Genomic DNA, 122,782 nt, shown 5'->3' with positions numbered 1-122,782 from the left:
CAGGTTTGAGCCACCAGGGCCTGGCAAGTATTTTGATTTTTTAAATATATTCTAGGAATTACGTCTTGATTTCATCCAAAATGTGCCATCTGATTAATTTAACCTGATTAATTTATTTAGTCTTCCAAAATGTGTTTGCCTGTAATGAGCACCTGTTGCCCCGAGGGGGTGCATGTGCTCTTCCTTGTGAAATTATATGTAAAAATATGTCACTGGTGAAATAGGTATAAGCGGTGCACTTCCTGTTGATTATTAAATATGGTTCTGAATTTTGTTTTTCCAGTTCAGTTTATCCAGTGGGTACCTAGTTTACATCACTGTTCCTTTCTTTCTTTCTTTCTTTCTTTCTTTTTGGCATGTAAAAAATGGGAAACTTTTCTTTATTGTCAAAGTATAGTACAGAGGGGTTACAGATTCATATGTAAGGCAGTGAGTACATTTCTTGCTCAACTTGTTACCTCCTACCTCATTCCCCCTCCCCCCCCTTTCCCCTCCAAGAGTTGTGCAGTTGGTTTACACTAAATCTTTTTTTTTTTTTTTTTTTTTTGGCCAGTCCTGGGCCTTGGACTCAGGGCCTAAGCACTGTCCCTGGCTTCTTCCCGCTCAAGGCTAGCACTCTGCCACTTGAGCCACAGTGCCGCTTCTGGCCGTTTTCTGTATATGTGGTGCTGGGGAATCGAGCCTAGGGCCTCGGGTATACCGAGGCAGGCACTCTTGCCACTAGGCTATATCCCCAGCCCTAAATCTTTTGTTTTGTTTGTTTTTGTTTTTGACCAGTCCTGGGCCTTGGACTCAGGGCCTGAGCACTGTTCCTGGCTTCTTTTTGCTCAAGGCTAACACTCTGCCACTTGAGCCACAGTGCCCCCTTCTGGCCATTTTCTATATATGTGGTGCTGGGGAATCGAACCCAGGGCTTCATGTATATGAGGCAAGCACTCTTGCCACTAGGCCATATCCCCAGCCCACACCAAATGGTTTTGTAAGTATTGCTTTTGGAATGGTTTGTCTTTTTGTCCTTTTTGATATTTTGTCCTATTTTGATATTCCCTTTCCCTTCCCTAGATCTAATACCCATATAAACAGTATCCAGGGTACTCAGATGAGATACAGTGGTAGTGGGGGTACAACCACAGGAAGGGAATACAAGAGAAACTAAACAGAACAAACAGACAAGAAAAAAAAAAAAACAAAAAGTATCGTTTCACATGGCATGTTGAAAATAATTACAACAGTGGTGTAACTCTTGTTTTCGTAACCTGAAGTTCATTTCACTTGGCATCATCTTATGTGATCATATGGGTGTAGCTATTGGGGTATTTTTTTTTTTTGCCAGTCCTGGGGCTTGGACTCAGGGCCTGAGTACTGTCTCTGGATTCTTTTTGCTGAAGGCTAGCACTCTGCCACTTGAGCCACAGCGCCACTTCCGGCTTTTTCTGTTTATGTGGTGCTGAGGAATCGTACATCACTGTTTCTTAAAGGAAATCTTTGTAGTGCACCAGTTCCCTACACAATGGTTTACAGTCCCACATAAGAAATTACCATAATCTTATTAGCTTAAAACAGCAAACTTTTAGATTTTCCACTTCCTGGATGATGGCATGAGTCTCCGGAAAAGCAAACCTAATGGTAAATCGATGGAAATTGTCCTAAGGGTCTACAGCAAATGAAAGAACATTGCTTCAAGAACTGTAGTGAGACTTGGTAAGGACATAATGAGTCCAGTGGCATCTGAACCAACACTCCCTCCTTCCCTGCTCACAGTTAGGTGGAATGGACACCCCACTCCTGGTAGATGAAGCCAAGGGCTTCCATTGGAGGATCACAGTACCTTCCTGGGAGGGACAGTCTGTGGAAGTTCTCCACCCTTCCCCACAGACTTCCAATTGGTAGGGTCCAAATTCCAGGTCAGTACAGTCTTCCTTCACCCAGTCCTCACTCATCCTGTGGGGCTTCTTCACCAAGCAAATCACAAAGAATCCTGGACTCTCCTCCTCCTTGGGTGTTCCCCAAACCCACACTCCCTACCCGTTTCTACAATGGATGCTCCTGGATGGAGAGAGCAGCCAAGAAGGCCAGAGGCAAATGCTTACCCATTTCCTTGCCCCAGGCCAGGTTGTCACTACTCTTAGAGAAGAAGACTGATTTTCCGTGGGGATTTTTGTTAAAGGGAAGGCAAGGCCTGAAGGACAGACATCTCTAAACCTCTTCCCCAAAGAAATGACTTCATTCAAATAAGGTATGAAGAGCTCACAGCCCCCCCCCCCCGCCAACAGTGCAGGTATGGTGGTAAGCAGTTAAAGGGGAGTCTCGTGGTCTGTGGGAGCAACAAGCTAAGCCATAGGCTATCTTGTCTAGCAGAGAAGAAATGGGACAACTAAGGAGAGCACTTCTCTTGTCAGAACAAACCACTGTCATCAAAAATTACCTCCAGTCTGAGTGATAGTGGCTCATGCCTACTTGAGAGGGAAGACTGAGGTTTGAAGCCAGCCGGGGCAGAAAAACCCGTGAGATTTCGATTAACCAGCAAAAAGCTGAACTGGAGGCATGGCTCCAGGGCCTTTCCAGAGAACATTAAATACAAGGGGAAGAACCACAGGGGACTCAGAGTGGGTGACAGAATTCTACATGCTGAGGGTCCAAATGGAATAAAAGGAGACGGAAGGAAGCCCACTAGTGCAAGCATTCTCTTGCTCATAGGTAGCAGGTTTAAATCTAGTTCTTATGGTAGTTCATTACCATAGAAATGGGGCATTCAGTTGGCCTTTGACTAGGATAGGGTTGTCAAATCTAGAGAGTTAGGCGGATTCAGACATTGAGACCCCTCCCTGGAGTGTCTGATCCAAAAAGCCTGGGTGGCGATCAGAAGGTGTGCACTTGTGACAAGATCCCAGGCAAGTGCTGATCTTGTTCACATGGAGACCACAATGTGAAACTTTCTTTCTTTCTTTGTTTTGATACGCCTTGGCCTTGCACTCAGGGTCTGGGTGCTGTCTCTGAGCTTTTTGGCTCAAGGTTAACACTCTACAGCTTCTAGCCACAGCACTACTTATGGTTTTCTCTGTGTGTGTGTGTGTGTGTGTGTGTGTGTGTGTGTGTGTGTGTGTGTAGGGGGCTAGTTGGAAATTAGAGTCTCGTGGATTTTCCTGCTCAGGCTTGCTTTGAACCATGATCCTCAGATCTGCTCTTCATGAGTAGCTAGGATTACAGGCCTGAGCCACTGGCAGTGCAACTTTCATTCTTATTGTAATCGAGGTCCATTCAAAAACGGTTCCTTGCTTCCTCTCCCGAACCCTTTTTGCTGATGAAAGTCCCTTCTGCAGGTTGATTACCTGAAGGAGAAAAATCCAGAGAAGAGGAAAGTAGACCCACTCGTAGATGGTGTAAACTTCACCACTGCCGCAGGAATCCCCTGCCTCTTGTCTCCCATGGCTTTGTGTCTGGCCAAAGTTTTCCCAGCTCTGATGAGATCCCACCTCACCCCCTGGGAGGGCTGGAGTAGCAGCAGCGTGGCTCTCTGTAGTAGCTGCATGAGTGGTCATCTAAAGTTCATGGAGGCATATCTTGCCCCGAGTGAAAGTTTCTACTGCACTGGCTGGGACTGGAACAAAGCCTCTTGAAGCCGGAAGTCGTGTCATCCACAGCCATGATTCCAACGTCGCTTGCAGCTGGAGTGCAATTCCCTCTGAACACTTCTCTGCTCAAGAAGGCCAGGGATGGGAAGGGCCTCATTCATTCACAGAAGAATATCAAAGAGAGCTTTCTCCAGGAGACGGAAAGCAAGCACCATTCTAAACTGTCATTCTCAATAGCAATCAACAGTGTTTAACCCTACCCAGTGCCCGAGGGAAAGTTCTATTATCTGTCCCTGAGAGATCAGACACAATAGACTTCAAAAGCCTGGATCATTGACCCAGGCCAAAGTCATTGGCAAGCCTTGGACTATTTCTGTGGCCCATTTCAGTGGCCCTGAACAAGCAGAAGGGTGGAAACAGGCTGAGTGGGGAAATGAAAATGAGGAAATGGAATCAGCACATCATTTTATTTTAGATTTGGCTTCACAAAACAGAATTATAACTGAAAGTACAACCAAGGAAATTGGGTTCTTAAGTCTTGCCAAAACTTTAAGATTTCCTAATTGGCTTGATTTCCTTCGCTCACTTGGTCACATTTAACCTTATTTATGAGGGTTCTATGGTGAGTCAAAGTCTGTGCTGCTCACTGAGGAAATAGAGCTGAATGTGGTTGAGAGACAAAGCATTTCTGCAGCTACCCCCATGTACCACCTAAGCAAGACCGATGGCCCTGTACCACTCTCGGGCAGAAGAGAGATCTAGCCAGTGCTCAAATTGGGTTTTTATATCCCAGGCCCAAATCTAAGTTTGGTCCAATCACTCACCGCGCCCCCCCCCAACCCTGCCCCATACACCAAATCAAGAGACCTGGTGAAGAGTATGGCAGAATGTCAGTACTCTTCTGCCATTTTCAAAGGTACGGACACTGGCTTCAGGTTTACAGGGAGAATTCGGGGCAGGCGGTGAGAAGGGTATGCCTGTTACAACTGTTCCAAGTGGCAGGTATGGCCTGGTGGACCATTAGCTGAGTCTTTGTCCTTGGAGGAAGTCTAGAGAAAAAGTATTACCACTTTATTCCTGGAACAGAACAAGAGCAAGGTGATCTGAGTTTGGGGCTGTTTGCTTTCAGTAAGAAGGGACAATGCCCATTTGAGGGCCAGGGTGCCTTCCACACGAGATGGTCATCTTGCATCTTTGCTTTCCTTCTGGAAACAAGACGATGGCTGAGGGAGTGCAGCAGAGAATCGCTCAAAGCAAAGGGCACAGATGGAAAGCTGCGGGACTTTGAGTTCATCCGCAGGACCCGACAAAAGCATTTTTCAGTTGTCTCTCATAGTCCATTGGTCCTTCTGCAGTAGTTACACATCTCCTTTTAGGCTTTATAGGTTTTGAGGCAAGGAAGTACTTACTGGAGCTGGGAGGAAACCAAGCCAGCCTCTGAAATTCCTCCGTCTGACAGATGTAGGAATTGGAGTCCGCCATAGGCTGACTAGCTTGCCCAAGGACTCAGATTCTGTACCAGGGCAGATGCCAGAATAAAGTTCTTATCTTCTGCTTCCGAGTTTGGGGAATTTTCCACGACCCCATGCCAGATTATGCACACAAGGGTCATTTTCTGCATTTCTAAGTTCATATACCTTAAGCATTTCTTTAAAAGGTAATGTTAATAAATTCCATGAGTCAGTGCTCATTTCCCATATTTTGCCAATTAATTGTGGTTTGAGGATAATCCATTCCAAGTCCCTGGATTATAAAGTATGGTGTCAGCTATGTTTTGTTTTGGTGTTGTTTTTTTTAAGGTAATTCATTCCAAAGCTTGGGCCAATTACATCTAATGCTGTTGAGAGTTCACTGAATCTACCTCTAAATGTCCTTGGATGAAAAAAATCAATAGTTCCATTTGTTTTCCCTATGGCTCAGTTACTAGGAGCAATGCAGACACTGGGGAGAGACATGGGGAAGTCTGAGAGGGGGTAAGGGTCAAATTCAATGCAATCCCAGGTCATCTGAGTGGGTGACAGGTTAGAGCAGTCCATTTTGGGATTTGATGTTTTTTGTTTTGTTCTGCTGTTGTTTGCAGCCAGAGGCACTAGCAAGGAGGACTTATTGTTATTTCTAACCTTGATACCCTTCTTTTCTCTCCACCAAGAACTCTAGATGGGGCCTCTTCCTCTCTGGAAAATAACAGTTTTGTTTGGAAACCAGAAGCATTTTCTATTGCACCTCAAACTGGTTACTTCCCTAGCCAGCAGCACTTCAAAGACAGGGAAAAAATATTGTTCATTGTGCAAACAATCATTTTCCTGTCCAAGGCTTTTGGCTGCCGAATTAATTTTAATGGCCTTTGTCATCCAAAGGAGGAGGCAAAGACAAGGTATCAACAGCTCTTGTAGAGCAGTATGACTCTGGGCAAAGGAATAACAGCCATTCAATAGGAGAGCTGGCAAATCCAGGTGAGGAAAACCATACCTTTCCTTCCACCTGTAAGGTCCACCCCGGAAGGCTCCATGCAGATGCCCCCACCTGTTTAAGTCTGCACCCAGTACCTACATTACCTAGGTAACTGGCACACCTGGAGGCAGTTACCTCTTCTCTGAGCTCACATCCAATCCACCTGGCCATACCTCCCGCCTTTCCCTATATAATCTGGCTCAACCGCCTCTCTTTCCTCTCTTCTTCCTTCCCCTCTGTCTCCCCACACTTCCATCTTGTGTGGACTGGCAGTTTGCTTTCCCCCCAATAAACTCCTTGCTGCCTGAACCATGGGGTGGGTTTCCTTTCCTACAAACCTTACACTACCCTTCTCTCTTCTCATTGGGAATACCTTTAACCAAAGTCACATCAGCAAACAGAAAAGCAACTAGAAGTCTCCACATAAACGTCTCCCACACACGATAGAAAACACAGGAGAGGAGTAACTTTGAAAGAAGTGGCTTTCCAGCTCTTCAGGAAGCTGAGATCTGAAGATTGTGGTTTGAAGCCAGCTCAGTCTGGAAAAGTCTGCAAGAGTTATGCCTAATTAGCCAGCAAAAAGCTAGACGTGAAGGTGTGGTTTAAGTGGTGGGGCATCAGCCTTGAGAGAAAAAGCCAAGCAAGAGTGCAAGGCCTTGAGTTCAAGCACCCCCCTCCGTGTGTGCACACCCATGAATGCATGTGCATACACACGCACACATGGAACAAAATGCAACCCCCCAAATATGCTCCTTTGGCACAACTGGAGGCAGTTACCTCGGTAATGTGGGTACTGGGGGTGCAGTGTTAAACAGGTGGGAGGCATCTGCATGGAGCCCTCCTGGGGGTGGACCTTAGAGCCCTCCCACTTAAACCTCCAGTTTCTTTGCACATCTCACTACCCATGAAGGGTTTCCTGGTACACATAAGTGGATATTATAGTCAAGAAAATGGGGCTTAGGAAGTGGAACATTTTACATTTTCCCCGTAGTTGGGGTGCCTGCCTGCTCTGTGTCCACGGGTTCCTGTCGTAAGACAAGGAGGTGGATCACGACGGTGTCTCAAATCCTTTCCACCCGTGGCAGTCCAGATGTTGGGAAAACGGAGGAGAACAGAAAAGGAATAGGAATAGGCGGGACTCGGTCATCAGCAGGAGAGGACTGTTCATTGAGGAACAGCGAGCGGCACAGACCACCCCACGGGATCGGAGGTTGTGCTGCTAGCTGGATTTGGGGTGGGCTAATATCAGGCTTAACAAGGAAGTAGAAAGCTGAAAATGGGTGATGGTCCCAGGGTGAAATCCTCGGCCAGCCCCACAGTGGCGTGTGCCACCTGGGGTGAGGGGCTATTGTCCCCCTGGGGACCAAGAGTGGTGTCCTTGCCTGGCCCAGATTGGAACTGCCCTGGACACGGGCGTGTGATCAAGCCTGTGGTTTTGCTCGACCTTGGAGTTCTGTTACTCCACCAGTGTTGGGGGACAAGCAGCCTTACAGCTCCACCTGGGAGCGTCTGAGGAATGCATAATCCCAGGCTCCATCCAGATGTACTGAGTGTAAATCTGGGTCTGAACCAAGTCCGCAGGGTCCTGATTCTCATGCCCATTACACTTGGCTTTTCCCCCAAATGAGGGCGGGCCTAGCCATGTCCTCTGGTTTTCCTGGAGCTTTGGTCCTTTCTCCCATCAGCCTGAAGGGGGCACCAGAGAGCTGGCTGAGGAGGAGGAAGCTTGCTGTCCAGTCCGGTTGACTTTACCTCTGCCTGTCAAACTTCCCTCCTTTGGCCAGAAGCCTAGTTAAAAAGCCAGAGAAAGCGGCTCCAAGAGCATTGTGAAGCTATCTACACAACAGATACCCAACTGCCTGCCATTCTATATGGGGGGGGGGGGGAGGGGAACCAACATGATCCCCAGCCCCCATGAGATGATTTTTTTTTTGTTTTTTTTTTTTTTTTGGCCAGTCCTGGGCCTTGGACTCAGGGCCTGAGCACTGTCCCTGGCTTCTTCCCGCTCAAGGCTAGCACTCTGCCCCTTGAGCCACAGCGCCGCTTCTGGCCGTTTTCTGTATATGTGGTGCTGGGGAATCGAACCTAGGGCCTCGTGTATCCGAGGCAGGCACTCTCGCCACTAGGCCATATCCCCAGCCCCATGAGATGATTTTTTAAGAGCCCAGAAAACCCTGCTTTTCTTTTGCAAATTTAGGTAAATATATATTCACTTCTACCACTCTACAGTGGAGTCTAATGAGTATCTACTTATTAAGGAATTTCTAGGACTGGGAATGTAGCCTAGTGTTAAGAGTGCTTGCCTAGCATGTATGAAGCCCTGGGTTTGATTCCTCAGCACCACATATACAGAAAAAGCCAGAAGCGGCGCTGTGGCTCAAGTGGCAGAGTGCTAGCCTTGAGCAAAAAGAAGCCAGGGACAATGCTCAGGCCCTGAGTTCAAGCCCCAGGACTGGCAAAAATAAATAAACAAATAAATAAATAAAAATGCTGTTATTACTGAAAAAAATTTCTATTCTGTTTTACTATCAGTCATGTAAGACTGTAAGTTATAACATCTTCTTTGTCCGCATCTTCTACTTTACGGTATAGAGTCACATTATTTATACAATGCTTTAGGTTTTGTAAAATATTTTCAATTTCACTTTTGAAAAAAAAAATCTTTGTTTTTGACTGGAAAGACTCTGCGTGGATCCTATAACTGTCATTAAAGAAATGAAAATTTGGAGTGCTCCACTACATATACCAAAGGGCTGGGAAAATAGAGACGATCTGTTTCCATTCCAGACCTTTCACTGAGCTGAGTGATGCTGTTTTCTAGTATGTTCTCACAAGCAAACTGCAGCATACAGTAAGAAGTCATGTGCCATTTAACATGCTAAGTATTTAATAAATAATTTAATTTGCTTCTCACAAAAAGACAAAAGAAAAATCTGTGTAATAAAGACGTATAGAATACCCTCATTTGTGGTTTTGGCAGTACTAGAGTTGGAACTCAGGGCTTTGAACTTGCTAGACAAGCACGCAACTGCTGAGCCCTATCTCCAGCTAAGATATACTTATTTATTTGTTTATTTACTTACTTACTTTGGGGGAGGGCAGTAATGGAGCTTCAACACAAGCTCTTGCCTTTTTCATTCAATGCTGGTGCTCAAAGCTAGAGCCACAGCTCTACTTCTGGCTCTCTGGCGATTAGTTGGAGATATAAATCACATTGCCTGGACTGGCTACAATTCCGTGATTCTCAGATCTCAGCCTCCTGAGTAGCTAGGAATTACAGACGTGAACCACCAGCATTGAGCTACATGCCGTTCATTTATAATGGAGATCTCAAAGCCAGAGGCTCATCCAAAAAGTCATGGACCAGACTTGAATCTAGGTCTTCTAAATCTCATAGATCTGTCAAACGAAAATTTGTAGCTAGGAGCCATTGACTTGGCCTGGGCCCTGCAAACCAAACCAATATGGAACTTAATCCTAGTAGCTGAGCTTTAGTTAATTGCCGGACACTCCATAACCAATTGAACAATTAAGCTGTAACCAACTAAGTTGTCTCTCTCCCTCACTTCTGTTTTCTGTGAATGTCAGATCTCATTGGGATTGGAGTTTTAGAACCTGCTCAGGTCCTGGTTGCTGCTTGCTTTGCTTTCTTTCTTTTTGTTCCATGGCACCAATGCTGTCTACTACATTTAATTGGTCAAAGGAATTTTCCCTTTAACATTCCATAATCGTTTTAGTTTCCCAATTGGCCTGCACTAATTATAATAAAATTTCTGCTGGATGAATGAAGCCAAGATATGGTCAACCATCATTAAGAAATTTATCTGGGGATTTGGCTTTAAAAAAAAAAATCTAGTACTTTTTTCCTAGCACTCGAGTGCAATCACTGATGAGAATTTTTTTTTTTTTTCCCTGAAGAGGGATTGGTGGTTTACAAACTTTTAGTTTTGCACATTCAATTAAGAAAGATAAATTTTACAGCTTCTTTGGTGCCTGGGTCCAGCATATAAAAATGTAAAAGACTATTCGCAACTAGAACAGACTGTCTCAGACTAAAAAAAAAAAAAAAAACCAGAACAAAGACAACAATAAAACAATTTAAGATAGTGCACATTGTGACGTCTTTGCTTGTGAGGACAGGAGAATTACCGCAAAAATAAGCTGAATGCTTTTGTAAAAGCACCAATGTCATGTCATGTCAACCTTTTCTTTTTCTTTCTTTCTTTTTTTTTTTTTGTATATTACTGGAGATTAAACTCAGGGCCTTAGCATGGTGAGAGGCAAGCACCGTACCACTTGAACCCGGCCCCCAGTTGTTGTTTTTTTTCTTGGCCAGTCCTGGGGCTTGGACTCAGGGCCTGAGCACTGTCCCTGGCTTCTTTTTGCTCAAGGCTAGCACTCTACCACTTGAGCCACAGCGCCACTTCTGGCCATTTTCTGTATATGTGGTGCTGGGGAATCGAACCCAGGGCCTCATGTATATGAGGCAGGCACTCTTGCCACTAGGCCATATCCCCAGCCCCCAGCCCCCCCCAGTTGTTTTTGTTTCTCTTAGTGTATTTTTCAGAAAGAGAGTCTTGCACTTTCTGCCATGGTAACCTCAACCTGTGAGTCTCCTACTTCTCTTTAAAAATTAACTGGTTTATGGTATTTGTTTTCATTTCATTTTTCCTTCTTGTTTGAGACAAGGTCTTGTAGTTCAAGCTGGCTTCAAGCTCATATCCTCCTGCCCGACCTTCTGTGTGTAGCCACCCCAGACTTCCTTTTTCTTTCCTTATTGTGCATTTCAAGATCTCGGACACATTGCTGAAAAGTCACAGAGGTAGCTGGCATTTAATCTGGCTTATTTGTAATACTTGCATTTGCAATATTTATACTTAAGTCTGTTTGTCCCAGGTTACTGACATAGATTTTTTGTGAAAAGTCCCCACCTATCCTTAATACACAAAGGTGTTTTTAAAACTAATATTGGCTTTATCTATTGAGCTGTTAACCTTTTCTCCATTCATCTGCTGATGTAATAAATTGTATGAACAGATTCGAACAGATGCAAAACCAAGTTTGTTTACATTTTCTAAGAGAAATACAACTTGGCACAATAATGTCCAATGCTTTTTCTGCTTTTACTGGATTCAATGTGCCAATATGTTGTTGATGGTTTTTGCATTGGTTTGTGGGTGAGATTGCCTATAAAGTTTCTGTTTTCATGTTTGTCTCATTTTGTTATGGAAGCAATTCAAGCTTCACACAGGAAATTGGTGGCATGTATTTCCTTCTTCATACTCTGGAACAATCTAGCTATAAGGTTCAGATGCTCTGTTTTTTGAATGTTTGTCTTGAAGATTTACTTTTTGAATCATTCAGCACAATTTTTTCTTTGTGAGAAGACTGTCAGCTATGCATTTGATTTCCTTAAGGGGTACAGTACGATTCCAGCTTTTTGTTTGTTGTTTGTCTGTTTTGTTTTTTGGTGATGGTACTAGGGTTTGAACTCGAGGCCTTGGCATTAACCTTGAGCTTTTTTTTTCTCAAAGCTAACACTTGACCACTTGATTCACAGCTCCAAAAGAGCCTCCTGGACATTCCTGCCTGGGCTGGCTTCAAGGACAATCCTCAGATCTCAGCCTCTGGAGTAGCTAGGATTACAGGCATGAGCCACCTGGCCGGGCCCTCTTATTTTTCTTTCTTTTCAATTTTTTAAATTCTCTTATTGTTATAACAGTCATGTACAGAGGGGTTCCAGTTTCATAAGTCAAGATAATGAGTAATTCGTTTTTGGACAATGTCACCCCTTTCCCCGCTCTCTCCCAGTTTTTTCCTCCCGGTTCCCCCTCCCTACCCCCAGATATTTTTCTTGATTCTATTCTGCTCGTCTTCTGTTTTCAGAGAACACAGGGCTGGACAGTAAGAGCACCCCTCTGGTGGGAACAAGGCACCCACCGAGAGGCAGGGGACAGGAAAGCGTTAACAGAGTAGCTACTGAACAGCCTTTCGCGTCTATTTTGGACCCTTGTCTATTTTAGGCCTGTTTGTGTTGCGCTGAAATCATTTCCATATTTTAACTCCACTAGGGCGACCCTGGGTGGGGGGGGGGATGCTGGGGAGGATCCCCCGGGGGGTAGAGAGACTCTGCCAAAGCCCGTGCTGAGTTTGAACGACCCAAAGGAAAGACCTGCACATCCCACCGTGGGATAGAACTTACCAGAATCGCCCTTCCTCTAACGGAGCTGGAAAATTGCAAAATATACACCGGATTCAGACCTATGCTTTCCAACACTGTGGACAAGGCACACGACGAAGACTGTGATCCCTAGGAAGAGGGGGCCTGGGAAAGTGCCAGAGTCCAGCACTCACTTAATTTTCTCTCCCAGGCAAGAACAGTGGAGGCACAGAAAGCCCCGAGGAGGTTGGGAGTGTGGACGAGGGAGAAAAGCTCAGAGGGGCGGGGGCATGGCTCGGTGGTAGAGCACTTGCCTAGAAAGCATAAGGCTTTGAGTTCAAAACCCAGTGCTGTCCCGGCTCCCGCCCCCCAGAAAAAACCACCACCCACAGACAATTCCTCCCTCTGTGGATGGAGGAATCAGGCAGGTCTTCCGGTCTTTGTTAATTCAAGCACAGTTCTCCCACGGATGTGGCCTCGAGCGCAGTTACCAGAGGAGGCTTGGGACGCCATGTTGTATGTAGTACGATGTGTCCGAACCTTAGCCCCCTTGACGCAGCAGTTAGGTCTTTGGGGAGCGTTCTCACCACTGGATTAATGCCTGCCTGCCCGTGGTTCTTCTTGGTTTAGTGACTCCTTGTCCTGTGTCGCCTTGCCACCTGGTGTTAGAAAGCCACGTCTGCCCCTCCCGTCTTGACCCCTTTTTGTGCACCCGCTTACCCTTTGGCTTCCAGTCATGACTTGTTAAGCAGCATGACTCCCTCAGCAGATAAGGGGGTGGAAGGGTTTCCCCAACCTGGAACTTCCCAGCTTCCAGAATGAAGAGCCGAGGCAGCCTCTTTACGTAGACAGTTGTCTCGTTGGAGGTAACTGTGCTACAGAAACAGCCAGCCGTCTGCGGCACCCTTCACCATGCCCTCGGTCTGGGTGACCGCCCTCGGTCTGGGTGACCGCCCTCGGTCTGGGTGACCGTCCTCTGGGAGCACTAAGATGGCTTCCCAAGCAGCCCGTGCTAGCAGCCTTCACTGGACACGCTCAGCCCTGCCACGCGCCCTTGTCGTCGTGAGAAAAAAACACGGCAGGGCACTTTGTCGTGACGTGTGTTTTGCTTTATTGAAATTCGTTCTTATAAAAGGTCTAATGCTTTATAGGCCAGGCCTCGTTGCCTTTAGTCCCTGAAATACAGGCCCATGGTCGTTTCCATGTCCTCTTAGGTAGATATGTAAACGCGTCGACTTTTACTTCTTTAAGGGTCAAACACTTTTCAGCACTGTTTGGATGTGACATGAAACAGGGTGGGTGGTGCCAAAAGAACACACGGCCACCTAAGAAGGCCGCGTGGGGCTTCGTGTGTGGGGTAACTGCGTTGTGTGCCCGGATCGGGGGCTGTGCTCAGTGACGCCTTTGCACCTTTAGTGGCTTTGGTGTGTGGAAGCGCAGACCTGCAGTGTGCCGAGCTATGATTTCCAGAGGGCTCTGCGGATAAATGCATACGTATGGGGGCTGTGAGGACGGCCACGCGCAAGTGGGCAGTGGAGACATAGCGGTCGGCCGGAAGCAAAGTCTCTGATCGTGACGACAGCGGTGAGGGAAAAGCGTATTAGCAACAAAGGATGACCAAGCGCTCACCTTGGCTTCGTGGGGAGCCACGGCCTTTGCTGGACATTCGCTTGGAGGGCCCTGGTCTCTCTTTCCCCGGGCAAGGAAGAGTGCTCCCCTGACTGGACAGGTGATCACGTGCTATGGTCTGACCATGTTTCGTGATCCCTCTAAACCATTCCCCTCAGAGGGTCCGAGGACTCCTCGCTGGCTTCCACCCCCTTAGAATCCATCAGGACGTGGGTTCCCGGGCATCATCCCAGGGGTGCACCTCGGGGGCCTGGGAGGTGCCTAGGCCACTTGCCCTTACCCTGAGGGACAAGCACTGAACTCAGCGGACGTGGGCCACCTTCCACGGAGCCCTCCCGCTCAGCCCTCCTCCTCCCTGGTGGACACATGATCCGGAAGCCCTGTGTCTGACCTGGAACTCGCACACTGTAGGGTTTGGAGAATACACGGTTCTCGCTGCCCATGTCTCTTGCCCCAGCGCCTTGCTCAGGCCTGGGAAGGACAAACCAGGGCTCAGGTAGGAATCGAGTCTCAGTCACTCTCAGTCTTCTGACTTAGAGGCCAGGCAAACCAGCCAGGCGAGTGCTAGGTGAAGGCAGAGCCGTTCCCTGCCTGACATGACTTGTAGCAACACAGCCAAGTGGGTAAATGACTGTAGCACCCAGGATACTATTTAGCACAACAGGGTAGTGATTCAATAAATGCTGCCTTCGCTCCCTTTCTCCAGCTCCGGCGGGGTTTCCGCAAGCGACAAGCTCTCCCCTCTGGCTCCTAGGACTGCTTCCTCCTCTCTGTCACCTCCCCAGACTAACCAACAGCCTGAAGAGGCAGAGTTACAGAGGAGAAACTGAGTTACTCAGAACTGCCACTTCTCGAGGAGGCACGCATGGAAACTTTTGGCCTAACTGAGGCTTGGGAATCATCTGGAGTAAACGACCCGCCATACGCCCCATGCTCCATCTCTGCCTGCTATCTTCTCGGCATCCATCTGTAACCAGAAGATCAAAGGTCACACGGACACCGAGACGCTCTGAATGGCCGTTCAGACGGTGAAGCACACGGGTGTCCCAACTGCCCAGGGCTCCCCAGGCGGGGGCCCTGGTGGCAGCGACGGGCAGGCAGTGGACCCCACAGGGCACCGGGGACCCAGGGCTGGGAAGAGAGTGAGAGAGGCCACCACGGTCCCAGGAGAGGGCTATGGGGCAGGGGGTGCTGCACTGGGCAGAGCGGAGGCGCGGCCAGGGTACGCCCCAAGCCATGCCCGGGACCGAGACACGTCGGAGGGGAGCCTGCGGCAGGACCCCGGCCTCGGGCTGAGCCCCCCCCTCAGTGTCTGTTGCACGTCACTCCGGCGTCCTCCGCATGTCCACAGTTGGTCACCCCCCACTTGGAGAAGCTGCAGCGGAAGATGGTGTCCTCGGTGCCTTTGCAGGCCACGTCGTCCATCCAGATCCTCCCGGTGCCTGTGGAGACAGTCGACATGGCCCCTCAGCACGGAAGAGAGAACCCGCCCGTGACTCGCAGCCTGGCCTGTCACTGCTCACGTGTCTCGTGGGGGCTTCCGTCCGCCCTTCCCACCCCCCCCCCCACCAAGAGCTCATCTTGAGAGCTAGGCTCCATTTCTTGTGGGCAGAAGAAGAAGAATTGTTGTGATGGCATTCGGGAGCACTGTGTGTTGGGCAGCTTACACAGTTCCCACCATGGTGCTTTGCAGTGGGCACTGATGAATCCACTGAATAGGTGGCAAATCGGAGGCTGAGAGAGCCATGGGTGCACGGTCGCTCAGCGTGTCACCGGCAGAATCAGACCTCAAACTTGCTGCCTCCCAGGCTTCCATTGTGTAGGGGATCCTGCTTAGCTTTGGAGATACGGTATTCTTGCTTTTTAAATTAAAGTTATTTTTAAGTAGCTGTACAAAGAGGTTTCAATTCAACATATCGGTTTACGAGTTCAATACATTTTGACCAATGTCACCCCTTTGTGATATGGTGTCTTGAAGCCTTTGCTGATAAAGACTGAATCAAGGCCTGACCAGACACGTCCTGGATTTCCCAGAGCTCCTGGGCCCAGCTGGTTAGTGCAAGTTTCCCTCCATGCCTTGCGGGTTTTATTTTATTTTTTATTTTGCCAGTCCTGGGCCTTGGACTCAGGGCCTGAGCACTGTCCCTGGCTTCTTCCCGCTCAAGGCTAGCACTCTGCCACTTGAGTCACAGCGCCCCTTCTGGCCGTTTTCTGTATATGTGGTGCTAAGGAATCGAACCCAGGGCTTCATGTATACGAGGCGAGCACTCTACCACTAGGCCATATTCCCAGCCCCCGCCTTGAAGGTTTTAAAAATAGGTGGTCCCATTCTATGAGCCCAAAACGGGGTTCTAAAGGGAGAGGGCACCCCATACTTTAACATCAGAACATGATAGACATTCCAAGTTAGGCAAGAACATCCCTAAGTCACAACGAATTAGCTTAGTCTCTCAGATACAATGCTCCTAAGACAATCTAATCAGTGGCTTTACCTGCAGCCGGCTTTGCTCACCCAGCTCTGAAGGAGACTGACCCATGGTCTGGGGGTCCCATACTTGGAGGGCCTGGTGCTGGAATTGGCCTCCCAGGATTGCAGCTGAGCCCTGAATGGCATAAACTCAGCACTGAGGGCCCCTGAGGAACACCAGAGTATACACACAGCTGGCTGAGGCCCCCACAAGCCAATGGGGAGGCCTTCGGGGAGTAGAGGAGGGAGCGGATTGTGTAGGAACTAGAAACTGATGGGCACTGGTGGGCTCTCTGGTTCTGCTTCGCCCCAGATGGTAGGAGCCTGTTCAGGAGCCCTCAGGAAGAACAACTGATCTCCAAGACTCCCATGGACATGGTAGCCTCGCTAATGGTGATGGTGTTGCCACAGCTTGTTAGCAATGCAGAGGTAGAGGCCCTGGCTAAGCCCCACGGAGCCAGAATCTACAGGAGGCTGGGCCCTGCAGCTGGGCCCTTCAGCAAGACAGAGATAGAGGTAGGTGGCGCTCTGCCTTGAGGCCCACCAAGTGGCCCTCCCAAGTCTCAGCGCCCCCTGGGGGCGAGTGGGACCATTTCAGTTTTCAATCTGAGCGGACCGAGGGCTGCTAGTACTAAAACCTGGTCAATTCTGGGCAAATTGGAGCAGCAAGGTACTCCAGCACCTCCGTTGGTTAGGTTTACGACCTGGGACCACAATGCATCGGAAGGTCATCCGCGGAGTTCCAGCTTCATGGAGGGTACGGGCCTTGGCAAGTCAACAGAAAGACGCTTCCTGTGTGGGAATGCTTTCGAGTCCACCAATGGTTCCCTGCCTGACTCAAGCTCTGGCTCTCCAGTTTTGCTTCCCAGTGGCTGAACACCCTGTTTTTTGGTGGGATAGTTGGGACGATGAAAACCTTAAATGCTGTCACTCCCTTGACCTAGGCTTGGTAGGGGAAAGCCCTTTTCAAAGAACGTCAGGAAAACATCTAGCCCCAGTGCCATAGGCCTCGTCTATGGCACCAACTAGGTGGCTCGGATGTGTTTGTGGAGATGCTCAACTTCCGTTGTGTTGGGGAACCTGGGTCAGAGCAGGGAGAAGAGCCCCCCCCATTCTCCTGGACCCTGTTCTTCCCTCCAGTCTCTTCCTGGCTCCTACACAATACGCCCTTTGAAGCACTGTAATAACTCCCAGATTAAGCATCTCCTGGAAAACACATCAATTCACAAATTACCCAGGAAAAGGCCTGGGGCTCAGGAGCTCTGTGGGATTAGTCACACCCAATGCAAATAAAGAGGCGAGTAAAAGAGACTAACAAATAAGGAACAGGCCCCAGGTTACAAGGCCCAAAGGCTCCCATATAGAATCTGGAAACTCCAAGCTCTGGCTGGTGTGTAGCCAGGAAGTTCTGGCTAATGTCCAGCCGTGAAAAGGCCAATAAACGGGGAAGAGTCATTCAACGAGCAGCCTGGACTATCTAGTTCCAAGAGCCAACTAGGGCATCCCCAAAGGGCCGAGGAGTCCGCGCGCACCCCCGCCCGGCGTCCCTTGGCTCTGAAAGCTCCTAAATGCTCTGGAGACTCAGATGCCAATCATCACCTCGGCTTTTCAATTGACACGACGGTGAACAGAGCCCTGGGTAGCACTCATCTCCCCTCCCTCCCCCCCCCCCCCCCCGCCCAGGACTTGATCACCAGCTTGAAAGAAGCGACCAGGGCAGAAGGGTGGAGCCTCTCATCCTTGAATGCTCGGCTGCATGGCAGGGTCCATTCCCATGGGTCAGCAGGGTGGACACAAGCCTGCGCACCTGAGCTGCTTGGTTCTCGGCCTCGCCATTTGCTGAGAAACCCTGGGCAAGTTCACCCGTCTGCTCTACACCGGCTCCCCAGCCCCGCCCGGCCTCCTCCTCCTCCGCCGCGGGCCTTACCTTGCCCGAAGCGCGCCGTGCGGTACACCTCCTCGGCGTTGCGGAAGCCCAGCATGCGGCACACCACGTCCCCGTCCTTCTTGTCCCAGCCGTCGTCACACACGGTGCCCCAGCGCCGCTCGTGGTACACCTCCACGCGGCCCTCGTGCGGGCCCGAGCCGTTCACCAGGCGGATGGTCAGGGCGTCCACGCCGCCTGCGGGGAGCGCTGTCACTGTGGGGCTGACACCCCCGGCATCAGCCGGGAGCCCGCAGCCCTGGAGGAGGCCGGGCCCTGCTGGGGGGTGGGGGGTGCAGGTGGAGGTGTCCGTCCCGGTTTCTCTCCCGTCATTGCTAAGTCACGTGGGAGGCTGCCACTCGACCCCCGGAGGCTGCCAAGAGCGGGGTGTGTCGTGGAAGGAAGACGCTGATGACACGCAGGACGGCAGGAACGGAAAAGGCTGAGTGTGACCCGGCCTGACACTCAAAGAGCCCTTGACTTAGCCTTGCTGCCTAAGTCTCTCCACCCCTCAACTCCCCCAGATAACCAAGACGGACAGCACCTCACAGCCAGGGATGTAACCATGCCACAAAGCTCCACCGAGCTGACACTCTAGTGGGGGGAACTAACAAAAAAAGCCAGTGAACAAATAGTGACAGGTGCACAGATGGAAACTGAGTAAGGGAAGAGAGAGAGAGAGAGAGAGGGAGAGAGGATGCCATCTTGGAAGCTGGAGACTGAAGGAAGGGAAGGAAGATCATGGATTCTTTCACCTCTGAAAACCTCCTCTCTGTACATGGGCCCCAACTCTTCTTCTCCTATTACACTCAAGTTAGAAAGCTTTCCCTGGTCCACACACCCAGCCAGGATCCCTCTGCGAGACATCATTATTCCTTTGCTTCATAGTTGCCTCTGACTCTTGGCGGATACCAGGACCATCCAAGGACCTCGTGGGTTGATCCCGTGTCCCAGACGCGGAGATGCCCGGTCGGTGCAAATGAAGGCACGCAGGCGTGGATGGACTCCCTGGTCCATACGGATCCCAGTGAGATCCTGTCTAGTGGACACAACTCCAAGTCTAGACTCGGGGCGGGGGGACCAAGTGAAGAGCCCACTCTCAGGGTGTCTCCGCCCCCCCCCCCCAGCTCTCTTGATGACATCACAGCCCATTTCCACCCCACACTGGCTTCTTCCACGTGGGGAACTCGGGGCTGGGCGTGGCACCTCGCGATTGCAGGCGGTGCTGAAGGAAGCCCGGATGATGTCATTTTGGATGTGGACATTCCGAAATCCCCAGGAGGTTTCAATGTACATGGAAGTAACAAAAGAATATTTGGAAACATGACAATTTCCAAAAAAAAAACTTGGACACTTGTGGTAACCACAAGCATGGGACTCAACACCACTTGCAAGGACGTCTCTGGCCTGTGGCCCAGGCTTCTCCTGCACCAGACAAAGTCCTAGCAAAGACATAGCCGTGTCTCCCTCCCAGCTGGCACGCTGACCTCGGGGGCTAATGGAGAAGGAGGAGTGGGGGGGGGAGGCACGAGAGATGGGGTTTGGCAGGGCTGGATGAGGTGTGCCACCACCCAGACCCCAGTGCCGGCTCACCAAATAGTGGAGCTTGTCCCATGCTTGCCAGCAGGGCCCCAAGGGGTCAAGATGACTCTGGATACCATATCACCTTCCCTTGAGCCAATGCGAACCAGAGGGCACATTTCATCGTTACAGGATCTTCTAGAAGATCATGGCCATCCCTGTGTGCATTCCATTTATTCCCCTCCCTGCTTTTTTTTTTTTTTTGGCCAGTCCTGGGCCTTGGACTCAGGGCCTGAGCACTGTCCCTGGCTTCTTCCCGCTCAAGGCTAGCACTCTGCCACTTGAGCCACAGCGCCGCTTCTGGCCGTTTTCTGTATATGTGGTGCTGGGGAATCGAACCTAGGGCCTCGTGTATCCGAGGCAGGCACTCTTGCCACTAGGCTATATCCCCAGCCCCCCCTCCCTGCTTTTAATGAAATCCATGTCAACAAAATCACGACCTGTTTGGGAACCCATAGGCTAAGGTTTAACCCATCTGTGATACAGCCCGTCCCAATTCAGGGACTCCAGTGGCCCAAAGAGCTGTTCCTCGAACACTGTCCCCAACCTCCTTCCCCCCATGCCGAACTGGCATGCAGGTGGTCTCTTTCCTAGGCCTGAGGGTTTGAGACCACCCTCAGCAGCATACCTGGAGGCTTGGGGAAAATCCCCAAACACACGCCACCAGCTATTCATGCTCTCTAGGCTGAGAAGTATGCCACGAATTGCTAAGAGGTTTGGGTTTCTGTGGGTAGAGGGTTTCAGCTCAGCTTTTCCCCAGGAATTCCTGCCCTCCTGGGGGGAAATTTCTCCACTCAGCAACCAACCACCATCGGGGAATGTCTTCACCCTATACGTAATCTGCCAGACATACTCCACGGTGTCTGGGATGAGGCCTGGGCCTGACTGGAGACCCTCCCATGACACTTCCTCATAGTCCAAGGACCTTCTTTTTCCTCAGCTGCCCAACTGCAGGGGTCTCTGAAGGCCATGTGGGGAACCTGGAATTAGGGGGGGCGGTTACAGGAAAAGGGAAAGCAGGGACTCTGGATTACATGAAGTGCAGGCACTCCTAAGCCCATAGCAAGGAGAGACGGTCCAGTCAGAGGGCGAAGGGCACAGGTGTACCATGAGCAATGTGACCAAGCTTGGGAGACTGCAGCCTCTGCCCTTAATAATTGCTCTCCGTCGACCGGAGACCTTTTGCATCCCATTTCACTGAGCCCTGGAAAGCCCAGAATAGTCCTAAGGCTGGCCATGTCCCCACTGTCCCACGTGGACTCAGGGGGTCACCCTGAGTGACGAGGATGTTACCCTCTTCCTCCTGCTCTGCTCCCCTAGCCTGGACTGGAGCCCACCTGTCCACGTGACCACGGACGGCTGGCATGTGGAGAGGACAGTACCGACCACAGGGCTGGTTGCACCCAGCTCCATGCAGGAATGGCCACCTGTAGTCTTCCAACTCTTGGCTGAAAGCCTGAGGCTGATGGAAAGGCCAGTTGGGGGCGAGTGACCAGATTTCAGGAGGCTGATACTTGAGGACTGAGATTTGAAGCCAGCCCAGGAAGGAAAGTCTGTGAGACTCTTATTTCCAAGAAGCCAGCAAAAAGCTAGATGTGGAGATGTGGCTCAAGTGGTAGAGTACCAGACTAGAGCAGAAAAGCTAAGGGCTTGGAGAACAACTGGCAGCTCATCCCAATCTCCAGCCCATCCCTAGTAGAGACATGGAAGGATCTAGAGAGCCAGTTCTTGGGTCCTCTTTTCCCTGCTGCCCCAGAGTTGAAGTTCCATGGACCCCCTTCAGTTGAGAGGGAAAAGATACCTTTTATACAGAGAAACAGAGATCATTCTCAAGTCAAAGATGGGCACAGAAACATCAGTGCTTGGCTTTGCTGTGAGCCTTAAGAAGGAAATGGCCTGGGCACCGGTGGCTCACACTTGCAATCCTGGCTGCGAAGGAAACTGAGATCTGAGGATCAAGGTTCACAGCAAGCCCGGGTGGGAACGTCCATGAGATTCTTATCTCCAATTAGCCATCTGCAAACCAGAAATAGTACTGTGGCTCAAAGTGGTAGAGTGCTATGGTAGCCTTGTGCAAAAAAGCTCAGGGACAGTGCCCAGGCCCTGAGTTCAAACCTCACAACTGACAAAAGAGGGAGGAAGGGGAGGGGGAGGAGGAGAAGGAGGAGGAGGAGGAGGAGGAGGAGGAGGAGGAGGAGGAGGAGGAGGAGGAGGAGGAGGAAACAGATGGGTGGAACCTAGCTCTTACAGACCAAAGAGCCAATCATTTCATGCCACAAGTTTTCTGGGGCATCAGTGGTTCTAATCTCTGCTCAGGGCTTTCTGTCTGGCTTTCTGACCTACTGAACTGACCTTGCCCCTTACCCACGGTGCGGCTGGGATAGATGTCGTGGCCCTTGTCCTCACCCCTGCAGCTGGCCCAGGTTTTCCACAGCCTGACCTAGTTCCCCAGGAAAGAGGATGTGAATGAGACATTTGGGGTCAGGTCACGGACTGGAGTAGGAAGCCTTGTATTTTCTGAGAACATTGTTGGGAATGACTTGCCTTCACTTAGTGTGGGCTACTGATGTCCCGTCATTTGTGCGTGGAGCTATTTCAGTTAACAGTGACACAACTCTAGGCTTGTCCAATCATTACAGATGAGGGAGAAGCACAGAATTGGCCAGCCCAGCTGGCAGAGACTTGGCGATGACGTAGTCCAAAGTCTTCGTGTGACCCACGAGGGAGCAGAGGCCCAGAGCGGTGATGAGGCGCTTTACCCCGGGATATCCCAGAGTGAGGAACCTGAACTTGACCTTCACCCCTTGGAATACCTCTCGCTGTCTTCTTTCCCCTCCTGAGCGCTGAGCAGAGTCCACGAGTTTGCTTCACAACTTTGGTGACGAAGCCTTTCGTGGGAGCAAGGTACAGGAAAAGCAAGTATGGTAACTTTGAAACTGGAACAGTTCGAATTCATGGAAACAGATGGACTTCTCCGGAGTCTTTCGGAAGGCCCATCATGGCAGCAGTGCCCCACGAACCTGGACCGGAGGAGGAGCGTGGCCAGGACTCCAGCAGGAGCGTAAACTAGCCTCAGCTTCCGAGGAAATCCGGTGACAATGCCTTCGGTGCACAGACCTGGGGCGCTAAGGACCTGTATTACTTCTTTACACTCTCTACTGGTGCGTGCGCATTTGTTTTTCAATTACTCAGTTATCCACCCGGGTGTATGTACGCCGCCCCTGACGCCTTCCAGGATTGTTCCCAGATCCAAGGACGTATGGACAAGTCACTAACGTCTTGGTCCTTGGGGCTCACTCCTAAAATGGAGAATGCCCTTTAAAGAACATCACAGCTGACAGACGACTTGGGACTCCCAGAGAAAGCCCTCGGGCCGAGACAAGGAGACTGAGGTTAAGAGAGAGGAAGATACTGGGCACTAGAAGCTGAAATCTGAGGATGGTGGTGCAAAGCCAGCCAGGGCAGAACTTTCCCATAAGACTTATCCCCAATTAACCACTCAATAACCAGGAATGGCGCTGTGGCTCAAGGCCCTTGAGCACAAAGAGGCTGAGGGACAACTCCTATGCTCTGAGTTCAAGGCCCACAGTGATGAGAGAGAGAGGGAGGGAGGGAGGGAGGAAGAGAGAGAGAGAGAGAGAGAGAGAGAGAGAGAGAGAGAGAGAAAGAACCAGCTGTTCTGGGAGGCCACATTGTTCCTTTCCTTCCCACGATGGCCACTCTCTGCACTAAGCCACCATACCAGGGGAAGCTGATGTGAACCCAAGAGGCCACGGTAGGGCTTAAGAGAGAAGCGCTCAGCCTGCACAGGTGACATGTATATCCCCTACTTTCCTTGGGAAGAGAGTCCTGTCTCCTTGGCCCATAGACCTCAAGGCTTAGCATTCCACCCAGCTGGTCAGGAACGTGGAACATACAGTCGACACCTAGGGGCTGGAAGGCAGCTGAGTGGAAGGACATGGGCCTTGGGGAGTGGGAACAAGTAGAGAGCCTTTCTGCTCCAGGACTCCTGTACTTCCCTCTGAATCTTCGGGGCCTGGTGAACTAGCTATGCAGATAGAGAGCTATAGGGTCCTGTCTCTTTTTTTAGACACAAAATTCTATGAGGAAACTCGAGGCCCCGCCCCTGAGCACGGCAGGGTGGTGGGGAGAGCCCCAAGCCAGCAGAGGGCTGGGCATGATCAGGGTACATGGTCAGTGTTCTTTAGGTCTCAGAGATACAAGACACTCGCTTCCTTACCCCTTCCCTGTCTTGCTCTCTGCGTGGTTGAGATGATGGTAAGTCACACAGTTTCCCCTTGGCTAGCTCCAGCCGGGCTTCCCTACGTCCTTCAGTCAACGAGGCCTCCACCCTGGCCGATAAAGACTGGAACACTGACAGTGGTAAGAAACATCCCTAGGCCCGAAGATCCCCTCCGAGCCATTAGAAAGCGCCTGCGTGGAAAAACCCAAGGCTTCCCCAGAAATGGACAGTTGGTTCCAGCCAGCACCTGAAGACAGGATCCCTATTTCCCAGCCTCGGTGGCGTGGCAGGAGCCAGTTACCAAATCCAGAGATAGGTTTCCCACAGAGCCTCATTGCTGCCTTGTGCGCCTTCCACTTCCCTGCCTCTACTGAGCCGGCTCACAGCCCCTCATGGGCCCCTCCTTCTCTCTGTGAAACACCTGTCTTGGCCATCAGGCGGGGTCAGGCTGTGGCATTGGATAAGCCCGTCCAGAAGTGCCCGGTGCCCACAGCCTGGTATTCTTTCTTACTATGGGGAAAGACCCCGAAGGATTGCTTGGGCTTAGGTATTCTGTCCAAGTCTATGTAACGGGAATTCTGGTGACCACCCAGACTCAATCAAGAACGTGGGCTGGGGAATGTGGAAGGCACCGAGTGGAATGGGAGCAAGATAGCTGCAGGCAGGGACCGTGGGGCCGGCAGAGCATGTTGGAGAAGAGCCGCTAGGACGCCGAGCTGGCCTTTTAGGATGGTTCCCAGAGTGGCTTTGGGTTTCAACGACCTTCTCATTCCAAGCTCTGCAAGGCCCAGTTGCATAATGGGTCCTGGGCTCCCGAAGTCTTCCCAGAACCCATTATTTGAAGTTACCCAGGTGAGTCACTTGTCCTCGCTACCAAGAAAGCCTGCAGAGAGCACCTCTGAGTGCCACACACCCATCTAAGGGCAGGTGGGTGACTTGTGTCTGCCAGCCCTGGGAGTTTAGATGGAGGCTCAAAGAACCAAGGACGTTCCTACAGGGAAGAGACAGGTGAGCGGAAGGAGGCTGCCTGTGGACTCAGGCGCAGGGCTGGCATCTGGCTCCACGCTGGCCAGTGCCGTCTCTGGACACGTGGATGGAATGTTGCTGGCAGGAGCAACAGCACGTGTCAAGGACTTGCCCACCGTGGGCTGCCATCCCCGTGAGCTCCCACTCCGGCTGGCAGGCAGTCTGCCCTCGGCACGTGGGTCAACTTGGAGGATGCCCCTGCGGCTGAGGACAGCTGGCGCGCCAACAGCCCTGGCAGAGTTCGGTGCCTTGAGAGCCTGTGCTTCGGAAGGGCCACGTGACAGGGGCGCATCCCTGCAATTGGACTAGCCTCTGCTTCACTTCCTCTCTTGCTCCTTGGCACACGAGGGGAAGCATCCGCCAGAAGCCTGGCTCCTGCTGTCAGCAGCTTTCTGCACAGTAATGCAAGCTGGATGCGATGTGTGAAGCAAAGCGGCTGTGGAGGGATCCAGAAATTCTATGCTGGGGCCGAGGCCACTCCTGGGCTCCCAGGGCAGACCTTTATAAATCTCGTAACCTGTATGGATTCTCCTCTGCAAACAAACATTGCTTTGCTCTCTCTGGCTCATGTCTGTGTAGGAAAAGCAGGCCCCAGACAAAGCGGGCTCTGACCCCAGACTCCTTTGCTTTGAATCCCTGAGCACCAGAGTAGGAAGCAGGCTTGGATTTGACCCTGACCTTGAGTCTTCCAACTGAGATCTCTGATCACGCAGGACCCCAGAGGACAGCTGCTCCTCCAGCCTCTGGGGATGGGAGAGATTTCACAGCTTCTCCCGGGAATCTAGCCCACGAGGGGAGGACAGACATCTGGCTTCATTTCCTGGCCCCTGGCATCGCTGGATGGCTCCTGTGTTTCTTTGTGCAGTGGTTGCTCACCTTACGTACACTCCCTGCTTTGGGTTTTGTGGCTACTATGGTGTGCTGGGAGAAATGTGGTGTCGTTCTCTTCCTCCCAGCACACCACCACCAGTGGCTTCACGACCCGACTGCTCAGTGGACCTAGAAGGACCACACAGTGGCTGATAGCCACTGTCTCTCACCATCTCTCTCTGGGGTAGCCTTGGAACTACCTGCTACCAGCAGGCCTTGTACATGCCTGGCTCGGAGCTGTCCTTGTACCGAACCTGAGAACTTCCAGGCGAACTCTGAACAGTGAGGAAACAGAGACGTCACGGCTCCAGAAGAGCCGAGTGATTCGCTTGGGTCGCGCGGCACTGCAAGGTCATCAGAGAAGCCGAGAAGCCTCTGGTTTCCTAACTGCAGGGCTGGCTGTCAGGCTGAAAACTTCCAACACATGCCTAATAAGCATGCTCACCAGGCGTAAGTTGCCCTTCATCTGCTTCCAACAGCCCCACGGGGGTCACAGTGCTTCCTGACCTGAATGTACTTCCCAAAAGGAAACGAGTCTTAGACTTTAAGGCCTTACTCAGGCATTACCCAGTCAGGGCTGAGGACCAGGAGGTAGGAAAATCAGCAGCACCAGGGTAGATATGGACATCGGAGCGTGGTTTTGAACCATTCACAAGGAGTCTTCATGCACAGCCAGGGCACTATCTGAGAGGCCGGATCTGGGCTCAAGCCGGAGCTCCCGGACTCTCCATTGACAAGCCTTGCAAGGCTCATAGAGCCACCTTGTCTGGAATGGCTTTCCCGATTGGTGCTCCCTGTCTCTGAGGAATACTCCGCTGCTTTTCCTCTCTGTGCCTCAACCACCCCCACTCGCGTGCTGTGTGAAGGCCATAGCCACGCCGTGCCCAGCTATCTTGCACAAGTGCACTGGTGAATGACTGGCTGAATGGGACTCATGACGCTTTGGAGGGCCCTAGGCATGGAGCAGATTCCTAAATAACCAGGACCTCCTCCGCTGTGCCTCAGAAGGGCCCCAGAGCCCAGGGAACACGGCTTCTAGAGAGGAGGACAACCCGAGCGATGCCTGGGATAGCGCCGCCCTTGATGTTTGTTTTTCCTGCCTTCCAGCGCCACTTGCCAGAGCACAACAAGAAGGAAGAAAGGAGGTTGTGGAGAATAGAAATAAACACACAGGGCTGGGGAAACCGGCTGTGCATTTCTGCAGCTGCAGAGCCGGGCCCGGGGGATAATTCGGAACATCTGCCCATTAAGGAAGTTGAACTTTCATTCTCTTGTAAAGAAAAACTCCCCACGCCCCCAGCCTGCCTGTGTCCCCAGGGCCTGCACCCCGCCCCCAGAAGCCTGGGTGACACTGCACAACAGGAAATGTGTCCCGTATGGGATGACAGGAGCCATCCCCAAAGCAAAAGACAGCCTTTCTGGGCACTATCCCAGAGGGCACCTTCAGGATGTGGCCTGCCCAGCCCTGCCCGTGGGCTGTGGGCATTCCCCGGGGGGGGGGGTCCACTCGGAATGTCCTGTGGGACTTGGTATCCCTTCAAAGTATCGTCATGGGACAGTTCCAAGCAGGCCCCACAGCCCCCCTCCAAGGTGGATGCTACCGTCCCATTTTACAGGTGTGGAAGTTGAGGCTCCAGGTCGCACGACAAAATGCCCACAGCTGTGTCTCTTCTGCATGTGCCTCTCATTGTGGTCACACGTGGTTGTTTGAGGAGCAGCAGGCATGCCTGCTGGTGTCAACGCTCACCTCCATCTCCTCAGCTCTACTGCGCCTTCTTTGGGAACTGGGTTTCTGTCCTTTTGATGTTGTGATTCCTGTCTGCCTGGTTCCTAGTAGGTGCTCACTAAAGATGGGTCTGATCACAGAATACATGAAGAGCTTTCCAGCCCAGCCCAGAGTGGAAAGTTCATTCCAGTGAGGGAAAGAAAGGGAACTGTTAGGTAAATAACGACAGAAAATGGCGGGCATAACACATGGCAGACAGCCTGTGGCCCATGAATTCGTTTCTTGTTCCTATAATGCCCTGGTTCTCTCTCAAAACCCTAGGTCAGTAATGAAGTAGTGCTTTGTGTACAATCGGGTGTGGCCAATCAAGCCCACTTCTATACTGGTGCATGATGGGACATGACCAACTGGACTTTTGTGCACATGTCCAGTGGTAGAGACCAATGAAGGAGTTACGTCACCACCTGGGCCCTCACTGACCAGTGGTGTCCCAGGGTGGGAGGGGAATTAATAAAGCATAAACGCCACTTCCCCTGGGGTCTTTACTGGGTTCCCAACTCAAGGTCCCCTCTCAATGGAAAGTCTACTTTTGCCTCCAATAAACTCAGTGTGCTACTAAACTTCGCTCCTCCTTTGCTTGTCAGTTCTTTACCGAATGGAGGAATGGATCCTGACCCCCAGACCTCATTACCACGGCATTGGGTGGGTGTCATTAAAAGCTGGAAGCTGCGGTCACAGGCACTGTGGTTGCGCAGACGAGCCCTTCTCCTTTCTTTTGCTCTGTGCTTCTCTAAAGGCAGAGAGGGGCTGGCGAGTCGACGGGCATTGAGGACCAGAAAGATGGGGACCAGGAGGCTGTGGTGCTGGCTGCTTCACTGCGCAGGCCCGCAGCCTTGAGGCCGCAGAGGGGGTATTGACACGTATAAGGCCTCCCTGGCAGATGCTTTAGGGACCCATTGCTACACTTGCGGGCCCCATGTCCAGGCTCAGTGGCCTCTCCTGAAGGGGCCTCCCCCCCAATTCTGTCTTGGATTCCCCCCTTCCCCATATTGTAAATCCTCAGAGGCAGGAACATCCCAGGTCCAGCTTGAGTGCTTTCGACCTCTGGGAAATGAACAAGCTCTCGGGAGTTTCTGCCCCGGTCAGAGAGAAAGATGCCCCCACCCCCTCGCCCTGCCCCCCCCCCCCCCGTCATTCCAAAACGCGCAGGAGCTCAGTGACTGGGGTGACCGCTCCCGGTGGGATGGGATTCAACCTCACCCTGAGGGAGGACGGGGGTGGGATGGCAGCTTTGCGGCAAACGGCCCAACCCTGAGTCAGCGAGGAAGCCAGCGCGCAGCCTGCCCACCGCAACACCCACAAGACCCCCCGGAAGCCCACGGTTCTGCCCGCCTCCCATTCCTTCCTTCCATCGGAATCCTGCGAGCAGCTCCCTGGTGTCCAGCCCCGGGGCTCTAAGTCCACCTGACGCCGGTCCCCAGGCCCCCGCTAGGCGTTTTCCAAGCACAGCTGTGAAGTTAAACGCCAGTCCACCTCTGAGCTCCCACGGGGACAGAGCGGGGACAGGGCGCAGGGGCAGCCAGGCCCCGGCTTCCTTGAAAGGCTTTCTAAACCAACAGCTCCGTCATCCCTAGCCTGAAAGCACAGTTCGGCCTCATCGCAACTGGGAACTTGCTCCGTTGGAAAGCCACATCGAAGGCTCACACGTCAGTTCTTTGGTGCTTTCAAGGCATTGTTTGTGCAGGAAATACCACCCTCCCCTCAGTTTCCTTGCAGGGAAAATCCTTAGAAAGAGTCGCCGAAGTGCCCGGGAAGTGGGCACGCCGGCCCTGAGGACGGCAGGGACCCTGGGGATTGCAGGACACTGCTCAGCTCCCCCAGCGAGATGACTGGCTCCAAGCCACAGACCCTTCCACGTCCTCCGCACACACCTGGCTGCTCACCCCGCACGCCAGTTCCAAATAGCACCTCCTTTATTCTGCTCCCCGACTTGCCAGTCTTCCCACGCTTTGCTCCTTGGTTCCTGTTCTTACTTAGCGAGTATTGAGAGCACGACTATCATCAGCACTGCTGATGACAGAGAGGCTGAGGAAGAGAGGCTTTACTTCTGGCCGGGGTCCAGACTCATGTCTTTCTTTGTCTTGCCTGTGAGGCTGAAACATCCTTCCTAAGAGAGGAATCGAATATAACTAACTGGGATACCCCTCAAGCAGCCCTACCTTCAGTTCTCTATGTGTCTATGTATGTATGTATGTATGTATGTATGTATGTATGGTACTAGGGGATGAACTTGGGCCTTAAACTTTTTTTTTTCTTTTGCCAGTCCTGGGCCTTGGACTCAGGGCCTGAGCACTGTCCCTGGCTTCTTTTTGCTCAAGGCTAGCACTCTGCCACTTGAGCCACAGCGCCACTTCTGGCAGTTTTCCATACATGTGGTGCTGAGGAATCGAACCCAGGGCTTTGTGTACACGAGGCGAGCACTCTACCACTAGGCCATATTCCCAGCCATCAGGGCCTTGCACTTTGTAGACAAGCTCTCCACGGCTTGAGTCATCACCCCAATCCCTACTCAACCTTTTAAAGGGATCAGGCCTTCAATGCTTCAGGCCCTGTCCAATCCGCATGAAGTCACCAAGTCAAGCACGACACAGATGACTCAGAATCGAACTTCTGTCTGCCTGCACACAGCGTTCTGCAAGCTCCCCTGGAAGGGGCCACTAGGTGCTTTCAGAAAAAAAAGAATCGCTGGTCTTGAACTTGGAAGGTTTCAGACTGAGTTTTGGCAAGCTGGAATGCCTGCAAGGACAGCAGCACACAACAAGAGAGGAAGAAGAAATTGTCACCAGGGAGACGAAGGCGCTGGCCTCAGGGCCACACAGCCAGTGAGTCAGGATGGGACCTGGAACTTAGGTTTGTCACTGTCCCATTGTGATAGGACAAGGAATCTGTATTTAGTCCGCGTGTCTGGCTCATGGCCAGAGCCCCTCAAACTTGCAGGACAATCAACAGGAGATCAGGGCCCCTTCTCTTACAATACGTGGTTTTCGTCCTTGACTCCTGAAACAGTGCTCAGTATCTTTGTTATCTATGCATAAGCCCCTTTCAGCCACCGCTGAATGAGTGCATGGTAATGAATGACTTTAGGAAAACTCCTACCTATAAGAGAGGGCACTGCTGGCCCCTGGCAGCAAACACGGAGGCTGGAGGCTGAGTTCAATCACTGCTGCTTATGTAGGGAAGGGGATTCTGGGTTGCCAGGTGGGAAGGTTCTGGCTTGGTGGGGAGAAGGAGCGTGGAAGCGGGGTGCCCTCATTCCACACCTCAGCCTGGGCTTCACTTCCCCCTCGTTGTTCCTGGGGTGGATCATCTATAAGACACTTATCTATCCCAGGGAAGGCTGGCTGGCCAGCCGTCCTGAAGGGACAGACTGGTGCTGTATCTGACGTGGGGACAGCCAGTCAACCTGTGGGACTGAACCCTCCATCTGTGTGTGTGCGTGGGCGTGCGTGCGTGTGCGTGTGTGTGTGTGAACAATCTCCAGGTAGATAAAGCTGGTAATGAATGAATCTTGGGACACGAAGCAATGCTACTGGAGAATTGGTGGTGGGAGAAAGTGCACTTCCCATCCCATGAGTGGTACCTGGGATTCCTTACCCCCACCCCACCCCCTTGTGCCCACTGGACTCCAACTTTCCCTTCAGGTCTTCATTGCCAGCTGCTGGTGGCTCACGCCTGTAATCCTAGCCACTCAGGAGGCTGAGGTCTGAGGAGCAGGGTTCAAAGCCAGGACCATCAAAAACAAAATACTTCATAGACTTTGTTCCCAATGCCACCTCAGCCCTTTCTATAGTCCTTTGTAATCCTGACCATCTTCCTCCTCGGGCTAGACTTGAGTTCTTGGTGTTTTAGCAAACAGCCAACCAATGGTTGCTTTCTTCTCATCCACGCATCTCTTTGCTTTTGAGAGAAGTAAAGGAATGAGTTTCCCACCTCCTCCATGTCTCCTCCCCCCCCCTTCTGATGCTTGCTTCTCCTAGACAAGAAATCTGTATTTGGTCCTCATGTCTGGCTCATGGCCAGAGCTCCTCAAACTTGCAGGACAATCATTGCCTTGTTTACTGTCAGCTTGCACTCCGTGTTTCCTCGCTGTTCTTTCTGGTGTCTCCAGTTCTGATTCCATTCTTGCCTCCGAACAATTTTCCCAAGTGAGGTTCGTATCCTTGTACATGTTCAGTTAGTAGATATAAACTTCGCAAAGGAAATAGTTGAGACACATTTTCCCTGTAATCCTAGCTACTCAGGAGGCTGAGATCCGAGGATCAAGGTTTGAAGCCAGCATAGGTATACAAAACAGTCTCTTACCTCAAATTTCAGCAAAAAAAAAAAAATATGCGGCTCAAGTGGTAGAGCACCATCCTAATTTCACCCTAGTGAAATTAAGCCAAGTGAGAGTTTGAAGCCCTGAGCTCAAGTCCCAGTGTTGGCACTAGGGAAAAAAATAACTTCTATTCCCATATATGCTTTTACGTTTGGCTCTTCTAGGGGAGTACTAAGTCGTCTAAACACATGGAGAATGAGTGAATAAATGAATGTAAGAACCGAACAAATGCATGGGAGGAAAAAACACTGCAGATACGCAGTTCCTCGGCAACCCAGTATTGCCAGGAACTTGTACAACTAGGATCCAGTCATAAGATCATGAGATCCAGTCTCCAAACTTCCCTAAATATCAAACACACGCATAAAGTGTTAAAAAAAATTTAAGTTTCTCAGCTTCCAGTGCTATCCACAAACACTTAGCTTAGAATTTATCCTTCTGTCAGACTGCAGGTTTTTTTTTTCATGTGAAACAAAATTGAGAAAAGTTTTTGTTTTTGTTTTTGTTTTTTTAAACAATCTGAACTTTTACACCCTGTCTTAAATTCAAGCTCTGGGACTTAAAACAGATTCCTTTTCCTACCCCCTTCCCTACAAAAATGTTATTTATTTTTCTTGTAAGTGAATTATATACTAGGGTAAAACAAATGTCCTTCTCTCTCGAGATGTGTTCTATACAGTTTTTTCCTCCCCTGGGCAAATGCCCCAAAGCCAAGCATCTTACAGCACAATGGCAATCACACTGGCTTGTCCCGGGCTGGGGACGCCACAATTTTCAGTGTTCACCAAGCAGACATCATGAGATCTGGATTCTAGATTCCGTCTGGCCACCCTCTAAGTGGGGGTGATCTTTGGACCTCTATGTTCCCTGGACTGGTGAGGCGGGGGCTGGGAGAGGGGTGGACCCCAAATCCATCAGACCCTAAAGTCGTATAACGCCAGGTCAAAACACGAGTCAACACTGATAAGAGTTTTTTGGTTCTGAAACAAAAAAAAATAATATTGACTTAAAACAGTCGGGAGAGGATTTTCCTCTGTATTACTGAGCTCAAAGGAAAGTCACCCCAGGGTGGCACAGTTAGCTGTTTTTGTTTGTCACCAATACCTTTAATGTCTAAACATCCCCATCTGCTGGGACTTCAGAGGGGGCTGCTCTACAGGTAGACCCTAGAGGTGTTTGGGGAAAGTCAAAGCCCCAGGCAAAGGTGATGACCAGACAGCAAGCAGCCAGGTGATCAGAGAGCGAGCGGCCAGGGGACCGTCCGTCCTGCAGTGAATGACACAGAAGGCCCCAGCAGTGGGTGCTGTGCGGGTCAGAATGTCCACAGTTCTCTGAAGGATGGTCCCCTCCTGGCTGGCTTCTCAAGGGGACAGTTGACACCTCTGGGACTAGGAGGAGGGTCCTGGAAACACAGCGGGAAGTCTGCAGGCAGCTTGGCTTTGGGACGAGGCCATGGGAAGGAAGGCAACAGACCTTGGGCCCTAAGCCCTGGCTTTCCATCCATAGATAGAGCTAGCTGTGAAGGGGGGGACTTACTTGGGACTTTAAAGAACCCAGCCCCACTGTGGAAGGCCAGGCCTGTGTCCTCAGCCCAGCCCCAGCCTGGGGAAGCCGGTCCTCTCTGAGCCTCTGATGGAGGAAAGCGCCGATGGGTTCGTGTTTCTACAGTTCCCTGTGTGCCTCTGCGGCTCTGCTCTCACTATGGAGAACCTCCGGACCGCTAGCAGCCTCTGCTGAGCCCTTGCCCTCCAAGCCCACCGTCCAGGGAGGCTTGGGGAGGAGAAGCGCCGGGCTTCCGCTCCGTGCCCACCCAGCCTCTGGCCTCCGGTCAAGGTGTCTCCTCAGGCAGGGAAGAAACCTCCGTTCCCAGGGACGGACGTCCAGGGCTGATGTCAGCTCCTGGTGGGGCAGTTGGCAGTGGATGGGGCGTCCTTCCCCAGGCTCCCACCCTTCCCCAGGGGAGCCTCACACCGTGGGGCTCAGCCCCGGCCTCCCAGGCTGTGCTCCCGGGTCACGCAGTGGCCAGAGCATCCTTCTCCGTGCCACGGCCATGCTGCTGGCGCTGCCCCGGCTTCCACTCTAAGTCAGGGAGCTCCCGACAAGACCCCTCTGGTATGTGGGCGGCGATTCTGAGCTCTCTCTCTCTCTCTCTCTCTCTCAAAGGTCATCTTTCCACACACGTTGCTCCCTTCCTGCCCAAATCACCACTTGTTTATTTCTCCAAGCTAAATGCCACGATCCTCCCCAGCCACTCCGGTGAGATTGCGTCAGAAACAGTCAACACACCAGCACGAGACGGCAGTGAGCGCCCCAAAGCCTGCGTCCAGCACCCCGCCCTTGGGGTCAGCGGCCGTCGGGCCCCAGCCCACGCCTCCACACTGGCTTCCGTCCCTGAGTGTCCACCAGAGAGCCCGGCGGCAGCAGGTGGGCCTCCCCAGGCTGCGGAGAGCCAAAGCCGGGGCTCAGAGGCCAAACTTCAGAGCCAACAGCACACGGGGCGGGTGACTGTGTTCTGTTTGAAATCTGGCCAGGTGGCTCTGTTCCTCCCCCACCATCTCTCAATGTCAGGATCAATCCTTTGGGGGAAAGCACACCTTAGAAATGCACAGCGAGGGGAGCAGGATTCCCCGGCCACCCGTACCGGAAGGATCTCTAAAGAAAGACGATCCTTTCCCACACTGATGGGGCCTTGTGGGAGCCAAAAGAGGAAAAGGGACAAGATCAGCTCAGCCTCTGCCCCTTCCTTCCCCTCACAACAGCTGGGGGAAAAGAGGTCTTGGGGTCAGTGACTTTTCACAAGCACGTTGGAAGTTGGTCTGAGTAGACACATGACATGGCATAAGAGCCAACCTCCCCTGTGTCCTAACAGGACCCAGGTACTGTAATAAGCATTTTATACTGAAGAACACGTTCACATCTCACCCCCGCCCTGTTTCTCCCCGATTTTCTAGGGAATTATACAGAGGCCTAGAGATTCCACGTAGCCCACTGACAGGGAGCTTCCAGACCCTTCCACAGGACCACATGGAGGTACCATCTCTAGAAGCGCAGCCTGTGCCCCTGAAGGGGGTCTGTCAGTATCTCTTGCTGGGCCAGTGAGCCCCAAAATGGGAAGGAGGCTCTTTGACACCTGAGCCCCACACATAGCCCCAACTCCCACGTCCCAACCTCATAGGGTTGGGTGGGTACAAGTTCCCCCTGTAACCACACAGTAGCCAGTAACCCCAGTAGAACTTCCTTACCAGCATCTCTTGCTCTGTCTCCTCGCTCTCCTTTCTCTCCCTTTGGGCCCCGGTCACCTGAATCAGCGGAGGAAAATTGGGATTAGAAACACAGACAAGGGGGCTGGGAATATGGCCTAGTGGCAAGAGTGCTTCTTGCCTTGTGTACATGAAGCCCTGGGTTCAGTTCCCCAGCACCACATATATAGAAAAACGCCCAGAAGTGGTGCTGTGGCTCAAGTGGCAGAGTGCTAGCCTTGAGCAAAAAGAAGCCCGGGACAGGGCTCAGGTCCCTGAGTTCAAGCCCCAGGACTGGCAAAAAAAGAAAAAGAAAAAGATAAAGATAAAAGCTCAGGGATAATGTCTAGGCCCTGAGTTCAAGCCCACAACTGACAAAAATAGATAAATAAATAATAGAAACACAGACAAATCTCAATCAGGAAATATGACATTGGAACCCAAGACTGGGAAACTCTTAGGCAGAAGTTAGCAGTAGTCAGCTCTGGTCCCCTGAAGAAAGAGACAGGCTCAAGAGAGACAGTCTCATTCCATCCGAGTTAAAGCATAGAAGAATGGCATTTATCACGTAGCCTCAAAAGAGTGAAAGGTATTTAGCAGAAGATGATAAAGCAAAGGAGTTTCCATCGTGCACACAGGCCTTTAGAACTTGGCATTGAGGTTTATTCCAATGGGCATAGGGGAAGGAGAGGGCGGGGCTTTCGTTGTGGAGGGAGGGAGATGGGTTATATGTCAGGGAGATTTTCTGGTAGGGGAAACCATAAAACACGAGAATGAATTTCCAGGGAATTGTGGAATTTTCACAGGATTTTAACCAGGGTATGGTTAATAGAAGCAGAGCTGTTTTCCCAGCTGGTATCTCACCCTGCAAAAAGCAGCCTAAGGTCTTGGCATCATTCAATGGGCATTAAAATGGCCAGGGAATTCTATGCCAAGGGTTTCTAGAAAAGTATCTGGGAATGAAAGGCCCATGGCCTGCTATGGGTGAAAGTAGTAAGTCAAAAAGTCTTGGAGAATGCCTGGTGAGATCCAAGGTTTTTAAAATAAACTAAAGCACGCACGCGCGCACACACACGTGTGTGTGTGTGTGTGTGTGTGTGTGTGTGTGTGTGTGTATGTATATGAGTAAGCTTAGAGAAATATCTGGCAGGATAGACTCCAAAGAGCCCACAGTGGCTATTCTAAGGAGTGAAATTAAAGAGCTGAAAGAGGAAAAGACTTCCTCTTTACATGTCTGTATCATCTAGTCTTTTTTTTTATTAATAAGCATGTCCTATTTTTATAATGTTTAAAAATAAAAATTTTAAAATGATAACTACAAAGGAAAAGGAAAACCTCAGCCTGTTTCATCACCAGCCAGGAAGTAGGGTAAGATTTCCCAGTGGTCCCAGGTGGGAGTGGACTAGCAGTAGATCCCTGATTGCCATGGTAACCAGGAACCAGTAGGAGCACTGGGAAAGAGCGTCAGGCATGCCTTGTCTTCTGCAGCGATGATGGGGTGTCTGACAATCTTGAAAGGCAATGAAAAGGCAGGGGCTGACTACTCTGAAGTAAACTTCCCTAAAAGTGGAGCCGGGACTGTCCATAGGAAGACAAACGTGTAGACGGGGGACAGGAACTCAAGCTGTAAACGCAGGGGGAAGGCAGAGAGCTTTGCAGAAGGAGAGGAAGCGGGCGGTCATGGCCTTGGGAGCCATTGTGGGCGTCTGGCCTGTGTGCTTCATCCTGCTACATCTTACAGTCACTGCGACCTACAGCCACACCGGCCTTCACCTCATGCGGGTCCTAGAGCTGCGGGGCCCTTCTCTCGTGCACACAGTCATCACTCCCGAAGGCCCTGGGGCCTAGGAAAGCATGGAGACGCCGAGACTCCGCAGATGGGAAACCAAGGCATGCGTCCGTGGCTGCCCTGCGGCTCAGTGGCCAGCATCCCCCGACAGACAGTTGCTATTACCTTTGAACCCGCGCATGCCCATTGGGCCTGTGGCCCCCAGCTTCCCGTCATCGCCCTTGGGACCAGGCAGTCCCGGGGTGCCCTTGTCCCCTGGCAGACCTGTCGAGAGACAAAAGACACAATGCTGACGGGGCAGACTCAGAACTGGAAGGTCCCTTATAGGTCACTGTCGTCTGCTTCATTGTGGGATCAAGAGGGTGCATTCACCGTGGCTGCAGCTTCTGGAATCTTCTCCGGTAAGTTAAAGACGTAGCAAAAGCAGCATCAAGTAGATGGCTACTTGTTACCACTCAGAGCCGTCCCTGCGGATAGGCCCAGTTCTGTGGTGAGAGTCAGAAGTGGCACGGAACCCATTCAGGTGTCTCCTTGCCTGGGGCATGCTGGAGATTTGAAAGCTTTTCCAGTGCTTTCTATGTGTTAGGCATGAAGAATCTCATTCCTCCCTTACCACACACCTAGAGGTATGACTTCACCTGTGCTAACCACAAGGTAATTAAACCCAGAGAGGTTAAATAACTTGTCCAAGAGTACACAGCCAACAGCGTGAAAGGCGGGGTCTCTTCCTGAATGGAAATCTCATGGCTGGACCCAAGGGTTTTCGTGATGCTTGGGCGGGGCAGAGAATAGCAGTGGAGACTTAGGAGGAGGATGAAATACTGCCTGGTTCTATTTAAAGAAAGAACAGAAAGATCCCTTCCTTTCCAGAAACACAGGAGGCATAGCAAAGGGCACTGGAGGCTGAGAGGGATGAGGAAATCGGCAAGGCCCTGCCCCGGCCCCGGGCTCCTGGCCACCTGGTCCCAGGGACACAGCCTGCTTTGATTGCACCACGGAAAGCCAGAATCAACACACACTTTCACCAAGTCAGAGCCCAGGGCCCCCAGAGGCCTGACCTAAGCCCACAGCCGTTGCTGCAAAGCAGAGCTGTCTTCATCAACTGACTAATTGTTCCGTCTTGCTTGGAGAGCTCGTTGGCTTTCTTGAGGCTTTTATTTTCCAGGACACTAGAAACCTGTTTCTCAATAATTACTCCTCCAAGGCTAATGTCAAAACTTGGGAGAGGATGGTGGCCTCATATTAGGCATCTGTTCCCAGGATCCAACGGCCCTGTGGCCGCAGAACCTAACGCAGGACACGCCCGAAGCACTCATTCATTGTGCAGAGAGGAGCCCCGGACCACCCTGGGACTCGGAGCTCTTGGGCGGGGTGGGGTGGGGTGGGGGGCTGAGTGGAGGGTGGACTGGGACTCTCCAACTCCAGTGCCTGCCTCTTCTCCTCTGTTGGCAAGCTCCTCGGAGATTTCAGCAGGTAAACAGCCACCTTTCTCCCCTATCTTCCCGTGGGAGAATATGGGGTGCCGGGCAGGCCGGAGAACGGACAGACACAGATGAAGGCTTTGGTAACAACGGCACTGCATGGGGGCCTTCTGAGACACTGAGTCAAGAAAGAAGACAGTGTGTTCCCCCCCCAGCCCCCCCCCCCCCCCAGCCGCTAGGCTGTAGGGCTGTCACGGGTCCAGCAGCGGAGGGTGAGGGGCGCGCACAGCTCCAGGACCAGGACAGGTGCAACCAGAAGACGGATGGGGCAGGGGGCCTAAGGAGCCTGGCGGCTGTCGGGAAGCACTGAACTCTGGGAAGCAGCTTCTTCCCATAGTGGCCCGGATTGGAAAGCCTGGCCAAGTGGACCTTCGCTCCTGGATGGGGAAATCTCTTCAGGTTCTGGCACTTTCTAAGAAAAGGTATCTTTGTCCTATTGCCAACCCAGGCTTTGGGCAGAAGGGAGCACTGAAAGCTATGGGGGGGCACCCCACCAGGGAGCTGATCAGCCACACCATCGAGGAAGGAAAACCAGGGGGAGACAAGCAGGTGTCCCCCAGATCCCAACCAGGACCCCCCTCCCCATTACCTCGAAGTCCAGGGAGTCCAGGAATGCCAGGCCTGCCTTCCTTCCCTTCACTGCCCTGGTCGCCTTTGGGTCCCGGTGGCCCTGGAATGGGAACATGGCAGCAGGGTTATGGGGCTGCTTCCAGCACGGGCCCAGGACATCTGCAGAGGAGGCAGAGGCCGCCTCTCCTCCCACAGGGGCAGCACCGTGCCTGGGAAGGACAACAACGCCGCCCAGGCTCAGCCTCTGGGCCACCGAGGGAGGCTTCCTGGAAGAAGTGGCACTAAGGTGAGAGCTTCCGGAGCAGCAGGAGCTAGCCTAGTGAGAGGAGGAGGAGGCATTCTAGGGATGGGCTGTGTGTGTCCCGCTCTCATGTCTGTGTTGAGGTTCTGGCTCCCAGGGTCCTAGGGGGAGGTGGCGCTTTTGGAAAGGGATGAGGTTTGGATGAGGTCAGAAGGGTGGGTGCTGCCGATGGGATTAGTGGCTTTATAGAGATTTTATAAGAAGGGAGCTGGGCTGACACTGGTGCATGCTTTCCCTCTCATCTCCCACCTCTCCTATCTCCTTCTCCTTTTCCTCTCTCTCTCTCTTCGGCCTGTGGCCCCGGGCCTGGCTAGGACAGAATGCACGGACAGGATGTGCAGCCGGAGGCCCAGCAGGTTAGGGAGTGGAGGTCTTGGAGGCCTGGCTTAAATGCTGGACTTGACCTTGACCGAGTGCACGGGAAGTCGCGGGAGTGGCACCGGAAGAGCCCGGTCAGATCTGCACAGCAGGTCCCTCTTCTGCGGTGCGAGGCATGGATGGGAGGAGACTGGTCAGAGGCGGGGAGGTGTGAGTCCATCCCGGTGGGAGCCAGGGAGGCCCAGGCTGGAAGGTGACCCTCAGAAGGGTGGTAGGTAACGGGCAGACACTGCTGGAGAGCGCAAGGACCTTGTTCCAGGCCCAGGCCGGGAGGAAGGGTTGGTTTCTAAGAGCTGCTGGGTGGGGGCTGCCTTCCAGGGCGAGGCTGCAGCGTGTCAGGGACTCCGGTGTATGTGACCGGGTTGAGTACCCACCACCACCCCTGTTAAAGGTACTTGTCTGAGGCCACACAGCCAGTCAGTGCCTGGAAGAGCTGGGCGTTCAATCCAGGTGTGCTCGGCACCCACTCTCTCTTTCCGCCATCCCTACAGGGCCCTCCTAGGGCTGTTCCTAGGCTTGGAGCCCAGGGCGTCGTCCTGTCCACCTCTGTGGCTACCTGCCTAGGAAGGCTTATTGTTGCCACCTGGAAAACCTTCTTTGCCCCATTGTTCCTGCTGGTGTGGGAAGGAGCCCTGTGGACACGCAGGCCCAGCGTTATCTGATGCTTTGTAATCACCACGAACATGCCTCCTCTTACCTGACCAAGCACCCACCTGAATCTTCTACCCCCTTGAACCTCCTGTGGACACTCAGAATGCAAGCACTCGCCTCCTACTGCTTAGGGCAAGAAACAGGGGAGCAAGAAAAACACCCAAACCCTGTAGCCTTAGCTTGAATAACGCCCTTCAATCCACGTTGCTCCCCCACCCCTCCTCAGAGGGTCTTTACGGTTGTAATGAGTGACATTGAGGTCATACTGTAGTGTGGTGATCCCTAATCCAATGACTGGCATCCTCAAAAGAAAAGTAAACAGAACCGGAGCTGCACGGACACCAGGTGACACGCCGGGTGACGACACAGGCAGAGACGGGAGGGATGTGTCCAGGAGCCAAGGAAGGCCCGGGATTGCCAGCGCCATCAGAAGTGAGAAAGAGACAAGAAAGGACCCAGCCTCCCAGCTCTCAGAGGGACCAGGCCTTGTGGACTCCTTGGTTTGGGGCTGGAAGACTTCAGAACTGTGGAGAATAAACGTCTGGGAGTTTTGGCCACCCACCCACTCGGTGGTGCTCTGGGAAACCCAAGTAGCGCCATGACAGTGTCTTGCACAATACATACTTGATGAATGAATGAGTCTCTGCGATCACACCAAACAAGCAGGCGGCCAAGATCAAGATGTACCGACACATTCCAAAAGTTGGCACCGCCCTCAGTCCCTAACCAAAGTTGACAGGTCTCTACTAATTCAATGGCACAGGCACAAGGGGAAAAAAGTGCTCAACATGTTAAAAAAAAAAAAACAAAAAAACAACTCACAAGTTACACAAAGTGTTGGAGGAGAGCTGAGATTTGAGAAGTAAAGCAAAGAAAAGCTTGACCTTTTTGATTCCAGTGTTTAGACCCCAGGAGGTGGCAGAGGCCGGATAGAGGGAGTTAGAGCTCCGGAGGGCGAGGATTGAAAGAGATATTGCAACTCGGACACACATTTCTCTCTGTCTCTGTCTCTCTGTCTGTCTGTCTGTCTCTCTCCTTCTTGGATACAGCTTCTGCTAGTGAATTAATTGGGCCAACAGATTGCAGACCCAAACTTCCAAAACTCAGACAAAAATAAACCCTTTCTTTTTAGAAGCTGATCATGTCCAGTGTTTTCTCCCAGAGACAGAAAGCGGGTTCAGACAGACCCAGAGCGCGGCTCCTCCGAAGAGAACTCTGAGCAAGGCGGGAATGCGGTCCAGGGCACGGCACAGCCTCCCACAGAGGCCGGAGAGGCCCTGGGACGGGAATACGGACGGGAGTACGGAGCATCTTGAGCTCCTGGTCTACGAGAAGGAGGGAGAGATTTCTTTTTCCCTCATGCCTTGGAGCGAGAAGGAAGGGGACTCACAGGGCCCTGGTAACCTTCAGAGGCGAGGTCGTGCGGGCCATCTTCAGCCTGCTTTTCCAGAAGCTTCATCAGAACGGTTAAGAGATGGACACGTAGCATTATGCTAAGGTACAGCCGGAGTTATTCTGCCTTCCTTGGATGGCTGATCCAGTTAGGAGATGGTCTAAAATCATCTTACATTGGTATATACATACACACACACATATGTGTATACACACACAAACATATACACATATACACACATATGTATAGACACACACAAACATATACACGTCTATATGTACATCAATTTCAATACAGGCAAGAGGTTAGTGGGGGCCTTAGTCGAGGTTGGCAGGAAGAAGCGGGGGCACACCGCGAAGGCGGGCACTCATTCCCGGGCCTCAGTCACATCTCAGCCGAGATGGGCCTGGCTGATTCCTCACGGGCCTGGCTGCCTGGCCTGGCGCCCCAGGACCCGGCGCTTCTGAAACCACTGCGGCTGCCTCTGGGGTGCTGCAAGGCTGGCCTTGCTATGCATATGGGGCCGAGCTGTTACTTTCCCAGGAATCCTGAGCCTGATTTCCCCTCCCTTCCTTCCCCGCCCGCCCTCTCTCCCTCCCCCCCCCCCCCCCGCAGGCCCGTCCGCTTTCCCACCATGCACACCTGTCACAGAAGGCTCTGGTGGAGGGTCCGTTTCATGTCTCCGCCTCCTTCCTCTGCCCACCACCCTCATCGGGTCCTTTCAGCCTCACCCCTGCCTTCTAAAGACCCCCTTGTGTCCAGCCCCTCTCTCCAACCCACCGTGTGCACTGCCGTCTAATAATACCTCCGAAATACGGAAAGCAGCCCTGGGCGGCCCTCATCCCAGGCCCCGCAGATGGTTCCCGGCCTGACCAGCGTCTGCGCACGCCCCAGGCCTGCGTGTACCCTGGAGCCGCCTCGCCGGCCCTGCATCCCACACAGGCCTGGCACACGATCAGGATCAGGTGGACAGCACCGTGAAGCTGGATGGAGCCCAGTACTGTCCGGGCATCTGGGAGCCAGCCCCAGGGTCATCCTGGGGACCGGACAATGAAAGGAGAGGCAACCTTGTCTCCCTTCCCAAACCCCGGAGCAAGGGTGGGGAGGGGGACCCCACCCAGAACAAATGACCAGGACAGCGGATGAGCCAGCCAAAGCCTGCAGTACAGTGACCCAAATAAACACAAACACCACCCCCGAAAACACGCCAACCCCAGGGCAGCTGACCAAGGGTGGAGGCCCGGAGCTGACTGCTGTACTTCCAGTTCCTGGGGCCCAGACACCGATTCCCTTGGAAGCAGACAGCTCTCTCCCTTTCCTTATCCGAGGCACTGCTCTACCCTCAAGCAAGCCACAGGCCCAGAACCGCCAGAAACATCGCATAGCCAGGGAGACCGCCGTCCCAGAAGATACAGGGACCGCTCTGGCCGAGGGCAAAGGTGGCAGGGGCAGCTCATTTTCGTTCTGCACCCTCCACCATTTCAGGGTGGAGTCAGATGCAGAAGGGGAGAAGGCAGATCCCCGCCCCGCCCCCTGCCGGGGCCTCTATTCCAATCCTCTGGAGAGCAAGTAGAAATAAAAGTGCCTGATGGGGCTGGGAATGTGGCTTAGTGGTAGAGTGCTCGCCTCGTATACATGAAGCCCTGGGTTCGATTCCTCAGCACCACATATATAGAAAAGGCCAGAAGTGGCGCTGTGGCTCAAGTGGTAGAGTGCTAGCCTTGCACAAAAAGAAGCCAGGGACAGTGCTCAGGCCCTGAGTTCGAGTCCCAGGACTGGCAAAACAAAACAAAACAGAAGTGCCTGAGTGGAGGCCTGATCTAATACCCCATCCCAGGACGCCATCCTCCGCGTTCATGTTGAATGGAACACCCTGCTCCACTACACCGTGGCATTTTTCTCTTGGGGGAAAAAAAAAATCAGCTTCCAGATACATCTATTTGGAAAGTTTGTTGAGTTAATCAAGAGGTGCATGTCCTCCCAGCCAGCCCCCTGTCTCTGCCTTACAACCTGAGCAAGTCATCCTCCAGAGTTCCAGCAAGCTCTTCCCACTCTAGAGTCCCGCGATTCTAGGAAGCTTATGTTCTGGCTCGCACAGCCGTGTTTTATAGGGTGGGGAGGCCTGCCTCCAGCCTTCGGGGGACCTTCCTCCCTGCGTGGGGGGGGGGCTCCTCTCTCTGATAATCTGAGTTCTGCAACTTAGAAACCACCGAGATTTCACCAGACCTGATGGAGGGAGGATGGAAATCCAAAGAAGGAACCAGAAAACCTTGCTGTGAATCTACATGAAAAACAAACTGGAGATACAACTCACAGTAAACTGCATAACTAAGAGACAATGGAAACCATTTGGGCTGAGCTGGGGGATAACGTAAATATACTCATGGTTGAAAAAGACACACAGTTGAGTATTTGTGGATTCCATGCCAGAAAAAAGAAAAGTTGGAGAGAGAGAGAGAGAGAGAGAGAGAGAGAGAAAGAGAGAGACTGAGCCCAAGGACTTAGAATCATTTGAGCCAACAGCCCTTTTACTTTTAGATATAGCCCTTTTGAGATAGGGGCTGACCAACTTTGCCCTGCCTGACTTTAAACTTTCAAACCTCATGCCTCTACTTCCCATCTCTCTCTCTCTCTCTCTCTCTCTCTCTCTCTCTCTCTCTCTCTCTCTCTCTCTCTCTCTGCCTATTATGCACAGGAGCTGCTCACTATGTAGCCCAAGTCGGCCTCAAACGTGGGCTCATCCCAAGGACAGGGACTATAGGTAAGCACTACCACACCCGGCTGTTTATGCACACAGGAATCACTCATTAGACAGGCATACCTCTGCCTCGATGATGAATACGTCTTCCTCACAGCCTAGATGGCCTGCTTTGACTTAGGACTTCTCCGCTCCCGGGTGTCCCCCCGGAACGCATTAAACAGAAGGAGCCCCTCTCCTCCTGCCTCTTTCCCCAGCGCTCCACGGCCTTGGAGACTACAGCGGGGTCTGGCCAAGCTCTGACTATTCGTGTCCTACCTTGCCACTCCGAGCCAAGCGTGGCGTGCATTCTAGGACTTGGAAACTCTGCCCCAGGCGTCTAGAAGTGGCCAGAGCATCCCAGAGTGCTGGAGGGGCCAGACTCGGTGGAGGGATGTGCTGTCCCTGGGAGCTGGGGGCCCCCCGGGGCCTTGGGAGGACCTGAGTGGGAGCACGTTGGCCGGCGGCCTCACCTTTGGCCAGGGAGATGTTCCTGAGGGCGATGGAGTGCTCCCAGTCCTTGAGGCGCAGGTCCTCGGTCACCACGTTGAGCACGGCCAGCTCCTGCTTGAGCTGCAGCTCCAGGTCCAGGTGCGCCCTGCGCATGCGGCGCGCGTCCTCGCTGGCGTTGCCCAGCAGCCCCTGCAGGTCGCGCAGCCGCGTGCCGTGCAGGGCCACGTCGTAGGACAGGCTGTGGTTGAGGCCGTGCAGCGCGCCCCCCACGTCGGCCAGCTCCTCGCCCAGGACGCCCACCCGGTGCGCCAGCCCATCCAGCAGGCCCGCGTGGCGCCGCAGCAGCAGCTGGCTGCGGTTGCTGTCCACCTGCAGCTGGTAGAGCTCCAGCTGCGCCCAGTCGCCCTGCTGGCCCACGCGGTCCCGCAGCAGCGCCACCGCCTGCTCCGCCTGCGCGGCTCGGGCGCGCAGGGCCCACAGCGCCCCCTCCAGCCGCTGCACCGCGCCCGCCAGCAGCTGCACCGCGTCCGACTGGTTCTGCAGCGCCTCCTGCGCGCTCCACACGTGCTCCGCCAGGTCGGCCTGCAGCGGGGCCTGCAGCAGCCGCAGCTGCAAGTCCCGGAAGCTCTCGTTGAGCCGGTTCACGTGGCGGGTCAGGGCCTTCAGGTCCTCGGGGTGGCTGCGGGGCCTGGACACTGCAGAGGGGGAGGGGGAGGGCAGGAGGAGGAGGAGGACGAAGAGGGGGAGGAGGAGGAGGAGAGAGAGAGAATGAGTGCCAGGCATACAGCAGGTGCTCAATCAATGCCACATCACGGAAGAAAAGAGGTGGCCAGCTTGGCTTTAGTGGATCCCAGACTGTGCTGACTGAAGCCCACCGGGCCCCAAAGCTGTGCACACCGGAAGATCACCCGGGCAGGTGTCTCTCAGCCAGCAGGTGCTCTACCGCCCGAGCCACACCTCCAGACTGCCTGTGGACATTGTAATTGAGTCGGTCGGGAATGCGACCTAGGGGATTTGCAACAATGAGAAGACCCCACGACCGTGGCAAGGCATAGACCCGTCGATCTGTCCAGTGGTCCAAATGAAGCTGCCATTTTTATACATTGGAAGCGGTCGGGCACGAGCACTTTGGGGTTGTTCAACTTAAGATCCCGGATGCTTAGCTTGGACTTCTACGGCTCACACTTGTAACCCTCGCTACTCAGTGGGCTGAGATCTGAGGGTCTCTGTTCAAAACCAGCCCAGGCAGGAACGCCTATGAGCCTCTTACCTCCAATGATCTCACCAAAGAGCTGGAAGTGGAGCTGAGTCTCAAGGGGTAAAGCAACAGCTTGGAGTGGGAAAAGCTAAAGGACAGTGCCCAGGCCCTGAGCCCAAGCCCCAGTACTAGCGTGCACACACACACACACACACACACACACACACACGCAGATACACAGAAGATATTGAATGCAATGGACTCTCAGCTTTAGGAAGTAGGTACCTGCCACGGTCTGGAAGGGCGTCTAAAAGCATTCTGTCCCTGCAATCACCATAACCAGAGTCAACACCGCAAGTGCATACTGGATCCATGGCCTCTGGAGTTCAATGGCCGCCCATCCTGCCACAGCCTGGCCCCTCCCTGCCGATGGAAACTTGGTCCTTCCACCCTTCTCCTGTGCCCCCTGGTTTCCGTAGCGATCAAGCCATCCAGCAACTCCCCACCCGTGCGCCTCTTGGAGCTGCTTCGTCACACTAAGGGGGCAGCTGTGAATCCCTAGACTCGAGAATCCCTGTGTTGCCCGGGAGATGGGGCCGGCCCGCACAGCCCACCCAGGAGCCGGCGTGGCCAGGGTGGCCCACTTCTCCGCCTGGCTCTGCACACTAGGAAAGGCCGGCCAGGATGGGGCTGAGTCGCGTGGGAGGCAGGAAAAGACGAGACCCGGAGAATTCCGTCTCTTGATACCGGAGAACCTGGAACTTAGTACGAAGCTTGTTGAGACAACGAGGAAAGGCGGACAGGACACGTTCCGTGGCAGAACTTCACGGTGGGAAGGAGAGAATAAGGTTGTGAGGGGCCTTGTGAAGCTCTAGGCTGTCGTCCTACGGCGAGGCCTCTGGACACGCGCAGCCCGGGCGGCCGCCTCCCTGGGGGACATCAGTTACTCCAGACGAGGTTCAGAAACACGGAGACCTGGAGGGGCCTCAGAGCCGCCATTCATTCCCACCTGGAGTTCTAGCCCCAGAAGGACAATGCTACCTCGTGGCCACCCACGTGCTGCCTCTATCCGTCTCTCCACAACCACCTGGTTCTCACCTCTGGAATGTTCTGCAGCCGGTTCCGACTTGAAATTGGGCTCTAGTAGTTTCCGTCCAAGGATCCTACCTTTGGTAGGACAGCGAGCTAGCAATTTGTTATTTTTCTCTACGAGGGCCTTTCAGGATTTCCTAGACACGTCTCCTATCCATCATCTACGATAGCTTTTTCTGGTTTACAAGCGCAGTTCCCTCATTCACTTGTTTTTCAAGACCTGTATACATTCCAGCCGGCCATTTTCCGCACGTAGTCTAGTTTGCCAACCTCTCCTTAAGGCTGCTCCTCTCCCTGGCTGTCCTTTTCTCAGTTCCTCTTGCTCCCTTCATTCCTCATCAGCGGGTCCCTGAGCCACCTGGTCCTCTGGAGTTCAACGCAGCCCTGGGCACTGGCCAGCTCCTTCTCTCTGTCCAGGAAACGAGGCTGAAACTGTCCAGCTAACAGTCCTCCTTCCCACACAGCCTCTGTGGCTCCTGAACTGTAGTTCATTGCTCGATGGCTCTTCGTGCAAGTTCACACAAGAGAACAGAAAATTCCTCACACCTCCATAGCCTCCAAACATAGAGTTTGTGTTCCGTTCGCTTTCTTTCGCTCCATTCAGTCTTTACACTTTGATTTCTGGGTTTTTCTTTCTCCACCTAATGTTATAATTATTTCACAAGTGGTTTTTTTCCCCCCATCCTTCTCCCTGTCTCCTATAATTTTGATGACTGTCTAAGTGACTCTCAAGGGAACTTACTGTACTCTACCCATTCTTGGAACTGTGGAATCTTGTTTTCGAGCACAGTAAATACGTACTGAAATAGTTCCTTCTTTTTTTTATTTTTTTTAAAAAAGAAGTTCTTCCTAGCAATAAATTCCAAGAAGTTGGGTTAGTAGGTCAAAGGTGTCAACATTTTTACAACTCAAAATTCCCAGCCAAATTACATCTTCCAAATTATGCTAATTGTTTATAGTGCAGATTTTTAAGAGTGCCAATTTCAATCCGTCCTCATTTCATCGACTGTTACAATTTTCCTAGTGTGAATATCTAGTTGGGTGTGTGTGTGCCAGTACCGGGGCTTGAACCAAGCCTCTTACCCTTGCTTACACTTTTTTTTTTCCCACTCAAGGCCGGTGCTCTACCATTTGAGCCAGAGCTCCACTTCTGGTATTTTGTTGGCTAATGGAAGATAAAGGTTTCACGGACTTTTCTGCCTGGGCTGGCTTCAAACCACGATCCCCAGATCTCAGCCTCCTGAGTAGCGAGGATTGCAGGCATAAACGGTGCATTTCATAGATATAAAATTGTACCCGGATTTTAGTGTCATTCTATTCGAGGACAGACAGTCCATCAGCTCACTGTCACGGGACGGACAGGTTAGGGCTCTGGGCTGGTCAGATCCCTGTGGGGAGGTAACCATCCTCAGGGCCTCCTCTGGTGCTCCCTGAGCCCAGAGCGGCCTCTGTCCTTCGGGATCATTTACGCACTGCAGAATGAATTATCTTCCGCCAACAGCCACCCAGCGTTCCGCGCGCACCCCCGCCCCTCCCCTGTAACTCCTTCCAGATGCTAGCTGTCCGCGGCACACAACAGCCCTTGACTGTGAGCCCCTTAATTTGTGTTTATGCTCACAGCTCATTTATCTCTTTGCCTGGCGTATCTGCTTTTAATGCGTTTTAATTGTTCTTTGACTTTTATACTTTTCACAAAGGGGAAAACAAATGATAGCGTCAGAATAACAGCCGGCATTTCCTCTGTGGCTCAGGGCGTGCCAAGCACTGTCCTCAGAGCTTTCTACAAGTCTCCAGACGCGCCTAGGAGGCAAGAAGGAGCCCTTCAAGGAGCACTAGGGTCCTCGTGTGCAAACGGGGAAACCGAGGCACACAGAGGGTCAGTAACTCACGGGGTCTGGTTTCGGAGCCCCCGGCCTGAAGCTGCGGCTCAAGCGGTAGAGGATCAGCCTGAGTGAAAAACCAAGGGAGAGTGGGAGGGTCTGAGTTCGAGCCTCAGCCCAGGCACGCGCACAAATCCAAAAACAAAACCAGAGTCCCCAGCCTCAGTAACTTGGTCATCCGCTAAAAGGGTAGAAGGTGGAGAACAAACTTTGTACCAGTCAGGGACATGTGTAGAAGGTAGTGCTCCTGGGCATACCCTCACAACATCGGGGTCAGGTGCCTGGTAGGAATCCTATAGAAATTCAATTTCAGATTCTAACTTAGTATGGACTGCGGGAGCTGACTTAGTGTATTAATGTATATTTTGTGATAATATAAGATTACTGTATGAGCATTTGCCTCAGGCCGAGGTGGGGAGGGGCGATTGCTCACACAGGTTTCACAAAAACTTTGAACCCTGTCCATATCCTCACCTGCGAGCGAAGTTGGGGTGCTCCAGACGTGATCTGAGCAGCCAGTCGTTCCCCTGGAACGATGGAGCCTGGCCTGCCCCCCACCTCGCCCCTGCCCGCCCCTGCCCGCCCCCTGCCCCCTGCTTCCACCCATCTACCCCCTGTGCCTGGCCTGTGGTTGCGGGGGGGCGGGGTTCAGAGCGTGTGTATGAGTGAGCTTACAGGAGCCACCCAGAGGACTAGGAGGGTCTGTACAGCCCCCTCCTGACCCCCCATTGTCCCCGTGCCAGAGGAAGAACCGTAAACAGCAAATGAAACCCGCCGTCACAGTGCAGGGAGACCGCAGAAGCCAGGAGCCTGTTTTTATGGACAACGCACATTGCATTGTGGCTGTGTACCGGGCCCTGCCAATTACGAAGCTGGGCCTGAAGAAATCTAACCATTGTTGTCCTGCCTGGCTGTGGGCTCTGGATTTCTGTGCTCTCTTGGGGTTCGGGAAATGATCTTTCAGGCCAGAAGACAGAATGTATTCTTCCAAGACAGTGAGGGGCGGGGAGAACGCTTTTAAATCTATAATGTAAATATAAGTTTGGGTAACTTTTGGGAAGTTATCTGGCTGGGATTTTTGAGAGTCATAAAAGTGTCTACACCTTGTGACCTGCTAATCCAACTTCTGGGAAATTGCTGTAAGGAAAAAGACGTCAAAAGATGGAGAAATCTTTCAGTATTTATTCTCTATGGCCGCAGAAGAGTTCACCCTAAAGGAATGGGCAAATTACAATGTGCCCCTGTGCTGTGTGAAATGGGCCTTCAGGATTCATTCCCTCCACAAGCACAATTGCCAAAGGTGGGTTTGACCAATGCTCGATGAGTCATCGAATCAGGCTATGCAACGGAGCCACCATAAACCCCCAAAAGGCTGGATGTGGGGTACTCGGATAGCTGGAGGGTGGTATACCAAAAGGCAACAGAGCTTCTAGCCCGTTTCTTACCGCTTTGTGCCATGAAGCTCTTCAACTCTACTAGCAATGTCCTTTTGAATACACAGTCATCATGTTTCCCCAAGTTCCGTGAGTGGCTCTAGTTAATCAAACCAAAGGAGGGGTTCTTTGGAACCCTAATTTGGAACCAGTAAGTCAGACATATAGGTAAAACAAACCAGGGCTGGCGATTGGCACTAGAGATAAGGCGATAGTCCTGGCCGATGTTATTCTGAGTTCTGGTGGTTACCTGTATGTGACCACCAGGATTCATTTTCCCTGGAGACTGTCCTGATACTGACAACACTTTAGCTTTCGCTCCAGAAGGGGCAGGGCATGGGCCCCTGCAGCAAGCGTTGAGAGGCAGGTCTCTAGCCAGGTCACCTCTTTCTTCTGGCCTCAGTCTCTTCATCTGTACAATAGGAAATTGCCAGTTCCCCCTAGACTACAGAGACCCAAATGAGCGACGGAGCTGGGCAAAGTCTTGACGTAGCTAAACAGGGCCCATTCAGACCTTTCCCGAGCCGTGTCCTAACCAGAGTGAAGGAGCTGGTCCTTCCACCAGACCCAGGCCACACCTTGGAGGCCACTTTTTGACCAAGCAGCACCTTTTGTGGATGTTGCCAAACCAGAACAGGTCCAGATGGATTGCTGGCAGCATCGAGGATGCTAAGACAGGAATCCAAGACTCGGAGGCTTCCGTGGGTATCAGGAGCAGGCCCGGGCAGGGCACAGGTCTCACGAAAGTAGAGGGAGGAACGGCACCTCCAAACCAGCGGATCAGTGGTGAAGTTGAAAGGGAAAATGAGGAGTTTACAAAGAAGAGAGGATGGGGTGCTTGGTGGGATACCTGAGCATAATGGGGGGGGGGTCCACTGACAATGGAAGACGACAGGTGATAGGGAAATATTTAGCCAAACTATGTCTTGCTCTCCTCTTCCTCCTCTTCCTCCTCCTCCTTATTCATATTATTTTAAGAAACACATGTCTTTCCAGCTCAGCAGGATACACACTGCTGGGTTGGGATTTGCCTCCAAACCTGTGACCCCCACCAGCCCCCACGCAGAAGTAGAAGGAGACCAGAACTGAAGCCCAGGGCAACAACAGGGCCCATCAACAAAGAGGTTGGACCGACGCTGCCTCTGCACACGTGCCCTGCACTGCTGAATGCCGTTCAATCCGGACACCCACCCGCGGATGCTCCAGAGGCCACAAGCTTCCCGGGTCAATACGGTACCCTGCCTGCCTACCGGAGCTGACCTTCGTCAACTCAGAGACTCGTGCGACTCTCTCAGCAAGCAACAAAGATGGCCGCTTCTAGGCCCAACACATGAGCATAGGATGAGGCCATCTTCCCCACTGGTGGGCGGTGGTTTGGCCATGTCCCAGGTACCCATCGTCTCCAAATAGATCCCGTCCCTGGCACACTGGTGAGCAGAGGTTGTGAGCTGGAGGACACCCTGCACGCGCACTGAGTAGCTGCCAGCTGGCCGTCACAGACACCCGTGGACAGACAGCCACTCAGGACTTCAAAGGGAGGCAACCATACCAATGTGTTTATCATTCTCCCCAGACACAGGGCTGGGTACTCTGTGTCCTGGGAAGACAGTTGCCTCTCAGTGGTCCAAGCACGCCAACCTTCTGATCACTTACTGCTGATAACTGTGAAAATGGGATCCAAGATGAATTACGAATCCAAAGCCTCCTCTCACGCGGACCCCTGAATTCCTATCTTCGTTTCTGTTCCAGTTTTTTTTTTTGAGGGAGCATGTGTGTCAGATAGGAGAGTGGCCGTTTCTTCCTAAGTTCACAAGTGCATTGCAAAGCTTCCTATTTAGACCAACAGCGTGTCTGACACAGATCCTTGGACCTCACAGGCCGTCAGTGAGTGGGATATCAAATGTGTAAGTGAGTGATTGAAAATGGAGTGTCATGAGACAGAACACACTCATCTCTTCCTGGGGGAAAAAACAAACAGACTTGGACAACAGGAGTTGCTTTGACAGGTCTTGGACTGCGCCTAGCATGTTCTCAGATCGTCTTTTATTCTAGCCAGGGCTGCTGCTATGGTATAGAGTACTGGTAGGTGCTGCCTAGGAGCGGTGCACCCGATCTCTTGCTTCGGTACCTACCCGATAATCCACCCACCACAACTAACCCGTTGGAGAACCCTGAGCAATGGAGGCAGGGTCGGAGTCACCCTCCCAGGACGGACGGCGGAGCTTACAATTGGCTTCATTGCTGAGGGGAGGGAGGCACCGGTGGAGATCAACGAAAGGCCACATCCCTGCCTTGCTTTACCTCCTTCCCGACTTCACTCTCCACGTGCCCGCTCCTGCTCCCTGAGCTCTCCTCCCGCGCTCAGCCACTCAGCCATGGTGCAGGCGCTGAGCCCGCAGACATCCCAGGTAGAGACGCTCATTGGCCGGCTCCGGTGCCGTCCATCCTCCTTTTGGCTCTTGGTCTTTTCACATCCTGGCTCCCCGCCGTCCCGGAAGACCACAAGTAGGTTTCACGTGAGGCTATTCGTGTGCGCATGCATTCGTTACTTCGTCCATGTACCTCAGGTACTCACACACTATGTGGCTCTGGCTGGTGTTGAACACGGAAAAGTTTAACACGCAAGTGCTCTGGGCGGGGGCGGGGCTCGGATAGTGGGGCGTCTGCCTCTCTAGTTCAAGGCCCTGAATTAAGACTCCTGTGTCACTGGGGGCTGTAAGAAACAGGGGAACAGGTTCTTCATCATACGGTTTGCAAAGGGGGAGAGAAACAATGTCAAAAGAAGGAAGTTAGCTGGGGGCAGGTGGCTCACACCTGTAATCCTAGCTACTCAGGAGACTGGATCTCAGGGTCTTAGTTCGAAACCAGCCCAGGCACAAAATTCCATGAGACTCTTATCTCCAAATAGCCAGTGGAGCTGTGGCTCAAAGTGGCAGAGTGCTAGCCTCCCAGAGGCCAGTGTTAAAGTCATGGTTCCCTAGCCCCTGGTACTATTGGGAGATGGTGGGATAGTCAGGAGTTGGGCCCTAGAGGAAAGAAGTTAAGTCACTGGGGGGGGGGTCCTTGAAAGGGACACTGGGACCCTAATCCCTTCCTTTCCCCTTTTGCTTTTGGCTGCCATGAGGTGAGCAGCTTGCCTCTTGGTAGAGCTTCTACTATGTTCTGCCTCACCCAAGGCCCAAAGTGATGGAACCAAATAGCCAGCCATGAAAAGCTCTGAACCATGAGCCCAAATTCTTTCTTCCCTGTCAGTTATCTCAGATATTTTCTTACCATTGTGGAAAGCTGACTAACACACACCACCACCACCATCACCACCACCACCACCACCACCACCACCACCACACTGGCCCTCGGTGTCTGTCGGTGTGTCTAAGCTCCTTCTTCTGAGAAGGACTCCAGTCACATTAACAGCCTCATTCCAGCCTAATTCTTTAAAGACCCTGCCACCAATTTATCACATTCTGACGCCAACAGAAGCTAAGACTTCAATATACAACTAGAAGGTAAACAAAATGCAGCCCCAGAGAAGCGGTCGATGACTATTCCTATTAGAGACTATAGCTGGAGAGGAGTTGCGGCTCAAAGCAAAAGTGGTGTTCATCTTCCAGTCACAGTCAGACCATGAGGCAGAGGGGCCCATCCGACTCGGGAAAGGCTACAGGGCAGCCACCCTGAGCTCCACTGGGCCAGGTTCGCCTTCAAATCACTGCTGCTGGCCGTGAACACACACCACCTTGTGCAGCCTGTTTCAGTTTAGAAACGTAAACCTCCTAGTGGCCACAACAGTACAAATGTAGTTAACACTACTGGCCTGTACACATATAAAAGTTGAAGAGGGTAAAGTCAATGAAATGTGATAAGAGCACATTAAAAAAAAAAACAACTGCTTGCAAGGAATCTTCTGCATACATCTTCTCCACGCATGGGGGTTGTGGATATTTTCTTCTAGTTAGTTCTACAACTATGAAGAAATTAAAACCTTCCCATACAAATTCAGGGCCTATTCTCAAGCCTGCAAGGAAAAAAGAGACCCCTTTAGAGAAAAAGGGTCGGTCTGGTGATAGTTGCTCACCAACGTTTTTTCTTTCTTTTTTTTTTTTTTTCAAAAGTTGCCATTAGCATAGTACAAAATCGAGCCCCGACCTGTGTTGAAGTAATATATCAAGTCTGAGTGTTTTTCTTGAGCCCAAAGTTGGAGTTTATGTCCAGAAGTTTACATTCCATTTCAAAAGTAAAGGGAGAAATAAAATCCTAACTTGCTGGAATTCACTTAATATATAGCCTTTTAAAACATAAATGGAGCGTCCACCCATCATAAAACAGCTCCTCCCTTCTGGAATTCCATTTCATCACTGAGCTAGCAAATTGACTGAGCATATTTTAAAAACACAAATTAGTGGTTGGCACTTTATTAAGCCACAACATGGTGCCATTTCCACAGTCGGTGCATGCAGTGTTTAAGTTAATAATTAGGCCCTGAATAATTAATCCAAGGAGGACATTTTCATGTATTCAGCTTTTAAACAGATTGCCAGGCTTAGACTAAGCTGGGCCCTTGAACATATATATAGCAGTGGATACCAGCTCCGATCTCTTCATTTTTATAGCAATCTTCACGGATAAATGTTGTGGGAAAATGAGGATTTGGGATCTGCTGGCCAGACTCGAATCCACTTGTTGTAAAAGTGGAATTAAATGTGGTAAAACAGGGACTTTCTTTGCTCTTCTGCCTCAATCACCATATTTCCTCTCCATTCCTCTCAAGAAAGGCCGAGTCTCCCCCATGCCAGCCAGGGGACGGGCCTGCTTGTCTTTTATCTCATGTGATTCGCTGAGGTCATTGGACATTTTTGCAGAGTGACAGATGAGGCTTAGGGAGATGGGTAATGTGTTCGGAATGACGTGGCTTGTGGATGGCAAATGCAGAACTGAAGCCCGGATTCTAGGTCTTGTTTTCTTCCCTCTCCCCATCCCCGCGTGCGGTCCATCTCTTGCTCTCTCGGGAACCCACTGAGGCTGGGTAAAGGTCCTCCTTCGTCTCGAGGCTGGCTCCTGGCCCCTGTCTCACGAAGGCTAGAATACTGAAACCAGCAAGGGCAGCCAGCATGTTTCTCTGTCTCTATCTCTCTGGACAAGTTGTTCCATGAGTGCTTGTTTTCAAACATCTCAACATCTCTCCTCCCGAGGTCGGGGTGATGTTGGCAGGTTTTCTCAGATCCATCTTTCTTCACTTGTCGAGTCTGTCATAAAGTATTTTAAGGAGGTTGAACATTCTTCTCACTAACAAGCATGTGAGGAATCCGGGCCAGATTTGCCAGGAATCCAGACATTTATTAAGTTTCTTCTCAAAACATGAGGTTTGGGAATCACATTTCTCCAAAAGTAGACTCACAAGACAGTAAGATCATACTCTGCTCTAAAACATGAGAGTAATACTTATCTACTTCTTACTTCCAGATGAGGAAACTGACTGGGAAAGGAGACATAAAATGTCCAGCCCATCTAGATTCTTGGTGGCTGAATCAGGTCTAGAACTCATAGTTCCTGAACCCTAGTTTATATCACTTTCTAGTATATCACACTGTTGTCAAGGAAACCACAATAAGGTTCCATCTCTTACCTATCTTCCCATTCATCCCCTACTCATCCATCCACCCATGAATCTACCCACTCACCAATCCACCCATCTATCCATCTACCCATCCATCTGTGCTCCTATCCATCTGTACACCCATCCAGCCATCTACCTATCCATCCATTATCCCCTACCTACTCACCCATCCATCCAGGAACCCACCCACTTATCTACCCATCCACCCATCTACCTGTCCATCCATCCATCCACCCACCCATCCATCTACCTATCCATCCTCTCACCTCTACACTTATACCTCCATGTGAGTCATCATTGACAATAATACAAAAAGCAACTCTACCCAAATAGGCAGTTTTCCAATTAAAAACATTAAGATTGAAAGAGTTGCTTGGGAGGATTGATTGGTCCCCAGAGTGTTTTGCATTATTAGGTTGGTTGGATAATTCCAGTGTTATAAAAAAAAACACAACTATTTAGTATTGAGAAAGAGTAACATAAAATTGTGCCAAGGGCAATCATTAATCACAATATGATATTTAGATGGATTCAGAGACTTTCTAAAAAGAGAAAAGCTTTGATGACAATGTGTAACATCTCATAATAAAAAAAAATCACAGCATGCAGCTCATGTTAACAATTTTTCAAAAGCTGGCAGCTTTGTATAAAGTTCAAGGAGTTGTGTGAAGTGAGGAAGTGGATTTTAGAATTTCATAGACACAATTAGAAAACCATTAAACTAGGAAGGAAGAAATTTCTAGCTTAGACTCTAAAAGCCTTGGTTCAAGTTCTAGCCACCATCAACCCATTACGTACTCTCCAACAAGGGGACTTTGTCTTTCTGAGTCTCTCCCTTTCCATCTAAAAATGGAATTAATAATGTCTTCCTTGGAAAGAAGTATACCAGAACTCAAGCTCAAGTTCATTCTTATGAACTCGGAGCACTTATTTTTGTTTAGGCACTGTGGTCTGAGTTTTATGCAGATTTTATTCCACTTAAGAAGTCAATTATGTGAGAGGAAGGCTTTGCCCTCTTCAAATCCAAGATATTGGTATTATTTGATTATTATCAACACCCTTCTTATACACATGCTCGTTTGATACCTCTCCACTGATTATTAGCTTTGTTGACATTATTATTTATAATGGAATGTTGAATGAGGGCCCAGAGCCTTAGGTTTTGCAAAGCACTGTCACGAACTTCATCTCATTTTATACTCTTGACCAGCACTTAATCCTCATCATTTATCAGATGCATGCAGAACTGACTGTGAGAAGAAATGGCTTTCCCACCACCAGCCCATGCCAGAGGCCTGAGTCTGAATGCGCCCCCCCACCCCCCACCTGAAGCCCACCTCCTGCCCAGATCTATGACTTTGTTTAACCGGAACACACAGCCGCTCACCCTTTTCAACCTAGTGACCACCAGGGCTGCTCGTCCTGAGACCTGGTCCTCCCCTGGTACTACCCAATGCGGTCTAGAACACGCTCTCCTCGTTCCAATCGCTTCCACTGAGCCTAGGGGTTCTCTCACCAGGAAGGAGGTGGCGCCCCGTCCTCGCCGTGCGGACGGATCCTGGGACCTCGGCCTTCCGCAGTGGCTGTGCTCAGGCTACACCTGAGCCGCTGTCGCCCCTGGATTCAGATGGGTGCGCAGAGGCCTGAGGCCTCCGGGCGAGCTCATCAGTGAGGATCCCTGGGTACTGCTTCCCTGTTCTCCCGCCTGGGCCACATGGTAAGGAAGAAACGTGTTCACAGGGTCCTTCCTCATGCTGGGGGCTGGCGCCTGGGGCTGGCCCGCCTTGAATGGGTGAGTGGGAGAATCCCCGTAGCTGCTATCCCCAACTTGCTTTATGTTTTCTATCATCCAAGCCTGCTTTGTCCTCTTACTCCTACAAATGACTCACTCAGTATCTGCTATCTGCTGTACCAAGAATATCCATTTAGTGTGGACTCCATCTAGACCGGCACCAGGAAAATTGGGGGGGAAAAAAAGGTAAATACTGAGGAATTGTTTAGCCTTCAATCCCTTGCGGAGCCCCGTAGGACGGTCATCGCCCTTACTCTATCTATCTCTGTTAATGTGACTGTAAGCACAACAGCTGTAGGTGGGCAGCTGGACTGCATACTTACTCATACTGAGAATACTGCCAAGGCCAAACCCAAAACCTCACGATAAAAAAATTATTGTTGAACATGAATTGCAATTTCACACTGAGTCCCTTAAATAGGTACAAATATCATGTGTCTCTTTAAAACGCTGAAAAATACCGGATCACGTCTTTCCCATTTCTGCAGAGAGCAATTTTGTGTCTGTTGATATTGAATGATCAGTCTGCGTTCTCTCTCTGGGGTTTCAGAATCATACTGGATTCTAGGTCTACGTTCCTTGGAATGCAATGCGGGTCTCTGAGAACCACAGAGAAGATAAACATGTCATCTGGGATTGAGCTACATGTAATACAAATTTATTGAGATGTTCAGTGTGCAAAACAGTGGTTTGGGCACACACACAAAAATGACCAAGGCAATGCAAATGTGGAGATCCGTAGGGAAGATAAGAACCGGGCCTTACTCCATTACCTCTGGGCATCCACGCGGCGAGCGAATGGCGGATTATAAATAGATGACCTAGCCAGACACTGGTGGTGCACACCTGTAACCTTAGCTACTTAAGGAGGCTGGGGTCTGAGATGGCAGTTCAAAGACAGCCCGGCAGAAAACTTCATGAGACTCTTATCTCCAGCGAAAGGCTGGGAGTGGAGGTATGGTTCAAGTGGTAGAATGCTAAGTGAGAACATGAGGCCAAGTTCAAGCCTCAGTACAGGTAAGCACAGGCGTGCGCACGCGCACACACACACACACACGCACACACGCGCACATCTGACTTGACTTTCCTCAGCAAAAAAGTTCAAGTGACCAGTTCCCTTAAGAGATGTCATAATTAATAATCAAATTAAAAACTTGAGCTCATTAGCAAGCAAACACTGCAGTACAAAAGGAAGCTGTCTTTTAAAGTAATGAACCAATGCTACATCATGCTGGCTAGACTCCAGAAAAGATCAGTGTGTTTGTGCATGGCTGATGACTGTGCAAAATTCTTCTGGAAAGCAATCTTGGCACAATGTGTGAAGAGCCGTAAAAATGTTTGCATCCTTTGTGAAAGAATCTTACTCATGGGGATTCACCCCAAGGAAGAATCCAAAAAAAAAAAAGGAAATTCTATAGTGCAAACAAACTCATTGTACTGTTTATTTGTAGCACTTGAAATCTGGCACGTCTTTGCTGGAGTCCTCACAGTGATAACTGAAGGCTTTTATGTAACAACGTGGAAAATGTATAAGAGTAAGCAAATGCATTCCCACGTGCACACAAGAGCATTAAACAGCAACAACCGCCAGGGACTGGTGGTTCACATCTGTAATCCTAGCTACTCAGGAGGCTGAGACTTGGGGGTCAAAGTTCAAAGCCAGCCCAGGCTGGAAACTCCATGAGACTATCTCCAATTAACCACAAAACTCTGGGAGTGGAGCTGTAGCTCAAGTGATAGAATGCAAGCCTTGAGCAAAAGATGCTCAGGGACAGTGCCCAGGCCCCGAGTTCAAGCCCAAGTACACACACACACACACACACACACACACACACACACACACACACTCACACCCCTAGCATTATTGGGTTTAACTGACTTTAGAGCTGTGGAATCGTGCCTCATTCTTTTTAATGCACTCTGATCGTCTTGTTATGTTTAAGCAATAGAAAACCTGAAATAACTACTGACGGAGGAAACGAACATAGGCTGAATTGTGTCTCTCCAAAATTCCTATGTCAAAGTCCGAAACCCAGACGCTTCAAAAGGTAAGCTGTGTTGTTTTTTTTGTTTGTTTTGTTTTTTTCCAGTCCTGGGCCTTGGACTCAGGGCCTGAGCACTGTCCCTGGCTTCTTTTTTGCTCAAGGCTAACACTCTGCCACTTGAGCCACAGTGCCACTTCTGGCCATTTTCTGTATATGTGGTGCTGGGGAATCGAACCCAGGGCCTCATGTATATGAGGAAGGCGCTCTTGCCACTAGGCCATATCCCCAGCCCTAAGCTGTGTTTTGATTTGAAGGTAAAACAAGGCCGCGAGGCAGGGCCCTCATAGAACCCGAGCAGTGTCCTTATAAGGAACAGAGACACCAGGCGCCTGGGAGGGCCAACCGCGTGGAGACGCAGGAAGAAGACGGCCATGCACCAGCCAAGGAGAGAGAGCCCGCACGGAAGCCAGCCCTGCGGACACCGTAGCTCGGGACTCCCGCTCTCCAGAACCTGAGATCACCGTGCATATTGTTTAAGCCACCAAGCTGACACAGACCCTAGCAGGCCACCCAGACAGACACAGCACAACTAGGTCTACTTGCAGGTCCCATCTGAAGCCCGGGCAGGGCTGGTCACTGCTTGGCACCTTTGTGTGCCCAGGCCAGAGAGAACCTGAGGAGACCCCTTTGTCCACCTTCAGCTTAGTGAGTGGATGCCCACCTTTCTGGTGCAGAGTTTCTAACAATAGTCCCTTCCTGTCACATTGCAGTTTTAATGACTCTTGAGATCCTGTAGTAGAATTAAAATCGATTATCCCTATGGCTTTGGGTTTTTTCCTCCGTCCTCCTTCGACCTCCTCTGTCTGAGCACAGAGGGCTCAGCAGCCATAAGGTCATCTTGAACTTGGGCATATCACCTGGCTGCAAGATGCCCAAGATAAATGATTCCCCTCCTGGGCGATCACTGCAAAGAGCGTGGATGGTGGAGACACACGCAGATGACTGTGCACCCAAGTTCACGGCAGCCTTAAGCATTCGCAGTAGCCAGAAGACGCGAGCCACCCGGGGTCCCGAGACAGAGGAAGGGAGGAGCAGCATGTGGCCTGCAAAAGGACGGAAATTCTGACCCGGGCTAAGCACAGATGAGCCTTGAAGACATTAGTCTAAGTGAACTCTACAGCCACCAGAGCACAGCCGCTGTAGGATTCCGCGTCTAGGAGGTACCTAGAATAGTCAACGTTCTCCGAGACACAGGAAGTTCCGTGGGGGCTTTCAGGGGGGCCCTGAAGACTTGGGGGAGATGCAAGTTTTAGAGGTGGGGGACCGCGATGGCTGCACAACCATGTGAATGTACTTAACCCCGCTGAACCCTACCCTTTAAAATGGCTAAGATGGTAAATGTTATATTGTGCATTTTCCCACAATAAAACAATCCCACAGGGTAATTTAAGAGGGGTACTCTGTGGGGTAGGGGTGGAAAGACAGATGAAGTGTCTGGCTGCGTCTCAGGATCCCCCACCCCCAAGGGTGAGGGTGGCAACTCAGGGGAGGGTCCGGTTGGATCCAAACAAACACTCCAGGCAGGAGATTACTCAGCCTGGGCCCGTCCCACCCAAGCCCACAGGACGGATGGGCTGCCTGGGAGGGACGCAGCGAAGCCTCGGCTCGGCTTTCACAACCGAAGCTGCAGAACCTGGCCCGGAGCCTGGGGGTCAGCGTCTCCTTTCTCCTCCCCCCCATCTTCTCCTCCACCAAGGAGAAAGCAGACGGCGCCTGTTCGGGTCTGCTCTATAGGTAGGTCCAGAATGCCAGGCTGGCTTCTGCCCAGCGCAGGGAAAGGTACAGTCGGGGCCCATGAGCCAAGGACATGTGTGACACAGGGCTCCTCATGGCTGTACCCACAGGGTTTGCTGGGTACCATTCCCAAGATTCTCTCCTAGGAAGAAAAACAAACAGCTGAGAGCAGGCAGCTCCAGCTACGGGACCCGTTCCAAGAGCGAGAAGCAGAAGAAAATGATTCCAGCCCCTCATGCCTAAGCAATGGAAAGCAACGCATCGGCTACAGGGGGAAATGGGAACCGTTCCATCGATCTGTTTTATCAGGAAATTTAAAAATCCATCGCTGAGAGTTCATATGTTTTATGTCATAACTTGTAGCGGGATACCACAGCCCCGTTCGTATATCCTATATGCGTGTGCCATAAAACAGGCCTCGTAAAACTCCCACAGTGCCCAGCTGGATGAGCTGAGTCCAAACGAGTGGAACAGACGATTGGCATGGGACTCGACTTCTTATGGGAAAATTCTCCCTGTGTTCCTCCATTCCAGGTGCCTCAGTTTCCCCGTCTACCCTTTATTGAGAAGCCAAGGAGGTGGTGATGAGGCACAGCCCCAGAGTGCCATCTAAACTGAACAGCACCTTCATAGTTTCTCCTACGAGAACGATGGCCCTCCCTGAACCTGGGTCTCGTCACCGGTACACGGGAATGATGGCATCGGCTCACAGTTTTTGGAAGCTCAGATGACACACTGGATGTGAGATAGCACAATGACTGTAACCCAGCACTGGCAGTGAGATTCGCAGCCGTCACAGACAGGAAGGCCGAGTGTCAAGAGCCACTGTCCTAGCCACAGGAAGACCACACGACTGGAAGACTAACGGTGGCTACAGGATGTAGAAGGAGGTCGCCGAAGGGCCAGGTGGCGAGCAGCCGGAGGCTCGGTGGGGCTCGGGGAAGAGCTGCCTCGCATGGGGTCCCAGAGCTGAGAGGCTCAGGTCACCACCCACCTGCGTGTGACTCGGCTCTGGGCCTCCTCCTCCCCGGAAAGCCCTGAATGGAGCAGCTGCCCAGCAAAGGCCTTCCTGCCCGGCTGGGACCCTTGTTCCCCGGCAAAGCCAGGACTTCGCTAGGCATCATGTTCTCAGGGCGAGAGAAGGATTCCTGTGGCTTTTTAAAAGGGCAACTTTATTAACAGCTCCAACAGCATTAGAGGAAATTGAAAGAGGAAAAATGTGTCCCAGCCAGCACCACGCCCACGTCCACGCTGCGGTGTTCACTTCTCCCAGCTCCCGGCCACCCTTTATCATTTGTATACATGCGGGCATAGCGTATACACATGGTTCGCTTTTCCCCTTAACCTAAGTTGTAAACACTATCCCATGTTGCCTCATGCGTATTTAAAGTGGCTATGTAGAAACAGAACAAAAAATATGTAAAACCCCTATGGATACATCAAAGAAACCCCCATCTGATTAAAAAACAACAAACATTATAGGCACCCCAATACCCGATGTCAAATTATACTACAGAGCCATAGTAACCAAACCAGCATGGTACTGGCACCAAAGCAGACACACAGACCAATGGACTAAAACAGTAGATCCGGAGATAAGCCTGCACCTCATAATTATAGTCACTCAGTTCTCCAAAAAGGTGCCTAAATCACATTAGAGAAAAAGACAAGTTCTTCAAACGGTGTTGGGAAAACTGGATATCCATAGCTACAATAATGAAACTTAATCCCTAATCTCCCAAACTGGGCAAAAAAAAAAATAAAGTCAAAATAGATTGAAGACTGCAATGCACAATCTTGAAACTGGGAGAGAGGAGGAAAAAGACCCTTGAGGATATTGGCACCGTGGAACAACTTTCTGAAGAGAACGCCAAGAGCTCAGGACATCGCAGTGAGAATCGGTGAATGAGCCGGACACTGGTGGACCAAGCCTGTGAGCTCACTCGCTGTTCAGGAGGCTGAGATCCAGAAGAGTCCACAGGACTCCATCTCCAATCAACAGCAAAAACCCAGGCTGGACTGGGAGAGCACTAGCACCAAGACAGCCGAGCAAGTATAAGCCCTCCCTGGTACCTCCCTCTGGTACCAGCAAAAATGAGTAAGTAAATAGGTTAACTAAGTAGGTAATAAGCAGAACTGCATCAAATCGAAACAACTTCTCCAGAGCAGCCGGAAGACACGGCCTACAGAATCAGAGGAAATCTTTGCCAGCTATTCATCTGATGGGGATTCTTATCTAGACTCCATAAAGAAAACTAAAACAAAAATTAAACACCGGGCCTAGTGGTAAAGTGCTCGTCTCATATACATGAAGCCCTGGGTTCGATTCCTCAGCACCACATATATAGAAAAAGCCAGAAGTGGCGCAGTGGCTCAAGTGGCAGAGTGCTAGCCTTGAGCAAAAGGAAGCCAGGGACAGTGCTCAGGCCCTGAGTTCAATTCCCAGGACTGGCAAAATACAAAACAAAAAAATTAAACATTCCCCCCCCCCCAAATAATCCAACCAATAAATGGAGACATGAACTGAGGAGATAATCCTCAAAGAAAGATGTACAAAGAGCCAATAAATACATAAGGAAATATTTAACAGTCTTAGCCATGAAAGAAATGCAAATCAAACTACTGAGTTTTCATCTCAGCCCAGGCAACACGGAAAAACAAGGAATGGGAATGAAGAAGAGGGAAAGGAACCTTCACATGCCGTTGGGGGGCTCTCCCTCCTAGGTGATGGCTGAGAGCAGAGTGCTCTCTGAGTGCAGAGAAACATGGCTTGCACCACTGGGAGTCCTTCCGACGTCCCCCGAGGGGAGCCAGTCCTGGGCCTGCCTCTCTTCTGAGATTTCCCAAAGAGAGGCCCACGGCTTGGGCAGAGTCTGCCCAAGCATGCTTCTCAGGGTCCTCACAGAAACCCCATGCGTTTATTATGTCTTCTCGCCAGCAGGATGGAAAGAAGAGCTTGTGAGGCGCTCAGCTCTAATCCCAGAGTCACCCACGAGTGGTACAGTCTAACGGACCAGCAGAAGATGAGAGCAGAGAGCAGGACAGCGGGCTTCAAAGGTGCCATGGCTAAGTCGGGAAGAAAGAGGCCACGCTGCCCAAGGGAGGCAGTGAGGAGCCAAGGCGAGCCCTGCCCGTGGTTCATTAGCGGCACGGGCCCCTCTCCCTGGCGCTCCCACGCTAGGCTCCAGGGTCAGGCCTGAGCTCTGGGACTCATCCCACCGTCGACACAGGCTGTGGTCCAGGCCTGATTCCTGGCTGACAACCACAGGTCACAGACACAGCAACTCTGAGACTCAGTTTCCTCAGCCAGGAGGCGGACTTTTCTCTAGATTCCTTAGACGCGACGGGGATCAGATGCCAAACGGATACGTGAAAATCTTTGAAAAGGTTGCAGCCCGATCCAGTGGCGATGAGTTAGATGCAGTGGCGATGAGTTAGATCCAGTGGCGATGAGTTAGATCCAGTGGCGATTAGTTACCCGGTGAGCAGAGAAGCCTAGAGCAGGAGGTCCGACAGTTTCCCGGGGAGCGCGGGGTGTCGGCGTCCTCTGGGTTCCTCCCCCCCGCCCCCGCCCCACGCTCCTTCGACCTAAACTAAGAGAGGAGCCGCCTGCTGGAGGCGTTCTGGAGATGGGAGCCTGGCAGAGCCAAGGGGGGATGCACAGAGGACCCTACACCTCACACGTGAGCGTGACCCGTGCTGAAGGAAAAGTCTATGGAGGTCCTAGAGATAGCCACACACACACACACACACACACACACACACACACACACACACACACACGTGTGCACGGGCTGGAGCGTCCCCCTGGGAATTGCACACATGGCAGCAGGCCATGGATGGGGACTGGACTGGGAGAACCGGCGCAAAGGCTGACAGGGAAAAAGCTAAGTGACAGCTGTCTACATCCACAGCCCGGTTGACGCAACGGGCTGCAATACTTGGCAGGAGCCGGGGGGATGACATTGCCCTGGGCTTCCTGACAACATCTGCACTTCAAGCAACAAGACTGACAATGCCAGTTGTACTGGGCATTGGGGAGCCCTCTCCAGCCAACGTGGTGTCCCTTGAAAGGGCACTGAGGCTGAGGTGGGGAACGGACAGGGCGGTTAAGGGCTGTATAGTATTCCACCACTGGAAGTACCGTGTGCATGACTGGGCGTCCTCACTAAGAAAGCCCGTGCGCTTTGCCTGGCCAGGCAGTACCAGGAGGGGTCTTGTGCTGCTCACTGGGAGGAGGCCGCGGGCACAAGAACCTCCACACACAGAGGGCTCCGTGCCAGGCCCGATGGGTGTCTGCTGATGGAGGAAACGGGCTCGCTCCGTCTGGGTTTCTCCAGTGACCTGGGGCTTTCACAGAGGCCTTGTGGGGTTGTTCTCGAAAGAGGAGCTAGACACAGCACGAGGGAGAGCAAGGGGGAAGAGGACGGCACACAGCTTTCTTGAGGAGGAGCTAGCCTTGGCGGGGAGCCTGCACAAGATGTCCTGGGGTCCCTCCCGGGGCTGAGCGCCATGGGTGGGGCTGGCATCATCGTGGAGCCAGCTCCAGTGCTCTCGCCACGAAAGAGCCACAGAGCTAGAAGCACCGCCCCGCCTCCAGGCTTCCCTTGGTTACTGGGACCCGGTTGGAGCTCAGCTCTCGTGACTGACAGGTCCACAGCTTCACAGGCGAGAGGAGCACAAGTCTGATTCGCTCTTCTCCCTGCACCCTCCCCTCCCCACGTCGATAGTAACATCGAGTACTTGGTTAGTTCCCTTTCTGTTCCAAGCCCTAACAGCTTTCCTGTAGTAACTACTTTAGTCTTCACAACAATCTCATGGTGGGCACCTCATTTTATAGTTGAGGAAACCGAGAATTTAGGATTACCACAAGAGAGTCATTCAGGAGAGAGGAAGGGTGGGCAAGTGAAGTCATTATATTCAATGTACATAGTGAAAATGAAATTACAGAACTGGAGGTTTTGGGTGGGGTTGGGAAAGATGGGAGAGAACGATGAAAGGATAGCACTGACGCAGATGCATGGTACGTATAAGATTATTCATTGAATCGAAACTTCCTTTGTACACTAGTTAAAGATAATAATTTTTCAAAACTGACACACACACACTCACACTCACTCATTCACAAACAACAACAGACCCATTCAACAATGCAGTCTGGATTTGAACCCATAGGTGTGGCCCCAATAGCCTATTCAGAATATAACTCTTCTCTTAGAGGGCTCAAAAAGCACACAGGAAAATAGAACTACCATTTAGCTCAACGTTTTGCAGACCATGGCTTATGTCCCATTCATGGGTTATAAAACAAAATGGATGGGCTGTGACCATTTTAAAAATCCACAGTGATGGGGCTGGGGATATAGCCTAGTGGCATGAGTGCCTGCCTCGTATACACGAGGCCCTAGGTTCGATTCCCCAGCACCACATATACGGAAAACGGCCAGAAGCGGCACTGTGGCTCAAGTGGCGGAGTGCTAGCCTTGAGCGGGAAGAAGCCAGGGACAGTGCTCAGGCCCTGAGTCCAAGGCCCACGACTGGCCAAAAAAAAAAAAAAAAAAAAAAATCCACAGTGATAGGGTCATAGAGAACACCATCAGCTCACAGGAGGAATGATACTCTGGGGTGTGGTCACAAGACTACCCTGCTTGTGATGTAAAAAGTGTCTGCATCCTTGGCATCAAAGACAGAAACACAGATTTGGTCCAACCTTCCATTTTACAACTGAGTGTTCTAATATCCTCTAACATCCAGGGGGCAAAGTAATGCTCCCAAGACTACTGAGTACTCTCAGAGGAGCCGAGATGAAATCTCTGTTTACATGATCAAGCTTAAGGGGCTACAAGGAAAACCAAAGAAGGGGAAGACTAATGACACTAATAAAAGTAAGAGTACAACCACCAGCAGCCACACTTCTTGTGTGCCAGCCTAAGTGTTTTAGATAGGTCAGCTGACTGAACCCTAAGAACTCCTCAGTGACCCAGGCAAGGACGCCGCCATTTCTTCCATTTTCAACTAGAGGAACGCTGGTACAGAAAGGACATATCACTCAGCTAATGCCACACAGCTGGTACTAGAGGAGCCGGCTGGCTGGCCTCAGAGGCCAGGGCGGGATGTGGTACAAAGAGCTACACAGCCCTCTCCATCTCAGTATTCTCTCTGAACACTGTCAAGCCAGTACACATATACTCTGAAGAACATGTAGTGTTATAATTGCTTATGTATCCAAAAGGGGCTGGGGCCATTGGCAAGGATGCACAAGCTACACTAAGAAGTAGCGGCAAATGAAGTAGGGGAAGAGCAAGCGGCGGGGCACTAAGTGGAACCAGAGTGAAGCTCCCACAAAAATACCTCCCATGCCAGCTATGCACTTGCTACAGTTACACTACAGATGGACCACACATCAGTCCTCTGCTTTGTGTTTCCACTGTTGGTGAGTTCACACACAGAGCAACGGGGGGAACCCTCTGTCTGTGTTCATTGCCTCCTTGAAAGTGATGGTAATGGCTTTTCAGATTCACAGCCTCCTCAAGGTGAAATCAAACTCATTCCTCAAGGAATGCACACACCTCTTTGGGCACCTGGGACAGGCAGAAAATGATTTCCCATTGTCCTCTGGAGTTAGTGTTTTATAGTGAACGAGCAATGCCCCTCAACTGGTACCTACATGTTTACTGCAAGCACAAGGGTGACATGGATGTGTTCCCAAGGAGAGTCTGCCCACTGTCACAGGAAAGGGGAAAAAGAATGATTCCTGATGCCTATCCTTGGTTACCATGGGGATGGCCCAGCACCAGCCCTGGGTAAGAGGGAATCCGCTCTAACCCTTTAGCTCCAACACTGAGATTATCCTGCCAAAAGCGTTAATTAAGGACCTTCTGATCACATGCCTGCGCAACATCAAGTCTCTGGTTCATGAACGTAGACCTACATTCCGTGTTTGCTGCAATAATCTGGAACACACCACAAAACATAGGCGAGTACCATCTCATGGAATCAATAAAATGTGTTGAAGACAGAAGAAAATGAGAACATTGGAGGTGGGAGGAAATCACCATGGCAGCTTCCTTGGAGATAAGAGAAGGGTGTGGGCTGACAGAATGGATCCTAGTAATGGTGTGGGAATACCAGAGAACAGTTCTGGGAAGGATGCTGGTCGGGAATGAATGGTCAGGGGGTGGGCAGAAAGTCTAATTGAGAGACTAATTTGGGCAATGGCTAGACTAATCTGATTGGGTAAGCCAGGAAAACCAAAGATATGGTATTTGCCTGTTATTTTGAATATTTGTGCAGGATGATAATTTGTGAGAATTCCCATGAGTGAGAAGTAGTGGTATTTTGAAATAATGAGATTATAATTTTGTAATACTGGAAACAGTAAGAATACGTTTATACTCCAATAAGATGTTCAGTCCCAGATATAACACTGTTTGCTATAAATCATACGGTCATCTAGTTATAGGATGTTTGAGATCTGGGCTCCCAGAGACGTTCTGAAGTCTGTGGTTCAAACGGATGTCCTATGCGAGGTGACTTCTCCAGGGCACAGGCAGCAAGTGCTACCCAAGAAGTGCAAACAGCGATGGCAAGACTCCAACAGAAGTCCAGGCAAGGAACGGCTCATCCTGAACCATCGCCCCCATCTCCTATGGTCTCGGCATTTGCTGGGAAGGGAGCATCGCGAGAAGCCTTTAGTCAGCTCATCTGAAGAAACCTCTCTAAGGTCAGGCAGAGCCACTTGAAGGAACCGTGGACCCCTCCACCACGTTCCCCCTCATCCGGGAAGGCGGATGCTGACCGCATTCTTCCATGGGCCTCCCTCTCCACGTAACCGTGCCCGAGGCCAACGCGACTTTCCACACAAGAACCTGGGAGGTGGCAGTGGCCACCCCCACACTTCAAGAGCCAGGAGACAAGGTTTCCTCGGATTAGTTCTAAGGCACCCCAAATGTTCATTCCGTACAAGCCATGTGGTCCCCCCAAACTTCTAGGGTCAAAAACGATTGGAAAAAAAAAAGAAGAAAAGGGAGGAGGAAGGAAAGGAAAAGAGAAGAAAAGAAACCCCACAACAACACTGCCCAGGTTTCCACATGGAACAACTAAGAAACGTGGCAACATTTTCACGAGATTGGGAAATCATGTTTCACCCTCCTTCCTGAAGCTTCCAAAATGTCATCATAAATCACATGCAAACACCAAGCCAGGGGAAAGCCTTTCTGTGTCATGCTGGATAGTAGCGAGCGTTAGAGAGCTCTCCAGTGTTGTGAATGGAAATCTGTCATTAACAATATCTACCCTTTGGTCCACACTCCTTGGCCCTCCTTGTCCACATGGCAGCCCTTCAGCTACCACAAGAGAACCTTCCCTCCCCAGTACATCTTCTGTGACCCAGGGAAAATGCCTTCCAGGCCTTGCAGGCCTCTGGCGTCCTGGCCCGGGTTCTCTACCAGCCTGGTCACTCTCCTCTAGATGCTCCTTCCATCCCCTCTACGTTCTACTCTGCAGAGCGGTTGTAATACCATAGCCTGGCATTCCGGCTGGGATGGAACACTTTCCAAGCATTCCAGAAATCTGTTATGGTCCTGGCAGCCAAACCCACAAACCCCAGATCCCAACCTCACACCAAGCAGCCCAAGAACACGTTCACATCATGCCCTGGCTTCCCTGGCTGCCCTGGCCCGTGCTAGGTCTCGCTGGACACCATCCTTTGGCCTCTGAGATCAATCATGACTCTCTTGTTGTTGCTGTTGTTGGCTGTCCCTCAGGTCATTTGATTGATGGGACAGACACCGCCCGGAGGCCTTGCATGTGGAAACCTGAGAACCCTATGCAATGTAGAGTGACTGGTCCCGCCTGATGGGGAGTGCGGCCAGACCTGGGAGGTCCTGGGTGTGGCCTCAGGATTCCAGGAAAGGGTCATCTATAAGGGCTGAGCCTCCAGATTCGGAGCCCTAGAGTTCACCCAAGCACCCCACCCTCAGCACTCACTTCCATCAACCTCGCCCTTCTCCACGCAACAGCCACGCTTCCGGACCGCACGTCTCCTCTGTACACACCACCTACCACCATCGCCAAATCACCACCACCACCGCTATCAGAGTGTCATAGCATTTCCCCTCGAGGCAGGACCCTGCCTCAGCCTCTAGACTCCAGGCCCCTTGAGAAAAGCCCGTGGGTCTGACTCAGCTGTACCCCAATTCCAGTGTGGAGCTGGCATGAGGTGAGTCCTCACGGGAGGACTCCAGTGAGAAAGATGGGCGAGGAGCAACCCTCCCTTTGTTTGTGGAGCCAGGGAGACAAGCCCACAGCCACAGCTTTGCCATCCCCACGATGGTAGGACTGCCGATGGGTGTACGCTGGACTAGTCAAAGCACAAGGCCAACAGACCCAGCCATCCCTTCCTTGTGCCCGTGGGCCCTGTTTTTCTCTGACTCGAGCATGTGCTCCAAACCCCAGCCCAGCCCTGGCCAGCCCACCAGCAGAAATAATGGAGGACAGCCTAGCCGAACTGGGACAAACCCATCCCACCCTACCCCGGCGGTCCAAGGAGATCCAGTGTCATGCCCTGTGCAAAATACCAGCCGACGTCTTCCACTGCGTTTCCATGGTGACGAAGGCAGTGTTGGGGCCCATGACCGTAGAAATGAAGGACAGAGGTCTCAGGTCTCCCTTCTGTCTCCAAAGAGGCCAGGACAGAAAAGAGCATCACTTACCTGCTAAGATGAAGATGCCCACGAGGATGAGGAAGACGAGCAGGTACAGTCCCCGCACGGCGTGCTTCAGGGCCGACAAGGAGCCCAGCTGGGTACAGCAGCCGCCCACCCGCCGCTTGTGGCGTGGGCCTGGGTAGTAAGGGCGACAGGAAAAGGAAAGAAGACAATGGAAAAAAATGTCTTTGAAGCGGTTTTTCTCTGTGGGCCTCCCCTCTCCCGGATGCCCACAGATGTTCATGGAGAAAATCCCATAGCCCCTCTGCACATCTGTAATGCAGCCTCCGTAAGGGGAAGCTTTCGAGCACCATTCTAGAACATTCAGCGTCGAGCTCTCCCCATGCCCTCTCTGTTCATGGACAGTGCGGACACACACGTCCGCAGCTCCGGTTCTCACACGGGAGCCCACCGAGCCTCGAATGGGCTCGAATCCGTTTTCTTGACTTCGTGGCACTGTCTCGGGCGATCCAGAGTCTACGGGGAGGAATCAAAGCAGGGTTTTCAAACTCCAACCCCTGCAGCGGCCAGAAAGGAGATGGAAATGAGCAAAATGTGCCACGTGGCCTTGGCCAAGCGTGGCTGCTCCGGAGACGTTTACAGCACAGGAACGGAGGTCGTGTGTGGCTACACCCAGGAATATCTGACACAAGCTGCAAGTGACTAGGAAACACCTCCTTATTTTTAAGTGTTGACAACCAGTTAAAAAGGAAAAAACCCTAGGGAAGGTCAATAAAAGACATTCACAAGCCAGATGTGATCACCAGCTTGCGACCTTGGGTTCGGGTTAATCAGAAAAAGATGGCAACCTGGGCAATGACACGCAGTCCCTCAGCTCCCCTCCCTAGGTAGAACAGCAAAACCTCGTGGCTTCAGTGTCCCTCCTGGACCATGGCCTCCAGCCCTTCAATGGACAGATACACAGGCCAAATGTTCCTTCACCAAGCTTCATCTTCCCGCTAGAGTTGCCCTTCAAGGTCATCTCAGGTGGCCCATGCAGAGGTGAGGAAACTATCACGTCCACCTGCTAAGTCACCTGGAAGGAGAGGGGAAGGGATGCCCGCTCACACTGGCCTCACAGAGCAGCAAGAGTCACCCTGGGGTGGGAGGTGGGGCTGGTAGATTTTTCAAAATAGTCATGCTCACTCCCTACAGGCGAGCCGCCCCCGACCAGGCCCATTTCCCAGCCCTGACAGGGAGCAAGCCCTGCCTCTGAAGAGGGCACGGGGCAGGAAAGGGCCAGCCCGAGAGTTTGAGATCACTGATACTTAGAAAATGAGAGACGGGGCTGGGGATATAGCCTAGTGGCAAGAGAGCCTGCCTCGGATACACGAGGCCCTAGGTTCGATTCCCCAGCACCACATATACAGAAAATGGCCAGAAGCGGCGCTGTGGCTCAAGTGGCAGAGTGCTAGCCCTGAGCGGGAAGAAGCCAGGGACAGTGCTCAGGCCCTGAGTCCAAGGCCCAGGACTGGCCAAAAAAAAAAAAAAAAAAAGAAAATGAGAGACGGTGCAAGGTAAGGGCCTCGGCCTGGAGTTCTCTCTCCAGTGTCACTGCTACCATCTTGGTCTCCACAGGTGGGGTTGCCGCAGGGAAGGCTGGGGGCGGCAGGGTCGCTATTCTAGCGAAGCCTTAGAAGCCAGACAGCCCTGGACTCTGAAAGGTGGTACTATTTGAAGACAGTTTCCCCGATTTGTTCTACTTCGCTGCAAATACTGCTTTTTAAACAGCCAAGACGGACGATTATAAAGTATTTCCATAAAACGTTGGGTACAATGTGAAGCAAGTTGTTTTAAAACAAAACAAAACAAAAGAAAACCAATGACCATTTTCACTAATCCCGGAACGCTAGTAAATTTTGAAGAGTCAACCTGATTTTCCACTAAGATTTCAAGACAGCACATCTTTCCACCTCACCTTAATTTTTCTAGGATTTCCCACCCCTTCCCACACTAAGTCACAAGCAGTTTTACTCCTTCAATATGCGGACCCTGGGTCCATTTGTCTTCTTCTTCTAATGAGAGCTAAAGTAGCAGTCACATGCAACTTGTCAGAGAAAAGTCTGTTGTTCTCAGGAGCCAGAAATGTACCCAAGTTATGTTTGTATAATATTGATATGTAAATAGTATCCTGTGGCACCTCTGGTTTCCTTGTCTCCTGCTCTTGTCAGGCCAAGTCTCTGGGGTCCCCCAAGTATGTGTGCTCCTTTCCCTTTAATTATTATTATATTTTTAATTGTTATTGTGTAGGGGATGTGCAGAGGGGCTACAGCTACATAAATCAGGTAACGAGGACATTTCTTTTTGAACAGTGTCACCTATTTCCTCATTTCCTTCGTTTTTCCCTCCCTGCCCCTCCCCGACAAGTTGTCTAGTTCATTTTTTTTCTTTTTTCTTTCTTTTTTTTTTTTTTTGACAGTCCTGGGCCTTGGACTCCGGGCCTGAGCACTGTCCCTGGCTTCCTTTTGCTCAAGGCTAGCACTCTGCCACTTGAGCCACAGCACCACTTCTGGCCGTTTTCTATATATGTGGTGCTGGGGAATCGAACCCTGGGCTTCATGTATACGAGGCAAGCACTCTTGCCACTAGGCCATATTCCCAGCCCATTTCGTTCATTTTCTTTCTAGTTTATTTTCAATGTAGTGTCCAGTGAGTATCAGTGCTGCATCTGTTCACCCTTAGACCCACCATTTCCATGCTCCTCTTTATGCTCCTCAAAACAGATACACTTACATATAAGACAAAAGGTACAGTGACAAAGGGAAACACACACACATACACACACAGCAATTTTTTTTTAAAAAGTCTTGTTTCCATTTCTTGGAATTCATTTTTATAAACCTTTTATATGATCCTACGCACATAGCTATTAAGCCTTTGTGATCCTCTCCTAAGAATATCCTCCTTCAGTCTCACTGTGTGAATGTGTAGAGTCCTGTATAATTTATCATATCTAAATGTATTCTTTGTCATTTACCAGCCAGTGTGTTTACATGTAGATTTATAGACACATTCTAGTTACAACAAATGAGGAAAGCCATGCAACCTATGTTTTATTGGGTCTGGCTTGCTCCTTTCTTTTAAGAGATGGAAGGGACCGACACTTCTCCGATACCATTGACCTTCATCATTCTTCCATAAATCACATCTGGGTGCAACACATCAACACCCATAGAATTCCCAACACCGGGGATGAACCCAACTATAAACCAGGGCCACTGGATGATAAATGCTTCGTTGATAAAGGTTCGACTGTAACGCATGTCACCTCAAGGGTGGTGGCGGGAACGTCGGTAAGTGCCGGGCATAAGCAAATGGTGCTTATTTTCCAACTCCTTTTGCTGTAGACCTAAATCTACTCTAAAAAGGAAGCACCTATTAAAAATAAAAGTAGCTGGGCCTGACGGTGATGTTCCCAGCTGTTGAGAAGGAATGCTAATTCAAGGCCAGCCTAGACTCCATAGTATGGAGAAAAAATGTAAAAGAAAACCAAGCCCCAATGACTCATGTCTGTAATCCTAGCTACTTAGGAGGCTGAAATCCGAGGATGGAGATTCAAAGGCAGCCAGAGCAGGAAAGTCAATGAGACTCTTATCTCCAATAGCCAGCAAAAAGCCAGATATGGAGGTATGGCTCAAGTGATAGAACGCTATCCTTGAGCAAAAAAGCTAAGGGACAGTGCCCAGATCCAGAGTTCAAGCCTTAGTACAGGCACACACACACACACACACACACACACACACACACACACACACACACACACACAAAATGCCACTTCAACAGACCTTTATTGTGTATTTATTATTCCTTATCCCCCATGGCCGCAGTCTTCAGGACAGGCCCCAGTGACGCCCGTCCCTCGGAAGGGCCCCTTCCGGGTTGTCCCAGTCTTGGCTGTGTGTGTAACCCATAGAATAGAGCATAGCAGAAGTGAAGATGTATCATTTCCGAGATGAGACAACCGACACTCCAGCGCCCCTCCTGTCCGCTTCTCCCTCTTAGAACAGTCATTTAGGGAGAAGCCAGCTGCCACATCACCAACACCCCGAGAGAAACCTCAGCTTCCAGCCAACAGCCACGTGTGACAGCCCAGAAGCCGCTCGTCCAGCCCAGGGAGTTTGAAGGCCATTCCTTCGTGGGGCGGTGCCCTCACTGGTGACCTGCGTCCACTCATGAGAGGCCCTGAGACCCAGCTGCCCAGATCACAGCTCCCGGGACTCCCAGACTGCATCACATCTGATCAGAAGCATCATCTGAAAACACTGACCAACTTTGGCTTTGCTTACATACTCAGTGAATGAGTGAGGAGCAAATATCTGTTTGATGATGCTAAGGTTGGGGGGTGGGGGTGGGAAGGATCATGGATCAGATGGTGGTAGATAATGAATGTGCTTACGAAATGCAAAGACAATGGCTAATGAAGGAGAGAGGTAGCACTATCCTTGCCAGTTCCTGGCACATGTGGGCACTTAGCAGGTAAAGATGGGGCCCCCACCCGCCAGGATCTCCCCCAGAAGAGGGGAAGAAGGCATGAGGTCAGGGAGGAAAGGAGACTGGCAGGAAATGCTGCCTGCAAAGGAGGTGAGCACTGCTCTCTTCAGTGGCTACGTCTATCCCCACCCCCTCGCCTTTCTGGTCCCAAGTAGAGTTGTTATACATCTGACAACTGTGGCTTTAAGAAAACTCTCTCTCTTCCTATGAGAGTATTCTGAAGGAAGCTCCTCAATGAAGCTGTTATTTATTAAACGTTGCTGTTGTTGTTTGCAGATGTGGGTACACTGGAGACCAGATTGATGGAGAAAATGGTGAACAGCAACCGTGCCAATGAAAACAGCTCTACAAGGATCACGGGGAAGGTTTCTCCATCCGGCGGTGGCCTCCCCAAGTGAGGATGGTATCTGAGATTAGGAAATCAAGGGAAAGGGGCTTGAGAGAATGGACAGAAAAAGGCCAATGGCCCTGACTGAGCATCTTCACAGTGAAGAAGCAGCCCGAACGCAGACCGGGCGACATTGTGTATCTCCGTGTGGAGCATGCGGTTTCCGGATGACAGCCGGGGCCCAGAGAAGGCCTCCCCATCTCCAGAGAGGTCGCCTGTGCAGCCTGCCCGTAGCTCCGTATCCCTGGGCTGCTTTCCTTAACTTCAGCCCACTGTTTTTTAAGGTTAAATTTATTTAAGAAGGAAACTCTGTATCAGCACCACAAGTGAAAAATTAGCATCATCTTATTATGTTGTTGCTTTTTTTTTTTTTTTAATTAACTGCTGGGTGCTGGTGGCTCACACCTGCGATTCTGGCTCCTTAGGAGGCTGAGATCTAGGGATTGTGATTCAAAGCCAGCCTGGGCAAGAAAATCCATAAGACTCTTATCTCCCGTGAACTACCCGGAAATCTGGAAGTGGAGCTATAGCTCAAATGGTAGAGCCCTGCCCTTGAGCAAGAGAGCTCAGGGACAGTGCCTAGGCACTGAGTTCAAGCCCAGGACCAGCACATTATGCACACACACAAAAAGTCAAGCAAGAGTGCAGTGGCCCTGAATTTAAGCCCTGGTGTACACACACACACACACACACACACACACACACACACACACACACACACACACCACACGCACCATGCTGCTTTTGGAGGTCATACTTGAAGGATTATTAAGTACTACCAAAAGAACCTTTGCACATATCTCCAGCACTACTTCCATCATGACTCCTTGACTCATCACGTGCCCCATTGCTCTACAAGGTCCATAGTAAGAGTGTTTGCAAGCTAGGTTCTGGTCACTCACAACTGTGATCCTAGCTACTCAGGAGGCTGAGATCTGAGGATTGTGGGTCAAAGCCAGCCCAGGCAGGGAAGTCCATGAGACTCTTATGCCCAAGGAACCACCAGAAAACCAGAAGTGGCGCTGTGGCTCTAGTGGTAGAGAGCTACCCTTGAGCTGAAGAGCTCAGGAGCAGTGCCCAGGCCCAGAGTTTAAGCCCTACAATCGACAAAAAAAAAAAAAAAAGCTTCTTTACAAAAACAAACACATATGTACAATATTTATTGTTTTGCTGCCAAGACCATCACTTACAAATAGATGATGAATTCGAGTTGGCTGTAAAAGGAAACATCATTTGGAGCAAAACTTTGTTCTAACACAATAAGCAGAAGTGTGGGTTTCCTTGCATACTCCGGAGGGCTCTTGGGGCCCGCAGAGAGAGGCGAGCCGTCAGATGCACTGGACCTGAATTGACACCTTCCTCCCCGCTGAGAATCTGCGCCTCATTACGGGCCCCACCCAGACACTTTGGTTCTGACTCGGTGGTGAAATCCCAGATGGAGGCCCCCGGTCTTGGAGTGAGGGGCTCTCCCATCAAGAGAGGACGCGACACATTCTTGGAAAGAAAAGGAAAAGTCTATTGTAAGAGCTCAATTTATTGGAAAGAGAACTTCGATTTCTTTCTTTTTTAAATGCGTAGGACATCTTTGAGATGCGCTTGTCTCACACGATTTTATTGTTCCCAGAGGTTGGCATGGTGAAGAGTCTTCATTTGGGAACAAGAATACACCCAAAGAGCTCTGGCTAAAATTTTGTATTCTGAGAGAAGGGCGGCCGTGGTGTCAGGGATTCAAGGAAGAGCCTTGTGTGCAGACAAGATCCACGTCCCTGAGAGCGGAGGTGAGGAGGAGGAGGAAAACATCCCAGTGTCCCTGTCACGCGTCCCAGGGAGCCTTGGAGGGTTACCCTCCCTCTCTTCCGCCCTCCCTCTATTGGCAGCCGTGGGCGTGGGACTCTGTGAAAGTATGTTCGAAGCCCCTCTCTGGTGCCTACGGACTGCGGGACTAGGACAAAGAGTTCTGAGCTCTCTTCATCACTGGCATGACCTTTCCCTGAGAAAAGATTGCAACCTTTTTTTTTTTTTTTTTTCCAGTGCTAGTACTAAGGCTTGAACTTAGATCACTGTCCTTCAGTTTTGTGGGGTTTTTTTTCTGCTCAAGCCTGGTACTCTTTTTTTTTTTTTTTTTTTGGCCAGTCCTGGGCCTTGAACTCAGGGCCTGAGCACTGTCCCTGGCTTCTTCCGGCTCAAGGCTAGCACTCTGCCACTTGAGCCACAGCGCCGCTTCTGGCCGTTTTCTGTATATGTGGTGCTGGGGAAATTGAACCTAGGGCCTCGTGTATCCGAGGCAGGCACTCTTGCCACTAGGCTATATCCCCAGCCCAAGCCTGGTACTCTTAACACTTGAGCCATGCCTTCATTTCCGGCTTTTTTTTTGCGGATTAATTGGAGGTAAGAATCTCATAGACTTTTCAGTCCAGTCTGGCTTCAGATCACGATTCTCAGATCTCGGCCTGCTGACTAGCGTGTGTTACAAGCATGAGCCACTAGCACCCAGCCAACGCCTTAATTATGATCTTCAGTGCTCTTGGAGATTTAGCTCTCTGAATTTGTTTTCTTCCCATTTATAAGAACATTCACAAATTGGGTCTGATTTCCAAAGAAACTGGATCTAAACAACATAAAACATAGGACAAGATGATTCCGTGATTGCTTACTTGAAGTTTAACAATCACAAACACTCCAGTCGATTTCTTTTTGTTCTCTCTGGTCCCACAGCTCATCAACAGCAAGTGGAGACAGTGTTTTATGGCAGGGAGGAGCTCGGGGCTCAGCGCCTCCAAGGCTCATCATGAAACCCACCCAGTTGTGACGTCATCGGGACAGGCCCTGCTGAGCACTTGTCACTCACCCTACAAAGACAAGAATGTCTTTTGTGTATTCATGAGAGCCCTGGGTAACCTCAAGATGAGGCGAGTCACCAGAAAGAAGGCCAAGGTACCAATTAGAAGGCTAGAACTTTCAACCTCTAGGGAGAAGAGGAGATGAGGATGAGAAGATGTCACTCAGTCAAGTGGCATAATGAGGCCTCCATAAAAACACCAAGATGTGTTGAAAAGGCTTGTAGGTTGTCGAACACATAGAGGTTCCTGAAGATGTTTGGTTCCCAAGGTCATGAATTCAGGACCCCTGTCTCCCATCTCTCCCTCCAGGCATCTATCCCACCTAATTGTTAATTGGGGTCTTCTTTAATGTGAAATATAATAAAAGGGCAAGTGGAAGTCAAGTGTTTTCCTAGAGCTCTGTAGACCACTGTAACAAAATAATTGAGCCCCAGGGTGGGGTCATGGGAAATCTCTAGTAAACCGAGGGGTCAGAAACACAGATCATAACCTGGGACTTGAGATGGGCAACCGAACTGGGGGCAATGTGGGGGTTCTGAGCCCTCTTCCCCCCCAAAGGCTCAGTCACATCCTCTGACTGACAAAGTGACCCTTTTGACTTTAGGCTGTCAATCACCTCCAGGGAGATTTCACTTAAGTCCATTCCTCTTGGACACGTAGATATGCGTAAGATACTGGGGATATTACACTACTGTGTGTGTGTGTGTGTGTGTGTGTGTGTGTGTGTGTGTGTGTGTGTATGTCCTGGGCCCTGAACTCAGAGCCCCGGCACTGTCACTTAGGTTTTTGTTTTGGCTCAAGGCTGGTGCTCTACCGCTTGAGCCCCAGCTCCATTTCTGGCTTATTGGCTTTTTTGGGGGGATAAGGGTCTCACAGATTTTCCTGCCTGGGCTAACTTCACACTGTGCTCCTCCGATCGCAGCCTGCTGACAGCCGGCAGGAGCCCCCAGAACAAGCCACCTTCCTTCCCATGGCCACGGATGCCCCGTTGTTGGGAACAAATGTCCTTCTTCCCTACACTTGGCAGAATATACTGAGTCTCCAACAGGAGCAGGAACCAACGTGCTGGGGTAACACCCACCGGCGAGGGGACAAGCTCACATTCACTTTCACAGCGGACACACGATGGCGACTGCTTTCCGAGCATAGTGCTCTGTCCGTTCGTCTCCAGGGCAGGGTGTGCACCACCATGCCTTCTGCAACTTGGACGACGTGACTGCTACAAGCAGTCCTCATGGGACTGGTGACATTGGACCCCTTCGGGTCCCTGATGTGTCCTCTCCACAGTCCCCCCTCGGCCACGTAGCACCTCTGCATTCTCTGCATTCACCCTGGGGCAGCGAGACTGGAAACTCGCAGGGCGTCTGGGAGGGAGGGCGGAAGCCGGTTCTTTCCCACAGCCTCCCATCTTCTCACCAACACGATTTCTGGCCACTAGGCCCTCCTGGGTGAGCCTGACTGAAGCTGGGTCTCCAGCCAGGCAGCAGGATGAGGAGGATCGGCCGAGGCAAAGGATGTCGGGGGGCAGGCGGAGCTCAGGACGCTGCAGAAGGCTGTGCATCCTGGGCTCCGCGGCCGGCTCTAACGTGACCCCGCGTCCGTGCTCCGAGGGCAGGGATGGGTCAGCCAAGCCCTGCCGGGCCCCCCTCACAATGTGCTCATCCAAAACCCTTGGCTAAATGATGCCAGACAGACCTTCAGCTCCGAGCCAGAAGGCTCTGGCATGGAGTCAATTAGTGGGCTTTCTACAGAAGCCATTTAGGACCCTGTCATTACGCGCATGTCTGAACCATGTCAGTTTCTATCCACTTCCTGCCAGCGGCGCCTCTCAGGACAGCTCATTCCGTGCGCCCCTGTGCTCAGCCAGGCTTCATCTGTACAGCCCCACCCCGGCCTGCCATGGCCCAGGACTCCGCCTCTGCAACCCTGAGCACCGGCCATCCACACGGGGTACCCTCCCGGTTCCGGGGGCCTCTCAACACACCCCATCTGTCCAGCCCGAATGAGCTCCCTCCATCTCTCTCACCCATGAGGCTCCCTCCCGGTGGCCTCCCAGAGGCCTCACCCCCACTACCACTACTTTGGGGGACACAGCACTTAATCCCTCACCCCAGGAGGACTCCCTCCCCACTGTCTCCCCCAAATAGCCTTCTCTCTCCTTCCTGAGGACCCCGGTCTCCCTCCTCAATGTCGGAACCTCCTCCCAGGCCAGTTGTCCACGAAATGCCTCTCTCCTAACCTGCTGCTGCAAACATCTCGTTTACCTTCTGCTCAATGAAGCCTGACTCCTTCACACTCCCCGTTCTTTGCCAGGAGATGCTTTTCCTTCCCAATGTCCTTCTACAACCACCAGTCTCTCTCTGTGTGTGTGTGTGTGTGTGTGTGTGTGTATGTGTGTGTGTGTTAGGAATTTCTCTTTGCTCCTTGCTCCATTGCTACTTCCAGAACTCTCTCTCTCTCTCTCTCTCTCTCTCTCTCTCTCTCTCTCTCTCTCTCCCCTCCCTAAAACCTCCCAGCTTGGCTGCCTTGCCATGGTACTGTGCACACCCCTCATGGCTAAGGGTGCTGTACCCATTTCTCCGCCCAGGGGCTCTGCCACCCCTGTCTGTCTCCAGTTAGAACTCCTCCGGCCTCCTCTCCTCTTGGTGCCAACCTCCTTACTACCTTAGACGTTCGCTGGCTGAGCTCTGGAAATGTCGCTGCCCACTGCACGTGGGCTCAGAACATAAAAGCTGTCCTAGATTTGGGAAACCCAGCACACACATAAAACTCTGTAAGGCTCTTGATCCCTGGAGCCGCCAGCTCCAGAGCCCAGGCTGGACCTGCCCACAGGTGGCTCTCTGTTCTGGCTTGGGGGAGAAGGGTCCGCCGTAGCGTTGAATGAGTTAATATCCACCGTCTCCTCCCACCTAGAGGCAGTGGCCCCCGGGAGGCCCCACGCAGACCCCCTCCACCCGGCAAATCCACGCCCACTCTTGGGCAGCTGCCCAGTGGCCTTCAGCCTCACCAAATGAGGCGGGGAGAAGTGATGGATGGGAAGGCAGGTGGAGGCTCCCCTGGGCGGCGAATTTAATTTTACAGGGAAGGAACAGCCTTGCATGTGCAACTCATTACCTGGGGGGCCGCCCCGGATGACGTCACGCACGCCGTGACAGCACCGAGGTCCCTGGGAGCCAGGACAGCAGTGTTCTCCTGACCCTAGCACCCCCCTCCCCCTGGGCCCTGGAGAAGAGCTGCAGAGGGGCCAGGCCCAGGCAGGAGCCACCCAGGATCGGGGCCTGACTGAAGAGGGCCCAGCGCTGCGGGAGGGAAGCCAAGGCCAGGAGTGGGGAGCAGGGAAGGAGTGGGGGGACATGTGAGGGAGAGGGGAGGGGAAGTGATTGGTTGGCCCCTGTTGGGTTTCCAGTTGAAGGGTGGCAAGGCCAGGCAGCCTCACAGACTCGCCTGCTTGGTGGATGCTAAGATGGGGGCTTCCGGGGAGAGAGAGGAGAGCCCGGGCATTGAAGTCGGTCAGGCCCGGCCCCAAGCCCCGAAGGCCACACGCTTCCTGTATGACCTTGGACCCACGACCTGGGGCTCAGTGCAGGGACCTCTGGGTACCCCTGTAGTCCAGCTGCTCAGCACCCCCCCCCCAACTCATTGGATTCAGGGGCCTGGGAGCCCTGGCAGAGGAGGGGAGGGGAGACGGGTGGGGATGGGCACCCTCACTCCCCAGCCCCCCCCCCCCCGGGTGGCTTTGGGCCTCTTGCATGTCCTCTCTAACTCATACTACCCGTTCCCAGGAACGTCTCCCATTTTCTGCAGAATAAGGACTCTGCCCTGCAACCCTGACCAGGAAGTGCAACCTTGTCCTCGGGGTGAGTTACCCACGACCCCCAGCCCTCGTCTCTGATCCTCGGTGAGGGCGGGGTGACCAGGGACAAGCACTCAGGCCTGCTGTCTGCCTGTCAGCTCCCCTGATACCTTGCTTAGGACTTCACTGGGCCAGTCCGGCTACAGGTTCAAGTCTCAGCCCTGAATTTACCCTTGCCAGGCATACAGTCGAGTCTGTATTGTAGTTATCTAGCTCCTGGTCGTTTTATCCATAAATTCAGAGAAGGGAAGTTTACTCCTTAGGACCGTCAACCTAACACCTCTAAACTCTTCTCCCGGCGAGGAACTCGAATCACAAGTAAGGAGGCCCTGAGCTAGTCCCTGTGCACTTGGCTACCTACAAGAAACACCTCCCCCCCCCCCCCCCGCCACACACACACACTAATGACAGGTGAGAGCCGCCAGCACCCGACTTTACAATTCCTAATTTGATGGCTTCATTGGGAGGTGATGGAGACTTTCCCAGGTGGAGGACGTGTCACGTGGGCGGGGCCCAGTCCTTAGGGGCTGCATCTTGCCTTGGCTCCTCTCGGCCTCCCTCTCTGCTTCCTGGCTACCATGAAGCGAGCAGCCTCCTCGTCCACAGGCCCACAGCAATGGAGCCAGCAGCCACAGACTGAAAACCTCTGAAACCAGGAACCCAAACAAACCTTCTCTCCTTCCAGTTGTTTCTGTCACAGTGACTCAAACGCGTCCAACAGACTCTGAGGCCCAGGCCAGGGGCCCACCTGGGCGCAGTGGGCCCCGGGGCAGGGCTAAAGACGGCACTTTTACACCCTGCCATCTTTAAAATTCCACCTGCATTAAGTCTGAGTCGTGCCTTCCCAGGTAGACTGCACTTGGAAGACTGGCTTCTCCCTGGCCAAGAGCCCAGGGCCAGCCTCCAAGAAAAGGAAGTGCTCGCCACCTCCTCCATCTCGCCCTGCACTCTAAGACAACAACCACAAACACTGGGAATTCCTCCCAGGTGTCACACTTCCCCAACCCAGGGCCAGTCTTGCCCCCACCGATGGGATGAAAAGCCCCTTACCGTCCTCACACAGGTTCAGCTTGGACAGGCTCCTGCCGTCAAAGGGTTCTTCGAAGATGGAGCTGGTGTCCCGGTCGCTCACGGTGTGCAGGTACATGGCTTTGTTCTCCATCACTCTCTGCAGCGCAGACGGGGGTGGCCGGGAGCCAGAGGAGAGACAGCGAGTCAGCCAGGGAGCCGGAAACAGACGCCTGGGACCCTGAGCCTTGGGGCACCTTGCATCCGAGTGTAGCTTTCATTGAGGTCCTCAAGACCCCGATTTCTACTCCTTCCTCCCTTAGGGCGGGAAGCCCGAGGCCCTGGACCTTTCTGCCCGTGGGGTCTGTCCTTGCCTTTCAGCAGCTCTCGATGGGGCTGGAGCTCTGGTGTGTGAGCACCGTGGCCATGCTGGGGAGGGCCAGAAGGAGACCATGCTACCCCAAGGATGAGCTGGGGTGCAGCCTCTGAGCCTGTCACAGAAAGCTGGGCTCTGCTCCATGTGGAAAATGAGGGCATCTAGACACCCAGGGAAGTTGAGGGGAGCAGGATCCCCAGCCAAGGAGGCCAGAGATCCGGGGCTGTGTGCTCTTCCCTCCCTAAGTAACAACACACCCTGTCCCCGGTACCTGGGCACACACGTGTGCACATGCACAATCCTGCAGCAGCCCGTCTCAGCCTTTCTTCAAGCCAGTAGGAAGGACGGGGGGGGGGGGGGGGGGAACCCAGTTTCCTTTCCAAGACTCTGTGTCTGTCTCCCACCCGCTCGGCATCCATCTTTGCTAAGCTCATCCGGGCCCTGTGTCAAGGCCCCCACCCAGGGAGGCGGGCCTCTAGGTGCGGTGTCATGGCTCGCGGACGGGGGACCCTCCCTCCTGTCATGAGCTGTGTGCGGCACCCCTCCCGTGGCCTCTGTCCTGGGGAGCTGCAAAGCAGGCCCAAACGTCCTTCATTTGAGAGTCCAGCCCGAGGGGCGGGGACCACCTTCCTCCCGTCCCCGGGAGCTCGGGGCCGCGATGGCTCTCGGGACTGTGACCTCAAGGACCCTTCCCCTTCCTCCTCGGCTCAGCGGGTGCAGCGGGAACCCCGGGGGGAACTGAGAGAGGGGCCGCGGCCCGAGCTGGGCCAGATGGGGATTTGGAAGTGCTCAGCGCTTTGTTCCCGAGAAATAAAACCTAAGCATGGTTTGGCTGTCCTGGATGCGTTTCGAGCTGTTTGTCTCTCCTGGTGGGAAGGCGGGAGGCAGCGGTGTGGACCCTTGATGGGGAGTCTCACCACCTGCCTTTGGGTCAAAGCCTTGCTCGCAACCAGGCCCAGCTGACTCATCAAGGTGCTCGCGGCTGGAACTGCGCATGCTCCGTGGGGCACAGCCATCTGCTCTCTCCTAAGCCCCCCCTGCGGCCCTGGACAGGCAGATGCCCACGCCGGCCCTCCATCAGCCCGCTTCAGACTAAGCCAACCACCAGGCGCCGGCGGCCTGGGCCTGTAAACACTCGGGAGGCTGAGATCCGAGGATCGGGGTTTGAAGCCAGCCAGGCAGACAAGCCCTCGGGACCGTGAGCGAGAGCTGCCAGGGGCCCCGCGGGTGGGGCGAGGAAGTCGTGGGAACCTGCAGGGGGGACGCCCAGCGCCTGGACTGCAGCCACTGTGTGAGCAGGGAGGGGACCCCGGGACCCCGGGCCGACCTCTGGGCTGGATGAGTCACTCCCGGGCCCGGGGCGGGGGCTCGACTCCCAGACTCCGCATCTGACCGCCGAAAAGGCAAGCACGCCCTCCGCGCAGCGCGCCTGGCCGCCATTGATTGCCGTTATGTCACCCCGTGACGGGAGGGCGGGCCGGTAAGGGCCTTACACCCTCAGTCACACGGGGCAGCTGGTGGCGCTGTCAATACCACCGAGCCAGGAAGAGGGGTCCCAGATTCCTGAGTCCTCCTCCCGCCCCGCAAGTCCCAGAAACAAAGCTGTGCAGGGTTTCCTACTCAGTAAGGAACTGTGGACCAGTACGGGTGGCTCACGCCTGACATCCTGGCCATGCAGGAGGCTGAGGTCTGAGGATCACGGTTCAAAAGCCAGCCCGGGCAGCAAAGTCTGTGAGAACTTTGTCTCCAGTGAACCAGCAAAAAAGCACGAAGTGGAGGTGTAACTCAAGTGGCAGAGCCCCAGCTTTGAGCAAAAGAGCCAAGTAAGACTGTATGGCCCTCAGTTCAAGCCCCAGTCCTGGCACATACGCACAAAAAGTAATTGTGGGTGTCATTCAGGACTGAGTCGGGACCATGGCTCTCAAAGCGCCCCTCTGGGCACCAGGAGGATTGAACGGTCTCTCCTTGCTTAAGAGGGTGACAGGGGGCCTAACTTTCTATTCTAAAGGCTTCTGTGGGTCTCAGCTTCTAACTGTTCAGGGCTTACAGCTCTTGGTGGAGGGGGTTGCCTAGTTTAAAATTCATTAGAACCAAGTTTTTAAAAAACCAACACAAGGGGCTGGGTATATAGCCTAGTGGCAAGAGTGCCTGCCTCGGATACACGAGGCCCTAGGTTCGATTCCCCAGCACCACATATACAGAAAACGGCCAGAAGCGGCGCTGTGGCTCAAGTGGCAGAGTGCTAGCCTTGAGCGGGAAGAAGCCAGGGACAGTGCTCAGGCCCTGAGTCCAAGGCCCAGGACTGGCCAAAAAAAAAAAAAAAAAAAAACCCAACACAAATATAACCCCAGTGTATGACTTGCTAGAAGGTTTTAAATTCTTTTTTGTCGGCCGTGGGGCTTGAGCTCAGGGCCTGGGCGCTGTCCCTGAGTTCCTTTCCCTCAAGGCTAGCGCTCTACCACTCGGAGCCACAGCTCCGCTTCTGCTTTTCTGGTGGTTCATTGGAACTAAGAATCTCAGGGACTTTCCTGCCTGGGCTGGCTTTGAACCACCATCTTCAGATCTCAGCTTCCTAAGTAGCTAGGATTACAGGTCTGAGCCGCCAGCGCCTAGGCAAATCCTGCCCTTTCCTAGCTGCAGTTAGTTAACCTGAACTCACAGCTGGCGAGGAACAGATGTTTGGTAAACAACCTCTTACCTCATCTGTTCACATGCGTACACGTGCGTGCGCGCACACACACGCACACGCGCGCGCACACACACACACACACACACACACACACACACACAGTGGCCGTCCCCTTGACCCTTCTGCTCCCTGAATAGGCTCTGAAGCTGAGCCAGGAAGAATTGCCACCGAAACCACCTGAAGCATCCGCGGTCACCCGTGGGGGCTCAGGCTCTGCAGCCCAGGCAGCTGGGGGGTGGCCCGCTCCCCCTGGAGCCGGCACCTCCAGGCTCTGCACCCCCAAGACTCCCAAAGAGGGGTCTAGGCTGCACCACGCACCCCGAGCTGGCTGCCAGGCTTCTAGTAGGTGCTGGATCGCAGGTCGCATCAAGACTCACCCGAGTCCCCCCACCGAGGCGGTGGCGCTCGCCCCCTCAGTTCCTGGTGTTGGCCATCACAGTCGGGGCGCTGAGCCCCAGGCAGCCCCTCGAGCTCTTCTCCTCAGCCGGTCAATTCCAGAAGGAGTCATGGAAAGCGGCTGCAGGGGCGCCGGGGGCTGCTGGGGGGCAGGTCTGCAGGGGCACCGTGCGCAAGGAGCAGGTCCAGAGGGACGGTGCAAGCGGGGGGCTGAGGGCGCGCGCGGCCGGCACCCGGGGCTCCGGGGCTCCGGGGCTGGGTGTCTCGCCCGGGCCCGCCTTGGGCAGCGACCTGGAGCTGTGCTGTGGCGGCGCTGAGCGGGAGCGGCGGCCGCTCCCGCCGGGCTTTAGGAAAGTTCTGGGAGCCCCGCAGAGCCAGCGCTGGTGGGATCTGGAACGCGGCCCCCCTCGTGCGGCCGCCCTCAGCATCGCAGCGCCGCACGGAGCCAGCCCCGGCCTGAGCCCCGGCCTCAGCCCCAGCCAGAGCCGCGAAGCCCGGCTGGCCGCATGGCTTCCGCGGGAAGGGCAGTGAGACCCGGCCCCAGAGCCACCCAAGGAATTTACTGATCGGAACTGGCATGGCTGTGTTCATTCACCAAACCTGGCGTCGAGTGGCTTGCTGCATTTTCCTGAAGTCAGAGCCACCCTCAGCATGCAAACTCCCCAAAGTTAAAGCCAACACCATCCGGTGACCCCAACCCAACGCGGTGGAGAACATGGGGCCCTGGGAGGAGGACAAAGGACTGGGGCTCCACGGGGAGAAATTGCATTTAAATAGGAGATGCAGCCAGCTGTTCTTGGGATCAGCAGATCCCCAAGGGAGTGGTGGGGCCGAAGACAGGCAAGGATCCCCGTAGGAGCCCTCGTGGGCCGGGAGTCCAGAGGTCATGGTGGCAAATGCGGTCCTACCAGGTGAGGTAGACTCGCAGCCCCAGGGCTTCAGGGGCAGACTTGGAACAACAGAGGTGTCTGCCAGGCTTTAGTTCCACCGCCAGCGCCGTGGTCAGCCCACACCTGAGCCTGAGTCATCTTCAAAGAATTGCCCTCCCCTGCCCCCTGCAGGCAGCAGGAGGGGGAGGAGGAAGAGGAGGAAACAAAGGAGAAGAGGGAAAGGAGGAAGTGAAGGGGGGCAGGAGGGAGGGCAGGAGAAAGAGAAGGGGAGACAAGAAGAGGAAGAAGAATGGAAAGTGCAGAAAAAGAGAAGGAAGAAGAGGAAAAGGAGGAGAAAGAGTAGAGGGAAGGAGAAGGGGAAAGAGAGGGGGAAGGAGAGGAGAAGGAGGGAAGGAAGAGGAGAAACACTTCCTAGCGAATACTCCGTGCTAGGTTAATTCCAAGAGCTTGTCATGTATTACCTCATTTAACTTTGTGCCCCTGGTCCCCACAGGGGCTTGGATTCTAGGATCCTCCCCCCACCCATACCGAAATCTCGGTGTTAAGTCCCTTGTTTGAAATGGTATAGTATTGGCATGCAACTTACAGGCACCCTCCTGCGTTTCCTAAGTCATACCTAATAAAAAGCCACAGGTTCATAAATACTTGTTATGCTGTATCGGTTAGGAAATGATGACAAAAATATCCAGGACAGGGAGATTGATCGGAATTCTCTGTAGACAGGTGCAGAAATGTCACAATGAAATCACTCCTAGGATAGCTTGTATATAACTAGTCTATGCTAACCTAACATGCCTTTGAAGTAAAGTAACTATGTTTCATGTTGAGTCCTGATGCAATTTCTTCTGTTGTTGGGCATTTTGGGCCTGTAGCCAGTTTGAAGCCCGGCGCCTTGACCTTGGACTTCCAGAACCCGAAGGAACTAAGGCTTGTTGGTTATACATCATCCAGCCGGGACGTTCAGCTCTGCAGTACCAGTGGACCTAGTGATGTCCATTTTCTCACACACCCACCTGTGCTCTCAAAGGAGGCGGAGGCTGAAGGGGAGGCGGAGGAAGGCGAGGCCCCTCAGCAGCCCTCTACCTCCTACTCTGGAACGGGCTAGGAGAGGAACCGATTTTCTGCATGAGACCCGCCCATCGCCGCAGAGCTGTGAAACCAAGTGCAGAAGTGCAGGAACCACGCACCCATCGCTCCAGCCTGGAAACGTCACTTCTCTCTTTCATTTCTGGTTGACTTCTCTCCTCAGGGATGAAAGGCAACGTTTTCCCACACCAATGACGCTCATTCTTTTTGTTTTCCTTTTTATTTTTTGCTAAGATAGGTTACACTATATCCATATCCTACAATGTGTTTCATCTCATCTCCTGGTGAAGGGCAGGGTTGTTTTCGAGTGTGTGTGTGTGTGTTTAAATAAAGCTGCCAAAATAGGCAAGAAGTCACTGGCTAGTAGAAGGCCAGCCTTCCTAGTGGGGCGTCCTCGGGGCTGCTCTTAGTTGGGATCCTATCCTCTTGTCCCCTTAGACCAGAGCGGTTCAAAACCAGCTGGCTTTCACTCAACCACACCCAGCCTCTGGCAGACATTTCCCCCCAGAAAGTGTCTGTATTGACAGAGGATTCAAAGGCTCTGGCATCTATGAAAATAAAAGTAACAGACACGAGCAGTTAGCATTGAGAGACTGGGCTTTGACCCGATGGAGAATGGACCAGGGAAGCAGAGAGGCTGCATCTGTGCGTTATCCATGCATTGAGCGGCTCTTGCTTCCCGTGGGTCGTTCATGCTCTACCTCCAACATCCAGCCCAGATAGAAGATCAGGCTTTAAGCAACACCTGCAGGCCATGGTTGACGTCGGAGGGGCGCCGTGGAGGGAAGACTGCGTTCTAAGCTTTGCACGCCTGCTCCACCCTCCTCAACTCTGTGAATGCGGGTAAGCCACAGAAGCTCTTTGAACTTGAGTGTCCCAGCCTGTGCAATCAGCTTCAGAGCCAAACGTGGTCATTCAGTCTTCAATCCCCGCGCTCAGGAGACAGAGGCAGGAAGACCCTTGGTTCAAGGCCACCCCTGGTCACACATGAGATCCTGTCTCCAAGTAGCCCGCCGTCCGTTGTGTGGCTCCGAAATAGGATTCCTGCTACTCGTGTGCCAGCCCCACTTTCTGTCTCGAGGGTACTCGTGGGGAAGAGGCGCTGTAAAAACCCTGACACGCTTGCAAAGTGTCAGCCTGCTGTTCTTCCGAGTTGACAGCCCCTGACACATGGGCTAGTCATCGCGATGTGGGTCCCTCCAGTGTCCAGCTGCTGACAGCTGGAGGGGAGGCCCAGGCAGGAGAAGCCAGCGCCGAGCCTCGTGGTGACCTCGGCTTCTCACCCATCACGGAAGCCGCCCAACCATCTGCGTCGTCTCATTCAGCTCGTTCCCCAGCCAGCCGGCGTGGCCGGCGTGGGGATGACGAATCGCGCCAGGCGGCTGGGCGAGCTGCTGCTGGGCCACATTTGTCAGGGACCTTGAGCAGGGAGCCTCCCCTCCCCCGCCCATGGCTGGGTGTTGTCAAACTCAGCCGCCCAGGGAACCCTCTAAAGGGACCTGTCTCAGCCGAGATGATGGAAATTTCGCTTTGGGAATTAGATGAGGAGATAATGAGCAAGAGAGAACTCTGTCATCAGTGGCCAGCACCATGTCCACTTGAGTGAATCGTAAGCCAGCGCCTCAAAACCGAGTGGGACACTGGGCCCAAACATAGGACCAGTGCGAATGTGGGAGCCCTGTCCTGTCCCCCGCGTGGGGCGTGGGAGCCAGGCATGCACACCCCGCTGTCTGTGGAGGAAGACGGTCCTCAGCGATGGAGGTACACACTGCAGCACTTACACGCCTACCTAGCCGCACACCCTGGGGTCAGATGCACACTGTGCTGACTACAGCATGGCCATTCCGTGTGATGTGGGGGTTGCGGGCTCCGTCACCAGGTCTCCTCTGCATTGATCACAAGACCCACAGGCTTCTAGGATGCTGGCTTGCATTCATCATAATGTCGAGTACACACACACACACACGTGCAATGCACCAGAGTCCCAGAGACTCCGCTTAAATCGTGGTGTAGAGCAAGGTCTCCTTGAGCTTCCCAGGTGATTGAGAAGTGAGCCCACAGATGAGGAGTGAGCCCCAAAGCCCCCCAACAGTCTGAATGGGTGCTCTCATCAACAGAATTAAAAGCCACTGGTCACCGGGGCTGTGACCCATGGCTAAATGCAACCATAAGCACACTGGCTAGGTCCTTCGGACGCGGGGAGTAGCAGGGTCTCTGTCGGGGCACGGGGCCTGGTTTGGGTGGGTGGGGAAGCAGGGGAGGAAGGGAGAGGCCTGGGTGTCTAGACAAGCCGCTGCCTCGAGCCCTCTCCCTAACGGACTCAACACAGCTCTCTTTCTCAACTTCCAACTTGAGGCAGAGCCTGCCATTTCCCCCTCAGCGAGGCCTAGGAGAAAGATGATGTCTTATAACTTGTCTCTTTTCCAAAACCCAGAACTCGCCGGTCCCTCCCCGGAGGAATTGTACAGGGAAGATGTTTTCAAGAGACTCCGCAGTGAGATGCGAAAGCACACAGAGGCTTCTTATCACGGAGGGAGGGTCAGAGCCCCACCCAGATGCCACGGGGCATTTTCAGTTCCCTCCGATTCAGGGGTGCAGTTGAGACCATGGAGGGCAAGTCTGGGTTATGACAGGGGATTTCAACAGAAGAAAAGAAACAGATACACTCCTAGTATTTGGGGTAATTTAGCTGGGGTGGGAAGAAATGGGAGAGAAACTGAAGGGCGGAGGTCAGCCGCAATGCGACGTCACGTGGTCAAAGGCTTGGGGAGAAAAATGAATCATGTCACAGGCACGAGAATGGGAAGGCTGCTGTCACTGAACAAAACGATAACACTTCACTCGCAGGGACAGTCAGGTAATGACAGAAAGAGGGTCTCATTCTTACTGCTAGGATGGTGGGTACCCCCAAAATACTCACTCCCCTGCCTTCCAAAGTAGAGCTCACGGGATATAAATTAACTGAATGAACACAGCGGCTGGGCGCCAGTGACTGACGCCTTGTCATCCAAGCTCCTCCGGGGGCTGAGATCTGGGGATGGAGGTTCAAAACCAGCCCAGGCAGAGCTCAGGGCCATGTGTCCTCACTTGGCCTTTTTGCTCAAGGATGGCATTCTACCACTTGAGCCACGTCTCCAGCCTGGTGTTTTTCTAGATGGAACCTCACATTCTGAGTAGCTGGGGGGATAGGAGTGGCCAGCGGCGTAGGGCTTGAGAGAGATTCTCCATTCAATCTCAAACAGGAATAAGTCTGGTGACTTGGCTCCAGGTTTATTTTCCATTCCCTCGAGCCTAATCCCTGGGAGCGAGAGTGGGGTTCGAGGGCCCCCCCGTGCTGCGGGGCGCCCCCAGGAGGAAGTCCCGCATGGCCTTCCGCAGCTGCGCATTTTCGGCCGCCTCCCTCAGGCCTCGGTGAAGCCTTTCCATCTCCTTGTACTCGCTCCGGACGTCTAGGGAGAGGAGGAAGCCAAGCCTCAGGGGTTAGCGGACCCTTCAGAGCTGGACCCCAGAAACAAGCCCCCAACAGCCCGGTCCCCGGTCCCCGAGTGGGTGGTGTGAGAGGGGAGGTGGGGACAGAGGACACAGCACACCGGGTGACGCATCGCCTGAGGTCAGCCACGCCCCCCTCCCCCCCCTCCATGCCTTGTTTCAGCACGGAGCATCTAGAAAGAACCGCAGCTACTCATGGAACGAAGAGACGTCCACAGACACGAAGGGACGCGTGAGATAGAAGGGCAGAACTGTGGACGGGCCTTGGCCACCTGCCGGTGACGGAACCTGGGGTCTCCCCATCATCGGAGTCTGTCTGTCTGTCTGCCCACCCACCTCTGAGAGGTCATGTGACACTCCGCGCGGCGATGCCCAGAGTCGGAGCCCAAGGCACAGCACGTGACCTCGCTCAGGTGCTTGGCAAAGCCTGCGTCAGTCAGATGAGCATCATCGTCACCACTGACGCCCCGGAAGTGCTTCTCATTTTGACTTCTCGAACTCCCATGATCTCGCACACAGCTTACCTGCAAGCTCCTTGTAGAGACTGTCACCCTGGGACGAAGCCAGGGTCAGCATGGTGGCGACGCTGCCCTTCACCTTCTCGGTGATTCCACGCTACAAGACAAGGACAGTGTGTCTGTTAAGCCCGTGCAGCCCCCGGGGAAAGCGGATCTCGTAGCAGAAGTCCACCCGAGCCGAGAGGATACAGCATAGCATTGCCAGAGTCCAAGCCAGGTTAAGAGCGAAGGAGTCTGCGGGGCACTGAGAGCCCAGGGGTCAGAGGGCAGCACCTCCTCTTCATCTCCTTTCCAGACTATCAAGACTACGAGAGGTGTCCTCCGCGGCTGACCGGGGAATCGGGGGCTCAAGAGGAGGGTGGGGCACGGATGACAACCCCGAGATGGACAAAGGGGCGGGGCTGGTGGCTGCCCACTGTCCTCCCCTGCTGCCCGTCCTTGGAGGGACGTGCATGGCACCTCCCCTGTGCGGCATGCTTTGATTGACAGGTCTGATTCTTCTTCCTGGTGACCTGACCAACGTCTTCTCGCTGCTCTCGACCCTTTTCTTGACTACCATTTTTCTTCCCTTTGCTTGTTTCCGTTTCCTTTAGGAAAATACCCAGCTCCTTTCTTTAAGCGTGGTGGACTCCACAGTTTTGAGTCCCGATCTCCCGACTACAAATCTGATCCTTCTTTAATGCCAGACCAAAAGCTCTAGCCTTGAGCGAGTGTCTCCCATGCTCTTCACCTCGGTATTCCTGAGTGTCAGACGGGGGAGAGGGAGACACAAGGCTCCCAAGCCTGAAGCAGCCATACCTCACGACAGAGCAAACAACCCAGCTAGCCACGCACAGATTCACCTATCGAAGACTGAGCAGGACATTCAAAGATCACTGCTTCCATTCTTCAGTCCAAAGAACGTGGTAAAGAGATAATTTTAAAAACAAAAGCAGTAAAATCTCAAACATCAGCTATGTATAAAAGTAAATTCTGTCCATTTAGAACTAAAATATTTCAAACACTTTAATGAAAGAGAGAGGGAAGGGCTGGGTAGACCACAATCCTGAAGCCCCAGGCCCAGAGGAAAGCTGACACCAGCAATGGAGGACAGGAAGAAGGCAAGCTGAGCAGCAGGGCCTGGCTGGACCCGTGAGGAAGAAGTTCACCTCTTCCCCCGGGCCCCGGGCCTTCTGCTTCTGCCCCTCCCGGCCCCACAGAGGCCTCCCGGGAATGGGAGTCTCACTGAGGCTGCGTGGGGAATGAATACCTTCAGTAGCTGGAACTGGTGCTGCATCCTCTCCTGAGCCCTCTCAAACATGCCCTCGGCCACCTGTCTGTCCACTCCTCTTCGAATGATGTCCTTCATTCTCTCGCAGGCTTTTCTGCCAGTGATCTGCGCTGCCTCTGGCAAAAAACGACAGCCACAGTCACACCACAAGGACTTGTGAGAAGCCTGTGGCATCAGAAAGGGAAATGAGCAAGCAAATGAAGAAAACCACACACACACACACACACACACACACACACACACACACACACACACACACCGCTACATCTACATACACACATATAGACATTTACATAAAAATAACTGAACACTCCTTATTCAGAAAACCTAATGAGTGAATTAAGCAGATGACAATCCTCCCTGCTCCCCTCCAAAGAAGTCCGAGTCCTCAAAGTGAGTCTCATATGAATGTGAGCTGGGAACTGAGGCCGGACATGGAGGGCAGAGGCTGGATCACTGGAACGTAAGACACGAGGAGGATGCTAAGTTGCTAAGGCCAGGACAGGATGCTGAGGGGCAACAAGATCCCCGAGGATGAGCGAGAGGAGCCCCTTCCCCCTGGAGCCCACCTTCATAGCAGGGCTTCAGGTCGCTCTGAACAGAGCTGGCGACAGACTCGTAGATTCTCCTCTTCCTTCTGAGGATGTGGCCCTCCAGGCCGCCCAGGATGGCGCTGACCTGAGAAGCCACATTGACACAGGAGCATGTGGGACAATTTGTGTGACAGAGACAAGGTCAGGCGAGCCTGCATCCGGCCACGCCCCTCCGCTTCCTGTGATGGCCGGCTGTCTCACACGCAGGCCCTCGGCAACTTGATACCCCTGAAGGCTTCCATGAATCCCTGCTCCCACACACTATCATCGGTAGGCACGCGCTTGGTTAAATCCAGGCCCAGGTAGGGTTCTAGAACAAGCTCTCTTTGGATGGGAAGCAGAGAAAAGTGCCACTGTCTCCCGGCATTGCCGTACGATTGGAACTGACTGTGGAAGAGAGAGCCACCGACAAGAGAGCCACAAACAAGAGAGCCACAAACAAGAGAGCCACCGACCAGAGAGCCACCGACCAGAGAGCCACAGACAAGAGAGCCACTGACCAGAGAGCCACAGACAAGAGAGCCACCGACCAGAGCCACTGACCAGAGAGCCACACACCAGAGAGCCACAGACAAGAGAGCCACTGACAAGAGAGCTACTGACCAGAGAGCCACACACAAGTCTTCTTGGTCCTCAGAACCACTAAGTGATGTGCAAAAACAACTAAATAAATGGCCCCCGCCTCTTTTATTTTTCACGTTTCTCAGGGCCTCCAAGTAGGACATCCAGTCACCCTGGGTGCTCCCGGGGTACACATGGGGAGAGACGGGGGCCTGCGAGTCCTGCCAGCCCGCTTCACTTTATAAGGAACATACCTCCTGGGTCAGGAAACTCTTCTTGTAGCTATCATATTTCCAGCCACTTCTTATCGTGATTTCTGTCATTTTCTCCTGCAGGGAGTGTTTGAACGCGTCTATGAGAGGCATCAGGGAGGAGCTGGTGGGTTTGCCGGCCCTGGGGAGAAACGGCGTGGACGGCTGAGACAACGAAGTCAAGCATGAACGAGTGACATCCTTCGTTTACTTCAGAGAGAGCAGCGACGAGCGGCGACAGCTCTCAGTCCTCCAGTGTGCCAGGCGCTGTGCCAGGCCACACCTTTGACACAGGGTCCTAGGGCAGTCAGTGTGACGGATGCCCACTTTACAGGTGAGGAACTTGCTTAGCTTTTCCACTCAAGGCTGACAGCTTTTTGCTAACTCACTGGAAATAAGAGTGATTGGGGATTCTCCCGGCCAGGCTGGCTTCAGACCTCAACCTTCAGACGTCAGCCTCCTGAGTAGCCAGGACGCCAGGCGTGAGCCGTTGGTGTCCGGCTTGAACCTGAGCTTCCCATCCTAGCTCTTTACTCAGGGGTGGGTGTGTAAGAAGACAGAAGCCACGTGGTGGGGCAGGGATCGCTCAGTGACATAACGAATCCGTGCAGGTGCTGGGCGCGATGCCCGCCACTGCTGTTCTCGGCTCCCCGTGAGGCTGGCAGACACAGGGTAAGAGGGGAGCTGGGGGCAGGGGGGACGCGTGGAAAGCCACTGGAGGGATGTGGAGTGTATTCCACAGCTGTCAATGAGAGGTGGGCACCGACAGAAAGGAGAGGCAGAGAAGAGGGGGCTGAGCAGGAATGGCTGGAGCCTTGGTGGATCAACCAGGCAAAATGACAGAAGGGACGGAGCAGGGGGAGGGGCGGAGCAGGGGGAGGAGCGGAGCAGGGAGGGGGGCGGAGCAGGGAAAGGGGGCGGAGCAGGGAGGGGGCGGAGCAGGGAGAGGGGGCGGAGCAGGGAGAGGGGGCAGGGCAGGGAGAGGGGGCGGGGCAGGGAGCCGGGGCGGAGCCGGGAGAGGGGGCGGGGCAGGGAGCCGGGGCGGAGCCGGGAGAGGGGGCGGGGCAGGGAGGGGGCGGAGCAGGGAGGGGGCGGGGCAGGGAGGGGGCGGAGCAGGGAGACAGGACGAGGCACAGCACCGGAATAGAAGAACCTCTTTCTTTCGGGTGGATGGCGGAACTGGAGGTGAGGGAAGATGGGAGGGAGGCCATCGGCTTCTCACTCAGTGTCACGTTCACACGCATGAATATGTCAGGAACTTTTTCTTTTTGTTTTTTGCATTCAGGAAAATTTCGGAAGGCGATATGTGTGCTTAATCCCAAGTTCTCCAATCAAAATACTGTGTCCTGGGCTAAGAAAATGTATCCCCTGCTGCATGCAGGAGTTATTTGACAAATACTGGGGCTCATACTATTAGTCTGGAAGCAACATCTGAAACTGGACCCCGGGTCACCATGGGTAAATTTTTTTTTTAAGTAAAGCAAACCTAGAAGACGTTTGTGTTTTGCCAAAGGCTCAGCTTTCCTCCTCAAGGAACCCGCTATTCTTTGCACTCCCAGGGCCAAAGGATAAATTCTCACAACTGAGAGACTCTGGCTCCGATCCTGCAGATGTTTGTTCACGAAGAAGCAAGATGAGAGGTCCTTTACCTAAAAATGTCTCCAAACACAGGGTCGATCTGGTCGTAGATGGGCCGGGTGATGGCTTCATTCAGGTCGATTCTGGCCAGAGTCCTGGAGGCATAGACGCCATTGTTCAGGCACACAGCTTTGAGAGTCTGGTGAAAGCCTTGGTTCCCTCTGGTCCTCTAGACAATTAAACAACGGATTAGCAGAGTTAGCGGCCATCGCTAGAAAGGAGCCGGATCAGGTTTGCATTGGCTTTGGCCACAGAGCACTCCCAAGAATCACAGGAAGGAGTAGAGACAACATGGTGTGTTTAAACATCTCACTAAGCCAGACAGGGAAGACCACATACCCACCTCCAGTTTGGCTGGGCGCCCCTGCCTGGGCTCCCGAAACGCTGTGGGCCCCCCCTTGAGTCACTGATTTCCATACCATGTTTTATTTATCGATCTATTCATTTGTCAAGCTATATTTCTGCTTGCCTGGACCTGGCACGGTATCTCATCTGACCTTAGGTCTTCCACATCGGGCAGAGACTAAGGCAGTGCTTGACAGATAATTGTTAAGTATGTAATCATGGAGCAGATGAATGGATGAATGAAAACGTGCTGTGACCTGACAGGAAATGTGTGTCTTCGATTTCCTGAGGATAGTCCAAATCTTGTATACTTATTGTTAAATGCATAATGGAACACAATTTGATTTGCATACCGATTCCCAGGGAAAGCTTTTTTTTTTTTCTCCCTGGGGAAATTTTCCACCCAGGGGAATACATTCATAAATCAGAGGGAAATACAAAGAAAGAGACCTTAGTAAAATTTAGCCAAGATAGTGATTGTTAGTTAAGGAGAGTTTAGAATGTGTTTGCTAGCCAGGCATAGTGGGTCACACCTGTAATCCTAGCTGCACAGAGAGAGGAGCTAAGGAGGATGTGTGGATGCTGGGCTACCCTCCCCCACCTATGTGCAAGATGCTCTAGTGCTCACGCTCCTGTATCTAGACCCCACCATTCCAATCTATTCACTCCTTTGTGTGTGTGTGTGTGTGTGTGTGTGTGTGTGTGTTGGTACCGGAGCTTGAACTTGGGGTATTACACTCTTACTCAGCTTTTTTGCTCACAGCTGATGCTCTATCGCTTGAGCCACATCTCCACTTCCCATTTTTTGCTGGTTGTTTGGAGACAGGAATCTCCAGGATTTATCTGCCCTGGCTGCCTCCGAAGTATCCTGGCGGGCACCAAACCTTGATTCTCCCATCTCTGCCTCCTTAAGCCACCATCTCTTGCTTCTCTTTTAGCTTTTACTTTGCATTTATTCTGTCTTATACTGCCGGCATCTCTTACTTCCCTTTTATGTCAATAGCAGCACATTGGCCTGCTGATTTCGATATTGAAATGAAACACATAGAAAATAACACCCAGAAGAGTCCATGTGCTCAAATGCTGTTGCCATCCACAGACGTGCAAAGCTTACAGAAAAAGTACATGCATTCTTTCTTGTGCTTTTCACTGCTAATACTACAACTTGTACTAGAAGCAATTCAGTACCCTGCTCCCAACTATAAAGATGTTCATATCATCCTTACTACATGGGCAGTTTCATCCATCACTCTACATAACTGGAGCTTGTTCCTCCAAGGTCTGTATGTTGAAGTACCAACACCCAATGTGATAGAATTGCCAGAGAGGACCTTCAAGGTAATAGAGGTGGAGTGATGTCATAAGGGTGGAGCCCTGATCCAAGAGGACTGGTATCCTTCTAAGATATAAAGACCTTGTGCACATGTGTGCGTGTGTGTGCACACACACAGAGGAAAAGACCATGTGCATGAAGTTACACTGGGACCACTGTCTGTAAGTCAAGGAGAAAGACTGTAAGGGAAACCACCACTGCCAACATCTTGATCTTGAACTTCAAGTACTCCAAACTGTGAAAAAAGAAGTCACTGTTTGGTCCATCATTCAGCCGCTCTGTGGCAGTTTGTTAGGGCAGTCTGAGCTTCTTTCCTTCCCCCTGAGTCTTAGATAATTCTGCCTGGCACTTACATTGTCATCTCTCAGGAGCCTCAGGCAACTAACTAAGAAATAAGACAATTGGTTGCTAGATGAGAGGTTATGGATACACCACAGGGTAAGTAGGGCAAGTATTTAGCCTTCTCATTCTACAGAAGAGAAAGACAAAAGGCCTTAAAACGGGTTCAGTTCCTTGCCTGGGGCTCCACAGTGGGTGTTTGGTGGCCCTCAAGTGGAGTCTCTTAGTTCCAAGATTCTAGTTATGTCTCTGCTGAACTATGAACCTACAATGCACAATGCATAACTTGTGTTCTCTCCCAATGTCTTCTTCCTCTTTATCTCCATAGCAAACAATGGGATAGTGAAAAAGAGCTTGGCTGTCAGCCTGGCCTCACACAATAGCACAGGATTTCCTGCAGAGAGCCACTCACCACCAGGCAGGCCCCAAGGATGCGTCGGTAGGAAGCCCTGGCCGCCTGGACCCCTTCCCACAGGGGCTGCTGGATGTGGGCAAAGCTCTGCTCAATGACCTTCGCCAGCATCTCCGTCTGCTCCTCCACAAATCGCCGCAGGCCACTCACGTGCAAGTGCTCACTCTAAGGACAGGGCCAGAGAGAACGTGCGGGCAGTGCCCTCCCAGAGGCACCTTCTCCCCAAACTTCGCTTTCTCCATTATGCTTGTCATCAACCCAAGCTTTAGTGCACAATCCCAGGCAGTTGGTTTTGTATTGTTCCCCAGAAAGCTCTCCTTTGGCTTTGTGAACAGGACAACCAGGTGCCTCCTGAAACTTACTTTCACAAGTAATTATCCAAGTCATAATCTAGTAAACAAACACGGAAGTGTCATATCAACTTCCTATCAATTCTTAACAATCACGGCTGTGTGTTTGAAATCACAAACCACCCAAACTTTAAGGGTTTGATTAGAATCACAGTCTTGAAAAAAAATGATCAATCCCATACATTCTTAGGTTTGATTTTTTTTTTCCTCCAGAATTCAAAGGCACCGACAAGTCTTTCCTTCTAGCTTTCCATCAAAGAACTAAAACCAGTATCAGAGGCCAAGGAATTTTGAGGCAAGCTGATGGAACTCCTTAGATTGCTCTCAGGAGAGAGCTCTGGGCCACCGGCACCCCGTGTCTTCTATGCCTGGAGGCCGGCGGGCAAGGATAGGATTGAACCCCTAGGTAGCTGCACCCCTGGTTGGCAAAGAAGAGCATGAGGGACAGGCACTTCTGGCTTTGATGGCAAAATGCCTTGTCCTTGGGTTTGTAAAAGAAACCAACCACACACAGCATCACATCTGATTCATTTTCCATCGCCACTTCCAAAAGCAATCTTGTGTTGGGCAGAAAGGCAGATTTTACCCTGAAGAACTTTTTTTTCAGGAAGTTGGAAGGTCGAATCCTTTTCCCAACTCTTTCAGGGGACAAAAGTCAGAGTTGACCCTGTCAGATTCCAGTGGGGTTTTGTTCTTGTCTCACACCACTAGACCAAAACCAAAGCAGAGCACGAAGGAGAAGGCGGTGGCTTTGCTCTGTGCGCCACCGCCATGTGGGATTTCTCAGATGCCGGCACCGAGCCCAAGGGCCGAGCCCTTCCAGCTGGCACAGCTTATTTTCACGTAGAAATCACAGCGGCTATCTCTTCCTCTCCTTAGCACCGCCACCAGTCTCACCCAGCCTCATCTTGCCTATTCTAAAACCAGCCCATTGGCCTTCCAAAGCCCCCAGTGGGGGACTGGGAATATGGCCCAGTGGTAAAGTGCTCGTCTCGTATGCATGAAGCCTTGGGTTCGATTCCTCAGCACCACATATATAGAAAAAAGCTGGAAGTGGCGCTGTGGCTCAAGTGGCAGAGTGCTAGCCTTGATCAAAAAGAAGCCAGGGACAGTGCTCAGGCCCTGAGTCCATGCCCCAGGACTGGCAACAAAAAACAAAACAAATAAACCAAAGCCCCCAGTGGATGTTCCCAACTCTTCCCTGTTTGGGCATAACAAGAAGTCAGATGACTCCAAATGTGATGGGTAAAAGCAAGTGTGGAAGTCAACGGGTTCAACCAAGTGAGCAAAACAAACACGCAGGGGCATTTTCTATACAAGGCCACTGTCACACACTGTCACTCAAATGTGACAGTGAGAAAGACAGCAGGCTTCTGGTGCGCCTGGAATGGAGACCGTGGGCCTGGGGTGGGGGGGGGGCTGGGAGCGGGGAGCAGGCTAACTAAATGCAGGGGGTCCTAGTGTGTGTTTAGGGGTACACATACGGCTGTTAGATTACAGAAGCTCATCAGTCCTGGTTATTTATTTGTCTAGTTTCCTGGGTTGTTGCTAGAGATAAACAATCTGACTATATCTAAGTCTTTAGAGATGGGCTCGGCTTGCTTCCTGGGCTGGGTATTGTACTGCAGGTAAGGGGCTGGTTACTAGGTAGCTTGCAGCATGTAGTGGGCCAAGTTCTGATTTTATGCGTGGTTTGACTGCTGTCTGTGTGTTCAGCTTCAAAGAAACAAACCAGTCAGTGATTGACGAGAGGGGCTGACTTTTCTCAACTCTCCTCGAGCCTCTAATTCGGTAGCTTATTCTGTTTACATTAGAACTTAAAAAGACATCCATCAAAGAGATATATTCATCCATTACCAAGAGAAACATAATAGTTAACTGGACATCCAAAAGGCCTGAATTCTAGACAGCGAAAATAAATGTTTCAGCTTTGCTGACGTTCCCTCCAAGTTCCTTGCTGTCACGTTCTTTTACTACGCTGCTACTCTGGGTTTGAGATTCTGCGAGCAACAGAGCACGAAGGAAATACACAGACAGATAACCATTTGGGGGGTTGTGTGCACGCACATACTTCTGCAAAATGACCAGCAATTATCTGTATTCCACTAGAAACAAACCAAATCGCTCTGCCATCTTGAAACACATCCCACATCTCAGGAGAGACGAAAAGATCCCACTGAACATTTTCTTCCAGCCCATCTGTCCAGGTAAAATATTATTCCTTTTATTCACATGTTACAATTTTAGCTCTTGGATTATCTTTTTTTTGTTGTGGTTTTCCCAAGTGCTCCTAGAATTGTATCTTCCTTTGATATGGGAAAAGAAAATACTGTAAGTTAATATTCTAACAGGAGGGAGGGAACATTGCCTGGGCAGGGGAAAGAGCAGATAACCAGGGATCTTCCTTACCAACAGGTTGTCTGCAGCGTTGAACCCCTCCATGAGGAGCAATAGGCCGAAGGCTTCTGTGACGTAGTTTGTCACCATCCTCGTCTTCTCATCCAGGAGTCTTTTCCAGATATATTCTCTTAACTTGGAGATTTCTGGAAGACACAGGCAGCGCAAACACTTCAAAAAGCCGGGAGTTTGTAACCAGTAGAATTCATAGGAGTTGAATAATGAGGTTGGTGGTCTGGGTAAATGACAGCTGAGCGAGCTGGCCAACTTTCAGAAGAACCATAGCTATGCTCATCCACGGCAAAGCTGAATATTAAGTTTATTAAGCAAAAGATAGAGAAAACTACAAGCTAGTTAAAATAATGGGCACTTGCCTTTGGGTTGGTTCTCACTGCAGAGTTGAAGCAAAAGCGGTTGTTCCTAGAGTCTAGGCTCTTTGATCCTTCTAGATGTTGCTGTGTCATGTACCTCGAACACTAGGACAGCCTATGTTGGCTATGGAGAGGATCGAGCACCCCGTGTGTGGGTTCTACATCAGAACTTGCCTTCATCCTAACCCTTTGACAGATAGACAGCTGGCCCACTTTGTTAGGGCAGCTCATGGTTTTACCGTCATTCAAATTAAATAGGATTTTTCTATTTAGTTCCTTACATATCCCTGCTGATTCTGTCTTCTAGTCCCTTGTTCAACCAGTTCCCTTGATTTGGGGAACTCGGTCCCCACTCACACGTAGGTACAGGTCTAGGCAAATGGGTACACAGTGTAAGCCCTGTTGGGCTCAGATTAAAGTCGGGCTCAGCCCAGGCACCAGTGGCTCACACCTGTAATCCCAGCTACTCAAGAGGATGAGATCAGAGCACGGAGCCCTCAAAGCCAGCCCAGACAGACAAATCCCAGAGGCATTTATCTCTGATAAAAGCTGATAGTGGCGATGTGGCTCAAGTGGCCGAGTGCCAGCCTGCGGTGAAAGTGCTGAGCAAGAGCGCAAAGCCTGGCCTGGGAATATGGCCTAGTGGCAAGAGAGCTCGTCTCGTATACATGAAGCCCTGGGTTCGATTCCCCAGTACCACATATACGGAAAACAGCCAGAAGTGGCGCTGTGGCTCAAGTGGCAGAGTGCTAGCCTTGAGCAAAAGGAAGCCAGGGACAGTGCTCAGGCCCAGAGTTCAAGGCCCAGGACTGGCAAAAATATAAAAATAAAAAGAGTGCAAAGCCTGAGTTCCAGCTGAGATCCAGTGAGCTTTCCTACAAGGACTCGCGCTTCTCCGAGCTTCCCTTGTGTTCACAGCCAGTCATGTGTCTAGCTATTCTGTTAATTTTTTGCACATGGAGTCACATTAGCTCTTCATCCAGACCTCAAGTCTGCCAAGAAAAGAACCATGCTTTCTACCTTCGCCACCTCACAGCAAAAGCACAGGCCACACGCTGGGAAACAATGCGTGCTGCCTGTTGTTGGGTGCGTGAGGCGTGCCAGAACACATTCCACGGAAATAACCACCCGCCTCCTGACCTCTCCCAACCCCTGGTAAGATCAGAAGGAGAGAGGAACTGTGGTGTCTGGCCACACAACGCAGGGTGGAAGAAAATAAAATGAAACACATAGATTTGCTAATATTTACCAAAACTGTGGCAAGCTGGGAGCAGAGTTGGGGGCGGGGGGCGGGGGAAGGAAACATCTATGGCACAAAATGTTCCAAGAGCAGGCTGGTGAGGGTGCCAAGGGAATGTCAGTGATCGGAGTCAGAACTGTCCATTACCCGTCTGTTCCTCGGTGAGGAGGGCCCGTTGCCAGTACTCATGGGCGCTGACGGTATACACCAAATCAGAGGCTTCCAGAACCTTCAGATCCGCCGGCAGTTTTCTCTGCAGTGAGAAAGGCACACAAAGGTCATGCATGGCCAAGGAAACACTAATCAGGTCTCAAGGAAGAACGGGGCAGTGATCAGTTCCTCCACTGCCGGTTCTGCAGGAGCTCAGCAAGAAGCACACACTCATCCTGTTGCCAGCTGTCCACGCTTCACAAGGTCAGAAGACGTGGTGAGAAAATCGCTGCCTAGAAACTGACCTCTGGGAGTTCCAAAAAAATGGCAATTCTAGAGGAAATGTCAGGAGGGAACAGGGCAAAGGCATATGTGAATGGCCAGAGGGGGTTCCCTGTGGAACCCAGCCGGAGATGGGGCTTGGTGAGCGAGCAGGTGCACTGCAAGTCACACTACCGACGAGACCATTGCTCCATCCTTCTGTCCTTCTCCCTTACGGAGAAAGCCACCAACTGTTAGCAGCAGAGAAAGCCACAGGGACCTGGATTCTTGAGGGAGGTAGAAGCATGGACTCTTCCTAACACAAGCTGTAACAGACAAAAGGTAAGGCGAGGCCCCGCCCCCTGTGTCGAGCTGTAAACTCACATACTTGAGTTCAGAATGGAGACACTTGTGCCAGCTGCCAGAAGCCACCATATTATGGTTTGAATTGTGCCACACAACACCCCCCCCCCCAAAAAAAAATTCACATGTGAAACGTGCTAATTCCAGGTATTCAAGAGGTGGACTGACCTAGAAACTGGGTCATTGCATGCCATGGTGTTGTCTGGCATCAGTGGCTCCTGCCTATAATCTTAGCTACTCAGGAGCCTGAGAGAAAGAGGATGGAGTTCAAGGCCAGCCTAGGGGAACACCCGGGGTCCCTCTTCAACCCACAGCAGGGTGTGGTGATATGCGCCTGTCATTCTAAGCTACCCGGGAGGCTGAGATGGGGAGGACTGTGGTTCTTCTAGGCCTGCCTGGGCAGAAAAATCCACGAGACTCCATCTTAGCAGCTCAGCTTCTTGAATGAGGAGCTGGCACGAGACACACTGTATGATCAAATAGTTCCTGGCGTGAACCAATCCTTTGATCTTACTCTCCATGAGCATGGAGTAGTTTGGGTCCTTCTTACAGGACACGTCTGCAGCACTGAAAGTGTTGAGCGCTCCCGCTCCTAACTCTCTTCTCCTCGCTGCCCCTGACTTCACCCTCACTCCCTATCTCTCATTTTCTTCTGCAGGCTCTTCTCCTGTCATTTCCATTTTTATAATTTTTTAAAGTATCAACATAGAGCTATGCAAATGTCTCAGAATATACTGCCATCTCATATTTTCTATGTGTAAATTAAATTTGCTCACCAGGTGTTGGTGGCTCATGTCTGTAATCCTAGCTAGTCAGGAGGCTGAGATGTGAGGATCACGGTTTGAAGCCAGCCCAGGCAGAAAAGTCCTGGTGAGTCTCTTATCCCCCATTAACAACTCAAAAACCAGACGTGGTACCGTGGTTCAAGTGGTAGAGAACTAGTCTTGAGCGCAAAGAGGCTCAGGAAGAGCCCCCAGGCCCCGAGTTCAAGTCCCACAAACAACAAAAAAATTAAATTAAATTTGCTCTATATGAAGACAGGTCCACTCCAGTTGAGTGGCTGTGAACTTCAGGCATCACCTGGTCGTGAGTCCTCAGAACTTGGACTGCAGTGATAAGAACAGCAGCCGCCCTAGGAGCTGACGCTGCCACCCAGCCCCGGGCTCACGCAAACCAATTCGCCACGTTTATTAGCAATAAATGTAGTTGTGAATTGTACATTGAAGTATCGTATGTTTCCAGTTTCAGAATAATATGATTAGGGCCTCATAAAATGCATATTTCCTTCATGCCAACAAGACCAATTCAGGAGATTAAGAACAGCTTTCCTTAGTTATCGCCTCAGGAGCACTGGCATTCGATGGCCTCGTGGAAAACTGGCTGAAGTACGAGGCCTCGTCATCCCCCACTGCAAACAAAAGCCTTGACATTTGCGATCCCACGCAGTACCACAGACATTCTCGACTTCAGTGTTACAGGAAGTCACCGAGTGTGGAACTGGCTATGAGCCAAATGCCTTCTTCTACCAGCGAACCCAGCACTGAAGTTTAGTTTTGGCAAAACCACTTTATCCCATTATACCCACTCTGGTACATCACTTATGCCATTTTGTTTCATTTCCACTTAAAATTGGTTTCAGCTTTATAGCCTGTACTAGACCAGTAGAATAAGAAGCTCCATGTTTGTATTATGTTAGTGACCACGTAGTAGACAATTTAAGGAAACAGTAAGATGTGCATGGAGCGATTACTGAAGCTCAGGAGGCTGAAGGGTTTCCCTCATCTCTCCACAGTACCCTCTGCCCCTAATCCCCGAAGCCCCTGTCATCTTGCGGTGTTTGCAGAGCACATCTCCATTCCAACACTGAAGACCTCACGCTGTGCAGTCTTTCCTGATTGGCTGAGCCGTCTTTCCCAGCTCCTCCCCCAATCCTCCCAACTATCACAGAGGAGGAATAGAGGCCCAGAGAAGTACTGTAACTTGCCTTAGGTCCCAGAGGGAGGGAGCAATAGGCCTCTGGTTACAGCTCAGGGGTACAGAGTCAGCCGAACAGGTGAAAGCCCTGCCACACTGCTGAATTAAGTTCAAACTGCCCACTCCAAAGTGTTTTCCCTTCCTACTATACAGGACGAACCCTTGTGATTGTTGCTCAAACTCTGATGGTTGCAAAACAGAAGAATACTCCAGAAGATCTGCAAGCTCACCTTCAGTTTTTCCTTGAGCAGTCTACTCCCTTTCAGTTTTATTGTTTCGTTTCTTTCCAAAATAGCCTCCCGCTGACTCTGAATAGCGTGCTGGATTGGGAAGGGAAATAAAAGCATATGAAGAAGCTGGGGTTATCTGTAATAAGGTGATAAGATGCATATTAATTAGTTTGGCCATCTTCATTACACAGAAGACGAGGTAGTATTGACCATAAAGATGAGGTAGTATTGACCATAAATAAGTAACTGGCCCATACTTACATTTCCCACTTTTCTTTCCCTGAAATGAAATTAGAAAAAATATCACAATTATTGAACCTTACTTTTGTGTTCTGGAGCTTTCCCTGAAAGCAGCACTGACAGCCATATCTCTAGACCATTGGATAAACTCTTCACTCCCGCTGCTGATCACCCGCTCCCAATCAGAGAAAAGTGTCCTGAGTTCTCAATGGCAAGGAAGTTTACATTCTGGAAATTTCCTTTGGTTCCCCCCCCCCCCCCCGACTTCCATCCCTATTGGAAGGCAGCCCTCTCAGCCTCGGACCTCACAACACTTAGCTTATCGCTGGAGTCTCATCTTTAACCCTCTTTTACACCATGGCTCAGAGGCCTCAACCTCTGCCACCATGCTCAGTAAATAGGTACTCAACCAGACGTAACTATGTTTAGTTGAAGCGGCACTGGAAAGGGTAGGCTTGACATATTTATTCTGGGGTTGTGGATGGGGTGCAGAGAAACTGCAGGGGGCATAAAACAACGCCGCAAAACCTGACCTTACTCAGGGGGGGCGGTGAATTCCTCGAGGTAGCAGTCAGACTTGGAGGAGACGGTAGAAGGGACAGGCAAAGAAGCTCTTGTAAGAGCATCAGTGAGTGACCTTGCCTTGCATCTTGTGACCGCACCCCCCCGGGCACAGCCTGGTTCACACACCCTGGACCCCCCCTTTACTAAATCTCAAAGCCATCCTAACAGGGAAGATTCCTTATAGTGTTTCCATTCAGAAATCCACATCTGCTAGTGCCAGCTGAGCTCTGTCACGCTCGCCTTTCAGCCTTAGGTGCTCTAATGCTTTGAGGACCTGTTCTGAGCTCCGTAGTTGAATGGGAAGCAGGACTTGGGGTCTTTCGGGAAGGGCCTTCTTTCTAGGGGCCCTACGCCCCGCAGCTGCCCTACACGCTGCCCAAGCCACCTCAGAGCCACCTGGCTCCCAGCAGTCACTTGCTGTCCCGCGTGTGGTCGGGGTGGAGCTGGGCGCCGCAGCCTCCCTACCTTAAATCCTCCGGCAGGTGGAGCTTGTCGGTCTTGGTGACCACCAGGGCGACGTCCCGGCAGAGGCCGCGCCGGCAGGCTCGGGCGCTCTCTCTCAGCAGTTCCCCGGACAGTCTCTCCACATCGCTGAGGACCCAGATGGCCGAGCACTTGTCAATGGTCTGCGGGATCGCCCAGAGTGGACATGAGAACGTGGACGGCATTTCAGCTTGGGAGGCTGCGACACTGCGGACCACCCTCCCTCTGCCCTTGCTCACGGTCACACCTGCCAAGCCCCCACCCTGGTCTCTGCGCACCTCTGGAGCTGCCTGCCGGGTCCCAGACGGGCCTCGCTCGATCTGTTACCTCTCAGGGCCTTTGCACTGGCCACACCCTCTGCTTAGTCCTTCATGAATCTGCCCAGTACGACGATGGAGGCATGGATGGGCTGGTACCTCGCCTGGGCGTTCTATACACCCAGATTCCTAGGGTCACACCTTTCAGACGGGGTCACCTGCAGGCTGTTCCCCAAGGGAAGGGGATGGTTGCCACCCTGCATCGGAATCTACCCGTCCCAGGCACAGACAGGGCTTCTAAGCTGCGTGCAGCGGAGCCAACTGCACCCAGGGGAACCGGCTGAGATCATTCGAGAAGTCAGTCCTCTGAGCTCAGGACCCTCACTCGCTTCGTTGGCCTTGACTGCTCGCTAGGAAAAGTAGCTTTTCAGAACTCCTTTGGGTCACGCATCTACCACGAGGCTGCCACCTTGTGACGCTTGTCCACGCACATTTGTCACGTGGCCACCTGTGGGGGAGCCAGACACTCGGTGGTTTCAGTCGCAAAGATTCAGGAATGAGAAGTTATGGATAGCATACACACTGCTTCATTAATGATGCAGCCTTCTGTATCATGCACTGCCCTGTGATGTTTTCTTACTGAATTGTTTTGCTCCTCTTCTCTCCATATAATGAAATGCTGGGCCAGTCAGAGATCAAGTTCACTAATGATACTCAGGGGTTACTAGTTCATGGCTTGTTAATTGCACTGTTATCTTGCTTTATATCAGTGGTTTTAACTAGTGGAGATCTTGTGCCATGGATATAGCTAGCCATATCTGAAGATATTTTTAATGGTTAAAACCTGGAGGCAATTGTGGGCAAAGACTAACTATCCTCCAATGCCTAGAACAGTCCCTTATGACAAAGACTTGTCTGGTCCCAACGTCACAAAGTTCAGAGGACTTTCATCTACATAGTGAGTTTCAAAGTTGCTTTTTCCAAGACCGCACAGCTGGTGACTAGCCAAGTTTGTAGTGGCGAGATCTCCTAACATCCAGCTGTCTAGCCCAGGACAACCCTTTTGTCTGTTTCTCTTAAGACAAGGCAGTCCCGGCACCCTTCCCTTTTGTCAGTATCTAGCCCAGATTAAATGCCTTGTGAAGAACTCCAATGCTTGAGCTGGATTTCTAAAACCAAAGCTTCTCTGCTCAAATTAGGATAGAGCATTTACCTTCACCATCAGCTCGGTGCCTCCCTGAGCCTTTTGACTCCATAGATCATTGCTTAAAAAAAGTCATTTAATCAGTTAGACTAGTCCCTTGAACTACAGAGAAGAAAACAGGTCCTGGGAAGAAAAACGACCACTTAGAGCCAGGACTATGGGCCCTGACCCATTACTTGTAAAGGATGACATTTAGACAAGAAAACAAAAACAAGGGCTGTCCTCCTTCCACTTCTCAAATTACAAGAAACTTACATGTGATTGGGGATCTTTGATGGCCATAGCAAAGAGCAAGTGCCCCCAAAGGTGTGGAAGATCAAAGGATAGGGTATGAAAGGGAAAAGGGTAGGAGGAAGGGAAAAAGGTAGGAGGAAGGGAAAAGGATAGGAGGAAGGGAAATGGATAGGAGGAAGGGAAAAGGGTAGGAGGAAGGGAGTTCCTCCAAGGCAGAGCCTCTTTCTCTGTGTTCCCGTTGGTCCTGATAAACTACAGATCCTTCATTAATGTGTATTAACAGGGACAATGATGATGAGCGTAAAGCCTGCATTAACTGCCAGGTCCCACACAAAGCTCCTGACTGCCAGGACTTGGTAAAGTAAGACCTGTGGAAGATGCAAAAAAAAAAAAAGAAAAAAAGAAAAAAAAAACCCACAAAAAAAAAAAAAACCAAAACAGAGAATCTACAAAGCAAGACTAACTGGACCTCTGAGGGGGGGGGGGGGCACCCCTACACACTTGACCTCCATCCCTCCCCAGGACGACAACGGGTCCCAGAGGGGTTAGGTGACATGCCTAGAGCCACACAACCTCTAAGGAGCCAGGCAAGGACGGCTGGGTTTCGAGTCACTTGAGGAAAGACAAGGCTGGCAGCCACAGCGATGTTGCTGTGCTGTTGTCCCTGAGAAGGGACAGCTCCAGTAACTTCTTGTGAGAGGCCCTGGAGAAGCCGCAGGAATGCGGGGGAGCCAGGGCCAAGCAGAGCATGCTGGAACCATCCTTCGCTCCAGAGACCTCCTCGGAGCGAGGCTCCAGCCAGATCAGCCTGCTTTGATAAGCTGCCCAGCATATCTGGCCTGGCTGCAACCTCGATCCATGCCGGCAAGGCGCCCCGACCCTCCCCAGCTGTCACTCCCTGGGCTGGCCTGGGCCGAGTCTGATGGATCTGCCCCCAGGGCTGACACCCTAAGGCTCCCATGGTCTGAGCCAGAGGACACTGGGACCCCTTGTCTTACAGGAAGTGGATAAGGGGCCAGGAGCGGGGAGAGGAGAGGTGGTAGACAGAGCTGGGAAGCTGGAAAGCCTGCTCTCCATTGAAAATTCTGCCATTCACTAGCTGTGTGTTCTTGGGTAAGTTACCTCCCCTCTGTGAGCTTTCCTTGCTTCTGTAAAACCAGGGCACAGGTTAGATGACTAAAAGCAGTTACTGCTCTAAGTCTAGATCATTATAGCAGAGCAGTCACAAAGCCCCCTCCCCCTGCCCCCCAGCTATTCACCTAGTGCAAATCTGCACTGGAAAGAACCAAGTTCTTTGCGGGCGGGGGTGGGGGGGGGGAGGTGCTCAGAACTCACGATGCTTGTGGTCCCTCCCCGTCCCAGGGTCTCATGCCCCTGCGTCCCCACCCTTGCTCCAGAACTCCTTCAATTCACCCTAGTCCCTCTTGTCCTTTAGGTTTTCCCAGGAAGTCCAATTCCATGACAGTGGAATTGTCCAGAGCAACCTGATGCCAACTTTTCCAGGCTTGTCTTCCTCTTTCTCCCTCCTCATCCACACTCCATGCCCCCCAGCTCCTGCCACTCAGGAAGATGGTCCATCCTCCAACCAGCCAGCTCCCTCAATCCTGGCTATTGCTGCTCACTGAGAGGCCCCTAAACTCCTAGCCCCGCCCCCGGCTCCCCTCTGAGAGGCCCCTGAGCTCCTAGCCCCGCCCCCGGCTCCCCTCTGAGAGGCCCCTGAGCTCCTAGCCACGCCCTCAGCCCCACTCTGAGAGGCCCCTGAGCTCCTAGCCCCGCCCCCAGCTCCCCTCTGAGAGGCCCCTGAGCTCCTAGCCCCGCCCCCAGCTCCCCTCTGAGAGGCCCCTGAGCTCCTAGCCCCGCCCCCGGCTCCCCTCTGAGAGGCCCATGAGCTCCTAGCCCCGCCCCCAGCTCCCCTCTGAGAGGCCCCTGAGCTCCTAGCCCCGCCCTCAGCCCCACTCTGAGAGGCCCCTGAGCTCCTAGCCCCGCCCTCAGCCCCCACTCTGAGAGGCCCCTGAGCTCCTAGCCCCGCCCCCGGCTCCCCTGAGAGGCCCATGAGCTCCTAGCCCCGCCCCCAGCTCCCCTCTGAGAGGCCCCTGACCTCCTAGCCACGCCCCTGGCTCCCCTCTGAGAGGCCCCTGAGCTCTTAGCCACGCCCCCGGCTCCCCTCTGGGAGGCCCCTGAGCTCCTAGCCCCGCCCTCAGCCCTCCTCTGGGAGGCCCCTGAGCTCCTAGCCCCGCCCTCGGCCCCCCTCTGAGAGGCCCCTGAGCTCCTAGCCACGCCCCCGGCTCCCCTCTGAGAGGCCCCTGAGCTCCTAGCCACGCCCCCGGCTCCCCTCTGAGAGGCCCCTGAGCTCCTAGCCACGCCCCTGGCTCCCCTCTGAGAGGCCCCTGAGCTCCTAGCCACGCCCCTGGCTCCCCTCTGAGAGGCCCCTGAGCTCTTAGCCACGCCCCCGGCTCCCCTCTGAGAGGCCCCTGAGCTCCTAGCCCCGCCCCCAGCTCCCCTCTGAGAGGCCCCTGAGCTCCTAGCCCCGCCCTCGGCCCCCCTCTGAGAGGCCCCTGAGCTCCTAGCCCCGCCCTCAGCCCTCCTTTGGGAGGCCCCTGAGCTCCTAGCCCCGCCCTCGGCCCCCCTCTGAGAGGCCCCTGAGCTCCTAGCCCCGCCCCCGGCTCCCCTCTGAGAGGCCCCTGAGCTCCTAGCCACGCCCCCGGCTCCCCTCTGGGAGGCCCCTGAGCTCCTAGCCCCGCCCCGGCTCCCCTCTGAGAGGCCCCTGAGCTCCTAGCCCCCGCCCCAGCTCCCCTCTGAGAGGCCCCTGAGCTCCTAGCCACGCCCCCGGCTCCCCTCTGAGAGGCCCCTGAGCTCCTAGCCCCGCCCCCGGCTCCCCTCTGAGAGGCCCCTGAGCTCCTAGCCACGCCCCCGGCTCCCCTCTGGGAGGCCCCTGAGCTCCTAGCCACGCCCCCGGCTCCCCTCTGGGAGGCCCCTGAGCTCCTAGCCACGCCCTCAGCCCCCCTCTGGGAGGCCCCTGAGCTCCTAGCCACGCCCCTGGCTCCCCTCTGAGAGGCCCCTGAGCTCCTAGCCACGCCCTCAGCCCCCCTCTGGGAGGCCCCTGAGCTCCTAGCCACGCCCACCACCCTCCCCTGTTTCTCTGCTTACTCTGAGGCCCCCTACCATGCATCCTTCTCCTACATCACATGCCCTTGTGCCAGCTGCCCGGTCTACCTTGTGATTCCTCCCTCCCAGGTTTCTGTGGCCACCCACATCCTGCCATGGTTCTGCTCTAGTCTAAAGCAGAAAACAGGGCTTCATTTCAGTGGACTCATCAAATCCCTTGAGAGCGGAGCACTGTTTGTTTCTTAGGATGGAGGTGTGGTGGGAAGAGGGAAGGAAGCCCTAGGAAAAGAATCACCTTTTTCCACATCTCGTCCCTTCTGCAGTTGAAGTCACCAGTGCCGGGAATGTCCACCAGCACCACCCCTTCTGGAATCGGGGCAGACCTGGGAAGGGTCACCTCCACGTGCTTGACCAAGGGCCAGATCTGTGCCTCGGCTGCTTCTCCACGCTGATCTCGCCCCTGAGTCCGAACATAGGGGTCCAGCTTGACTGACAGCTCCCCTGCCTGAGGAGGAGGGACAAAGCCAGTGCCCTAGCCGTGTCCCCAGCTCTTTGTCCTGGGTTGGCTTCAACACGGGGTCATGGAAGGTGAGCTGAGCAACAGTGAGGAGTGCGTGGAGGGTGGGCGTCAGAATCTTCTCAACAAAAGCCTAGGCCTCAAGAGCCAAGAAGGATCTGGAAGTTGAAGCCCCTTTCCCTTTCAGATAAAGAAACCCAAGTCGGCTGGAAGTGGACTTTGGAGAAAGTTCTAGCATTGCTGGATAATGAAATCTATTTGATTCTAAGACAATTGTAATTCCTATGCAAATTTCTAAACTATGAGGAGATTGGATCCCTCCCATGTGGCAAATATGAACATTTTAATTGCCAGAAAGTCAGCAATTTATATAACATCAGTCATATAATAGTAACCATATTTTCCAAGTTGAAAACTGATCTTTAAAAACGTTTTAAAAATGTATCTTCAATCTACAAAACCTTATCTTGGTATACAGGCTTTTCCAGGGCATTTTAGCCACAGGTAGCGAGGCAAGAGGGAGTTCTGGCCTCCTGTTCCTGCTTAAACACACCTGAGACTCACTCACGCATATTAATACTACTTAGGAAGGGCTGGGAATATGGCCTAGTGGCAAGAGCGCTTGCCTCATATACGTGAAGCCCTGGGTTCAATTCCTCAGCACCACATATATAGAAAACGGCCAGGAGTGGCACTGTGGCTCAAGTGGCAGAGTGCTAGCCTTGAGCGGGAAGAAGCCAGGGACAGTGCTCAGGCCCTGAGTTCAAGGCCCAGGACTGGCAAAAGAATATATAATAATAATACTTCGGAGGCCTAGATAGGGAGAATCGTGGTTCAAGGTCAGTCTGGGCAGAAAAGGCCACATGACTTCATCTCAACAGAAGCTGGGTTGAGTGGCATCCCCACTACCGTGGGAATTGAAAAGTGGGTCCGGGCATGTCATCGTATATGACAAAATGAAGAAACCCCAGCTGATTAGCATTTAAATGTTCTCAGTTTAATCATTTTCATGCAACATGCCTCCATAATTAATCCTCGGCTCGCTGTATATAGTCTATTCTGTGTACAAAAATGTCCCCTCTCCTTTAAGACACCCAAGATTCTCACCTAACAGCCATAAATAATGAAGGGCAATTCGGGTCATAGGTAAATCTGATTGGGGTATCTGTTACTTTTAACACAAATATTATACCTTGGGTAATTCTCCTAAATTCATTCGACTGCTCCACCAAAGACTCTTAACGAAAGCTACCTCCTCGGCCTGCAGAAGGATGACTCTCGAGGTGGGGATCTTCACGCTGGGCCTCGCCCTCAGCAAGTCCTCATACTTCCTGCCTTCTGCTCCCGCACCATAGACGGCCCGCAGCCTCCGGGCGGCTTCCTCCACGGCCCCATCCCGGCCCCAGGCCTCCGCCTCCCCTCCATCCGGCTCCTCGTTCAGGAGTTGAGTGAAGGTCTTCAGCTCCTCCTTCCACTCCTGCTGAAGCAGAGCAAGGGCCCCATCCCACACGACACAGATGGAGAGAACAGTAAGGAAAGGCGCGGCCCCATGGAAGGCCAGGGGGACCCACGTTCAGGAAACCTAACATCCGCCATCCCCAAACCCCTGCTTCTGTGGATGCAGAAACAGAGGCCCAGAGGGAAATGGCTGACTCGAGGGACCACAAGAACAGCCACAGAACCTGGACCCATTCCCCATCTCACTCCCCTGAATTATCTCATTCTACAGTGCGCCCTTTCCGTTCGTCAAAGGCCTGAGCTGCATTTATAAGAAATATAGTGATCTCAGAGAAAGTGAGGAGGAGAAAAACTGAAAGGAAGAATGAGAGAGGAGGAAAGGAGGGAGGGAGGGAGGGACTTACCTGGTCGGAGAGGAGGTGGATTTTGGCCTCATAACGCGCACAGCGTCTGGAGCTCACTTGCACAATACACGAAGTGCAAACGCTCTCTCCAGACACTGGTAGGAACACGGCTTGCTGGATGATGGCGTTGATCAGCGAGCTCTTCCCAGCCCCCGTGCTTCCCAATAACCCAATGTAAATTGGGTCCAATGATGGTTTTTCAATCAAGGCAAGAAGCCTGTTTCTGTATTGATTTTTAAATGAACATCAAGTGAGGAAGAATGTCAGAACGGAATGTAAAGGTGCTGAGTTCAAGTCTTGGGCAAGTTGCCTTATCCTTTCAAGTCTCTACTCTGCTTTTTCAAGAGGGCCTATGAATCCCTTGGTACCACGCAGCGTTGGCCTGGAGAACAGAGAAGACTATGCTAAACTACTTGGTAAAGGTAATTCATTACAGGTGTGAAGCATCCTTGCTTGTGTACTATAGAAAATGAACATTCTTGTTTCTAAATAAAAAACGTATGCAGAGAGAGAAGCATGACGAGCAACCCAGCAGCTGTGCATTCTTGTGCTGTGCAGAAGAAATGATGGCTTTCGCACAATACTTTCAAATCAGCTTGGCATCAAAAGTTAGGGGCTTGCTGGGCATTGGTGGCTCACACCTATAATCCTGGTTACTCAGGAGGCTGAGTTCTGAGGATGGCAGTTCAGAGCCAGGCCCAGGCAAGAAAGTCTGTGAGACTCTTACCTCCAATAAACTACTTAGAAAAAACCAGAAGTGGAGCTGTGGCTCAAGTGGTAAAGCCCTATCCTGGAGCACAAAGAGGCTCAGGGACAGTGCTGAGGCCCTGACTTCAAGCCCCAAGAATGGCAAACAAACAAACAAAAACGTTAGGGACTCAAGAGTTGCATAGCCTGGGCCAGTTTCGGGGCCCTTTCACTACTGTGTGACTATGTTCAGTGTCTCAACATCTCTGAGGCTCAATTCCAGTAAAACAGGATTGATGCAATAGCGCCTATTTTGCAAGGCTGTTGAAAACAAAGAAACGGATGAACTGGGGATGTAACTCAGTTGGAGAGGGACTGCCTCCTATGCAGGACGCCTGGGTTTCATCCCAGCACGCACACGCACGCACACACACACACACACACACACACACACACACACACCACTGCCACACCACCATCCCCAGAGTCCTGGCTATCTGCAAGGATATCCAGTGATCTCAATGATGCCCCCCTCTATTCATTAAAGGAAGCTTCTCAGCCTGCCTTGCTTAGTTTCCCATTGCAAACTCCTCTTCTTGGCAGGGGGTCGGGGTGTGGGGGCAGGGGTACCCACAGTCACCCAAGGCCGGACGCTGGCATTGGGATGGACGGTACACTGTTCAGACTCACATGAGATACTTGACTCCATTGGGAATGCTGTCGTCAAGGAAGACAGACTGAATCAGTTTCTGGTAAGTGTTACTCAAAACCCTTCGGGTCCGTGACTCCAATTTGTCATCTGGAATCAACAGAAATGTGTTACCTGGCGTCCCTGGCGGGGATCCAATGCTACGGAAGCAAAGGAGGAGGGTGCAGAGAAGGGAACAAAGAAATGGAGAAAGAGATTAAACGTGGAGCTTGAGTGTCGCTCAGAGACGGCTGCATCCATTCTGGCAACCTCGGAGGAGCCGGCCTGCCCCGCACCTCCTCCTAACAAGCCACCTGACGATAGACCACGGGCTTCAGCCCCTTCTGAGTCTCCCCTTCTGTGGTCATAAAAAGAACAAAATGCAAAGACATCGGTGCCCACTAGAGCACCGAAGCAAACATCGGCGCAGGCCTTGTTGCTTTGCTAACAACCCTCCTACCGCAGAGCAGCCCGGAGATGATCACCTATGTCTGCAGAGACTTGGAGGAACAGCTTCCATGGGAGACGGTCACCCCAGCTTCTGGTGTGCGCCTTCTCCTCTGAGCATCGAAGCCATGTTTGGGGATGACAGAGCCGCATGAAAGAAGCCCTCCCTCTGTCGGGTACTCACACTCCTTTAGGGCGCTCTGCTCCATGGAGGGAAACACCTGCAAGCGCTGGTCTCGATCTGACCGACGTCTTTTCTTCATTGGTTCTTTAAATAGGTCGCCGTCAACTAGAGACGCACGGAGGTTGTGAAAAATTATAAGTTGGGGACCGTTTCTTTGCCTCACATCTGTTCATACACCAACTCCAAGGGCCTAAGAGGACCCCGCCAGCCACGTCTGCCCAGAAATTCATTTGGAAAACAACCCCGTGGGTCACCCTGGTTTCACCGCGACTTCCCAGAATTGCCAGGCTTTGTGCATTTGGCTCCAAAATGTAGACTCCAACCTACATTTCACCCTCAGAGGAAAGTTGGTATTTGCACATCCCCAGAAGCCACGATGGCTATTTTTCACTAAATACCAAGTGTCAGGAAATCAACTGACTGTGGGCAGAAAAATCCAAGCTCAGTGGTAAGTGTGGGGAAAAGGCAGGCTTTACCAGATCAAGAAAGGGATCCGCCGCAGCGGAGGGAAGCCTGGGCGTCATTGCGCCAAATGACTTCTCTGAAGCCACGGCTGCTTCCTCTATGAAACCAGACACCTGGCATAGCAAGTATACACCTTTTGGAGGGTATCCTACAAGACAGATGCCTTTCAAAGATTAAGTTAGGGAATGTCTCCCCTCCTCTGCCTAGATATTAGCAGCTGCTCCCTTACACTGGCAAGAATCAAAAGCCCTGAGCTGTAGATGTTTGTCTTTCTGCAGAAATTCAGTCACTGAAATGCTTTCCTTTGGTTGCGAAGGGAAAGCGATAGCCCCACAGCTGCGTTTCAGACGGGTTTTAGCAACCACATCACCTTGGTGATGTTCACCTGGCTATAAAGAAACCACAGCATGTCCTGAGGGTGAAGGGTGTTGCAAATAGTCCCTACCTGGTGCCCTGTGCTTCTAGGACTGGTTTGTGCCTTAGGAAGTGGCTTTGGTGTGGAACTGAAGAATCGATCTCCATGAGCTCTAACACCCTCAGCTCTTTTCAAGAGGACCTGAGGCTCCAAAACGGAGTGTGACCTCAGGAGGTCATCATCTTTGAGGAACCAGAGAGACAGAGGCACCTGGGCTACAGACTGGCAACTGAGCAGAAGGGCCAGGCTCTGCCATGGAGCTCCAGACGGGGGTCTTCCTCTCTTCTCAGCCTTGTTTCTACCAGCAAAGCTTCTGCTGTGTTCTAATATCAGTTCCCACCCGCTAGGGGACCACCCTAAGGTCGAGCCACATGGGTGACAAAGTGTGAAGCTCTGCTCCCTCCTGCGCACACAGTGACGGTGGAGAGAATGTGCCCTTTGAACTCCTCTATCTTGGGAAAGGACTGAAGCTCAGTTGGAAAAACCCACCCTGGCTGCCAGTTGGGTCTGCATTAGAACTAAAGAGCAAGTGCTTTCTGGTTCAGTGGCTGGAGCTGGAGAGGAAGCAGCAGCAAATAAGAAAGAACATGCTCCTCAGTCACTCAGGCCAGCTACAGGCTGAGCTCTCTGATCATGTTCCAAAAGGGACTTCAGAACGTGGGACCTGTCCATGGGGAGAATGTCAAAGGATGTCCGCGACGTAACCTGGGAACTGTTTCCTAAACAATGTTTGCATAATCTCTGTGTGTGTATGTGTGTGTGTGTGTGTGTGTGTGTGTGTGTGTGTGTGACATAATGACAAAGGACAAGCCCAGATATACAGGGCACTTCTTCCAGCTTTGTAAGAACTAGCAATTAATATAATAAACTAAACTGAAAAGTAGGAATGCTCCCCTCAGTTGCCAAAATGAAAAACTACTCAGAAAGGAGACTTACACCTATAGATGTAACCGGAATGTGCTTGCCTGAATGGATATCACAACCTTTACTATTCTCTTTAACGGTTCAGGTCTCCATTTCCCTTTCTCAGTATTGTCCGGTAAGTATCCTTTGGAAGAGTTTGGGTTGGTCCGGATAAAACAAAATCAGTCTGCTGCTGCTGTTGCTCTTGGCTGCCAGTAGGTGTCACTTTTGAGCTCTGAGCCCCAACAGCCCAACCCAGGATGTATTCATGGCTGATTCAATCCCTTGCTAGAGAAACCCACTATCTACCAAGAAAAGGGTCCCGCTCCTCAGCAAGACACACAGCCCAGGGGACGCTGAAGTCATTTTTTGGTGTTTGTGTGTCCATCCACAACCAGGTGCTGGCCCTTATCTCTGTGACCTGGGAACACTCCTTCCCTCTTCCCAAGAAAATGAAGACCCTTTTCTTCAACAACACAAAACACAAAGGGTGTACTGTGTTCTGGTTTGCTACATGTCGGGGAACTCCTCTGCCATCTTCTTAGGAAAGGCTCTTCCTCTGTCAGCCAGGGAGGAAGGCCACCCACCTTGATTCTCACAGGACTTGCCCGCCGTGGAGACACTCCATAAGACAGGGTGTCCCTTTCTAAGGAAAGACACCTGACATGATTGTGAGGAATCAATGTGATTAGGTTAGGGAGTCCACATTGATTTTCTAGAACCTAAAAAAAGACAAGATATCCCCACATAATTGTTTGCCAAATGGCTCATCTGATTGTGAACATACTATTTAGCTGTTGAAATAGTTGGTGTGTGTTCACTATTGAGATTAGGCATGAGAAAACAGCAAGGGATGATGACTATGGTTCTATTATCTAACTCCTGACCAGGTCATAGTCATCAGTACCGTTTCTCTCACCAGGAAAGGTCGCTGCAGAGATGTTACCCGAGCACGGCTCCAGATCAAAATCCTCCATTTCCTTGTAGTGAATCCCTGCTCTTCTCTGCCAGAACCAGCCTGAAAAGATACACAAGCCCAAGAGGGAAGGCAGCATACATTACAAATACAAAAAGCAAAGCTTTGTGCTTTGTTTCCTCCACTAGAGCTCCATCTACGTTTGCAAAGTGCAGAGCGGAGCAGGAAACTGAACCCAGGGCCTCAGACATGCTCAGCCAGTTGCTCTTGCCACTTGGGGGCTTTGGTCCCAGTCGTTTTATTGTTGAGGTAGTGTCTGTGAATCTTTCCTTGGGCTGGCCTAGACTAACTCAAGATCCTCCTGCTGGCCACTTCCTCAGTAGCTGGGATCCCACAGCTGTGTCACCAGTTCATTCTCCATTATCACTGTGTCCCTCCCATTGTTGACTTCAATGTGATGAAGATCAAGATGTGAACACTGGTTCTTTAACATACTTGTATTTGTGGAACTTTAATCTGATTGGCCTGAGATCTTAAAGATAACCCATTTTAAACTGAGAATAGCTCTGAGGAGCAGAGCTTGGAAAGGTGTATGCCTAAACAGCCTGGCTGCTCTAGGCAATGTCAGTGCCCCCCAATTCCGGGGGTGGGGGGTGGAGAAGCACTGGGCCAGTGAACCCTGGGCCAGTGCTATTTAGCTCAAGCAAGAACCTAAGAAGGGCCTGGAATAGCCTCTCTTCCCAGGGTTGGTGCTTCATTGCTGGCTACTGCATAGGGAAGGAAAGATGTGGTACTCTGCCCTCTCCCTTTCCTTACACCTCATCTCTGCTTCATCAGGGCACCGTGCTGGAGCTCCTTGCAGCCGCCAAGAAGCATGGAGCACCTGCAGAGGGTGAGGAGGAGGGGTGCATCTGTACCAAGTGTGGGAGCCAGCCTGCATCTGGGCCCTTGGCAGGCAGGGCACAAGCACAGAGAGATCCCGGCCCCGGAGGAGGCTCAGAACCCCAGAACTGCTTTACCTCCATCCACACAGGAGAATGTGCGGGACACAAGTGGGGAGCTCCCCGGAGTGCTTGCTCTCTATAGCTGTTGTTTCCTTGGGTACATTCAACCATGCATTTCAAACAGAGAGTCAACGGCCCTTCAAAAATATGCAAAACCCTCCCCACCTGTCAACCTCCAAAGGCCCCCAAAGCCGTTAGTGAGGGAGACCGTGACTTGCTGACACACTAACCCCAAATCAAATCACAGCATGGCAGTTGAAATGGCCCCTTAGGCTTAGTTTGGTGTGCAGATTTGAACTGACAGAATGGCGTCTGTGCCGGGAGGTGCTGGCTGGTTGTGACAGGAACACAGGTGATATGAGGTCCCCAGCTGCGGGCCCAGTTGCTGGCCTCTCATTCTCTCCTGTATCAAACTCTAAGCCCCACCCACACCCCTACAGTACTATTCTATTACCAGTGGTTGCTATTAGTATCTTACTGTGCCTAATTTATCAACTAAGCCCTATACTTTGACCATGACACATGAAGGGTTCAGAACGGTCATTTCAAGTCAGGTATCATGCCTATCATCCTTGCTCCTCAGGAGGCTGAAATCGGATTCAAATAGCACATTCAATAGCTGTTTTTGTTTTCTTCACTTTTTGTTCTGTTTATCTGTCTTTGGGAGTGTAAGGGGAGGCACAGAAATGGAGGGGCAAAGGGTGAACAAATGCAGCAGTGGTACTCACTGGGTACTATGTTGAAAGTGAACTATATAACTTATAGGTAGGGATGAGAGGGAAAATTTGAGAGAGACCGTGGGAAGGAGTAACATTGTACAAGAAGAAATGTACTCTCTACCTGACTCATGTAACTGTAGCCCCTCTGCCCATCACCTTTATAATAACAATTAAAAATTGAAAACAATAGTTGGGTATGGTGCTCATAATTGCAATCCTAGCTACTCAGGAGGCAGAGATGAGGAAAATTACAGTTTGAGGCCAGGCTAGGC

The 122,782-nt window shown here is 52.1% G+C and overlaps 2 protein-coding genes across 3 annotated transcripts; both read right to left on the bottom strand.

Moving 5' to 3' along the window:
* Positions 1-13,428: 13,428 nt before the first annotated feature.
* Positions 13,429-87,771, bottom strand: Scara5 (scavenger receptor class A member 5). Of its 2 annotated transcripts, none has more exons than XM_048330774.1 (9): positions 87,537-87,771; positions 84,137-84,254; positions 71,521-71,649; positions 45,040-45,714; positions 39,126-39,206; positions 37,221-37,319; positions 35,270-35,326; positions 18,207-18,401; positions 13,429-15,254 (listed from the first exon to the last, which is right to left on the bottom strand). In XM_048330774.1, the coding sequence occupies exons 2-9, from the start codon at positions 84,246-84,248 to the stop codon at positions 15,118-15,120; spliced, it is 1,485 nt and encodes a 494-aa protein (XP_048186731.1). In that variant the 5' UTR covers positions 84,249-84,254; positions 87,537-87,771; the 3' UTR covers positions 13,429-15,117. The 2 variants fall into 2 exon arrangements, with proteins under 2 accessions (XP_048186731.1, XP_048186733.1); XM_048330776.1 differs by having other exon boundaries at positions 84,137-84,250.
* A 5,051-nt stretch (positions 87,772-92,822) lies between these two features.
* On the bottom strand, positions 92,823-118,612 carry Nuggc (nuclear GTPase, germinal center associated). Its single transcript, XM_048330981.1, has 18 exons — positions 118,510-118,612; positions 118,089-118,253; positions 117,460-117,568; positions 116,083-116,305; positions 115,473-115,697; positions 113,999-114,208; positions 108,886-109,046; positions 107,878-107,896; positions 107,617-107,706; positions 104,786-104,891; positions 103,040-103,173; positions 100,281-100,445; positions 97,863-98,020; positions 96,217-96,355; positions 95,378-95,486; positions 94,788-94,924; positions 93,545-93,635; positions 92,823-92,980 (listed from the first exon to the last, which is right to left on the bottom strand). Exons 1-18 carry the CDS (start codon positions 118,610-118,612, stop codon positions 92,823-92,825), a joined length of 2,502 nt encoding a protein of 833 aa, XP_048186938.1.
* Between the last annotated feature and the right edge of the window lie 4,170 nt (positions 118,613-122,782).

This window comes from Perognathus longimembris, chromosome 21, assembly GCF_023159225.1.
Source record: "Perognathus longimembris pacificus isolate PPM17 chromosome 21, ASM2315922v1, whole genome shotgun sequence".
NCBI classification, from domain to species: domain Eukaryota; kingdom Metazoa; phylum Chordata; class Mammalia; order Rodentia; family Heteromyidae; genus Perognathus; species Perognathus longimembris.
This window is presented reverse-complemented; position numbering and strand designations above follow the sequence as displayed.

Excerpts from the sequence above, each read along its gene's own strand:
- Scara5 (XM_048330774.1), bottom strand. The coding sequence starts at position 84,248 with ATGGAGAACAAAGCCATGTACCTGCACACCGTGAGCGACCGGGACACC. Across the intron at positions 18,402-35,269 it reads AGACAGAGCAAGAGATGCTG|GCGGCGTGGACGCCCTGACC; the intron begins GTAAGGAAGTTC and ends CGCTCCCCGCAG. Across the intron at positions 15,255-18,206 it reads CACGGCGCGCTTCGGGCAAG|GCACCGGGAGGATCTGGATG; the intron begins GTAAGGCCCGCG and ends CTGTCTCCACAG.
- Nuggc (XM_048330981.1), bottom strand. The coding sequence starts at position 118,612 with ATGACGCCCAGGCTTCCCTCCGCTGCGGCGGATCCCTTTCTTGATCTG. Across the intron at positions 100,446-103,039 it reads ACGCTGCAGACAACCTGTTG|AGTGAGCACTTGCACGTGAG; the intron begins GTAAGGAAGATC and ends CCCTGTCCTTAG. Across the intron at positions 95,487-96,216 it reads AGAGTTTCCTGACCCAGGAG|GTCAGCGCCATCCTGGGCGG; the intron begins GTATGTTCCTTA and ends GTGGCTTCTCAG.